The 144,179-nt window shown below is 39.0% G+C and overlaps 6 protein-coding genes, 1 long non-coding RNA gene and 2 other non-coding genes across 17 annotated transcripts in view; 6 read left to right on the forward strand and 3 right to left on the reverse strand.

Moving 5' to 3' along the window:
• The first annotated feature begins 28,569 nt into the window (after nt 1-28,569).
• Nucleotides 28,570-32,084, forward strand: nppc (natriuretic peptide C). The gene is made up of 3 exons (XM_084954366.1): nt 28,570-29,070; nt 30,158-30,455; nt 31,525-32,084. Exons 1-2 carry the CDS (start codon nt 28,978-28,980, stop codon nt 30,428-30,430), a joined length of 366 nt encoding a protein of 121 aa, XP_084810492.1. The 5' UTR covers nt 28,570-28,977; the 3' UTR covers nt 30,431-30,455; nt 31,525-32,084.
• A 5,119-nt stretch (nt 32,085-37,203) lies between these two features.
• nucleolin (nucleolin multifunctional protein) lies at nt 37,204-44,736 on the forward strand. Its single transcript, XM_084953616.1, has 16 exons — nt 37,204-37,390; nt 38,434-38,535; nt 38,657-38,771; nt 39,192-39,320; nt 39,680-39,922; nt 40,132-40,284; nt 40,520-40,597; nt 40,754-40,877; nt 41,285-41,421; nt 41,506-41,632; nt 41,904-42,040; nt 42,248-42,377; nt 42,715-42,848; nt 43,053-43,179; nt 43,511-43,791; nt 43,995-44,736. The coding sequence occupies exons 1-16, from the start codon at nt 37,373-37,375 to the stop codon at nt 44,057-44,059; spliced, it is 2,100 nt and encodes a 699-aa protein (XP_084809742.1). The 5' UTR covers nt 37,204-37,372; the 3' UTR covers nt 44,060-44,736.
• LOC146372544 (small nucleolar RNA SNORA57) lies at nt 39,452-39,591 on the forward strand. Its single transcript, XR_014802835.1, has one exon. It is a non-coding gene; the product is annotated as a small nucleolar RNA SNORA57 (small nucleolar RNA).
• On the forward strand, nt 43,221-43,347 carry LOC146372545 (small nucleolar RNA SNORA75). The gene has a single exon (XR_014802834.1). It is a non-coding gene; the product is annotated as a small nucleolar RNA SNORA75 (small nucleolar RNA).
• Nucleotides 44,737-50,918: 6,182 nt separating the features above from the next.
• b3gnt7 (UDP-GlcNAc:betaGal beta-1,3-N-acetylglucosaminyltransferase 7) lies at nt 50,919-54,846 on the reverse strand. The gene is made up of 2 exons (XM_084954371.1): nt 54,599-54,846; nt 50,919-53,434 (listed from the first exon to the last, which is right to left on the reverse strand). Coding segments are annotated over exons 1-2 (1,224 nt in total). The 5' UTR covers nt 54,601-54,846; the 3' UTR covers nt 50,919-52,212.
• Nucleotides 54,847-60,987: 6,141 nt separating this feature from the next.
• On the reverse strand, nt 60,988-88,783 carry armc9 (armadillo repeat containing 9). Of its 5 annotated transcripts, none has more exons than XM_084952594.1 (26): nt 88,598-88,783; nt 88,191-88,354; nt 87,867-87,992; nt 87,518-87,688; nt 85,502-85,657; nt 85,294-85,386; nt 83,905-83,929; nt 83,201-83,358; nt 82,793-82,891; nt 82,051-82,086; nt 78,025-78,059; nt 77,812-77,923; nt 77,419-77,511; nt 76,288-76,378; nt 75,948-76,071; nt 75,675-75,814; nt 74,178-74,254; nt 73,610-73,684; nt 72,939-73,029; nt 72,651-72,703; nt 71,849-71,947; nt 71,137-71,252; nt 70,278-70,438; nt 69,412-69,517; nt 66,300-66,487; nt 60,988-62,193 (listed from the first exon to the last, which is right to left on the reverse strand). In XM_084952594.1, exons 2-26 carry the CDS (start codon nt 88,263-88,265, stop codon nt 62,171-62,173), a joined length of 2,523 nt encoding a protein of 840 aa, XP_084808720.1. In that variant the 5' UTR covers nt 88,266-88,354; nt 88,598-88,783; the 3' UTR covers nt 60,988-62,170. The 5 variants fall into 5 exon arrangements, with proteins under 5 accessions (XP_084808720.1, XP_084808721.1, XP_084808719.1 ...); XM_084952595.1 differs by having other exon boundaries at nt 66,300-66,484; nt 88,191-88,388; XM_084952593.1 differs by having other exon boundaries at nt 88,191-88,388.
• On the forward strand, nt 88,175-91,658 carry polr2h (RNA polymerase II, I and III subunit H). Of its 2 annotated transcripts, none has more exons than XM_084952604.1 (6): nt 88,175-88,265; nt 89,719-89,811; nt 90,226-90,309; nt 90,769-90,862; nt 91,028-91,111; nt 91,334-91,658. In XM_084952604.1, exons 2-6 carry the CDS (start codon nt 89,739-89,741, stop codon nt 91,449-91,451), a joined length of 453 nt encoding a protein of 150 aa, XP_084808730.1. In that variant the 5' UTR covers nt 88,175-88,265; nt 89,719-89,738; the 3' UTR covers nt 91,452-91,658. The 2 variants fall into 2 exon arrangements, with proteins under 2 accessions (XP_084808730.1, XP_084808729.1); XM_084952603.1 differs by lacking the exon at nt 88,175-88,265 and adding an exon at nt 89,096-89,289.
• A 1,433-nt stretch (nt 91,659-93,091) lies between these two features.
• mfsd8l1 (major facilitator superfamily domain containing 8-like 1) lies at nt 93,092-105,294 on the forward strand. 4 transcript variants are annotated; one of them, XM_084952601.1, is made up of 12 exons: nt 93,092-93,538; nt 97,446-97,596; nt 97,788-97,850; nt 99,101-99,220; nt 99,331-99,410; nt 99,522-99,852; nt 100,166-100,239; nt 100,397-100,610; nt 100,879-101,001; nt 101,172-101,302; nt 103,167-103,281; nt 103,423-105,294. In XM_084952601.1, exons 1-11 carry the CDS (start codon nt 93,536-93,538, stop codon nt 103,245-103,247), a joined length of 1,371 nt encoding a protein of 456 aa, XP_084808727.1. In that variant the 5' UTR covers nt 93,092-93,535; the 3' UTR covers nt 103,248-103,281; nt 103,423-105,294. The 4 variants fall into 4 exon arrangements, with proteins under 4 accessions (XP_084808727.1, XP_084808724.1, XP_084808725.1 ...); XM_084952598.1 differs by having other exon boundaries at nt 93,094-93,538; nt 97,411-97,596; XM_084952599.1 differs by having other exon boundaries at nt 93,094-93,538; nt 97,411-97,596; nt 103,428-105,294.
• A 33,236-nt stretch (nt 105,295-138,530) lies between these two features.
• Nucleotides 138,531-144,179, reverse strand: part of LOC146372550 (uncharacterized) — a 14,470-nt gene continuing 8,821 nt past the window's right edge. The window contains exons 2-3 of the long non-coding RNA XR_014802813.1: nt 139,800-139,926; nt 138,531-139,713 (exon numbers count right to left, since the gene is read on the reverse strand). This is a non-coding gene — a long non-coding RNA (uncharacterized LOC146372550). The remainder of the gene's footprint in view (nt 139,714-139,799; nt 139,927-144,179) is intronic.

The following is a 144,179-nucleotide window of genomic DNA, read 5'->3' on the forward strand; positions in this document are numbered from 1 at the left end:
TGGAGGGAAATGTCAGCATGAGCATTTTCCTGTACGGTAAACTCTCTTGCTAGATATTGTATCATAATCATTCCTTTCAAGGATATGATTGTTTTGTTTCAGAACGATACCTGTGTTTGACGACTCTTATCTGGTAAGGTCATATATTTTAAGTCATTTGATTTCCATTTAGCTTCAGAGATCAACTCTATTTTTTGACCTAGGAGCAGCACAGTTGCACAGTGCTGACCCTCATCTAGAATTCAGCTACCAATGAACCAAGGCCGTTTGATATTTTGGGTGCATGGAGGCTCTTTATCACGGCCTGACTAATGCCTGAGTAAGAACAAATCAGCTTCCTTTCTTAAAAGATAGAGGACAGGAAAAACTCCACCAAATCCTTACACATCAGGAACATTAACAATGTTGAGTAGGTGGAGACCAGGGGCCTCCCTGATAACCCCCACCCAAAGGAATAACCCCTTTTCTCACTCCTTCCCAGTTTGCTTCACTAAAGTTTTTGCATCTTTAGATAAGCTTCTCTGAGTAAAGCACTGGCGATATGAGTCATATTAATTCAGAGAGCAATAACCCTTCTTTGGCTCACCAATAGATGCAAAATTTCTTCGTATTTAACTGTTTTAGCATTTGACTTAAACACACAGAAATCAGGGTGTCTTATCAAGAGATCGAACAAGTCTTTGCATCTTACAGGGAAACGTTAAAAACATATAAGAGCGCTGAAGTAAACCCAAGTTCATAAGCTCGCAGTATGCAACAGTGACAACCTCTGCGTCACATTTTCCCTGGTGGTTTTGTTGGTCTGGGGTCTCCATTCAAGAGTTTTAACCCTATCAAAATAAACCTTGGACTGTGCTCTGAGTTCTGCAGCACCTGCAGGACTGTAGGTACGACTGGTCCTTCACTCCAGATGACTGTTTAACTGTCTCAAACCAAACCGCCACCCTTGTGCAGTATACATATTGTTTCATTTTGGGGCTTGGCCGCATGTTTACATGTCAAACCACATGAATAGTCATACAGACTGTCATGTACACGAACCACATTTGAGAAGAAGTAAATCCATATCAACACTTTCTCCATTACAGAATTTTCTATGAAGAAATAAAGCCTGGTGCTGTTGAACTGGCAAAACCGTGCTTGTAGGGTTGTGAGGGGGTTGTGATGTGATGTGGGGGGGTTGCATGTACAAATCTGTTGCATGAACATAACAGTTTTGCTGGCTCTGGACTTCAAACAAACCATAAAAATAAAACATTTGTCATTAAAAGCGATGTGCTGGATAGGCTATAAAAATATGAATAGTAATTTTATTGGACACTTGGGGTTGGAGTTTAAGATAGACACAGTTAGAGTTCGGAACATTGTGGTTCTGTAAAAAAAAATCTTTTTCTCTACTCCTGACCATCATTCCACATTTTTCAGGTGTACAGTTCTAAATGTGTTTTATTTTAACCCAAATTTAGACAAGTTACAAATAAAGTGGGTCTGTGAAAGACGAAAAGTAATCGAAAAGCTACTTTGAAATACCTATACTTAACAAACAAACCTATACTCTACCCATATACTAGTTAAGCAAACCATTACAAATGCAAAAAGTGGAAAACCACATGTGTAATACCTGCACCGAGTAGAAAGGAACCCCATTATCCCAGTGCTGTCACAGCAGATGCTTTGGGCTACGTCTACACTAAACCAGATAAATTTGAAAACGGTGTATACGTCTGAAAACACTCCACGTCCACACGATTGTTTTCATTCGTTTTCACAGAGTTGTTCATCCGCATTGAAATGGCTGAAAACGCTTACGTTCCAGTATTGCACATGCGATTCGACCTGCCTCATTTCTGTCTGCCATTTATTTACTTTCCGGCTCTTTGAAACGTCGTGGCAAAATGTCAAGGACAAAAAAATGAGTTTTTTAAATGGACTGACAATGAGGTGGAGTTGTTGCTGCGAGTAACACAAAGGTACAAAGCTGCAAAAGCGAGTGAGCGTTAAAGAATTTGAAGAAAAGCTATCTGGAGCATGTACAGGCTGATATTAATCTTTAATAGGACTGTCAAAATCGAGCGCAAACAAAACAACTGCTGTATAATGCCCTCCACTATCTTAGTTTAATTGGTCGCATGACTGCACCACATGACTAAAATGTGTCATCGTTTTCAAAAAGGCTCCAGGTTCGCTGTCCACACTGCGACACAAAAACGGCGTTTTCAAATGTATTCACTTTGGAGTAGTTTTCCTTGACCAAAAACGCTGTCGGACAGAAAAAGATTTTCAAAAGATAACGTATTAGTGTGGGCATGGCCTTGTCCGCTTTGTCTGACCTCTGTTTTCAACCTGCTCCACTCTCAGCATCCTTTTTCGTCACACCGCGAAGGACTGAGACAGGTACCTGAAAAGACAGGAAAAAGTAATGAAGAACAACATTTACGAAATCTGCACGCCACAGTGTAGATCATGACATATATGAGTGTGAAACCATTAGATTAGAGCTTAAAGCGCATGAATATTGCTATACAATTGCTATTTCATTACGTGGTTGTGGATACAGCCATCTTACAGACCTTCATCAGCATTTCTTTTAAATCAGTCAAACTTTGTAGCTCTGGAATCAACCTTTGACATGCCAGATGGTGCACAGGAAGTGACATTCATGTTTCTGAACATCAGCAGTGTTTTTTGTTTGAAAATGACAGAAGAAAATGGGAAGTTCTGCAGGACCAAAGCTCTGGAGTGCTATAGCCACCTATAGAATGGCATCAACAGAGAGTCCAAGGAAAATACATTACAGCACAGGCCACATTGTTTGATTGGCAGGTGAACTCTGGTAAGTGCTGAGCCGGACTGCTACAGCAATGAATAGTTCACACCAAAGGTGCTGCCAGAACGTCAGAAATAATGATCTTGGGGTTTATCGCTTGAACTTTAAACCAGCTGAGCATAAAGAGATTGCCAAAAGGAAGTGCATTTCTAACAGGATTTTGAATCATCACTGCTACCATAACCATGCGCTCATGAAAGCAGAGTTTAACTCCACAGTTTAGGTTTGCACACATGTGGTAGCATTTAAGCTCATACCAGTCGGGGTAGCCTCTTGTGGCTAGAACTTGTGGTAGTCACACCAGTTTCACTGAAGTCATAATGCCAAGTATGGTTAGTGTCACTGCGAATGATTTGAACCTAACGGAGCCATCTCTTTGCAGAACGAGCGCTGAAGCCATCTGGTAAGCTGTATGGTTATGTGCTGGATGATGGTGAAGTCGGATTAGTCTAATATAATTGTCTGAGTAACAGTTTCCAAAGATGTTGAGCGCAGTTTGATGAGCTTTTTCCTGCTGTCGATATTCCTGTCTAGAGGCTGTGGTTCACCGAGGAGGGTGGGCCCAGAGAGTTCGATTTCTTTGCGACAGGCACTGAGTCAAGTGAAGTGATGCAGACTGGTGTATTCATCCAAGAGTGCGGTGGCTAACTACGTGATGATTTGCAGAGGCACACTAACATTTCCTTTCCTAATAGTCCCTTCTCAAATAAGACATTTATAGACTTTCTTTTTCAATAAGTTTTAAATCTGGGTTTTGCTCCATTTTCAAAATAAAAATACCCATCTGCAGTGTTTCTAAAGACCCATAAAGTGGTAGAAAAGACCATGCACTCCCACCTTTCATATGGAGTAGAAAAGTGATGGCCATACACTGTGATGTGAAAGATTTCACCAGTGTAAGAATCTGTGTAAATACAAGTTGAAAAGGCATCTAAAGCAGAGAAACATCCATAGCTTTTGTGGTTCTCACAGAAATAAAACTTTTTTTATTTGCTCCAATCAACGTCAAAAGATAAAAGTTTGTTGAACCGCTATATACACAAATCAAGTTAACCTGCACAGAGCCATTTCTAGTAAACACAGCTTTGCTTTTGTGGGTCACATGCACATATAAAGTTTGGGAATCACAACCATAAACTGCAGAAAAACAATGATATCACACATATGTGATATCACACAAACATGAGGGGCTTTTGTGAAGACCTGACGGTGTTTTACAAACTTTTCACCATGATGGTGAAAAGTTTCACCCCAAAAAATCCAAAGTTGTGCAAGAAGTGTGGATGAGCCTTGATGACCGCAATTAAAACCGTCTGGGATGGCAAATTTTTTACAAGCTGGTTCCACACTTTTCAGTGGTGTTGCTGAAATGCGGCCTGATATCAGTGAGTACGTTTGAAAGTCTTTTATTTAAATGTCACCGGTCTGTTAATGAAACCATGCTGCCTCTAGTACATGCAGTGGCAATTGCTTATTGTTTCAGGGGGTGGTTTGACTAATTGGATGACTACCATTTCTATGTACTATAACCAACGGTGACACAAACTCAAAATTGCCTAAAATTAACAAACTACCAGAATGTAGAATGTATCTTATAAACAGATGGTGTGACTCTCATTAAAGACAACCAGATTTACAGTAATCCTTTTTAAAACAGCAGGGGCCCAGAGTCAGGGTGCTTAACTAAAGGCCACATTAACACCAACGGTAAAGACTTCCTGGCAGTGTTGTTAGTTTCAATAAGACACACCTCGCAAATTCTTAAAGAAAAAAGGAATGGAAAGAGCAAAACAGAATTAAAGGTAATTAAACTCAACGGACAACAACACAAATGGCCGCAAGGGAAGTGGCTTGGTTTGAACGTGGAGTTTTGTTTGTACTTGGTTATTATTTTGTTATATACATATATATTTTTTCTCTCTGTGAACCTCCTTTCCTCTCTCTCTCTGACAGAGGCACACAGTCTAGCTATAGCTGTTGTTTTTCGCTTTGACTGTTTTTAATCTTTCTACCAAGCTCTTGCTCATAAGGACTCACTAGATTTCTCCCAGTAATTATTGTCACGAGGCACCATAGGATGAGTGTTGTTGTAAATAAATGTGAATGAAATCGAGAGTTGTCATGTTTATTGAATCCGAGGCCCTTGCCTCAAACCTCCAAATGCTCTCAGCTGCTAAACACAAAGTTTGTTTTGATGCTGTGTTGTGTTAATAGTTGACTCATGTGCCGACGTCTCAGCTGCAAAAAATGCTGCAGGGCCCTCGAACTGCCCGCACCGTAGCCCATTTGTTTAATTTTGTTTTTGTGGAAAGTCTTGGTGTCTCAAATTTCCACTTTCACATTCAAAGAACAAATGAGAAAATTTGTTCCAATATTAGATGGGCCCCATCTGAAATCTTTTATCGTCTTCTGCTTTTCATTCACACTTACGCTTGACTAAAAATGAAAAAGTCAGATAATGTGCTTGAGCATTGTTTAAGGATACAGTGCTACTTTCAAGGTCTCTTTTTATTTTTTATTGTAAAGATATACAAGAATATGGATATAGTTACAAAAGTTACAAATGTTTCTCCACCCAAGAGAAGCACCTTATTTAGAAGATGGAGAAGACGGTAAAATTCCATTAACTGTTTTGGTTAAGATGGGTGAGATTAATAGAATGACTCTTCTTTGGCAAAAACATATTGGAAACAAAATAGTGCCATCAATGCACATGGACTTGCTGGGTTCTGGGCCATTTTTGACGCCTGAAGAAGCCCTGTGACCCTGATTTTGGTTCCCACCGAGGTGGCCGTCACCTCTGGTCCTCCAGGACTCCCACCCCTTAGCCGTAGGTGCCCCATATAGAGCCTTCCTACTTCTCCTCCTGGGATGGGTGTGCAGATATTGGCCTTAGGTCTCCTGGATCCATCGCTGTCTGCCTCTGGCTCCTGGGGGGCATTATTTTGGCTTCCCACCCTCATTTTCAAATACATTTTCTGACAAAAACACATACACACACACCCTTTTTCTCTCTCACACTCATACTCACACACACTACACATGAAGATTGCTGATTTATGTACCTGTGCATTTTAAAATTTTTGTGTTTCAGGTGTTGTATGTTTGTTTTTCTTATAAGTGCAGCGGCTGGCGATACATTAGGCATTAATACATTCCGCATTACGTCATCACCTTTGCACTGTATGCCACATATAATGTAATAACTTTAAATAACAAGAATACAAATGAAGAAATAAACAGGCCTTTGAAAATCTTGGATCAGATCATAATTCTGACTGCAAAAAAATATATATATTTTTTTTTACCCAGCGATACTGTGGGTGAAAAAGTAAACTTTTCCTAATACATTGTATGAATCTTCAGTTGCATGCAGGTCTCTGAATAAGGCTTTGTATAATTCTCCCCCCAAAGGAAGGGAACGAGCATGTAATCAGTTTGTTTGTCTCTGTTTGTTACAGTCTAGAGGCCACACTTTTCTACACATCATTTTCTACTTTTGTGCGATGGTAGATTCCAACAACAGCTTGAGCTGATTCGATTTTGGTCGCACCAAATGCAAAAATCAGTAAAACCGTTATATTACCCAGAACTTTCTATGGATTGTCTTCAAACTTCACAACAATACACAAGGCCTTGGTGGGCATGAACACCTGAGTCAGCTGAGTGTTTTTTATTCACCACCACTATTTGCGCCCAAGGTCAAAGTTGAGCTTGAAAAAAAGATTTAAGAAACTGTATTGAGTAATCTATGAAAGGTCATGGGCATTTTTCCAGGACGACGCCCTATGTCACAATAAAGTTTTGCATAATCACACACTACATGAATATATCTTAAAATGTCAAGTTTTTACAGCTTATAGAAGCCAAAGTTTTAGTATGGGAGGTCCTAGGTCAAAGGTCAAGGACACACGAATTAGGTAAAAGCCTTTTTTATGTTGACATCAGCATAAAACGTCAAAGCTTTAATGCTCTTGTTTGTAATTTTATAGTTAATATTTCTCTTTGTTTTCAGATGACAAAGTTTAAATAAACTTTAGCCTTATTAAAGTCTAATTTCTTTGTCATTCATTTGTTTTATTTTCAAAGCGACCATATGTCCATCATCTCGTGCTTTCATAAATTCAAGTGTACCATCTTTTTCATTTGTTTGTTGCCAATAAATGAATAATTCGGTCATTTTATTTTCCACAGCATGTTTTTTTTCTCTTTTTTCTTTTTTCTCTTTACTAATGCCCTTCAAAATGGGTGTTGATGAAGAATAGTCCAGAAACACATTATCACTCTTAATTTGACAAAGCCTTTTATTCATTCCTACACTGCAGAAGCCTTTTGGGTGTTTCTCCCAACTTGAGGCACCACTATTCGGTTTCAAGCCCTTTATTTAGTTCAAATCAACATCCACACCCAGAACAAATGGTCTACCTCAGATGACTTTGAAAACAGATTACACAGGATGAGCCTCGGACTCCAACCGTGTCTCCTATAATCTTTGATAACGCTCCAAGTAGCCTCTTCATATCGTACGTAACAGCAGATCAAAAGTTTTCTTTTCATTTGGCTTTTCTTTTTTTCTTCTTTTTTTGCTGTAGGTCTCCTGTCCAGTCATCTTAGCAAATGAAATGAAAATAGAAATATAAAATGTATTAATGTGGTACTATAGGGGGGCTTACAATCGAGATTTTAAGTGAATACAAGACATATGACCTCTAATTTTTAGAAGAGCTAGTAATATCAAATGCATGAGTTAGCTAGTTAATTAGAGGCTCAGGTTTTTTGTTAAGCATTTCTCTCTAGATGCCAGTGCACTTCTTTGGCTTGCACACTTTGTGTAGACTTAACTTTATATTAAAAGGCTTGTATTGTGTACGTACAACTTGTAACAATGGTGATTGTGCAAAAGTGTGCCGCTCCAAGGGGCTGTCAGTCAGACACAGAGAGAGAAGAGGAGGAACGTGGAGGAGGAGAAGAATCACCCTCAGGGAGGATACAGCGCGGCAGGAGACAACATGGTAAAGGCAGCAGGAACACTCCAAAAACGTGGCTGACTGCCAGGAGAAGTTTAGCGGCTCTCGGCTGACACAGCACTTTACTGTTATGGCCACACAAGCACACAAGCTCTCTCTGGTTGCGGCTTACACGGCTTTGCACTGAAATAGGCTCTTCCAGCCTTGTGCCTGTGCACTGCGCACACACATCAAGATCAGATGCAGTCAGACTTGACACTATCCTTAAAAAAACCAATATGTGCGCACTTGAACTGTCTAAATAGAGCTTGTCAGGTACTATGCAAACAGCCAGTGTTAGACAGACAACACAAAAACCCTTATATGAATGTGTTGCATTCATATAAACATCCTCTTCCTTCTTAAGAGTGCATATATTGGATTGCAATTACCTGCCACACAAGTTCAAGCATATATGGCTCAACTCACTATGATTCTTTTGGTTTGTTTCAAAGTGTCATACCTTATACTTTTTATGTCATTTCTTCTGAGAGACATAAAAGGTATAAGCAAAAACAACAGCTTAGATAGCCTAAGTCGACATTCAACAGGCCAACCCCGTGAAATGGTTTATGAGTTGCCAGGGTATGGTTGGATGGAAATTGCATGTATAGTATGAATTGTTTGTAGACTGTGATTGATTGATGATCTGGCAACTTTGGTAACAAAACTTTGATTAAGAAAGCAAAGAAAACTTAGGAATGTGGATAAAGATTACTGAAGAGTTCAAGGAGAAGTAGCAAAAGAAGAAGGGACCAGAAGATAACCTTAAATTACATCATTTCCTTAGGGATTATTAAAGTATTTTGATTCTGATTTTGATTAAAATTGATCAAAAACTGTAGAGTTGGCACATATGCAGGACTATCACAATGATTTATTTTTGTTTTTTCATATATAATGCAGTGAGTGACATCTGGAACACGTGGAGTTAGGAGCTGTCTGCTGATTTTGTGATTAGCATGTTGACCCCAGCAACTCCTGTAGTTAGCATTGTCCTGTCACAGCAAGAGCGCTTTGGCCTTTTTCCTGCACTGGATTTCCTCCCACAGTCCAAAAACATGCATGCTAGCTTACCTGGTGATTCAGCAGGTGTGGAGGCAAGTGTGCAGTTTCTTTGTTAGTCTTTTGAAGGACTGTTGACGTGTCCATGGTGTACCCTGCTTTTTGCCCAATGGCAGCTGGGATCACTTCCAGCACCCTTGCCACCCAAAGATAGTTAAGTGATTATGAAAATGAATGGATGGAGTGATTACAGACACTTAACGCACTCAAATTTTGTAGAGTTGTTTTAAGACAACTCTAAAGTAAATACTAGCTTTCCAAGTAATTTATCACCAATCTGACAATGCTGACAAGAGTTTTAAATGAGCCGTCAAAAATACATTCAACGTTTCCTAATACATTTTCCCTGGCTGCCAGAAGATCATATTTTCATTACCTTTTTTCAAATCATAATTGCAACATTAATAGCTTAAGGGTGAAAGCTACTGCTTCTTAGCAAGAGCTTTCAGAGGATTTGGATGACTACACAGAAATTGTCAGTTTTTAAGCTCTGACTACAAAAGTTCAAAAGAATCACTTTTACCAAAGACCAGCATCGACAACATCAAAACATACAGCACTGTGCAAAAGTCTTAAACCACCTTTGATTTCTTTATGTTAGAAATTAGTTGTAGTGATTTATTGAAATGTGCAAACGTACATGGAAAGACACTATGTAAGGCAAAAACAGTTTGTGCAATTAGCTTGAGATTCACTATTTGGTTTGACTACCTTTATCCTTCTATACAACTTGAACTCTGTCAGGCAAGCTTTAATGCAAGCTCCTGTCAATTCTTTAAGCGGTCCTCAGAAATAGTTCCACAGGCTTCTTCTCTCCATGACATTCAAAGCTCTTCATTGGATGTTGGCTGCTTTTTCTTCCCTTCTCTCTCTCTCGAGATTTTGCCACACTGCTTTAATAATACTGAGGTCCGGGCACTGGGGAGGCCAATCCATGACGGTGTTTAATTGTATGTTTTTCTATCCAGGTGTGATTTTACTGCACTGGCAGTGGGTTTATGATCACTATGATTCTGAAAAATGAAGTTGCTAATCAAATACTTTCCAGGTGATATTGCATGGTGGCTCAAAATCTGATGGCATGTTCTGTGTTCATAAGTCTATTAATTTTGACAAACAATGACACTGCACTGTGTTTTAGACATTCACTGTTGTATCTCTCACGACCTTTGACATGGCTATTGATGATGATTTGCTTTTTCAATTCAGTCCTTGTGTAATTTGGCATACCTAAGCCTGTTTCCCTTAATTAAGAATGGCTTCTTGACATCTTTCTACTGAGAGCATTTTTAATGAGGTTCCAGTGAACAATGCATGAATTGACAGAAAGGGCCCAAAGAATCTCTCAGGTTCTGTATCAAGTCTTTGCAGAATTTGTTAATTTGTTACAATTTCTTACAGACATGACTTTCACATACTGTTCATCTACTGTGCATAGTTTTTTTACACCTGCCACTTTTTTCTTTTTTCCTCCACTTGTCGAGTTTCCTCCATTTGTTTTAAGATCACTGTACATTACACACAGTGCTGACATGCGCTGAGTTTTTCCCTAGTAGATCTTTGGGAATCACCTCGTTGGTGCCAAAAAAACAATTTAATACCTGCCAAAATCTGTTATCTGTTCATGTATTTAACTGAAGAAAAGCAAACAAATTATGTGTTTTGGAAGCGGGTGCTAATAACAAAATGCCTAAAAATGTAATTTAAAATTTGTTCTTTGCTAAGTTGTCTAATATGTGTAGATACAACACTGGTTTAACCCTCGAGTTAGAAAATTAGGTGAATGTTAAGTAGCTTAAAAGACCATTTTTTAAAAAGCCTTTTCTCAGGTAAATAGTTGAGGACTGGACTGAAAATGAGTGGGAAAAGCAGCGAATGTCCAAAAAAAGAGCAAGAGAGTCTGGTTCCTTGGAAACAGAATATAAAGAAATGAGGGGTGGCTCAAGACTTTTTCACAGTACTTCATTAGTTACTTCATATTTATTTTTGATGGAAATTGTCCACAGTGGCAAGTTAGTGTATAGAGGATGAATAGAGGACGTGTCCTACTAGCCTATAACTAGAGTTCACGTAACCAAAGTTGCTACAGACTAACCTCATTCTAAAGTGAACTCAGTCAAAGGTGATATGGTTTTCTTGCCAGTGAGGTAACGTAAGCTAATATTAGCTTGGAGAGACAAAGGAGCAATACTGTCACATAACTGGCTGATTACATGCCAAAGAAACCTGACTTCCACAGTGCTTAGAACTACCATCCGGTGATGTACTGTTTTAGGAAAATCTGCTTCCAGTGCTCCCTGCCAGCTGCTGGTCCACGGACAATAATTTTAGGGAAAGTGTCTCACAAATGTGAGGGCAGCTTCAGGTCATATAAAAAAAAAGAGGTCTTGCTTTTACAATCACACATTCAGCATCGACTAAAATGTTTCCCTTCCGCTCCACTAGTATAATACTTATTTGCAGAACCTAATAATGATGATTCAGGGCGACAGGGTGATCTTGTGGTTACAGTGACCCGCACATCATGTAAAGGACAAGGGTTCAATTGCACTAACAGCTGTACATCCTGGCCGAAAGCCCTCTGGTAAGATGGTGAAACTGCTCACTCAGTCACTGAAAGTCACTCTTAATATGACTGCTTGACACATGCTAGCGTGTTCTGAATTAAGTGTGGGCTTTTTAGCATTCTTACAGAAAATCTAAAATGTTGGTCCCTAAAGAAACATTGGGAATCACAGAGCTAAAAGAAATGCTGATAGAATTTATCACAATGCATTTGTTCACTAGTTGTAAATAGCACATCTCATTAGTGAGAAGGGTACATTTTATACAGTTGCTTAGTTGTGAAGTAGGTGAAGGGTGATGTGAAAGAAACTGGGATGGAGGGTGATGATGTCTCTGTGATAGGCCACACAGCTGAAGGTCGCAGTGGAGCATAATGAAAACAGACATGGTCTTGCCTGACATTTAATGTAAATGCTTTCACCTTTGTTTCTGAATAAGATGATGAATCCAATTAAAATCAGTATAATCAAACAATCACTTCTGGCTAGAATTGCAGTGTAGTTTACAATGTACCAAATAATGAAAAGAAACTCCTGGAGCTACTTTGCAGATGTTAGGATTCATGCTCGAGCCATAAAGTTTTATTTTTACGACGATAAGTAGGATGTCCAAGTGGTCTGGCTGTTCTAATCTCCTGCAAGGCGCATGGTATGTAACTGCGGATGGGTATGTGTCTTGTCTAGTTATTAGTTCTGATAAAATGCTATGTGATAAATAACCTATCTTTAATATTATATCCTGTGTATCTATAGGCTCCAGCTCCCTGCAACCCTGAACTGAAGAGAATGAATGGGTGAATTGTTATGTGATGTTTCCAGGTCAAAGCGTCTTCTGCTTTAGATGAGGCTCTTTCTAAGATGTCACAGTGATTCACCCTTCTGTGTTCATTTTAGGTTCTTCTTCATAAGCAAGTTAACAGATATTTTATATACAGCCTGTCATTTTAACAAAATATTCTGTGCCCTCTGGCCAAGAGTTTGTGATCTTTACCTTTTCACCATTAATCCAAATACAGGAGCAACATATGTTGCGAGGGATCGTGTCAGAAATTCTTGTTTTCTTGTATTTTCTTTGTCTCTGTTGCTCAGGAACAATCAGTGTTACAGCAAATATTTAAGCCTCATTTTACCGGTGCTAATTAGGGATAGCTTTGTAGCTAACTACAAGGTAACAGATAGTTATCTGGACACTAGGCCAGCTTCATTAACCTTACAAACATCACGGGTATTTAGTTTTCTGTCTCTGTTTATCAAAAGCTAAAGAAGTGCTGCATGTTTTTTTGTTACTTTTTTTTTTTTCTTAAAAATAAATACAGTCAGTACAGTCAGTATTTGTCCCCTTTCAGATTTGTTAATTTTCACATATTTGTCACACAAAAATGTTTCAGATGTTTCAGCTCATCAAACAAATGTATTTAATTTCGTTTTCAAATAATGAATGAAGAACTAATGTGAAAAAATAATTACCCCCGTGTTTTTTGGAAAGCTGAGTTCCCTTTCACTGACCACACTGGGGGCAATTTGGATAGGTTTGTTTCCTTAATGAATTAAATCATAATTTAAAAACTGCAATTTGTAATGACCCAAGTTATCTCTGTCTAATATTAAAATTTGTTTGATGAGCTGAAACACAAGGAGGCAAATACTTTTTTTTATTATTGTTTATTTTTTATAACTTAACATCACTTAAAAAAGTTTTTTTTTTTTTTAAACTGTCATCATTATAAAGATGTCTGGAAACTCAAGGTATCCTAACAAAATAACTGATTTGCTTGTACCTTTGCTGAGCAATGTCTGGAGAATTTGTTTTTTATTTACATTTTTACATTTTCTATGTTTTATTTCCATGTGCCAATTCATGCAAAACAAAACACAAAGAAAAGCAAAAGCCAGGAAGAACTTGATCAGCTTAAACTGTTCTCAAATCACAGTAATTTCTTTAAAGCAACAATGTAACAAATCAGGCCGATGTGTAACATTCTGAAAGAATTAACCATAAGACACCGTTTTGAGCCTTTAAATTATTTTAAAGCTTTAAAATTGTGTCTTTTTTAAAAACTTTAAAAGAATTTTACCATTAAAATGTTTATGAATTGCTTAATGAGAGTGATATAAGAGCAGCATCCCAGGAGATTTTGAAAGACTGTTTGATTGAAGTAATACCTTAAGAAAGGCATGTACGAGCAGATATACTGATTCAGCTATAGCAAAATAAACAGAGATCATATCTGTTTTTACTTCCAAGCGATTTCTGCAAGTCAGAATATGCAGGAACCTAGATTGGCAGATGTTGCGCAACAAGGTAATCATTACTGTACTGATCTTACACATCAAAAGCCAAGCAAAGAGTGGGGAATAGATTTTTTTTAAGATGCAAGATTGATATCTACCTGTTATCATCGCGCCAGCAAAATGCCACATTTTGATTTCAAGGCCTAGGGGTCCTGCAAAGGAGAAAAAAAATTATATATAAAAAGTAATGATAACAAGAGTGGAGTCTGGAAGCAGTTCAAAGGATGCTGGCACTTTTTTAGTGTGTTATTTAAAGCAAACAATAAGTTAGTGTTCACATGCCCATGGAAGAGTTTACGTGAGGCTAAAAGTAACCAACAATAGCCACAGTCAAAAGCTGGTAATTAGTTATAGCATGTTAGCTATGTAGCTGTACATATTTAAACTGTTTGGATAGCAAGTGCCTGTGTTATTATTTTGGTACAGTGACAAAAGCTTTGAAGTGGGTAAATGCTGTAGTATTCCAGTATCTGCTGAAACACACACACACACACACACACATATGACTAAGTACCATTGCACCTTGAACACACAATCATGTACTGTTTTTATAAGCAACACCAAAAAATGGGAACTGCTCATGAAAGAAGAAGCATGATGTATAAGTTGGCCGATAACAAATGCTAACTTTTGGAACTCCACCCACTGCTATTGATTTGTGCCTTTTGATTATCTGTTTGGTGTTTTATTAACAAATCCTTCAGATTAGCTGGTAATGAAACAAAGATGAATCACGAAAGGAATGAAAAGGAAATGTGGACGGGAAATGTGAGGTGGGCCAACGCCCTTCAGTATTATGCGTGGACTTTATGGTCATTACTAGTCCCTAATTTGATTCTGCCTTACGGAACAATCAGGACCAGGCTTGACTCTAAGGATGGCGGCTAAGGCCATAGCAACAGGGAGACCGTGCAAAAACAAGCTCACCCAGACCCCTCACAGACCAGCTGACACATCGAGAGGAAAGAAATGTAAAAATTATTCTCCAGTTTCTTGAACATATCAGACAATAAAGGGGTCTATATAAAAAATACAGTATGTTAATCTTCTAGCGTTAACAGCTCTAACTTGTTAGAACATGATGGAAACCGAACTAAGCAAAATCATGAGACACGGTGTCTTTGAGAGAGATGGCCAAGAACTGATGCTCACTGTGGCGAAGCCCGAGAGATGTTGCAGATTTCTGCCACAGTAGAGATGGGAGAAATGACACATCAGTGCAACTTCATGACATTTAAAAGAGCTATGAAATATGTTATGTTGACAATGTTTCTCATCAGTACCCTGGCCAGTTTAACAGCTTTTCCATGAAAATGGTTTTGCAGTATACCCTAGCTGCTGGAAGGCAGCCATGAGGTGCAGGGTTTGAGTGTGGGCAAAGCACCATAAACTGCTAAACTGGTGATCCCAGTATGGTGATAAACCTTGGTGTGCTTCACTCCTTCCTACCGTAAAAGCCTGGTTAGGGTGTCACACCCAGCCAGGCAAAGACGGTGCTCTGCCCCTTCTCAAGCAATTATAGTACCTCCATTCAGACAAACCTTTTTTTTTTATCGTTTATTATACTACTGGTGTTTTTGACAGTGCTTGAAAAAGTATTTTTAACCAAAGATAGCTTGTATATGGCAGAGTTCAGATTCCTTTTACTTTTTCATAAATACCTCATACAGACATAAAGTTTGATCATCTTTAAGATATTTTCAGACCCGATATGATTGCACTTGAGGGCAATTCAGCTGATTTGATTTCACAGAAAATTGTGGTCAGAAGTTTGTCTACACTCAACATGGGCATGAGTGTATCACCATAATTTGGAGCTTTTAATGGTTTCTTTTGAACTGTTCTTTTTCCAGGGTGAAGTGATTGTACGGCCATCTGTAATGACTTTAAAAAGCAAGAACTGTGTGCACAGGTTTGACACAAAGTCAAAAGTATATATACAGACTCACATTTATACACATACTCCCACTAATATTTGATTAAATCCCCCTTAGCAAGTTGCACCTCAACCTTGTAATAGCAATCAACAAGCTTCTGGCATAATTCTATTGTCGTTCATCTGTAGCGAGTGTAAGCTGTTCCACCGCTGTGTCCCTCAGCTGTTGTCCATGTTCTGGAGGCGGCCGTGAAATTTGTAAAGCAACTGATATGAATCAATGAGAATGTAAAGCCCACTTCTGACTAATGGAAGCAATGCTGGGGTGAGTTGTTGAGGATATCCTGAACTTTGTTGTCAGTAAGGGCTGCTGTTTCTGTCACTGTTAGCTGCTGTTAGCCTCTGTTAGCTGCTGATTTTGCTGTTGTTAGCTGGCTTTAGTGCAACTTTCTTTGAAGAGAAAAATAACTTGAACTCCAATTTTGAAAACACAACTTTCTTTTTTTTTTGTTATAAAGCTCTGACTTGTATTATGAGTCTGTGGTCTGGGAGAGAGTCCTGTAACTCTCTGTCTGCAAAATACAGTATGACCAATGTTGGACATTTAATTATATAGTTACTTCTTCAAAAAAGTAACTGAGTTATGCAAACAACAAAGTTTTTTGCAGCTGTTTACCTAAAAATGCAGCCAAGGTGTTTTTTTTTAAATAAACATTTAAAACTATTTACAGAACAATCAGGTGTTCTGCATCAAATTTGATGCCACACACATTATTTGTGCCACTCCAAAAAATAATTTCTGTCCACTATGAGATAAAGGAGAACAACAGCCTGGTACCTGCAGGCCTGACAACAGGAGATGTATCACTGCTGTAACACCTGTAACATTCAACGGTCGCCTCATTGTTCTGACACACACAACAAAATAATTGACTACACTACACACTAACTACACAAGATTTGCGCTAAACGTCGCAAATCTCTCACATCTCAAAACACCGCCGTCACTCCTAAAACTTCTTCCTCCCTAAACAACTAAATGCCATGTTGCCATATCATTTTTTTTGATTGGTCTACATGGTACATTTTTCGACCAATAGGAAAGGGTGGGGGGTTTTTTTGGTTTTGGTTTTGCTCACAGGCGGAGAGTGGAGAGTGCTTTCGAGCGTTTTCCTTATAAAACGCCGTTTTTACCGTTTCTTCAGGAAGAAAACCAAACATTGCAGATATTTTTATCATAACTCTGGTTTTACGTGGCCTATCAACAAAATTGAAAAACTGGTATAAAGTCCACACTTTTTCCGTCAATTGTTCCGTCTGTCCTGCTCCAATGGTTGTATAAGGACGCTGTCATAGCCTGTCAGTGTCGTTGATTAGCTGTGTAGATTTTCTGTGCGCAGAGACCGTGCCAGCAGTGCGCAATTGCGCAGCTTAGAGGGAACATTGCTCAAGCCTAACATTAGCTGGCATAACGTTAGCTTATAACCAACTGTTATTGTTGTTTAGCTCATTCATTGTCAGCTGTCTGAAAACAAGAAGGCCACATGTCTAATCTGCTGAGAATAAGCAAGTGGGACAATATTTGGAATATATATATATATATGCATTTCTATCCACATTTTCATATAACAGAGCCCTGACCTCTGTTCAGGAGATACTTTGCCTGTAAAAAAAATTGTTTAACTACTGTTGAATTGAGAAAGAAACTTTATAAATTAACAATATGAATTCAGTGACCTTCAAATGCCTTTGCTTCTGGATCAGCTATTAATTTACCTCAAGGCAGAATTAAATACCAAAACCTCAGTTTAGTAAAGTCGACCATGTTGTATTTCGGTCACTGAAATAAGTCATTTTTTTTCTGGTGCTATGCAACATTAAATATGTTGTAACTTTACTTGCAAGTGCTTTGATTCTACTTACCGTTAAATGATTTTGGGGGTTTAATTATAATTCTTGGGATTTTTAACATATATAGTGCTTATGGCTAATCTGGATATGGAAAAACTGATGATTCAGTTCCAGTCAGACATAATGTTCAAAACTGTGTTTGACTTTTAATACAGAGGAAAAGGGTATCCAAAGGTCACGGCGCAACTCACTCATGGCCAGTCTAGTACGTGACCAGGGGTTGAGAGAAGATTGTTTAACACTGTTTGACGGCAGTCTGAGTATGCCTTTAATGTGGCAGGTCAGACACCCTTTCCCAGCTCTTGGGTTACTGTCTTCCTATCCGCTCTCATTTTAGGCTCAGCTATAGAGTACTGGATGAAAAAGATCTTTATTGAATTAGCTCCTGACTGTAAAGTTAACTGCCGTCAGACTAGGAACTTTTTCTCAGGTCTTTGGCCAACAGCTTTCTCTTGATGGATAAGGATCGCAGACCTCACTGCCTTCTCTTTTCAGCAGTATACAGTCATTCAAGGGTCGGTCATGTAATTAAATAAAATATACAAGATCAAACAAGATTATATCTAGCAGGTCATACATATGCACTTTAAATGAACAGTGAGGCAAAGCAAGTTTATAAGCCAGATCCAGACTCCTAAACACACTGAATGTGTTGCGTTCACCAAGGCATTCACACTTACTCTTCCAAAGAACACAGAAGTCACTCTAGATGCAAATCAGACACATACTGTAAATATAAAGAGCCTGTATTTTGATCTACATTATATTTCTCATTATAGACTTGTGTGGCCTCTGCGCAGGTCTATCTAACTTGACGTCAGAGATCACCAACTGAATAGACAAAATGAAAGGTAGGAGCGAAGGTTATTTTGAAAACCTCACTGCCAGACTGGCTTTGGTTTGTCTGATTTGGGCTGGACCTCACATGGTCACCACGTCACTTGTCAAATGTTTCATCTGGTTTGAAATTGGTCTGGTGTGCAAGTGGCTATAACAGCTCCAAGCTGCAGTTAGACTTGTAAATGCAGGTTTCAGTGAAAAGCAAAGCCATAATGGCACCTCATTTCCAGTCAGCCAGAACGTTCTCTCACTTTTGCAGCTGAGTTTTTCACTGGAATCTGGCAATCTAGGTTAACATGGAAAGAAGTTCAGTGGTATGATCGATGAAAAGCAAAAACAAGCTCTTTGGCTTTTGACATATTTGTACAGAGAACATATATCTGAGAACTGAGTACTTACAAGAAATATGTAATTTTTTACAGCACATAACAAGGAAAATCCATACTGATAAATCTCTGCGAAACCCATGAAATCCAGCTGTATCGGGGGCTACCGCAAGGTAATCTATGCTAATGCCCATTTTATCTGTAGGTCTTAAGTAAATGCTTTTCACTCAGTTTGTGGATACTGATCAGCACACCCAAGTTATACATCAGCAATCCACATACTTGATCCCTTCAGCTTTTTTAAGACTCCATCATACACAAGTGTTGTTCTCTGCAGTAGCAGCCACAAAGCTTAGGTTATTGTTTAAGGATATGTATGCCAAAATGGCCACCGATAGGTAATTAAACCAGCTGCCAGATTCTGGACCATTAAAGCAAAAACCGGCTGAAATCAGTGAAAACACTGTCTGAGCTTCTTACGTCAAACTAGGATTGACGTAAGACTTTCAGTATTTAATTTTTTAATAAATACCGTAAAAGAGCAAATTACTAGTTTTCGAAGTTCATTTTGCAAATTGAAATAATTACAGCGTCGTTTTGGGCCAAGTTTACGCAGAAGCCTTTAACATCTCAGCAAATGCATTATTAATAATAGGACTGGCACAATAATCAAATATAAATACTAATCTTTTCTGTAGATTTCCCTTTAGACACTAATGAGGTTATTCTACTGTTGCCCTAGCATTTTTAAAACAGAGGACAGAATGGTTTGTGAAAGCTTTTATGGAGTCTGATAGGCTTTTATACTCATTTTCTCATTTTATTCAACCTTTATTTACATAGGCTTTATTTATCCCATTGACACCTGTTCATTGACCTGTGGCTTTGAAAATGGCCATTAAGTAATTTCTGCACATTCCTATACATCTGGACATTATGGAGGAGAATTAGGGCCGCTGAAAAAAAAGTACTTTGGAGGTATGACATTTCTGTTCAGGATTCTGGGAGCAAAAGTCTGAACTCTGACTTTAATAAAGTAAGACTTCAAACTTTTAGGTCAACTTTTGTTTATTCTTACATTAGTTTATGAGCATACCTGTCATTCTATTATCCTGTGAAATCACTGGCAAATTGTGCAGTTTGAGAGTCTTTGACAAATCATTTAAAGTGGTAAAAAACATCCTCTAGATGTCGTAAAATGTTTTTCCAAGCCTTTGAATTTCCTTTGTGGTTATCCCGAAACACATTCCTTGTTGTTTTTCAAGTAGAGTAAAGTAGTGATCTCACGTGAAACTTCTGCAGATGTGGATTCTTAATTTAGCTGATGTTCGGTGACATCACCCCAGGGATGTGTTATGGCCTTTTAGAATAATTGATATATTTATTTTGTTGTTTGTTTTTTAGTTGTACGTGAGTTCAACACTTTTTTTGGTCCTTTTTTGTCATCAAGTGAGCAGTGTTGAACAATCAGTCCAAAGTTTATATTACTGATAGATATTTTAAAGATTCCCTTTCTTTAATTCCACTAAAATCATCAAGGTAGGTAGCACACAGATGGACCCAACACATTACTGCACAAAAACAAATAATGGCTTGTAAATTGGATTTTTGTTAACAAAGCACTGGATTTTGTGGTTGATGTTTCACCTGGACATTTCATTTTGAAAGTTTAGACAATCAGTATTCTAGGATGTTTCCAGAAGTGTGTAGCACTTACTAATGGTGTAAGCAGCAGTTATTTTGCTTATGCAACATAATGATGCTAATGTGTGTACGCTGCTTGCACCCTTTCGTTTGTATTAAGCTGCAGCCCTTCAATAAGGTGGCCTCTCTTTGTCCTGTGACAGCTTCGATAGGTTCCAGCCCCACCTGTGACCCTGATAAGCAGTTCTGAAAATGAATGGATGGTGTGGTGCAGCTGAGCACTGCAGCAACATGTTCTGTTGGGTTAAGAAAAAAAAACGGCTGTTAATGCTTTAAAAACCACATTCCTCATGACTCACTATAAGTTTTAAAAGCAATCACTAATAAATGAGATATTAGGGAAATATTGGTCTCAAATAAAAAAAATTAATTAGGGAAACAGTGTTTTTGTGCTGTGGCATTTGTCTGGCAATAGGCAAGTCCATTTACAGTCAAGCAAAAAAATTGTAACGTCGAGCCAAGATTATATATCTGTTTTAAAATGCCCTGTTTCCATGTGGTTTTGTCGCAGCTTGTGCAACCCAAACCCCAAACACGTATTTTTCCACATGGTTTGAAAAAGTGACACACCAGAGCTTTGAAATAACATGTCCGCCACCAAGTATGTGTGGTAATGCTGTGAACACTGGAATAAATGCTTCTCCAACAGCCTGTATATTATTCACTTTTATGGTTTTAATGGTAATAGTAACCTTGGCGATGGCATTAATAATAATAAGGGGATTATAAAACGTGAATAATTAATGAATTATGATTGTAGCCACTTATAACACGATGCCATGAGCATTTACATCTTTCCACGCTGAAATCATTGGCTCAGTATCTGGCCATGTTAGCAATTTGTGCATGTCCATTTACAGACTTTTCAACGGCTAAACACAAACCCAGTAAATTAAAACCCAGACAGCATCTTTTGTGGTCCAGAAAACAAAAATCTGGGTAAGAATAGCTTTTGACCTAAGAGCATTTTCATATGTTCTGTCTTCTTGCCTCCAGATTGGAATGTTTTTCTGACTGAGGCAATATGCCATGAGAGCAAAAAATTACACACAGTATTTTTGGCACACAACTTAAATATACGAATAGTAGGCCAAATGGCTGGCAGCGTCATTCTGTTACAAGAACTGCACTATTTCTGCATTTAAACCTTCACAAGGAACTTGACCTGTGTCTCTTAGGAATGCTTGGAATTGAGCGAAAATCTAAATTATAATGCCACGGTGGCTCCCCTGTGATATCACGAGATGCTAAATCTGAATCTGAAGTGACTGAAATTTTTTCCCCTATTAGTCACCTCAATGTCTGCTCAAAACACATCAGTATATTTTGGTTATGGAATTGCAATAAAGTAAAAGCACAAGTGCATGCTTTGGAATAGGCAATAAAACTCTATTGTTCATATGACTGTATTCCACTTGTGGTTTCTTTATGCCTTGTGTTTGGCTTCATGCATGAACAGCATTACACAATATGATGGAGGGCTTCCACCATTCTCAGGAAAACTCATCTCACATGCTGTGACACCTGCATTAGCTTACAAAAAGTTTGTCTTTGGTTGGGACATATAATGTGCATGTTGATGTGACTGCTAAGGGTGCATTTTTACATTTTTATTTAGGTTATAAGTTTTCCACAAAAATATCAGGACTAAAAAAATATTCCATGCAGCAAATTCACCTGATCCAGCCGCAAATATAAGTTTTATCAAACAAAAGAGTTTCAAGTTTAAGTACAGAGTGGCTCTGTCTGCTGAACCCAAACTGGGAGTTGGTTCCAAAGCACAGAGGTCTAACAGCTGATGTCACCACCTTCCACTCCACTTTTCAAAAGTAAAGCCCTTTTACTCAGATTCTCTACTGGGATAGTGTCGTTACCTTCTATAAGGTCTTCAGGCTATGATGATTTGGGTGCCATGTCGTCTGCCGGTGAAGGTGGCGGTTGGTCTGACCATTCATCAGCTGTCATCTAGGAGTACTTCATGGTGACAAGCTTTAATGGAGATGCTGACTTCCTTTCCCAGCAGAATTCATCACCTGCCCACAGTGCCAATACTACCAAATGCTTGGCTGATCATGCTACTACTATGACTGACCAGCCAGCCAATCCATGCGACCCAAACCCCACAGACTGTCAAGAAGAAGACAATAAACACCTGACCCAAAAATACAGACGAACTGAAGGCTAAGAAAGCAACCTGATCACCTGCATGCCACGCCGCACTGATGGAGTATTTTGCATATTAGTATATAAATTATAAATTGAGTATATAAATTAACACACTTTTGATCATTACAGATGGACATTTTTACTCTAATGATTTGAGAAACTGGATTTCTGATTTGATGAGCTATAGGCTATAGTCACTTTACACTTTACTTGTACTAAAGTACAAAAATTTACTTTTTTCACAGTATTCAGATATTTATGATGATGCACTAGTGAGTGTGCTCCACAGTAAAACAAGTGTTAACATTTCTGAAATTAGTACATACCCCTATAATATCAAAAACATCAAGCCAGGAGACAGGAGACCCTACCTCCTCTAAAACTAGTTCATTCCAAAACATGTGTGTTTACACAGTCATCATACGCATTTTGTGTACATTAGTCAAGTAGCCCTGTGTTGCCAATAAAGGCAAGCGTGTTTGTTGGCACATGCAAAAGGCTTCAGAGCACTTGTGTAAAAAGAATTAAAATTCCACACGCAATAAAACCGTTATTTATAGGACCATAACAGCCTTGTAGTTTGTCTTACATAAACCCAGAGGAGGAATCAAGACACTCAACCCTCCCATAGATACTCAGTGCAACGGCTACTGCAACACATGGTCTCTCCATACGTTTGCATAGCTTCCTGGTGCAAGTAAGTTAGGCTGCTTCATTTTCATTCAGCCACATCAAAGCTTAAAAAATTACTGAAAATTGAGCGGATAAGAGTTTGTGGGAAAGGCAGGGAGAAAAAGGGGGAAGTACAAAAGGACATAGCAAAATAGGTGCTCTCAGTAACCCATGTGATGTCATTGGGAAAAGTGTGTAACATTGTTAAACTGTACAAAAAAAGGCAAACTTGTGACACAACACTTGCGACATGAAGAAAGAATGTGTCATACACTTGTTAAAATTCAAAATAAAGGGATTAGCAATCAGTGAAAAATGTTTTGCGAAACCCAAAGATGTCATCATGGACACAAGGTCAGCAGAGTTCAGCTGCTCCATATTGCTGTTGTAAAAGCGGATTAGTAAAATAGTTTTCCATGCAATTGAACATCTTTACTGCAGTTACCTTGGAGTGTGAGTGGCCTTTTTAGCAGCAGTAGCTGCTAAAAACATATTTTACATCACATATGCAATGTGATGTGATGCACCTGTGTTGATTATTTTCAGCTTAAATTATTTTTTGCACTAAAGAGTAACATGTTTCAATGTAAATGCCATCAACACTGTGAAAAAAACTAAAACAAAAAAAACTAGCAATAAAAGTTCAGATGTAACAGTATGACTCATGTCAGAAAAGTACATCCTGTTGATGATTTAAAAAGCCTTCTTTATTTCAACATTTTTTTTATAAGAAAGGAACAACCTTCAACTCTTTTAGTTAGTTTTTGGACTACATGAGTACAAATGTTGTGATGACAAATTTCATTTACATTTTTTTCTGTTACTCTTACTAACTTATTTTATTCAACATGGACCAGCAGTAAAACAAGTTGTGGGCAGGGTGCAAGGGGTGACCTGTGATGACACAGGTTTTCCTGATACAGCAGGATCTGGCAGTGGCCTCCAGGGGTGGTGTTAATAACCCTCTACACAGCCTTCCTGTTCTCAGGTGTGGCCCCTGCCTACCAAACACCCAGGCAGTAGGTGGGTGCCCAGAAACCTGAAGGTGGAGACAGATTCCAACCGTTCTCCGTTTATAATAAGAGGGGAGTGGACCTATGTGTGCCTCCTGAAGTCCATTATGGGCTCTTTTGTTTTAAGGATGTTCAGCTTCAGGTTATTTTTTGAGTCACAGGTGTGCAGGGCATTCAGTGGTGGGCTGAGAACACAGCCCTGTGGGGATCCAGTGCTGGAGAGAGGTAGGGCCAAGTTGGGCTGATTGAGGCAGAATTAAGAGCTATTTATCATCACCACAGCTTACCTTACTCCGGCAGATTTTATTACTGTCATTTCAGAAAGTAAATATAATGTCAGCACAGGAGCTTTTGGTTAAAATTGAAGATCACTTTAAAGAAAACCTTACCAGAGAATCAGTGAAAATATCACAGTCAGATCACCCTCGAGCGCAGTATTAGATTAAACTCATGAGTCATTTATCCATATATTTGTATTGGATCATTTGTGTTATGATTTTTTTCTGTGAAAAATAAAGTTATCCCAAAACTAAGAACACCCTGTAATTTTAATGACTTGTAGAACCACGTTCAGCAACAATAACTTAAGGAACCGAAGTTTTCTGTATGTCTTTATCAGCCTTTTACATTTTTGCGGAAGTGTTTTTGTCTCACTCTTCTTTACAACATTACATTAGTTCATTTAGGTTTTTTGGGATTCATTTATGCACAGGTCTCTTAAGGTCTCGCCGCAGCATCTCAATCAGGTTGAGGTCTGGATTTTGACCATGGCAAAATCCAAACCTCAACCTGATTCCTTTCTTTTTGAGCCATTCTGTTGTAGATTTGCTGCTGTGCTTGGGATCATTGTCCTGTTCCAAACCCCAATTTGGCCCAAGCCTTAGCTGTCAAACAGATGGCATCACTTTTGATTAGAACACTTTGGTATACAGAGGAGCTCGACTCTAATGACTCCAAGGCGCCCAACTCCCACAGTTGGGCACCCCTTCACCACCATGCTTGACAGTTGGTATAAGGTTTTTGTGTTGATATGCTGTGAGCTGCCAAGTGTGATGCTGTGCATTATGGTCAGACATCTGCACTTTGGTCTCATCTGTCCAAAAGACGTTGTTCCTGAAGTCTTGTGGTTTGTTCAGATGCAACTTTGCAAACCTAAGCTGTGCTGGCATGTGCCTTTTAGAGAGAAGAAGTGTTCTCCCATCAGCTCTTCCAAACTTGTCTCTACTCTTTTTCTAATTGTACTATTGTGAACTTGAAGTCTACAGAGTCCGATATTTAGCTCTTGTTTTTTAATTTTTATTTATTTTAATTTTTTGCACTGCTCCGACTTCAGAGTCCTATAAAAACTTTCATTATATTTTTCTTTTTATAGCTTTATATAGCCAAAACAAGTCCATTACTTTCATTTCAAGCAATTAAGAGAACTTCTGCATGTAGTGACAGTGATGAGTGTAGTAAGTTTGTTAAAGTGAAGGAAAATGTGACATTGTAATGTTTGTGTCCTGTCTTTGAAGAGAAGCAGTCTGGATGCATGTTGCTCTGTTATTACATCATATATCACTGGCCAGTCATCTTGTTCATCTGTTCAGTTTATCAACATCTCTGTTTTATGAGTTTGTAGGGCAAAACCATATACTTTATATGCTTTATATGCTTTATATGCTTTATCAGAGTAATGTTGTCTACACACAGTATTTTATTTAGCCTTCAAAGTCATAATCTTTAACACACACCATAAGTGATTATTATTATTAACGATCATTTTTTATGGTGTGCAACCAAAAAGAAAGCAGAGTATTCAGCAAAGGTTGAAACATGGACACCTAATGATGACACTGCTGCTGGCTCCCATCCAAACATCGTTTTTGCTGCATGATTCAATGCAAATCCAACACACGTCCTGATTGACATTTTTTGGCAGGTATGCCAGCACTGCTACAATAAATATGACATATGTTCTGCAAAAAAATGCAGGTATACACTTTCCATATGCCAAATCTGCTCTAAAAAGCCTTTATAGGACTTTCAAATGCTGACGATCTGCTGATTAATGACTTAGTTTTACAGTATAGTATTGATCCAGTAACATGTGACTTTGAGGGGTATTCGCTTTTCGGCATAGCAAATACTGCCACTCTGTGTTCCAAAACAGATGGTGCTGCCTGAGATTTCTGCTCCACTATGTGGGGCCTCGACTGCTCCAGAAACACTCCACACTGCAAAAAGTATCTTTTTTTTCACAAGGGTTTTTGTATTGTCTCAAAATGTGCGCATATTCTTTAAATAGGTAAATTATTCTCAGTGAGGTGACTTTTTAGCTTAAACTTCCCTTGACAATATGCCGTTTAAGTTGTTTAGTGATTGATTGCAACTTTTTTTAAAACATTTTTAGATCATCATTGTTCTAACTGCATATCACCAATTAATAGTGACAGTTCTATGTATATCTTAAAGCAGGTCACACGGCATATGTAACCAACCGTGGGTGAGCTTACGAGTGTTAGGCAACTATACATCAATGTTTGCAGGTTGTTTGCAGTATCAAAAAACGCTTCTTTAAAGTTGAACTTTCTTGGTTTACACTGTTTGAAACATGTATGGTCAAACTTTAAGATTTAACAAGAAACTACTCTCTCAACCCTGGAAGTGAAGCAACTCATGCATGTGTCACACTTCTACAGAAGGGTCACTCTCTCACAGAGTTCCTTTTTTAAAAATCCTGAGCATCAGAAACTTTTCTTGGACACTTCCAAGGTGTTTCCACCATATTCCCAGCCCCTATAGCCATCTCCTTTATTCAGTTCTGGCAAACCAGTCATTACTGGTTGACATAAAACAGGTGCAGCAGTGCTGGACACTAAATTAAAAACTCTGGTTTTCTGCCAAAAGTAGACAAACCTGGTGCAAATTGTTTAAATACAACTACATTCATTTATATGTTAAAAAAAATAATCCCCAGCTGCAGATTAAAGCTAATTTTTTTACACACTTTAGTGCTACAGTAGTTTTTTCCAGTAAGATTTACTTGTAACACTTTAAAAATGAAAAAGCATTCATTTATAGATATGATGTATAGAAGCATATAGCTTGAGAGTGCTCTTTGTTGATTGGCATTCTCTAAACCAGTAAGAGGGGTTGAAAGGCTGAGAGCCATAAAGGCTTTTTCTTACACTAGATTTTATACCGACACCCATTCAACTGTTCTTCTCTGGACTTGTGGTAAAGTAACATAGTCTGTATGAAAACCCATCGTCACTCATTGGTTGGAGTCAGCAGCTAATGCCAATTCTTAAGCCTAAAGTAAGTATAGACATATTGACTTCTGTACAGTTTCACTCATTTGTGCAGAGTCACCCTCCTCCTGGTTTATAGAAGTATCGCTGGTTTAATATCCTGCATATTGACGGCACTCTGCAGACTCACAGGCTAAAATTTAAGAAAGCAGCAGCTTTTCTTAGTGACATGCCAACTTTGATTCAAGAACAGTATAACAGCATAAATTATTGCTGGACACTGGTGTGGTAATCATTGCTTAGGGTTCATGTCTGTGCCTCCTTTCTGAGTTGGGGGTGACTGTCTGAACAGTCCCACACATCCAGTGTGTGTTGGAGTAGCCACAGTAGTTCTGAGATTCTTCTCTGTAAGTGGACTACCTGATCTAAAGACAGAAAACTAACTGTAAGATACCGCCATGAAACACAAAACCATCTGATTAAAAGGTTTATGGGGAATTGCCATCTACATCCAGACACATGACATGACTTATAATGAGTGTCTCTGTTTTTTTTTATGAATCAGCATGAACCGTCTGAAGTTTTTTCGGTGTGAATCCCCCTTAGCTGATGTCATGCTCTGATGTAAATAACGTCGAGCAAATGACTTAAACTGGGTTGTTTAATAATTCCATCTCTGTATGTTTGCATTCCTCTGTATAATAATAATAATAATAATAATAATAATAATAATAATAATAATAAAGTTTTACCCTTTAAAAAAATAAATGAAAAACGCGGGGCTTGAGTGGCGCAGTAACACATCAAATTATTTCTGGTAAAATTCCGCTTTGTGCCTTCCAAAAAAGTGATTAGATGAAGAAAATCACATTTGAATTTCTGGAAGGTATCTAAAAAATGACCTAATTCCTTTAATTCCAGCAGCAGACTCTGAATTTTCGCTTAAAGAAAACAGGATATGTCATCCACGCGCAGCATATTGTATGTCTTTTTAAGATGTTCCGCAGCACAGACGGTTGGCATCCTAGAATTCATTTCACTGCCAAAGTCGCTCTTCAGCTCTTGACGCGCAGCCTTTGAAACCACCTTTGGTTTCAGCTGTTGCATCTCAGCCAGAGGTCTAAAAGCTTAAAGTCTGTGCCTTTTGATAGCTTATAGCCTATATCATTTTTTCTAACACAGCGATGACCGGAGCTTGTGTCATTTGCATTTAATTAATCCCTGGCATGACGTGCTTAGAGGCAGGTACAAAAAACAGTGAATAGGCGAGGAAGGAGAACCATTACGCAGGTTTTCATGACATCACCATGGGCTGGCTATAAAGCGGCGAGGATTAATACACAGAGTTAGAGAAGCACTTGAGGAGCTTTGGAGTAAAAAACGGACTCTCCTTGTGTTTAGAAGCTGATTGGCTGAAGCTAACGTCCTTCGATCTGAACTGCAGCGCAGAGGAATCCCCGAACAACTGCTAGACTTGTCAAAATGAACTTGTCATACTTTGTAGCGTGTGGACTTATGGTCACCTTACTTTCAGTGAGGATGGGGGCAAAACCTTTAACTCAAGCGCAGCAGAAGGTAAGAAAAAGTCACTTGTATTGTTATTACTGACCAGGAGAACCTTTTGATTGGTTTGGACTGAAGCTGCTGGAAGCTGAATACTGAATAAGCAGCAGCAGCTGTTCTGTGGCACAGGTCCTCCAGGACAGTAGCTTTGCGCATCATATTTCACAATTTGGTTCTTGTTAAGCTGTTGGGGAAAATCTCTCTTTTTCCACACTCAGAGTGTAACACCCCTGTCCACTTGCACTTTATTTACAAACAGACGGCATGTTCAGTGACATGCAACCGAAACAGCCGGTGAAAGTTTGTTTCCGAGCATCCCTTTGATATTTTTAGACTTTAAATCGCCCATATGCGATTTTTTAAATGAAAACACATATGAGGAAAACATTAAAATTCTTAGTTTACAATAACTCTGAAAAGCTATTATACTGACTATCAACATCATTTTTGGAATTTTATGTATTTATTAATTGTTCTCAAAATAAGATTTACCAAACCAAAACAAAATTGTGCGTAAAATCGCAATTACGCATAGAATTGGCCGGAATGAATAAAGCTGACCCTTTAAAAAAATACTCGTTTGAAATAATGTTGTAATTATTTGATAAGCTCAGTAAAATTTGGAATGTTGGAGGTCTTCGTTACAGTCTACTTTACGAACAGATAAGTAAGCTACAGGCACCTGTTTTAAGTTTGTTTATTTATTTTTTCTTCACTTTGAGAGCGAGGTGTCAGAGTCGGTAATTTAATAAAACAGAAGTACTGCACCCTTCTTCAGGGGTTTCCTTCGAGGTTTGAACCTCATGACTGGAGCCTCTCGTGGATCTTTTCCAAAGTTGTTTTTGGTTAGATGATACAAGTTAATGGATTCTTGAGTGCCGTGCTGTGAGAAAAATGCCAACGCGTCCCCCCGGCCATTACGTTTGTGAAAGCATTAGGATATATGCCAAGCTGAGGTTTACCTCAAACATTTAGCATATAATGACTGCTCTGTTGAAACGGGCACAAACCGTAGATTTCACTTTCATCAAAAGCATTTGTCTTTGCACAATTTATTTGCCTGAGGGAGAGATTGTTTATTTATTTTCTTATCTTTCAGTCTCTTAGAAGTTTGCTGGGCGAGGAGCTGACGGAGTTTCTGGAGTCGGAGGAGAGAGAGAGACGGCTCGACGCTGTGCGCACTCGGATACGGTTACTGCGCGATTTACGGGTGGACACCCGGGCCAGAGGCATGTGGGCTCGTCTGCTCAACGATCAACCCCCAAACAGGAAACACAAATCGGGAAGCAAGAAGGCTGGCTCCTCGTCACGGAGTGGCTGCTTCGGACACAAGATGGACAGGATAGGCACCATCAGCGGCATGGGATGCTAGGGTTGGAGCAGCGCTGCAATGAATGGTGAGTGGTCGCTCATATCAGTCCCACTTTAACATTATGCAACATTAACTGTAGCAGCAAACAGTGACATGTAAACAGAGCCCAAAAGCAACAGGGTGAAATGAAAGAATGAATGCTGAAAGATAAGACGGAGACAAATTACAATCAGGGATTTTAAAAAAGAATGGCCTAGTTAATTAAATGGGCATAATAATCTATTTTTTAATATTGTATTTATTATAATTTCCTGTTGGTATTCCTCACAGTTAAATTATGATTTTACAGGATTATCTGTCATATACATAAGACACATGTATTTATGCAGCATTGCATGGTTCAGCTACATGGAAAATATTGTGGTTCACTAACTGCCTTTGACTTAGAAATATTCAATCTAGGGAAATAATCAAGCCTAAACCTTGTAGCATTACCTCCTAGAACAGGATAGTCTTAGTCATCAGTTTAAGTGGATAGCCCACTTAAGCTGATGTATGGGAAAGAAACCAGTGAGCATTTAGGAAGTCCACTCTTGTATCTGTGCACATCATTATGAATGATCCCATCTGCTTCTATAACACAAGAACAATATATCACATTTAAGAAAAAGGGCAGGGAGATATCGAGGACGGAAGTGGGGTTGCAGAGACACATTCACACTCATATTTGGTTGTCAAGATCTTTCTTGGAAACGCATTTGTTTCACTAAGTGTTTTTAACATAAACTGAAAAGGGGGCTGTGTGGGTTAATTAAGTACTGGGGAATCTAAGTGACACACGATTAGTCCTGAGGCTTCACACCTTTTTTCGATTTTATGGTAAACTCTGACATCCCTATGGGGGAGTGTTAGTGACTAACAATGGGTGAGTGTGTTTTTCATTGGTTAACACCATACGGGTGAGTTAATCTAAAGTAAAGTGGTTAGATGAGAAGTGAGTTAATGAGTAAAGAACCAACGAGTAAATTTGGAGATTCCCTGACTGATACATGTATTACGTTAACAAAAGATCGAATAAATGAACATGTGTTTATGAGGCTGACCTTGAAAGACTCTGTCTAACCTTTTGCTTTTGTTTTCCTCTCTTTTTCTAGATCTCTGGACGACGTGTTTGTTTGGATGACAAAAGTTGAGTTTGTTCTTACCAGAAGGGGAAAATAAAGAAAAACTCATCATGATTGTTCTATGGTACGAAAGTCACCATGACCAGCATAAACAAAGACTTGGATGACAATACTACAAAATCCTAATATAGATATATATATATATACAATAAATATGCAGGTATATATACATATATACAGTACATATATGTATAACATACAACATGGTCAACAGATACAAACACAGATGGGTAGTACAACATGGCGGACAATGGTGTAAAAAAAACTACATACCGCAAAGCTGTATATTGTTGCTGCTGCTGCTGTACATTCATGTACTTCATCGTTCCCTGCATAAATGTATTTATGTTTAAAATCTATTTATATGTTTATAAAAAAAAAGAGATATTTATAAATATGGATTTTATTTATGTAACATTTTGGAAATGGATGCAAACTGTAGGTCAGTTCTGTTTGTTGCCTTTTTTCCCCATTTGTCTCAAATAGTTGTAAATGTTTTCGAAAACGATAAAACGGACATTCCATGTGCACTTACACCTTTGATCTGTGTGTCTTTGTGTGTTCCGTGAAACTAGTCAATTCTAGTTTGTGAGCATTTTCTGCCTGGCTTCTGGAGGTTTTGTCAGAAGAGAAACAAAGACTGCCCTGCTGTTAGATGGAGCGCCATTCATTTTTATTCAGTTCAATTCAGTTTCATTTCTATGGCACCAATTCACATAAAACAGTGACCTCGAAGCGGTTTATGTTGTAAAGACCCTACAATATTAGAAAGAAAAGAAAAACCAAGCAATCATTCGACCCCCTTTGAGCAAGCTCTTGTTGATGGTGGGAAGAAAAAACTCCCCTTTAATAGGAAGAAACCTCCAGAACCAGGCTCAAGGAGGGGCAGCCATCTGCTGTAGCCGGTTGGGTTGGTGTTACAAAAGGCACACTTTGGTACAGAGAGCCAGAGTTTAACATTTACTAAAGATTTTATCCTGCTTGGATTTTGAAAAAAATGTTTCAAACATTAGCAAATATCTGAAACTCTGTGTTATCAGATAACATGTTTATATGAAACAATAAGGATTTGTTGGGTGCTGCATCTATACTCCTGCATTCAACCTGGCATGATTGTACCCACACCGTCGAAAGCTCTTACACAAATTTGCTGCACAAATAGAAGAAAACACTGAAAACTTAAATTCTGACTTAGAGCGATCTTTAGAATTCAGGCAATAACGCTGTAATCCCCAAATAACCCATCATGTTGACCACTAATTAAAAAGATGATAGGAAGCCACTTCCTCCTAATGTTCCTCTAATTCTTCCACACATTACATCCAGTTACCAGTTGGTGAATTTAAATATTATTTAAAATAAGCAGTAAAATCACCTTATAATTATCCATCCATCCATTCTCTTATGCTTCTCCAATTCATCATAGGGAGGAGGGAACAGGATACATCCTGCACAGACAGCCAAACTGTTGCAGGAATAACATACTTTAACATTATATAAAGATGATATATAAGCAAAATGGCTTTTTTTTATCTCGTAGTTTCCAAACTAAAAGGCTTAAAACAAGACAACAAGCATATAGAGAAAAGCCCATATATGTGCGATATTAAAAAGGAAAACAAACACACCCAGATTATAATAAAGAAGCATAAAAAAGAAAACAAATTGTGCTCAGTTGTGAAACCGTAAAAAGGTCCATTGCTCAAAGGTTTCATGGTGTAATTACACTAAAGGGGGTGAGAGCCAGAAAAATACAGAGAGAACACTTTACAAGCTAATTAATACAGTGAAGTCAATGTAAAAGTCTTTTCAAGGATTTCCTTTCCAATACCATGAAACATGATATTTATGGTGTGAGTGTTGTGAATGTGTGCATCTGACTTTGAGGTTGCTACCGATTTGCAAACTGGAGAGATGTACAGCTGACAGAAGCAAACTGAGAGTACTCGTGTACTGTGAAAACACATTTACAATCACGGCAGCACGGTGGTTAGCACTGTTGCCGCACAGCAAGAAGGTCTTGAGTTCAATTCCACCATCAGGCCGGGGTCTTTCTGTGTGGAGTTTGCATGTTCTCCCCGTGTCTGCGTGGGTTCTCTCCGGGTACTCCGGCTTCCTCCCACCGTCCAAAGACATGCAGCTTGTGGGGATAGGTTAATTGGATGATCCGAATTGCCACTAGGTGTGAATGTGCGAGTGAATGTGAGTGTGAATGGTTGTCTGTCCCTGTGTGTTGGCCCTGCGACTGTCCAGGGCGTACCCTGCCTCTCGCCCTATGACAGCTGGGATAGGCTCCAGCGCCCCCCGTGACCCTGAAAAGGATAAGCGAATGGATGGATGGAAATTAGATGTGCTTGTCTCTTTTTTGTGAACCTATATTATTGACTGTAGGAAGGTCATACTCATAGTAATACAAAACAGGCCTTGAGGTGGCCGGTGCTATAGAACTAAAGCTGAATTAAAGTCAATAATTAATTCACTGAAAAGAAAAGAACGTAATATCCAGTACTTGTTCAGAACAGCCTGCCTACCTAGCTGTTACACTACACACTAAGTGTAAACGCTACTCTGGAAAACACAAAGGCAACATGCCCACCTCATGTACCTGGTGTTCAAGAAACATGAGTCACATAAGTCTAAAAAAAAATAAAGGATAAAATAATAAAATGAAAGTAGTGTTTGGGGATCGTTATAACACCTTTTGCACCCACCAACAACAAAATAGAACATACACTGAACAACAGAAAGAAATATATCAACACTGCTGTGTTAAATTCAGTGTGTTCTGTGGCAGAGCTTCCAGTTAATAAAAGCTTTCATCAAAGGCCAGCATATAGCCGTACACGCTCACATTGCCATGTGAATTTGTTTACTAGTTTCAATGTTGTTATATTTGATCTTTAACCATTCTAAAATACAGCCACTGAATTAGACACACGTGTTCAGCTGCACGATTAAGCAATTAATTTAATGGTTCAATGACATCAACTCGGTGCATTCAAGCATGTAGATATGTTAAAGATGTTCTGCTGAAATTCAAAGTGAGCATCAGAATGAGAAAGAAAGGTGGTTTAAGTGACTTTGAATGAGACATGGCTGCCGGTGCCAGGCAGGTCTGAGTATTTCAGACACTGTTGATCTGCTGGGGTTATCCCACAACACCATTTCTAGGGTTTAAAGAGAAGTTTCTAAAAACAAACAAACAAACAAACAAAAACATCCAGTGAGCAGCAGTTCTCTAGATGAAAATGTCTTCTTGATGACAAGGGTCAAAGCAGAATTGGAGACTGTTTTGAGCTGACAGGAAGGCAACAGTACCTCCAATAAACATTTGTTACAACTAGGGTATGCAGAAGAGTATGCACAACATGTTGAACCTTGAAGAAGATGTGCTGAAGCAGCAGAAGACCGCAAAAGCTGCCACTCTTGTCAGCTAAAACAGGAAACTGAGGCTATAGTTCACACAGGCTCAACAAAAATGGACGACAGCAGACTGAAAAAATGTAAACTGGTCTGATCGGTCATCATTTGGATGTGAGGATCAAAATCTGGCATGCAAGCATGCATCCATCCTGCTTTGTATCAGTGATTCAGCTTGCTGCAATGGTGAGAGGGATATTTTCTTGGAACACTTTGGGCCCCTTGTGTCCACCTGTGTATTGTTGCTGACCATGTGCATTCCTTTATGACCATCTTCTGAAGGTTGTTTCTAAGAGGATAACGAGTCACAAAGCTCAAATCACCCAAATCTGTTTTTCTCAACATGAGTTCATCGTATTGAGATAGTCTGTGCATTCACCAAATCTCAGCCCAGTAGAACACATTTGGGATGTGATGGATTGGAAAATTCACATCATGGATGTGATGCTGACAAGCTGCAACAACTGTGTGACGCTTTTAGTACCATATCACCCCATTAGGGCTCTTCGCTCTCAGACTGCTGGTTTACTTGTTGTTCCTAGAGTATTTAAAAGTAGAATGGGAGGCAGAGCCTTCAGCTTTCAGGCCCTTCTTCAGCTTCCAATTTGGATTTGGAAGACAGACACTATCTTCCTGATAAAAGGGAGTTTTTCCTTCCCACTGTTGCCAAAGCACTTGCTCATAAGGGGTCATATGATTGTTGCTGAAAGACAGCAGTGAATAATTGAACAAGAGTCAGAGTGACAGGAGGGTTTTTGCAAAGAGGCATACCTATTCATTCTGCAAATTCAGCATAGACACTGCTGTGTAGTTGTATGTACCTTTGTTATTTCAATATGGCAATTTCAGTAGCTCTTTTTCTTTTGTAGTTGTTGTTGTTGTTTTTTGTGGGGGGGGGGTTACACAAAACAGTTTTTTCAGTTATACTGATATGCTTTAAAACCACCAACAGTGGGACGACTGTAATAATTAAACACAGTCAACTACAGTTGTGATCGCAAGTCCAGAATGTCACAGCAAGACTAAGAAAAGGGGCAAAAGTTGGACAGAATGCAACATTTTGTACAGGTAGACAGGTAGAACAATGGCTACTCTGTGAGCTTTCTGACTACAAAAGATATTGAAGTTCAAGAGAATGGTTAGATTATCATTATTATCATTATTATTACAAAGAAGAAGGGACCAATAAAGTTACATTATCTTTCTCAAATCAAAGGTAGTTGTAATTCACTGAGACTAGTCTGTAAGACCGAGTGATGTTAAATGCAATGCTGCCTCTGTGTGGTGTTGAGGGTTAATTACTCAAATGTGCTCTTCATGTTGCCCTGGGAATCAGCCGGTTGGCTCCAGGATTCAATTGTGCAACAGAAAAACAATGTATGAATATTTATACTTAAAATTATCTACAATGTAAAAGTAACTTAGTGGCAATTAAAAAGAGGTTCCTTCACTGAGGGAAAAAAAGCCTAAATATTATTATTATCATTTTAAATGCACACATCTACCAAAAAGGCAACAGATATCTATTGCTTACATCCTTCCTGTGTGTAGTCATCCTTGCAAAGGCAAACTCTGAGCATGGAAAACCCCTGTGTAGAGGGTTTTTTTTATTTTTAAGTTTTATTTAAATGTATACAGTTACATGAAAAACATGTACTAAAACTGGACTGAACTACTATGTATACCCCACTTTGAAGTATTTAGATTATACTATACTATACTAGTTGGGAACTATCGCTGTTTAATAGTGTAGCGTGTACCTCGTGGTGGACTACACGTGGTTGATAGTTTGGCAACCGTGCCGAACCACGTGGCCATGTAAACAGCTGCATGGGATATGTGACAATAAGCTGTATATGGTTTCTGTAGCGTTAAGTCCGGGAAATTGCCGAAAATAGTTTTCTTTAAGATTTTAACTGTAAACATCTATAACTATACGTATATTAAAAACAAAACCATGATAATAATAATAATGATATAATAGCAATGTAAATAATACATGTTCATATTAAATACAGACTGTCATAACATTGACTTTAAAGGTTAAACACGGTAGATTTGACAGTGCTGCCTCGTATTTTTGTCATGTATTTAGTGATATAGTGAGACGAGAATAGTTATACAGTATTTCCTTAGAGTAGTAAAATTCAATGTTTCCTGTATGTGGGGTGAGGCGCGGGCACGACGCAAATACATTAGCTTGTGATTGGTAGAGATAGTCATGTGGGCGGGTCAGCGAGAGCGCGCGAAGAAGGGGAGTACTGAGCGCGTCTTCGTCGTCTCTGTCTTTCCTGTCCAATGTCCCATCGAGTAGGCAGGTCCACGTGCATACATTAGCTATTCTTTTTTAAATTCATCTTCAGACGTCCAGCTTCTTGTGTTTTATTGAAACAGCACAATGGTGAAGTTAGCAAAGGTAAGATTACGTCATTCTATTTTAAAATAGTGCGTGCGTTTGTGATAGAAAGAAGGCTTGTGTTTACGCACGAGGCCTTTAAGCAGAAGTTGGTGCGTTTGTTAAAAAAGGGGGTGAATTCGCTGAAAAAGAAAATGTCCGTCCAGGTAAAGCAGCGATTGTCGCCTTTTTTTTTTTTTTTTTAATGAATCAACATGGTGGTGGTGTTGCCGCATTTACTACGCCTTTTTCGTTTGCGATCAGCCATGTTTGTGCCTCGCTTTTGGCTCTCTGGCCTGCTAAGCTAAACCGCTGCTTAGTGTGGATTTCGTGCGCGCTCTCGATTTAAGTATGGCGTATAGAAAGACTAAAACAAAATCAATTTATGGCCAGCCTGCCAACCTGTACCAACATTTGTTAGAAAACTGTTGTAAAAACCGAAAATTTGAGCACGCGGCTAGCTTAACCACTAGCATTAGCGCATTCATACCCGGACTTGATTCTAATTTACTTTATTTTGTGGAAATATTGGTAGTTCTCGGTGTGAAGTTTAAATTGCCCCACTTAAACACTTTATGTCACGTAACGGACTTTCTAGATAACTGTTCGGCATATGTTTATATATATATAAATATAATTATTTCTTTAATGCTTGTCAGCAAATGGCAAAATTACCCAGCATGCTAGCTGACCGACCTCTAGAGCTCCACGTGGGTTCTGCGCCTGCTCTGAGTGACACACGAGGCAAGCAACCAAAACCGAGAAACCCCATCGGCGCGCACAGTTATCATTTGAGTGGCTTATTTTAAACCCACGTAACAGTTTGCCGTTGATGATTTAATTATTGAACCAGCAGCACGGCTCAACTGTTTTATATTTTAACCGTGGAATTCCACGTGGTCTAAAGCCCCCTCATGTTTGCGGACATGCTGCAGCGGGTGCCATGATTGTTAGACCCTCTTCTTTACCGGAATCTATGCTTGGCTACTTGTAGGGCTCCATTATTGTTGGGTTTTAAAAACATTGGTAATAACAATTTTTGCATTCCGGGATTTCTTTTGAAGGCAGCAAATAAGCAAGCAGCTCAGAAGAAAAAAGCCCCTCCACCCCCTAAAGAAGTCGAGGAGGAATCCAGCGAAGAGGACAGCAGTGATGAGGAAGAAGAGGTACAAAGGCGTTGTCTCAAGTATTTTATGGCTAGAAAATAAAATGTAAAATGTGGTATTAAGTGTTTTTTTTATTATTATTATTATTATTATTATAATTTTTTTTTTTTTAACACTGCAGGCTCCTCCACCTAAAGCGGTGAAGAAAGCCACACCAGCCAAAGGCACCAAAGTTGTTGGAAATGGCACTCCTGCCAAAAAAGCAGAAAGTGAAGATGATGAAGATGATGATTCTGGTAAGTAATAAAGGTCCAAAATGAAACTAATTGAATGATACTCATATCTCACGTATCTCACATAACCAGTATGTAGGTGTAATTTAGTCTGGACTTTAATATATAGAGATTGACCTACTTTGTTTGTTTTGATGTTTAAGGAGCATCCAGATGTTAGAAAGTGAGTCCCTCTAACATTATTAAATGCATCAGGCATCGCTCAGTTAAGAAAAACGTTGTTTTTGACATTTAGTTACAACAGTGAAACAGATGGTCTTTAGAAAGAAAACCTTCAGAGTTATGAAAACTGCTGTTTCCACTCAACTGGTGAATGTGTCGTGTTGTCTAAATTCATAATATACATTCTTGATCTAAACAAGATTAAAATCTTAAAATGAGCATAATATTGTCTAAGACGATTTTGCTATTTATTATATATAGACGAATCATCAGAGGAGGAGGCCCCCCCACCAAAGAAGACACCTGCAAAAGCAACTCCGGCTAAAAAAGCACCAGCCAAGGCAGCTGCTGCAAAAGCTGAGGAGTCAGATGATGATGAGGAGGAGGATGGTAAGGCCTTTGGTATTGTGTGACTGATAGTAATTACCGTTGTACTGTGTTTTTAACTGTCAATGGCTTCATTTTAATCTGATCCAAGTATTTGTGCTAACAGTCTGGTGATGTAATGCGTCACAAAACATCCTCCATTTCTTGGCATGCATGTGGTTGTTTAGTACTCATGTGTGTAATGTACGGAGGAAAAACAAAGACAGCGCTATGTCTTCGGTACCGGTGTGTATTTTGCGGTCTGCCGGTCCTATCCTCAATCGCTGTTACAACCTAATGCCCTTTTTTGAACTCTAATGAGGTTTTGTTGAAAATTTCTGCAATTAAAACGAAACGAACGAACTCGTGTTTTTCTTGTCTAGATGAATCTGAAGAAGAGGCCCCATCACCCAAGAAGGCAGCCAAGCAAGCTGCTAAGCCTGCAGCAAAGCCCCCAGTAAAGGCTCAGCCTGCAAAGGAGTCCTCTGATGATGATGATGACGACGATGACGAGTCAGAAGAGGAAGCCCCTCCCCCTAAGAAGGCTACTGCAGCCAAGGCTGCAAAAGCTCAGCCTGCTAAAGAAGAGTCATCTGAAGAAGACGATGATGAAGACGATGATGATGGTAAGACTGATCCTCACATTTTTTTGTTTTTAACAGGAGCCTTTGAAATAGTTAACATTGTATGATGATCAACAAGGGACTTAATACTGATCACGTATGATGTCACCTTTTGAACTATCTGACACACAGTAATACTCGTTTTCAATGCACTTGAATTCGGCCACAGTTACTGTGAGATTTACGTCTTTGGCATTGATTCTGCTTTTTAGACTCTGAAGAGGAAATGGACACTACTCCTGCTCCAGCAGCCACCAAGGCAAAGAAAGCAGGCATGGTTAAAGCCAAGGAAGAGTCTGAAGACGATGAGGAGGATGACGAAGATGATGACGATGAGGAGGACGACGAGGAGGAGGAAGAAGAAAGTAAGTTTGGGAGTTTAAAAAAATAAATAAATAAATAAAAATTAAGTGAAAGTGTTATTCTCCCAGTTTTTATAAAGTCACTTAAAAGTGACCACCACCCTATAATAAAGATGTGTGTGTATGTGCTGTAAGATGGCTTATGTACTGTACTTTAGTCTTTGTTGATGATGTGGACAATGAAGACTCACTGCCCCACTCACTTACTGTTTTTGTCGTCATTCTCCTTTCTGACCAGAATCCACAGCTGCGAAGAGGAAGGCTGAGAGCAAAAAGGACACTCCACCTGCCAAGAAAGCAAAGTCAGAAGGACAGGGTAAGAATAAATATATTCTGCCGGTTTTAATAAGCTTTCTTTATGTTTATCAACAAGAGGCTTAATGCTAATCCTAAAATTCTCCTTTATGTCAACATAAATATCAATAATGCATTTTTACACCAAAAGTAATTGAAGTGTTTTCCTGTTTGCCAGCGTTTTCTCTGTTTGTTGGAAACTTGAACTCAAGCAAAGATTTTGATGAGATCAAAGCTTCACTGAGGAAATTCTTCTCCAAGAACGGCCTTGAGATCACAGACGTCCGGTTAGGAGGAAACAAGTAAGAATTACATTTAAAACAAATCATAATAGTTAATCCCTTCTGGTTGGCTTAGTCTTGCCTATCAAAATGCACTCGTTGGGTATAAGTGATTGATTTTGAGTGTATTGGAAATATCAGATGTGTTTGACTGGTTCTGTTTGTATCACCATGTAGTTGAGATTAACATCTGAAGACAGTTTGGCCATAGCCGGTTGATAGAAACAAGTTAATGGTTTACTTAGTTTGTTAATATATAACAGTTAACAAGTTAAATTTATGGTAAGATATTAAAGTATCCTGTCATTGTAAATAGCATGACAGCGCCCTTGTTTTATTGGTAAAGTTAAAAAAAAGAAGCTGGTCTGTGACACTTAAATTCATTGAAGGTGGCATGTCTGATGTTGCTTGCATTTTTAACTCTACAGGAAATTTGGCTATGTGGACTTTGCATCTGAGGAGGACCTGCAGAAGGGCCTGGAGCTCAATGGCAAAAAGGTCATGGGTCAGGAAGTGAAACTGGAAAAGGCCCGCAGCAAAGAAGGCTCGCAAGACAGCAAAAAAGGTAATGGATGTCATGAATTGAAACATTTCTTTGTGGGTGGAAAATAATTTTGTTCCTGTACTCACACTGACATATGGCCCACAGAGAAGGACGCACGGACACTGTTTGTGAAGAACCTTCCCTTCTCCGCAACGGCAGATGACCTGAAAGAGATCTTTAAAGACGCAGTAGAAATCCGGGTGCCTCCTGGCCAGAATACTTCAAACAAAGGGTAAGAACAAGCTAGGTTGTAAATGTTTCGTACATTAGACAGTGGTTGGGAAAACTATATAAGAAGCACAGCAATTAATAATTATTGATTATCTAAATTATTACTATTAACTCAGACTCTACAAGTTTGGACTGATAATCCTAGATGGCATAGTAAACAGTTGAAGTTATGGGCAGTAGTTGTAGAACATGAACTGCTGATTAATTTTCATCATTATCACTCAGTTCCTTTTTTAAGAGTATGTTCCATGTTTTTGTTTTGTTTTTTACAGTATTGCTTACGTGGAGTTCAAAACTGAGGCTGATGCAGAGAGGACGATGGAGGAGACCCAGGGGTCTGAAGTACAGGGGAGATCCATCATCATTGACTATACTGGAGAGAAGAGCCACATGGGAGCCAGAGCATCAGGTAGGCTTGAGATATTTTGTAGAACTGTGAGACAAACTACTTGTAACAAGCAGTTCTAATAATTTCAATTATTATAATGCATAAGTATCTATACTCTTAATGAAAGTGTCTGTGTTTGTATGGCCAATGCCAGTTCTGCAAATGTACTGATCTATAGTGAACATAACATGAGACAGCTGAAGAATGTTTCATCTTTTCTTTTTGCAGCATCTGAAGCGGCCAGCAAGACCCTGGTCGTGAACAATCTCTCCTTCAACGCGACAGAGGAAGTGCTGCAGTCCACATTTGAGAAAGCTGTTTCTATTAGGATTCCACAGAGAGATGGCAGACCCAAAGGGTGAGTGTCTGTGTGGCCACGGGTAACCCCAACGAGGGCTTTCAATCTTTCAAATGTAGTCATGGTGTGTAAAACACCTGCGCCTTCTCTTGAGCTCCTGTAAATCTTCCTCGTGATAGTACTTGGATTCGCACGAGAAGTAGAGCCAGTGCACAGTTAGAACAGGCCTGCCCACCTACATGAGTGTTGCCTATGTCTGCTGTGCAACAATTACAGTAAACTTTGTAAAATGACAAAATTAAAACATTTAACCCTAATAGCCCTCAGCAAGACATTCAGATGAAGTATTTCAAAACAGATGTTGACTCTTTTTCTATCGTTGTTCTTCTCTCCTTAGTTTTGCTTTTCTGGAGTTTGAGAGCACAGATGATGCTAAAGATGCTCTAGAAAATTTCAACAACACAGAAATTGAAGGCCGATCAATCCGACTGGAGTACAGCCAGAGCAGAGATTGGAACAGGGGAAACTCAGGTAGGTCATGAAACCAATCAGTTGTCTTTTTAGTTAAGACTCTGCCAGCTGTGATGAAATCTTTATCTCCTGAAACTCTGTGAAGATTCAAAGATAGTCAAGTCCTGAGCTGATCTTTCCATGAATTTTAATTTGTTGAATTGTTTAGATTTGCCCAGATGGGTATTATTTTGCTTATTTACATGATGCCATCTTCTCTACCAGGTCCAACTAAAACCCTGTTTGTCAAGGGTCTCTCTGAGGACACAACAGAAGAGACCCTCAAGGATGCCTTTGAGGGTGCTGTAGCAGCCAGGATAGTGACAGACAGAGATACAGGGTCATCAAAGGGGTAAGTTTGAACAGGTGCAAACACTCCTTCTCCTTCGTCAGCACTTCTCTTGAGCACCGCTCTGTCTAACAATGACAGTGTACGGTTTCGTATGAGAAGGAGAGCAAAGTCGCAGTTAAACAGGCAGCTGCCTTAGTGGCAGTTGCCCATGTCTGATGTGAAACACTCGATGTGGTTTGAGTTAGACTACTTTGCTCAGATGAGTTATTTAAAAACCAATACTTCACCCAACAAAGTAAAATAGTTTAATTCATGGCACTGCATTAGAATTACATTTCTTAATTAGAATCATTTTCCATTATCTCGTCCCCTAACCTGTCTGGCTCTATAGTTTCGGCTTTGTGGACTTCAGCAATGAGGATGACTGCAAAGCAGCTAAGGAGGCAATGGAGGATGGCGAGATTGATGGCAGCAAGGTGACTCTGGACTACGCCAAGCCCAAGGGTGAAGGTGGCTTCCGTGGGGGCCGAGGTGGTGGCGGCTTCGGCGGTCGAGGTGGCGGCAGAGGAGGCCGTGGCGGCTTTGGCGGTTTTGGTGGTCGTGGTGGCGGTGGAAGAGGACGAGGAGGACCTCGTGGAGGTGGACGTGGAGGCGGACGCGGTGGTTTCGGAGGTAAGGGATTAAACTCCTAAACCTGTGGCTATTATGGTCATCTTTTAACTGACTTGCAGCTGTAAGCCGGTAGATTTTTACATTTGTTGTTCCAAGAGTTAACTGAAACAGAGCGATGTCTAAATGTGCCTCTTTATCTTTGTTTTGTAAAATAGCTAAACATGCTGCCTGGTAGATTAAGTTGCCTGTCTTTCTTGTTTCAGGTGGAAGAGGTGGCGGTGGTTTTGGAGGCAAACCCCAGGGGAAGAAAATAAAGTTTGATGACTAAAGTCTTAGTCTATTTTACTTTTTGAAAGGACTCTGGTTGCATCAGTTTTCAGAGCTTTTGGACATTCCACAAAGCGTCATTGGTATATATTTAACTGTTAATGGGCATTTTAGCCCTTTATTTAGACCCCTCAGACCTTCCATCCCCCTTCTGTGCCAGAATGGTACTTCTGACCTTTTCAGCTTAATCAAGACGTGAATACTGAATGTCCTAAATGCAAACCTGCACCTCACGCCCCTGAAGCACACTTGCTTTTCTGGAGGAATAAAATGGAATAGATCAGGTTCGCTGTGAAAAATGTTTGGTTTTGTCAGATACATTGTGTAAATTTAAACCGTTTGTATGATTTCGTTTTACCTTTTGTAAAAAGAAATACACTTGTATCCATATGTTTTGTTCTTATTTTGTCACTTAGTTTACTTTAGAAGCTAATTTTTACTGTAATGTGCAAAGCATATTTTGATAAGAGTTGAGTCCTTCCTCATGAGTTGGATGTTGAGAATGACAAATGTTCACATTTTTGCTTGTTTTGTGGGATGCTGTCGATGTCTGAGTTGCAGATGAAAGACCTCTAATCTATGTAACATAAAATATTTGTAGTGCATTGACTAATTTTTTTTTTTTCCCCATCTGACGATTTTCAGACGATTAAAACCTTGTATGTGGTGATTTTTAAATGACTCTTGCAATAATTTGTCTTCAAAGTCATGTCCTTAAGACTGGGTCCACTTTCACTAGTGCTGATCAGTTTCTCTGTCAATGGGATATGTGCAGACTTTAAGTTGTCTCTAATTAAACCACTACTCAAAAAAAAAAAACCTGTCAGTTCCAGCTAAAGTTATCAAACTATAGACCAATCTTCCTCTAATTTCAAAAGTTCGTGAAAAACTAACATAGTTTGAGAAGGAAATCTCTTTGATGTTTCAGTCAGGGTTTACTGACAGAAACAGACCATAGCACAGAAACCGACCATAGCACAGAAACCGTACTGGTGAAGGTTATAAATATCTTCTGGCCTCTGAAAGTGCACTGTGTACTTGTTCTGTTTCACCTCAGTGCAGTGTTTGATAATATTAATCAAAATATTCTACTACAGAGATCCTGTTAGTATTAAAAGATGCACTCCTGTGGTTGTGTCACATATCTGATAGACAGTTGTGTATTTAAATTGGGAGTAATCTTATTTAACATAAGTTGGTCACAGTGTTCTGTGCTAGGATCAGTTCTATTTACGTTATACATGCTTTCCTTTTACAAGGTAATATTAGAAAACAATGCATATAGTTTGATTGCTGTGCGGATGATACTTTTATAGTTTTATGTATCCATGAAGTGAACTAAAGGCTTATCTTAAAGGCCTGAATCACCCATAAGTTCACAAGAAATTGAGGTTATTGTAATCAGCCCTAGAAATTGTAGAAACAGTTTCTAATTAGAATTACTGAATGCATGCATCATTATAAACAGGCTGTTCTGAAAGTGCTGAAATCCAAAGATGAGAAAGAGAGATCCTATTTCTTCAATGTTGGTTTCTTTTTATTGGCCCCTTGTTAAAGACCTCATAATATGGAAATATCATAAGCAATTCACGAAACAAACCTTTCTGCTTTAAAGATTAGTACATCAATGCAGATGGCTGTCCGCCCCCAAGCCTGCTTCTACTTCAGGTTTCCTCCTATTACAAGGGATTTTTCCTTCCCACCATTGCAAATTGCTCACTCATAGAGGCTTGCTCCATTATTGGGATTCTCTCCAAAACCTTAGTGCGAATTGACGCTATTCACAATTTGTTACATTATTTTGGATGTTTGTGATCTGTAGGCCAGCAGTTTTTTATTTGTTGTTTAACTATGAAATTTCATAAACCTAAAACCTCTGGAATGTATGTATGGTGTTCATATTGAATATACAGAATAAGAAAGATCTGAATAGAAAAACAGGGTTTGTTGTGAGAGGATCTGGAGGACTGCAGAGCTAAGAGCCCTGACATCTTGGCGTCAGGACAATAATCTGCCTCTTAACATCAGCAAGAACAAGGATCCAGGACCTCTACTGACAGCGCCGTAGGAGGAGGGCCCCACAGATCCTCTCTTATCCCACCCACCACAGCCATACACCTCTCACACTCCTTCCATCAGGTAGGAGGTACAGGAGCATCCAGACTCGCAGCAGCAGATTCAGGGACAGTTTCTACCCACAATCTATCAGTTCTACTGAACTACTGAAATATTAGACAGTTGGTGCAATCACTGCACACACTGTACATGTAAATACATTACCTCTGCACTACAGCCACCACAGTATTTTTAGTAATTTGTATTTATATATTTCTTTATGTTACGTATGTGTAATTAGTTTTTTTTGGGTTTTTTTTGGTTTTTTTAAGGGGCTTTGACCTAAGAATTTCATTGCTGGTAGTGACGTGCCATTGTTACCTGTATATAACTAATTAAACTTGGACTTGATTTGATTGAGCTTTATCCCAAGAAGCTATAGCCTATGCATGATGACACAGTGTCACTAGATTATCCTCTCGGCTCTTAAAAGTCATTCGGGCTCCAAAGCAAAGTTTTTGCTAATTGTCATGAAAGTTAAGCGTTAAAGATTTCATCTCATAAAAGCAGATTCGTTTAAACAGGATTTCTTTCTTTAATAATACAACACAACAAAGCATACAAACTGAACACACTGGGGCCAAGTTACTTAATAAATGTTTGTCTCCTAATGACCTGCGAGTATGAAGTCTGCTGCTTTAAGCACGGAGCAAGGGAATTAAAACGTGGATACCTGTCCCTCAGGATACAAAAACTCTTATTGTTATCTTTACACACTTGATACCTGTGAAAAATGTATCGAAAGACTTGAACTGTGACATTCTTTCAAATTAAATCAAATACACCTGTGGCTGTGGCAACCCCCCTTATGAATCAGGGAGCAGCCAAAGGTAGCTCTAAAAGTCAATAAAATGCTTGTTGGGAACACTTGCGGTTTATTTTACCACATACAAAGTGGACAACAAGCACGATGAGGACTATGGGAATACCAGGCTTTGATCCTAAAATAAAACACCATAAAAAGATTCCAAAGATTAGACAAGAAGGAGATTATTTTGTCTGAGGATCACGTCACAGGAGTGCTTTGAATACATGTTGAGATACTGCTGTACTAAATAAGTCAACCACATGGTGCCGCTAGAGGGCAAACCGACTGACGCTGAGGCGCAAATAAGCCTGAGAGATTTGCACTCAGTACGAATCAACTCGTCTTAACACGCTTTACCACAGATGTAATGGATGTCTGATAGAAAGCAGTTCTTTATGCAGATTGCCAAAATCATATAGTACAGCAGCCAGCTTCGAATCTGACCCAGGAGTTAGGCACAAAAAGTGATTGCTTGTATTCAAACAGTGAGACAGTTAGCCTATGTCAAACAAATCTCATGAATGATGTTAAGCCCCTTTGAGCAAACAACACAAACAACATTCCTGTCACAAGCTGGAAGCTGCAGTCAGATTTTAGCAAAGTGACTCCTGTGTATGCCTTATTGATCTAAAAGGCAAAAGGTGTGAGTGACATTAAAAATGTATTTTTGTTAAGGGCAGGAGAGGTTCTAACACATATAATATAATCGTTCTATTTTCTCTCTCCCCATCATCTTGTGTATCTTCAATGATCAACTATCAAATAAAGGCAAAAATGCTAAAAAAAAAAAAAGTCATCTTAAGAAGCAAAAAAAGTTATGTAATCCAGGCAGGTAGGTGACAAAAACTATCAGCAAACAGCACTTCTATAAAGAACGGGCTGTTACTGTAACTCTGATCTCTGATTGTTCACATGTAAGAGGACTCGGTGCGACCTGACTCTGAGTTCCTGTGGCAGGAGTGTCTTTTGTCAGTGACACCAGCAGACAGGAGACAGCGCCATGCTGCCATCAGATGGCTCTCCCAGCTGAACAGGGATCTTTGTTCCTGTAGGTGCCTGGGCAGGAGGCACTGATGATGGCACCACTGAATACCTCCATTGAGAGGTTTGTTGTACCACCCCCAACCCCTCCCTGCCTTCAACACTGACAGAGGTCACGCTAGCGTTTCTCTGTGGCCTTGTGACGGTCGTCTACAGTGACTGCCGTGCTTTCTTTTCTGTTTCAGCACTCTGTTGTAAGCTTATGTGGACAGACAAGAAGACACATAAATAAACACTGAGTGTTATCTCATCTGATAATCAGCTAATCTAAATAATCTCACTCCAGTTCTCTTCACTTATGTACAGCACAGATAATGATTGTAAAGATTGTGGGGTTTTTTGTATGCCACTTTATCCATCCAAAACACATATTTTTGAAAGAAAAGGTGCAAGCTTTATTAACTTTATTGTTTTTGTACAGTGTTTTTTGTCTTAATGTCTATAGCAGTTATCTCAAATATCAGGCCCGGGGACCAGAATCGGCCAGGCAAAGGCTTCAATCTGGCCCACCGGAAGGCTTTGGGAAATGTGAAGGAGTGAATAGAATTTGAACTTTAAATTGCATTTTCATAAGTTGGACAGCTTTTTCTATTGACAAACACCTCCCCAACTGCCATTCATACTACACCAAAAAGTTAAGAAATACAGGAGGATTACAACCCAAATCCTAGCCTACCCTAATCCTAACCCAGTATCAATATTGTTCCACAGTACTACCCTACAAACATCTATGACTTTTTCACTACAATAGTATCGTTTTTACATTTCCTGGATGCTTGTAATACTGAAAAAAAAATGTGCTTGGTTTTTCATTCGTGGGTATTACGATGACTCTGTAAAGTTTTACTGCTGCTTTTACACACTGGGATCACCTCCGGTGTCATGTCTTACAGGAAAAATGTAAAAAGTCTCTGTAACAGGGTTTACAGGGCACTACTGTGGAACAATAATAGTGACACTGACTGATCAGCACCGTGATATCCGTATCTGCTCTCGTGCTTGAGTGCAAACAGTTTCTGTGTGTGCCAAGGATACATCAGTTTACATATCTGATTCCCTGGTATGCTGGATAGCAGTTTCGATTAATAAACACTGGGATACTGTTACATAGCAGTGTGATTTTCTGCCTTGGGCCAGTGACAAACACCTATTAGATATGCAGTTTACTTCCAACTTCTCAGCCTGTAGACGGCTCTTAATCTAAGTCTATGCAAAGACATTCCCATCTTTTGTTATGTCAGTGCTGCTGCTGTAAAGGTCTTTGAAGAAACTAGAGGGTTGGTGTGAAGGTTTGCATCCCTGTCCACCTCACCCATTGGCCACGCTGACATCAAAAGCTTCTTCCAGTTAGTGTTAGCAAATATTCGGCTCCTGGTCTACAGGCTGGTTGGGAAACTGGCTGTGGACTGACCATACAGCACTAGTTTCCCACACAGTGATAACAGTCACCGTGGTGAGAAATTCACTTTAGATTAAAGTAAATGTCGGCCAGTGGTTGATAAGCCTGTGTTTTCTTTTCTTGTCACTTTGGTTGGGAAAATCTCGGAATGTGTGTTGGAAGTTCAGCAGAGCGTACTGGGTTTCCTGAATGTTTACTTCCTTTAGCGTTCCTCTCAGTGTAGAGGTTACAAAGGTAGTGAAGTAAGAATTGGTTGCTTTGCTGTGGCTGTTTTGCTTGCTTGGGTGCTTGGGTTTGGGACGGCTTAACAGCTGAAAAATAGGAACACAATTAAGGCAGAGGAGACACCTTTGGCTCTCACCATTTCCATTGTACATTGCAGTACAGTCACTATTTACTGACCTCCGTGTAAACTAGTTGTCACTCCCTGTTCGCTATATGCAGTGTGGAAAATTAAAACTCAGCTATTGCTGAGTGCTATTGTCAGCTCATATTCAATAAAACACACCGATACAGCAAATTCACAATGGGGAGATTTCGGTTCCGATCCTTTGTGGGTTTGACTTCCGATCACTCTGTTTAACAAAGGGGAAAGAGATAAAACTTAAGCTATGGTTTTTGTGCCGGTGAGTGTGTCCTGGTGAAATACAATATAGAGAAGGCAAATTCCATCTCTGCATGGCTTCTGTTGTCCTGAAAGAGATCGTGGAAAACAAGGGGGTATTTGTTTCCTTTTGCGATGCCCTCGTTATCTTTTTGTGCGATAGCTTCACTGCGGCGTAACAGTCTCAGCAAGCGGACTTGTTGAAAAGAGACGCAGTAATAAGAAGGGGACAAGGGGAAAAGTGGGAATTGCCACAAGTAGCCAGCGCATTTCTGAAGACAAATACAAAAGAGGAAAAAGGGGCACAAAGTTCAGTGAAAGCCTGAAGTGTTTGTAGTTTTTTGAGATCCTTTCCACCTTCTGTCAAAGATAGATCCTTTGGGGGTTGCATCAGGAAAAGCATCCTGCGTAGGAATCTGCCAAATCAGATAGGCAGGGTGTTACCTGCAGTGGCACACCCGTGTCATCAAGGGAGCAGCTAAAAGTCGTTTTTTAACAGGCTATAATCCAAACTGCTGGATTATACAGCACACATATTACGCTAGTGGAAATGGATTGGGATTGATGTAGGGTTTTATTAGTCTAACTTACTACTTCAAGAGCTTTGAGCTTTGGCACAGAATACTATATATTTTATGCCTTTTTTAAGCACTTTATCTTTCACACATTTATTATTTTTTATTGAACATGTCTTTGGATCAGCCCTTAATCCCAACTCCCCTCCCAAGCGAGAATTCTCTACTGTAGGCACATTGAACGTCTAATGTATCTGTTAAAGTATACCACAATTCCTTGGTTTTTACTTCCACGTAGTTTCTTTGGGAAGATCAATCCACTGTTGTTGGATTTATCTTATTTTCAGACATTTGATGTAGATAAAGTCAAACACAGTGTCAATTGTCATGATATTTATTTACAGATGGCATTCTCTGTACATGATGATTTTTACGTATACTTACATTATGTAGACACAACCACCACCAACCACAATCGGTCATTTACATTCCTTTATCATCTGTTGCCTTAAGTTAAAAGTAAAAGGCAGGCCCCCCCTTTTCTCGGGAGACGATTAAATTAACATGTCATAATGGTCGTACCAGCAAGAATTTAAGTTCACAGTGTCATTGTAAACCCCTCAACCAAATTCACGTCAAGTATATCAGCACATTCAAATCAACAGAAAGCATGTATGTAACAAGTAGTCCCCCCCCCCCCCAGATAGTTAGCATATATGTAAAAGAGCTCCAGATCAAGTCAGCGAGTGTAGGGAATTCTACAGTACAGACAGTATCAATCTTACTTTAGGAGCAGGTACTGCATAGGAAGGAATTGACATGATATAGTGACCAAACGTGATCAAAGACAAAAGAGTTTTTGTCCAAATCATTGAGGTAGAGAGAGTTGTTTGTTTCTCTGCATGACATCCTTGTCCACATGAATGCAATGTGCAGCACTTTGAAGACTGCTAGCATAACTGCAGGCTGTACCCTGGCTCCTAGGGCGTCCCACTAATACTAGCTGCCTCTATATTTTCAATATTCACCCAAGAAAACATGATTTCCCACGATTAATCCAAAATAAAGACATAATATATAAAATAAAAGGCATTTAGGATTTTGTTCACCACCACAATTAATTGTTTTCACATTAGTGGGTTCAGTGTGATTTGGTGATGTTGTGATTCATGACACAGGACCCAAGACTTGGGTTTTGTGTCGGGAAAATTCTAGATCATGTCAGAAGGCTAAAGAGGAATAAGTCTCTGTCATTATTTAAAAAAAAGACACAAGAGAATAAAATACCACCAACTTAATGACAACTTAACCAACTTAGTATGCCCATTGATTTAGCAGCACAGTTTGGTTTTCTCTGAATCTGTGTGCCGACGGGGGTTGGTCCTTAAAAATGCCAACGTAAGCACACAATTCTAATTCAACTTAAAAAAATAAAAAAAAATAAAATAAGCTCTGTATAATTTACTTTTGATAATCCTCTTCAAGAAATTGCACAAGTGCTCACAAACAGAAAATTCAAATATTGTCCTGGTTCCACTCCACATACAGCTTCTGATAAACTTTACCAGGAAGTTTGGCTCCTGCCTTACAGTGCGATGCACTTCTTCATAGCAGTCACCGAGGCAAGGCTGAGCTCGCTCGGTGCCGCTGTTCACCCGGTGTTCTCGCCAAGCTATAGGAGCTCGACCTTTTGTGAACAGACTAGGTCACTGTTGACCAGATTCCACATGTGCTGGAGGTCCGACGGGAGCAGCTTGTGCACCACAATCATGTTCTTAAAAAAACAAGGTTCTCGGTTCAACTTGCTGTTCTTATTTTTCACCAAGCCAAACGTCTTAAAGGCGTTGTGTTTGACAGGCGTGACCTGAAGTACCTCCAGGCACATGCCCAAGAAGACATCGTCGATGGGGTAAAGCTCCAGCGTGTCTGCGGCCCAGTGAAGCCTACTCACGAGACTTCCATCCATTAGAAAACCGCCTCCACCTGCGTATGGAGGGTAGTGTGTCTTGTTATACAAAGCCTGGGGGATGTGATATTTGTTGTCCTTTTTACGAATAGGCTTAGCTTTGAAAATCACATCCCCAACAAACAGGTTCTTTCTGTGTCTGCTGTTTTCCAGGTATTCAAAAATATTTTTCACGCTGACAAAGACGTCATCATCCCCCTTGAAGACATATTGCACATTGTAGCAGTAAGTATGGAACCACTTGAGGAAATGGGTCTCCTTGAGAGTCAGGTTGAAGAAGCTATCTAAGAAGTCCCACTGAAGAATATCGTTGTAAATCTGGTCTTCATACTCCACAAGTTTCTGATGATTTGCCCTTTCTGCCTCATTGGAGGACTTACCAAGAAGAAAGAGGGTCTTTATCCTTTTGCCGTCCACCACCTGCTCTCTGCCCCATGTTTTTCGGATGACCTCCCTGCGGTCATACTGAGTGGCCACTGATTTAATCACCATCAGCAGATACACCTCCCCTGTGCACTTCTCAGGGTGGTTGAGGGTCATGGGGAAATATCGGCAATGCCGATAAAGCAAAAACTGCTTGAAACTGTCCTCGAGGTTCTTGAACCACTCGTGTTTAGAAAAGTTGACATTGGCGCTACAGTTGGAACTCTTTACATCCCAAGTTGTGGGCCTGCCGTCCTCAGGGATTCTGGGCTTCTCTGTGGTGGTTGGAGCTTTTGGCTTTGACTGGTAGCTGCCAGACTTCCAGAAACTTTTTATCTGCAGGTATGAGTCAGCTCCAGATCCTGCTTCCTGAGCAGCATCCAAACGAGCGTGCCTCTCCAGCTCGAAGCTGATGCTCCCTCTCTGGACGGCCAACGCAACCACGGCTAGGAGAAACATGACACTCACCCTCTTGTACACTCTCCAACGATCTCTGCTATTCTTCCTGGGGGAAGATAAAAATCATGGGATTCCAGTTAGACACGGCAACATTATACCTTGTAATAGAGGGAAAGTTGAATATATAAACATTGTTAGTGAAAGGCATATGTGTGCAGTGTATACAAAGATTACTTCCAGGTCTTTATATCAAACAATGAGAGCTTATTTATTTATTTTTGCAGAGATTTGTGTATTGCAAAGTGACAGATGTTCATTTAGGATTATTTATTTAAAGACAATTTAAGAAAAAAACACATAAGGGCGAAAATCATCAAAACTATAACACGACACCCTCGGAGGGTACCTACATAACCCACATGTTGCTGTATAGACAGAGAAAAGACACACGGATTGTCAGCATACCCACACGTCTCCAGAGATTCATTTGTAGTTTTGTGTATGGCCTAAAATGTAGTTGGGAAAGTCCTATGACACCTGGACAATTTTCACTTGAAACGTCCTTTATAGATTACACAACCTATGGAGGCTTCACTATTACCATGTCTCTAGAGAAAAAACCCCCCACCATAGATATATAACTTTCTATAGAAGAATAGCCATGAAATACGACTTATTTAACCAGCATCAGTGCTGTCTGTGGATTTTAAAAACATGGATTGTACTTCAGATTTTCTTCTATGCCAGGCTATATGGCTCTTTATTGCATTCATGATCAATAAGACACTCCTCTATTCCTGCATGGGCCCCTCTGCTTCTGAAGATCACTATCTCCCCCCACCCCCATCCTCAAACAAAGTCCCTCCTGAAGCCACACAGTGGACATACAGCTACAAGTTACAGACAGGTGTATTTGTTCTTAACAACATCAGTAATAATAATAACAACAATAATAATGTGATTAAGTCCTTAAAACTCTATAAGAGATCGATTCATTTTGCTTTTCACTAAATATTGTGGTTTTTCTTTGTTTGGTTATTTCAAAAGCTAATTCTCAACGTTAAATTGTTGCTTTCTCCTTTTCTTTTCCTTTCTTTCTTTCTTTCTTTCTTTCTTTTTTACTTATCTGACAAGCCCACTTTCTAATAGACTTTAAAGATACAGAAAATCAGGTGAAATAAGTGAAAAAGAGGTTACAGTCAGATCAGACGAAAAAAAAAAAAGGATAAACTATCCGTAATTAAATCTTTTAATAAAATGCGCCACTTACATTTTTCCTTGTGCGTCAGATTCTTTGTGATGATGTGCCGGCGATGATCGATTAGTTTTGAGTGTTTTTGTTGTTGTTGTTGTTGTTTTTTTTTTTAAAGGTATAATGACTTTGCTTTATGTAATTTCCGCTTCTTGGAAAAATCTAAATATTCCTTTCCATCGAAACAGTCTTAAAGCATCAAGCGTTCCGTTTAAGAGAGAGTTTAAAGGTTTTCAGGGACTGTGGTGCGAATGTGCGCTGTATGGTCTGCGCCGCGGAGAGTGCGCTCAGGCGCAGAGATCCGCCTTTAAAAGCTCAGCCGCCGTTACGTAGCCTAGACTACACACACAACAGTTAATGAATGAACAGAGAGGGATGCATAGTGTCCACGACAGGCCAATTAATCATCAGTCGACTACCCTTAAACCTGCGACAAAGCAAATATTGAACTTCTTGTCATTTTATTTACTTACGTAGACGTATGTCGTCTGCATGAGGCGGATGAAGAGTGGAAAGGTGACTTGTCCTGATCACATATCTGTGAGGGTATGGAGAGAAGGCAGAGGAGTTTTTCACCAGTATTCAACAAAATTGTGGATTCCTGAGGAATGGAGAAGAAGCGTGTGGGCGACTTTCAAGAGCAAGGGTCATGTACAGAGCTGTAGTCGACTACAGGGGGATGAAACTTATGATCCATGCCATCACGTTATGGGAAAGGGTTGCTAAAGCTAGGATAAGAAGAGAGGTGATCATCAGTGAGGAGCAATATGGCTTTAAGCTGAGAAAGAGGTCCACAGATGCAATGTTGGCTTTGAGAATGTGGATGTAGAAGCATAAATAAGTCAAGAGGAGCTGCATGGTGTCTTTGTGGCGCTAAAGAAAGCATGCGACAGGAAATGTGGTATTTGGAGAAAGTCTGGAGAGGTAGATGTATGCACTGGAGAGAAGAGGAATGACATGGTGACAGAGAGATAGCAGCAAGACTAAAAGAGAGGGTAGCAATGCTATGATGAATGCTTTTGAGGAATCGTGTGAGGGTTTATATTGTCCCTTTCCTGATCACTCAGGGACAGATCAGGATAGACAACAGTAGAAACGAGTACATCAGAGGGACAGCTCAGGTTGAGAGGCTTGGAGACAAAATTAGGCTGGCGGTTGGACATGGATATGTTGAATATGGAGCTGTCAGGCAGGAAGAAAAGAGGAAGACCACAGAGACAGTTATGGAGGAGGAAGGAAGACCCATATCTTTTGTAACAAGAAAGATTTATCCAACTAAATTGTATATATAGTTTTGATTATTTATCTAAAGAAACATAAAGTGGTAGCTCGCGCTTTGCTCTCCTCTGCATTTTCATATTCCACTTGTTTGTACCTCTATAAATACCGTGACGTGCTATAGCAACATAAGCCCTTTATACAGAACAGTAACCATTAACTTTGTCAGATAAATGCAGTAGAGTGAAGTCAAGCACAATACATAAGTCCCATGAAATGTCACACAGCTGAAAGAAGAAAGAATTCCTTTGTTTTTTTAAGGCAGGTATTTGAATATAATTGTTGGAACCAGTGTTTTTGTTAACATCTGGCGTAAGTCCTGTAGAAATGTTTGCAAATAAGAATCAATCAGCGATATTACATTACAGGAAGTCTTCCTCATTTCTCCTCATTTTTACAGTCTTTTGAACAGCCAGAGAACTCAGTTGTTAAGGTCCAACCTCAAATTGCGTTAATCTAATGAAACTCCCAAGATATCAGTTATCAGACTATTATTAAGTAAATCTGACACTAAGCCCCGTTTAGCTTTAGGTTCAGTGTTTTTGTTTTTTACTGATATTCTTGTTCTTTTCTATGGCTGTAGCCACTACAGAAGAAAAAAGCAAGTGATACACTCTGTCCCCAGTATTTTTGCATTGTGATGTGGCCGAAAGCAGCTGGTTATCCCAAATTATTTATTCTAAACTGTGAATTAGTGTTAATAATTGATTAGATATCCCACACGTTTGAGCTTTTACCTTTTAAGTAAGTGTTTCTTTATTTGCCGTATGATTAAATCTGATTTACTCTCCAAAAAAAACAACCCTCTCATCTCTTAGTGTACATCTCTTTTCCGTGGGATAGTGTGGATGGGATTTTTTTGTATAAGCAGAAAAGGCTTTTTTTAAGCATTCCCACTTTAAAATCGATTATTTCAGGTGTATATAAATCTTTGGCCTGTCACATTATTCTCTAGGAAGGGCAAAATAAATAACAGAGCAACAATGATTTGCTAAAGTATTGTAATATTGCTTTATGGTTGTCCACTGACATCAGAGGAGGTGCTGGGGTCAATGAGGCAATGCAGAGCAAACTACACAGTTTTTTTTTAATCAGGTCTGTGGCCATTGACAGCCATTGCATGACAAAGAATTCCTTTTTCTTTTGACATCGCATACAAGTGATGCCTTTGATCCATTCTCAAGGAAGATTTGTTTTTTGGATAAAAGCATAACTTTAATGTGAGTCACAAAACTTACTTACTCTGAAACAAAGGGAAAAATCCCAAATGAATCATTACATGTTTAATCAATAGATTAAATTAAATAGTGGCTGAAACTCTTGCTTGCAGAGCTGCCTTAACCAAAGCTGCTCTTAACCCTCGCTGTGGCAAACCGTGTGTTTCCGCCTCCTCGTTTTCTGGAGAAAGAACAACAAAATGTCTGTCTGCGCTTCAAAACAGGAATTTTTTTTAATACGAACACAGCTGCGATCCAAAACCTCTCCTTCCTCTGCTTTTCTCCCCATTTCCTGAATCCAACCAGTCATCCTTCTCGGGGCCATGTGCATCCTGTTGCCTGCTGGCTGTGTTTTTTCCGTTTTGATTTTTTTTCAGCCCCCCCCCCCATCTTATGTGGATTTAGTCTGTAACAGTTCTGCAGACGAGTGAGTTGGATATGGAAATCACAGTACCTGATCTTTTCCCCTGGCCACTTTGCTGACAACATAAGGACTGTCAGCTGAAGAATGAAAATAGAGGAATCAAATCTGCAATGCATATATATATATATATATATATATATGAAAAGAAAAGACGCTACATGATCTAGATATAAAGAGCTTGCAGGGATGATTACTCCATCTGAAAGCAAATATAATGTTCTCAAAGAAAGATTAAGGCCAGAGTTGAAAGGGTTAATAATTGCTGGAGTAGATTGAATCTACTTCCTGGCACACCGGTGCTCATTTATCAGAACACCATTAAGTTTCATAAGCCACGAAAGCGTAACGTATCTTTGGTTCAAGGTTCTTTATTTGTCACATGCATAGTTATACAAGTATAACACACAGTGAAATGTAGCCTGACACGCTCCTCGACATGTGCAAAAATGGGGGGGGGTAGAGGAAGAACATTATATATATATATAAATAGTATATACATTGGGTGAATGTGCAGTAGTAGCAGCAAGCAGGTGAATTCTGTACATTAATATGAATAGACATCTGACTATTTTACAGAATAGACAATATAAACATATTTGAAATATGTTTCAAATATGAAATATGTTTCCCTCATCTGGTAAACTTACACAGTTTGACCCGCCCTTTTCATATCTGTCCTTCACGTCGACAACCACCAACAACGGTAATTGTCAAAAATCTTTGCTGGCTCCTTTATGACTTCAGTCTAATTCTGCTTATGGCGGAATTAGAAAGAGTTGAGCTGAAAGGCCTGAGAAGTTGAGTGGATGAGAAAAGGATATTCTTAATACAAAATAAAGAAAAAAAACTGCCAGTACTTTTTAGGGTTTGGGGAAGGAGAAGTTTAACACCTGAGGGACTTTGGTCTGTCGTTACTTTGTCAACTAACTAACACCAATGAACATGCTTAGGAAAATATGTCTTCTTCCTCTTAAATACAACTCCAAGCTCCTCGGTCACCATGAAAGAATTTACTGCTGGACAAGAAAAAGGTATCCTAAGGAGATTGTTTCTTTTCTTTCCTTCTTTTTTGCACTCAAGTCATCACTTGAGGACCTTTCTCTCTAAGAAAGGATAGAACAAAGGAGGTGTCACCAAGCCATGTTATAAATGCCACTTTCAGCCATGGCTACAAGTAAACACTGGGCTCCCCTTTATAGCCAACCAGACTTCATTAGGCTCAGTAAACACTAAAATAAAGTCAGATTCATTTCACTCTACGGTTTTTTCCATGCTTTGCTGATTTTGCTGACAAAAGTTTCCACTAATACCGTATTAGTGCTGATGCACCTCCTGTTTTGGTTAAAATACATGACTCATTTAGACCTACGGAAGCATACCAAAGAGAAAGCTGACTGAATGATATTAATTATATACTTGGTGTGATTTTTTTTTAAACTGCTGTTTTCAAGGTCAAAGATTGAGCTGAGCCTATAGCTTCACCCCACCTCGACTCTGCCTCGCTGTAATCTTAGCGTGATGGGTTTATTACTCTAGCCAAACTGTGAAAAAACACTCAGTGGTACTTTTCAGCTGGTATGAGTCACTAATCCCGTGCCTACCTCCTTCTTGATAAAGACACTCTGTAAACTCAAGACCCTCTCAATGGTAGGCCAGCACCTCGAGCGGCCTCTTATCTGCCATTGGTGTTTGTAAATGGGTAAATGAGTAAACCATTGAAAAAGATTTGTTGAAAGGTTAAGAAGGTGAGATTTTTTTGTGTGTCAAATACAGTTTGCAATCTTAAAAAATAGACCCTCATGCACTAATCCAGAAATGCTAAAGTCACCAACAGACAGGTCTTTCTGGGTGACTGCAGATATCAGAGAGTGAGATTTAAAGAATCCTTGAAAACCTGCAGCAGGGATTTGATCCTGTGTATACACAATAACAAAAGTTTAACTGGTTTCACAGGAATTTCCCAAAGGTTAAACATGTAACAAAAAAGGGGAATTCATTTTTTAGTCTGTTTGATTCACACTTTGTCCTTTGGATATTACAATGTTTGGTATGAATGTTTCTGTTAATATCTCATCTCTTCTAATCCTGTGTCAAATAAATCGAATACAACAAAAACAGAGAGCTTCGTGTCTTTAACAGAGCAGCTGCGGGGCTTGACTTCACGCATGTGTTCAAAGGAATGGGACAGGAGGAAGCAGGAGGTGGGGGAGACACTGGGATGCAGTCTCTTGTTGGCTGGCGTCACTCCTTTATCAGCAGTGCACATGGCTCCCTGCTGATAAACACAACTAAAGAGGGTGCCGGTGATCCTGATGACATATAGGGCTGTTTAGTAGCAGAAGTGGGACTTTTTTGAGCACAAATTAAAAAAAAAAACTTTGTCTATATATATATATATATATATATATATATGTTTTTTTAAAGTACACTATTCATTATTATGACTGAACCTGTTGTGAACAACTATATTGAAAATGTCTAACGTTCTTGGACCTTGGACATGTCACCACAGTTGGTAGCTTTCCTTAGCTGTTAGCCCCCCTCCCTTTTTTTTATCCATGCTTTTGTTATGATAAAGAGCAGCAGCTTCCACTCTGTTGCAACTGCAGCTGGTCGGTTCCAGCAGGAGTGAAGCTTTCGGGGTTACACCTGGCAGCGACAGTGCGTCAGTCTGTCATGTGCGGTCCATTTCCTTGCATTGTGCTCCTCCTCGCTGGCAGCATTCGCAGCTCAATCGGTCAACTCTCAGGAGACAGCATGGAAGGGGTATAAGGAATTCCCATCCAAATCTATCTTTCAACAGCCTTTATATTCCAGAGGTGGACTGACCATCTGTGTTATTAAATAAAGTCCTGCCAATATCTTGACACAAGTGGACTTCATTCTGTGTTATTTGTCATGTACTCTAGTAAGTTGTGTAGCTCAGGGGCAGGAATGACATGTTCCCTAGAGGGCAAGGACCCATCCTATTGTACCGTTTTCCCATACTTCTTCCCTGTGCTGTCGTGACAACAGCGTATGACAACAATAACGCCATCAGTCAATACTTCACTTAAGTACGGGCATGGATACAAGGCTTAAAAATAGGGTTTGGAGAGGACAGCAGCTCAGGAGGCAACAGATCACTGTCTGGCAGGAATGAGTCACAAAAGCTCTTAGTCACATGTTTGATATAAATGACTGCCAATAACAGCAGCCTGATGGTAAGCAATTTCCCCGTACGCCTCCCCTTAACCATCAACCAGTCATGGTAGATCTCTGGAGGTTTCTTCCTGTTAAAAGGGGTTTTTTCCTTCCCACTGTCACCAAGTGCTTGCTCATAGGGGGTCTGTCTCATTGTTGGGGTTTCTCTCTATTACTGTAGCATCTTTACCTTACACTATAAAGCACCTTGAGGTGACTGCTGCTGTGAGCTGATGCTATTTAAATAAACTGAACTCAATTTAAAGCAACGGAGAAAAAAATGGCAAGTAAAAGAAGCACTGGAGTGATTTTGCAAACTGCTGACTCGTCACACATTTATTTAAAACTGCTTGAAAGGATATTATCAGTGAAAATGCACTGCAACAGAAATGTCTCACCATAAATACACATAACCACACAGACAAACGGTGCAAATAGACACGCAACTAAAGCTGAATTTACGACATTAACACAAATTCAAGTTGTTTTTTTTCCCCCTCAATTATAGTGTACATGCTACCTGTGTGTTGAAAGTAAAAAGTTCTGGATATCATTTAAAAACATGCACAGTCATACTAGGACTGTAGGTCTCTAGGTCTTTCTTCTACAATCTTTTGTAGCATCTGCGAAACAGGAGCTGCCACAAAGAGCTATGCATTTGTGGTAATGTTTTACATTTGAAACACAGCTTGTATAATAATTTATTCATGTGGACAGACATCTTCCACCATAGTTAAAAATCAATACAGCACATTGTGAAATTCACGACGATTATTGATTTACAAATTCGAGATGAGAACTTTCAGTACCGGCTCTTGTACTGCTCTTTGCAATGGCGTTTAAGAGATAAAAATGTCTCTGCTGTAATTTTTAAGCTCCAATCCTCCTCCTTCTCACAGCCCTGGCTGTGTTTGATCTAAAATCTTGAGCTCATGTCCAAAATGATGAAATTTATCCACAAAAAGAGGCACCTTGGGGAATCCCCACTCAAGTAATGAACATGCCAAGTAAGCAAGTAGGATTGAGTGAGAGCAAGAGAGAGGAGCGTTATCATATTCTGCCCCAACTCAGAGCGATACTAGACTTCGGAGTTAAAACACCTGAATCTTGTTACAAATAAATTCTGCCGTAGTCGGAGCGTGTCGCACACATTTTGTATCACCTTGAGGAGAAACTGCAGAAACTCAGGGCCAACAGAGACTGTTAGGTGCCCAGAGTCGCATGACTGTGGGTTGTGTTTATTGTCCAACGTCATATCAGGTTACAGAAGTAGTCTGCGCTGAAGCCGAAGGGCGAAAAGAGAGAAAAAAAAAACCCCTAAATGCAGAACCACAATCCTAGACATTGTTCCACCCAGTCCTGCTCCTCCTCTTGCCACTAAGCCTCGACCGTCTCTGTTTGACCCTGATCGTAACCTGGTTGGATGATGTTACAGGAAGCCTGATGCTCCTGGGAAGATAGTGCTACCTCGTGGTGACAGCTCCCTCCTCACCTCCTCTTTGATTGCCTGCCTGAAGACAGAGGGAGAGGGGAAGGAAGAAATGTTGATAGGTTGATGAAAGGGGGTAAGAGGGAGAGAAAGCGGAGGACAATCAGACTTAATTCAACAATAAAATGAGAACAAAATTAAGCTGCTTTGTAACCAATGTATACAAAACGTAGTTGTTAAGCTCCTGTCACTGTGTAAGAAATAGCATATTTAAATGAAAGATTTAATCCAGACCTATTTAAAAAATAAAAAGGACAGTGCTTCTTCTTCAGCTTCTCTGGCTAGGACATTTTCCAAACACGTAACCGAGGTTATTACGGTTAACTAAAAATAAACACTTTATTTGAGTTAACCAAAATAAAAGGGAAACAGTGGACATTTTGGTTGTTAGTTTAATATCATTTTGTTACAACTTGCCTGATGAGGCTTTGATGGACGCACTTACTGAGACTCCAAGACTGTGAGTCAACTGCTTTCAAAAAGTTCAAGGTTTGTATTGTATTATCTACTCTGATTGCTCTAAATATTTCCTCTGACACCTGCCAGTCATACAACAGTAATTAAAAAGACTAAAACCAATAAAAACTGAACTGAAATGGGCAAACCGGCTCTGGAAACCAACTGAAACTAAAGTGAATTAAAAATAAAAATCCAAAACTAAGCAAAAATAAAAACTTATTAGAAATCATAAAATTGTAAGAACTCTGCTCTTAACATTATGGCTCAGCAGAAACTCCTATCCTTGTCTCTACTTGCTAAGTGGGTGGCCCGTTAAGCCACACAAACATCTTTTCTTTACCCAAGGGAGCCTTTCTCTCAGTCACAGCAGATATGTATGCTAGAAAAAACAAAACAAACAAAAAAGCCATTAGCCTGAGGGGAATCTTGCTCAAATGTGTGGTTGTTATTACACAGATCACTGAACCACCCCCCCGACAATAGCTTGAAACATGCCAAAAAGCTTACTATACAATACAGGTTATTTTATATAGCATGTCTGTTTGCTTATTGCCCTTCAAGATGAGATGTGATTAAGTGACAAACATCTGATATTCGCCAGACCTCAGAAGTACAACACACTCACAGAAGGATGCGGTGGCTTTGAGTAGCTAATAGGTGCCATTACAAACTTCGTGGTAAGGGCACCCATCATAAGAGCCGGAGGTAATCGCTCATGAAATGCAATTAGGATGCATGAGAGCATGGAGAGATGTTATCGGCCAACTAAGAGCACCAGATCATCTCTGCGCTGACTCCGGTTCTGTGTGTAAGACATGAAGTTGACAGCAAATAAAAATGGACCCAATATCAGGCCTGACGGTGCAGTGCCTCCAATAAAAGCTAACTCAATTTGATTTTCCCAATTTTCATTTTCCCAATAAGTGCTTATTGTGTTTTTTGTTTATAGCCATTGTTACGTTCTGCATCATAAGCCGACTTATGACTCAGACTACTTTGTGTCACTGGCCATAACGGGGAAAACATTAATGCAGATTTATAAGGAAAGTCTTAAAAAAGGGGCATATTTTATTATATAGACACTTCTGGCAGAGACTGGTAAGAAATGAAAGAGTGGCAAGTGAAATTCCTTAGTGGAACTGAAGCAAAAGTTGCTGGAAACCAGTGCAACATTTTTACAGTTAATTTCCTTTAGCCATTGTGTTGCTGTTGTCTTGGTAAGTAAGTACGGCATAAAAAACTGGATTTTCAGGCCTGGGAACACCCACACACCCAGGGGCTTCCTGACATGCATGGTTGTGTTGATATGTGAAATGTAAAACTGATGTTACACAAAGATTTGGTGATTGTGTGGCAGAGATTTAATCAAGCAGTAAATAATTCACAATGCTCTACATGTTTAGTTGTGTGGGGTGCTACAACTCCATCCAGTCACCGGTTAATGCTTTCATCATTTATATAAGATATTCCTATTTTCCTTTGGTATGGTTACCAATTTAACAGCCAGATATATGTATTAATATCAGTACTGCTAGGGGTGGAGCCGAACCAGAATACGGTATTCAGAAAGGCACAAATAACGTGTTTTTTACGAATAATTATTTCGAACAAATACTTAAAAAAATATTTGTATTCGGGAACAAGGAAAAACTTTATATCAACAAGCTGAGTTTCCTTATGAGACCGCAGAACATGACCGGATGAGCGAGTGACGTGTCAAGGAGGTGAGTGACACAGGCTGCTCCACACAGCAACAGAGACGGCTCGGCTGAGCCAAAAAACAGTGAACTGCATCACGATTTTTGTTGAATCGATTTTTTTGCACCTCCAAATCTGAGGCCATGTTTCTCAGCCGGAAAAGGGTGGAGTGCCCACTCCGGGTCGGGGATGAGTTCCTGCCCCAAGTGGAGGAGTTCAAGTATCTCGGGGTCTTGTTCGCGAGTGATGGGAGAAGGGAGCCGGAGATTGACAGACAGATTGGTGCTGCAGCCGCAGTGATGCGGACGCTACACGGAGCTGGAGATCGACAGACGGATTGGTGCTGCGCTGCACCGGTCCGTCGTGGTGAAGAGGGAGCTGAGTGTAAAAGCGAAGCTCTCAATTTACCAGTCCATCTACGTCCCTACCCTCACCTATGGCCACGAGCTGTGGGTAGTGACCGAAAGAACGAGATCGCGGATACAAGCGGTGGAAATGAGCTTCCTCCGAAGGGTGGCTGGCCTCTCCCTTAGAGATAGGGTGAGAAGTTCAACCATCCGGGAGGGACTCAGAGTAGAGTCGCTGCTCCTCCACATCGAAAGGAGCCAGCCGAGGTGGTTCGGGCATCTGACAAGGATGCCTCCTGGGTGAGGTGTTCCGGGCATGTCCCAGGGCAGACCCAGGACACGCTGGAGAGATTATATCTCTCGGCTGCTCTGGGAACACCTTGGTGTTCCTCCGGATAAGCTGGAGGAGGTGGCTGGGGAGAGGGAGGTCTGGGCTTCTCTGCTTAGGCTGCTGCCCCCGCGACCCAGCCCCGGATAAAGCAGAAGAAGATGGATAGATAGATGGATGGATGGATTTTTTTTGTACCTTAACTGAGTTCCAGAGGCAGTATATAACTTTCGTGAAGATCGTTAAAAGGTTAAAACAATGCTTGTGTAGTTTTCACCTATTAACGTAGCTGAAACTCCCCACATGGATTTGCGGAACCGAATAAAAGAGTGTTGCTGCTGCTGAGCCATCTGGCAATAACATAAATAACATAACAGCCAATGGCTGTTATGTTATTTTCTTTTCAATGACGTTCCTTGTGACATGTTTATTGCTGGATTTATGGAAAAACATCAACTAATATTGCATATCCATAATTATTATAATGTATAAAATTACAGAATACTTACACTATAACGTTTGTTAGAAGCGTAACGCAAAAAAAATGGATTTTTACGCTTATTTTGAATTTTACTCGAATAAAAATACAAATACTTTTCCCTCCTCAACAAATACAAATATAGATACAAATTCCGGCTGCTTTGCACATCTCTAAGTACTGTTTTCTATCATAAACTGAAAATGCATGCTCAATAAGACTCAAATAAGTAGTGTTGTGCTGATATACTGGTCGATATCAGCCATCTGCCAGTATACTGGTATTGATGTTTATAACAGCCGATAAGTAAACATTTTAATAATAAAGAGAAGACAGGAACACCATTCAACCATGCTGTAAGTATTGATGTTGGGAATTTGTTTCAAATTGCACTCTGGTACTTCGCTGTTGGCAGGGTTAGGACTGCAGATTGGCTAACAAAAGATGAGTTGATCTGCGCGGTGGGACAGAGCGTAACTGACCGATTTGTTTTGTCAGCTTATCTTACTAAGGGTGGAAAATAAGTACAGATAACAAATGTCAGGGAAATATGTTTATGATTCCTGTGTTTGCAAGAAAAGAAAAAAAATCTGGGCTGATATGTCAGATTTTTTAATCGCCACGTATCTGTATCGGTTTTAAAAATGCAATATACTATTGCGTAAAGTGCATCTACAGCAACTCTTTTCTGAGAGTCACTGAACATTCAAATCAGTGCTGGCCACCATCTAGATTGGTTGGCAGAGTAGATGAAGTAACCAGATGGGGCCAAAATCTGCCAGACTGGTGTTGATTTCCCGCTCTTAGCATACGCTTACTTCCATTCCCGCCTCCTCCTGTGGAGCTGGCAGAGCCAGGCCGGCTGCTCTGCTGCGGCTCAGACTGTGAGAACTGGGGAGCCAGGGCCAGGCCTCTACCCCGGTGAGCACTGTTCTGGTTGGTTGCTGTGTCAGGTGTACGGGGAATCTTGGGCTTACTTGCAATTGCAGGGATATAATCATTTCTGCTGACAGGGACAAAAACAAAAAAGAATATAATCTGTTTTTGGTAAAAAAAAAAAAAAAAAAGAAAGAAAGAAAGAAAGAAAGAAAGAAAGAAAGAAAGAAAGAAAGAAAGAAAGAAAGAAAGAAAGAAAGAAAGAAAACATTAACAACAATCTGCCAGTTAAATGAGTCACTATAAATACCATGATAATTATACAAAGAAGGATAAAACAGAAAAAAACCCTGAAACTGGTAGGATGGGAATATTTAACAGTTAAGTTATGAACGTGATCTGTAAGACTGTGCAAAAGTCTTGCAACCCCTCATTTCTGTATATTTTGCAAGGAAAATGGGAGATAGGCACAGCAATAAAGTGACACATGGCATGACAGAGTTTTTCTCTGTCATACTTTATATGTATGAATATTACAACAGGGCACAAGTTCTGACTGGACATGCATCAGTAAATCCCCATTAGTGTTAGCTTTCCTGTTTTCCCTTTCTCTAAAGCCTAAACACACGTAGGGTCACGGTGGTTTCCATAAAAACAAGAAAAGTTTTTAATAATTGAGGAGCAATTATTCATTTTTAGGTCTATTTGGACAACAGACAAGACAATCATTTAATCATTTTTAGACAATCAGTGTTAAACACTAATATAACATTAGAACATATTTAAAATGCCTTCCTTCCATTCAAATTAGACATTTTCTTTTTTTGCACCTAATTTGCTTTGTGCACCTTCTTTATGGTGTAATAAAAACCAAGAAAAGATGCCGCGGTGTCTGAGAAACAGGGTCACGAGTGAATAAATGTCTTCAGCGTCCAGTCACAACCTCCTCTAATGTTCTTATCAGGAAAGAGCTAAGCGACCTACATCCTGTTGAGCAAGCTCACACTTATCAAATGGATCGATTTCATTCTGGTTTCTGTTCAGGGTAGTCACATTGGCTCCAATATCTCTGATAAAATCTGGTATAACTAAGCGTTACTGTCACGGTCCTGGGTCGGTGACCCAGTGTTTTGAGTTTCTTGTGCCTAATCATGACAGTTACAGTGTATTGTATTCCCGTAAAAATGGGTGGAGGTGCTATCCTTGCATGTTGAGCTCTGTTCAGAAGCAAAATGAAATGGGTACACATTTTACATAACTTTTCATCAGTCCCTAAAATTCTTTTTAACAAGTCTCGAGTCTGAGTCCCGATTTCTGACAAAGTGTGAGTGGAAGACAGCCTGACTCTCCAGCAGGTGTTACTCTGTATTAGGGAATCAGTTCATTAGCCTAAAAACAATTGCAAACACACACATCTGCTCTTTTGGCATTTGCCAAACTACCGTGTTGCGAAGATTCTCTTCAGCTCAATATGAATGCCCATTTCATCTCACTATAAAAGTCTTGCTTTCCAAACTGGGGTGAAACGAGGCTACCGAAGTCAGACTCAACCAGGCTGTATTGTAGAGGTGTTTTACGTTCCTGGGGGGTGAGTTGTGGGGGAGGCGAGGGACTACTGAAGCAGTTTCCTGGGACTCATTATTGTGGGTGGGTTTCAGGAGTCAAGTTCCTCTGGGATTTAAAGGAGAAGAGAAGCAGGGGAGGTTCGATTGAATGGGTCTCTTTGTGGGCACTGCTCGTTTAAACGCATGTCACAGTCTCACAGACCAGCTTGGCAGTGCTGAGTCACCTATCGGTGTTCAGCAACATTCTTGCCAAATCTTTCCACAGACACACAGACACACTCTTACAGGAATCTCTGCAGTTATGTGGTTGTTGTTTTTTGTGCTCATTCCTTAACAGCATCAGATCAGGTCTGGTTGTAGTTCTCAGGAAAAATTAAGCCAAGAATATTTTTAACATGTTATTGTTGGCTCAATAACTTTTTTTTTTAATGTAAATTTAGTTTGTATATATTTAGTATATACATAGTATATATTTCTCTATAAATACAGAGCGTGTGAAGTGCCCAAATGTTTGCTTTTTGAGTGATTTTTTTTTGTTATGTTGAAACTGCAAAAGTTTAAATGTTTTTTTTTTTTTTTTAAATCATCTTGTTATCTGTTATTTTATTGGCTGCTCTTTCTGTCATTTTCAATCGATCAATCAAAGAGAAAAAAAAGTAAAATATTAAAAATAGGATTTTAGCAGCACAAACATCATCTGCAGAGAGCTAACAGCTTTTTGGGAAAAATCAGTGTAAACAAATCTGATAGAGTGAAAATCCAAAGTGAAACTGTTCATATTTCCATCGATATGTGCAGAGGAGGTCAGAAGAAAGGAACAACAGTGAACATCTTCTGCTTGGCTGCGCCATGGTTTGGGGCTCATCCAGCTGTGTCGGATGATCTTATTAAAACAGATGGAATTATGAACTCAGAGAAGCACAGTCAGATTTTGCCATCTGGAAAACATCCGATTAGCAACAGCTTCATTTTTTAGCATGACAATAATAATAAAAACACTGCCAAAGTGTTAAAAGCACATCTGGATAGAAAAAACACATAACAGAAATGAATATTAAGTCATGGATTGGCCTCCTCAGAGATCGAAACTCAACATTAATGAAGCAGTCTGGGATTATCCAGAGAAGAGCTTTGAAATGTCCTTTCGGATGCTTGGACAACTATTCCTGAAGTCTGCTTAGAGCAATTACAAAAAGGAGAGTTCACTCTCAGTTGAAGAAGAAAGATGGTCTGTTTTTGCCTTTCATACTGTATTTCCATGTATGATTGCACTAGAAAAAAAAAATTAGAGTCTAAACAGTTTTTATAGTCTCTCTGTGACTGTTTACATTCAAACTCTGATCAAAAACCTCAACCTGATTAACTTTGACTGTCGTTAAACTGTTGCCTTTTTATTCAAAGAACTGCAGTAAAATTCAACACAAACAGCCATGTTATACATAAAATATGAACGTGAGCGCGCTCAGTTTACATTTGTGTGTCAGTATACCTGGCAGAGTGTCCGTTGTGGTCCTCCTGGGAACATCCTTTTCTGGCTCTACCTTCATACTGCCTGTCCAATTCTGACTCCTGGGACAACCGCCCACACTCTGAGTCTGAGTGGGAATGAAACAAGAGTGTCAAAAGACCAATTTTAGAATCAACCAAAATGTCAGGCCTTCAAATGGAAACAAAGGTCATAACTTTAAAAAACGAAAAAAAAAGTAGATGGACAGCTGAACACTATCAAACACACAAGCACACTTGATACCATCAAACTAAGGTCATTAGCCTGCTGGTGCCAACCCACCGATCTGAGCCATGGTCTGAGTAACTCTCATCACTCCGGCCACTCACACACATACTCAGACTGAGCACTTTGCAATCTGTCCTCTAATGTGTGCCTCCCTCCTGTTTTGTATATACTCCTCTTGTCTACTATTCATTCTTGCTGTTCTACTATTTTTATTTGTATTTCAAGCACCCACAGTTTCACTGTACATGTACAGTGACAATAAAAGGCTATTCTATTCTATTCTATTCTATTCTATTCTGCTAAGTCTTTATCCCTTATGGTTTGTGAGGAAGTTGCAGGAACTTCCTTCTCTGGAACTACCTTTTGTTGCTTGTGGACACTGGGCACCACATCAAATACATCTAACACACAACCAAATAAAAAGCAGCAGGTGGAAGGGAAATTAAAGATTTTTCCACAAAAATGCACAGAGCTTCTACTAAGTGTGAGTAATCTGAGCGCAAACATCTGATTTACAGCCACGGCTGTTAGACACGGTCAAAGAGTTATTATTTTACTCTTTTGAAATTCTACCGCTACTCCTAAATTACATCTGAAACTCTGAAAGTTGAGTCACCCACCGATGCTTTGGCGTAGGGAGTCTGCGGTGCTCGGCCGACTGCCGGAGCGTGTAGGAGGTCGTGAGTTGTATCGAGAGTGTGGCAAGCTTCCTTCCTCGCTTTTCTGTCTGTATTCTGTGTCTCTGCTGGTCTCGCCTCCCCGACTGGCGGGTCGATAATCACTACACATAACACAAACACAATCTCATATTAAGAACTTCCATGAGGATGTTGGTGTACGTAAGATGGCTTTTAACTTAAAAACAATTTGTCTTGATGATTCCACGGACTTTCATCAGTGCTAGTTCTCCATATTTGTACAGCTCTCTAACAGTTAATATTTAAACTGTTAAATGCAAGGTTAGGCCTGTTTCTCTAGGTTGGTGCTCAGAGCAAGGAAATGACCTTGTCAAGACCAAACAAGATGCTTTATAGCAATGGTATGCACTCACTCCAGTTCTAGTCTACTGTGGCTGACTCATCTCTTCAAAGTTTACACTTTGCAAAGAAAAACATCAAAATACATTTGAAACATTTTTGTATTTGCAGAGTTTTAGCGGCAAGAGGAACGTTGTTATCTATGTATCCTAAACAAATGGTTGCACAATTATCTACACAAGCTACAGATTAGTCAGCTCATAAGATCTATGGACTACTGTGAAGTGATCGGCCTTTAAAGAAATGAGGCCTGAAGACCGGTATCTGAGATCTAAGGACCAATGTTTATGGTGGTTTGTAAATCACTTAAAGAGAGGCTGCCGCTGCACAGTTTCTCATGTCTTACACATTTTATGGTCTCACAGACACCACAAAGAAGTGTTTAAGCTTAAGAGTGAACTTCAGTCTGGATCTTATGACACCGTTTGGTAATTTAACTTACCCCACGCCGACATTACGATGAGAACTAGGGGTGACTGGCCGCTGTAGCGGTTCATCAGCAGCTGGCTGTGGTAGAGGGGTTGGCTTCCTTTTCACTTTTGTCATGTTGGTCATGATCTACACAGCCACACACACAATAAAACAGTAACATACCAAACACATTTCCATCATGGAAAAAAGTGTTAATAGGGAAAAGAGAGATTAATGTGATGGAGTGCTGTAACTGTCCAACACGTAACTTTTTCTCACTGTAAACCTGACTGTGTTCTGTCCGGCGTATTGGCCGGTCATGAACTCATAGCCACATAAAACAGATCCCTAAAAAAACTAACAGGCCAGCACCTGAGATATCAAAAGCCATCACCACAAAGAGGCAGCGATGTGTGCGGTACCTTATCTAATCATGAGGTAAAATATATTTCATGCTAGCATTTATGAACCAAATAGCCAAATGATTACAATTCTGTGAATGCACAGACCTATGCACTGTCTAAAGTTCAGTGCACGCTGTGATAATGTCATATCCTGTTATTGGTGCAATAAACAAAATTTACAAGCTACTTTGCAACTTGCCCGTAATACATGTATATATATGTACACTAATACCCATACTGTTAGTAATTCGTATTCTTGATTAGTGTCAAAATTTGAACTTTGCGTCTTCTTAGCTACAAACAATATGTTTATGGTGAAAATGTGTGTTTTGCTCTTACTCCCAGGTACTCAGTGGTGAGCAGGCTTTCCCCAGACAGTTCCCTGTGCTGTGGCTGAAGAACTTCCTCTTTATCAATGTCAATCTCCATTAAATCTTCCTGTCACAATGCAAAGACAATAAATCACTTGAGAAAGAATTTGTGTGCAGTGTCAAAAATGCATATTGTCCGCACATGCACTTAATTTATGTTTAAACATTAAGCAGAATTATATAAAACACCCACAGGGTTGCTGCAGGTCGATTTTTACCGGGTTACATTGGCAAAGCGTAACTTCCTCAGACTGACTAAAAATTAACTCTCACCCATTAAGTTTTTATTTAAAAATTAATACAATGCTTGGTACCATTCCACAAGGCTCTGACAAGGGACCAGTGTATTCTGTAGCTTTGAGACTGCCACTCAGAAACAGGTATTGTACAGTACGTATCAGTTCACCATTGTGGGCAGGGAAACGGATAGCAGCTATAAAAAAACAAAAAACATAAACAAAAAAACACCTAACTCGAGATTACAGGGCAAGGGCACTCACACTCAAGGAACTCTCATGGGAACAGGAAGAGAATGGAATATGTGCTTATACACACACACATACACACACACCCCAGGAAACTCCTGTAATTCATTTACATTTTAACTTTTTAAGTCCATCATTCCCCCTCATACTTTATTTTCTTTGTTTAGTTCTTTTGATATGTGCCAGTTAATATGGTTCAGTGGTTTTGTTGAATTAATTTGTAAATGGGCATTTAATATGATGATGGAAAACACCAGCACATTGATGTTTATCAGGTGGCCTTACGTCATTGTCATCCTCTTCCTCCTCATCATCAGACTCTGGTCCTTCCTCTTCGGCTGGGTGGAAAAACCACAAGGATTAAAAAGCCAGCAGATTTTCCAAAATTCTACTTCATAAAAAAAACTATAGTTTCAAATGATAACTAATGTTATGAAAACTGGGGATCTGAAACAGGAAATGTAAGATATCAAGTTTCATATTTACATATTTTGTTTTTCCTGCATTGCTTGAGTCGCTTACTTTTGGACTACCAGTTTATCATCTACTTGTTTAACAGTAAATTTCACTAACCTGAGTTTAGCTGTTTAATGATGAATTCAATCTGTCTGTTAAGGTTTGGGTTCTCCTCTTTGATGTAGCAGCGGAGAATCTCTTCAACGCTCTTCACACATGAGGGAAAGACACACAAAACATTCAAAAAATATGTATGCAAGTATAAAATTACAGTATATACATATATACATATATATAAAACAATATTTGGCTAAAGCGTGTGAAAGATGAACATACCTAGGTGACACTGTGATGTCACTTGTTGCTTTCTGAAAACTAATTTAAAAACACTGAGATTGCATCCGTGTCCATTTTGGCCTTTTATAATTGATTCTGATGAAAAAATGGCTAACTAATTAGCTAATTACTAATTAAAATTTGTTAGTCAATACACTAGATAATCCTCATTTTTGAAATGATAAAACGATTAAGGTTGATTAAGGTGTGCTGACCCAGGGTTCCCCACTTTAAAAGAAAGTATGTTTTAAAGGTCTCGCTGATCACATTGACTTCAGTTTGCAGACCTGGAAGCTGCATCCATCTTTTATACTTTTTGTGATTGCAACTCCACATTTTAACTACACTTCCATTTACAACTTTCTCTGCCTATTAAATGAACACCTGTTGTTTACCGAGGAAAGTGAAGAGGAAGAGACATGCAAACTGCAAAATGCAAACTGCTATCTCACCATCTCTCTGGCTTCCTGTCGCACAGAGGGAATGCACAGGATGCTGTAAAGAGCTCCATTCACATATGGCCAAATCTGAAAGCGACACAGACACACACAACCTCTATCTCTATGGTCTCAAATACAGCAATTAGAGATGTGTGCCCACAAAGAGGAACTAATGTTTGTGCTGTGGATAAGCTTTTTTTTTTAACAACCTGACCGCTAACATAAGTAAAATCAATGAACTCTGTGCTTTCTATGTTTTACTGATGTTCCTGTAGTCATGGCTCACTTATGCCAAGAGTACAAGACATTTAAAGGGACATAATTACACAGTGTAACACAACAGTAGAGAGACTGTTAATTTATGAATGTTGGCGGTTTTAGTTTATGATATGCTAGCAACTCGTGTCATTTTCTATCCTTTAATGGCATTAATTCTGCACTTTCCACCTATTGCATGCAGTACACACTGTTTGTTGTGTAGCCTGTATCAGTTTCAACCACGAGAAATCTGTTCTGCTTGCACACTGCAACCACTGTGCATGCAACATCTGTGCTGTGTGTTGGCAGATGTGTATATCACCTCGTGGTTCTCATGTCCAAGGAGGTCAGTCAAAACTTTTAGCACATGCTTGGCGTTTTCTGCACACTTCCTTTTTCCTGTAAAAAGAAAACCATCCAGCACACAAATTTAGCAACGCTTTTTCTGTGTGCAATATGATGGGACTCTTATTTGATTTAATACATATAAATCAGGTTAATGACTTCCCAGTACTTATCCGTGTAAGACAATACAATTACTGATAAATCAAATGTGGGACAGTATTTCATTGTGGCATTCTACATTGAACAGAAGTACAGCATATAATAAAAACATGTTTTGGGAAAAAAGAAAAGAAAAGAGGGAGCGTCTGAAAGCGATACATCCTAGATATGACGTAAATGGAAGACAAATAATTGTAAAAACAAGAGTGCAGTGAAAACATGTATTCAGAAGGACCGAAAAGCTAAACGTCTGCTTTCAATGCAAACTTAGACAATAATTAACCTTAGTGTATCAGCAAAAAAAAGAAAAAAGAAAGAAAGAACAGGAACAAACCTAGACCTTGACTCGTTGTGGCGTGAAACAAGGTCGTTCTGATTTTCATGATAGCATGGACTATTAATAAGCTCTATGAATGAACGTTAAAGTGTTTGAGAAGACTTATTTGACTTGGAAATTATTCACGGACAGTGAAAAAAAACAAAGACACAAAAAAGCACACAGAAAATCAACACCAGTCTTAAAGTAAATATAGCACAGTAGCATAGCGTAGTAAATAAAAGCCAATCATTGTTTAACATGGATGAAAGACAATAAGGAAATTGTAAGCCTGGGTCAAAAGTCAACTGATCAGAAAAAAGTTTCCTACAGTAAGGCTTAAAAAGAAATGTGTTTATTCTTTAATGCCCTGTAAAAGCCTTGAGCCAGCTCTCCCTTTCACCTTCCTTTATTTGTTTATCACATTTTGCTTCCACAGAGTGAGATTGTTATTTTATTTACTTTATAGTAAGGTATAAAAACCAGTCTTTATACCTTGTGATTTTCAGAGGAATGATTTTTTGATTTGTTGGTGAAGCCACTTAAACACTGACCTATGAACCATTCACGCATAAAGACAACTTGGCAACTGTAAATTCTACTTTGAGGGATTTAGTTATTAGCATAATTTGTTCCTATTTCTTCAGTTCAGTCTTTAGTTGGTTACTGATGTGATTCACAAACAGTACCCATTTCCCATTTTCTTGGCAAAATAAAAATATATTTGCCAATGGCCAGAGCTGCCACTCAGCCTCCCAGCAGACACACCTATCAATTTCAAAATCCTACATCTCCATGTTCTCAAGTTATCACATTCACAAGATTTTTACAGAACGTCGATACATCGGATTTTTAGTAAGTGCATCTGTGGTATCAGTTTGAGGCTCCTACGTCACCTCATTCTCGTGTTATCGCATTCACAAACTTAGGTGTCCATGCCGCCCGTCTGGTGTTCGCATTATTGAGCTACTTTTGTGTTCTGCATGTTTTTATGTTTACCCTTTGTTCGCAAACACAGGTTCATAAGCAAAGCTGCAGAATACTCCAGGTTGTAGTCACTGAGGCAGTCTGAGTCCTGGAGCTCATCCACTAGCCAGCCAATCAGATCATCTGCAATCATGGCTGTCTGCTGACTCCTCCTAACAGGCGAGACATGATGTAAGGTCAGATATTCATGCTTGTCAAAAGGACAAAAATTGTGACATATTCATTTAAAAAACATTAATCGAGATAAGAAAGGATTTAGAAAACCCTAGTAATTTTAAAAACTACCTGAGGCTGAGTTTCTGCAGAGCCACGAGGACATTTTCCCGAGTAAGAGATTCTTTTTCTTCCTTTCTGAGTGTTTCTGTCAGATGTTTCAGAAGAATGGGGATTTGGGAGAGGTAAACACGACCTGTAATAAATATCAAAGGAACATCTTGAAAGCATTCACAGCTATTCTAAAGTCTCCTTTTTACAAAATGCTGTCTACAGTTACTGTTTAGCTTTTATGGAGCATCATTAATAGTTTTTCTTCGAAACGGAAAGCCAGTAAGGTCAAGCCATCAGGAATCAACTTACAAAGTAAATGATGATGCCTAATGAGCTCTAATGGCAGCTTTAAACTTACCCTCTGCAAGGGAAGCAAATGCATTGATGAGACGAGCCATGTATTGACGGACAATCCCGTTTGTTGATCTCATTAAATGAAGCACAGTTTTCTAAGGAAACAAACAAATGTAGGGCAAGTTGTGGACTGTGAGTTTTTCCACTCACCATTTTTTGAAGAGTAAAATTTCTTAGAGACAAGGACTATGAATTTAAACATAAAACACAATGTAACTTATTTGACAAGTAGCATCTTTTTAAATTTGTCCTTCCTTAATGTTCATTTTTGCAACACTTTAAAATTAAAGGCATCATATTTATGTACGCTGACCAACACCTCAGTTAAATGCAGAGTCTTCCAGCGTTGCTATAGAATTTAATTCAATTTTATTTATATAGCACCAAATCTCAACAACAGTCACCTTAAATGATTGCAGAGTCACTTAGATATACCTAGAAAACCTTGAAACATACACAGGAGTACAAAGATTGAAAGCATTTATGAAAGGGTTATTCAGTCTAAAGAGATTGTATTCAGCATAGCACCTGAAGCTAAAGGCTGGTGAAAAGAAAATGACGAGAGAAAAGAAAAAAAAGAAAAAAGAACAAAGTGTGTCAAAAGTCTTTCATGAGGGTAAAGTTTGGGACACAATCTGAGCTTCTCAGAGGAAAGTGCTTATTCTGAGACTGGGAACCATTTCTAAATGACTCACCATTGGGTTCAAATGATCTCTTAATATAAAATAATTACTAAACATTTGATAATGTTAAGATCATAAACAACGATTTCCTTCCTCTAAATTTAAATATATGACTTACAGAGCTAAACAAATTGACAGATTAGACCGTCTGTCATAAAAAAACAAGAAGACTGTAATATTTTAGAAATCTGTCAAAAAAAATTGTTTACAAGTTTGATTGCCTTTTCCATAACCTCAGCTTTGTCATGAAAGTCACCTTGTAAGGATAACATAACCTTTTTGCGAGCGAGTTATGTTCTAAGTGTTGGTTTAAAATTGTCTGGAAGCACCACATTTCTACGATTCTTTTATTTACGGCGTGTTTTAAATTTGCACGTTCACAAGTTAATTAACAGGCCCTCTGAATGAACTTTGTAGTGTTAACATGCATGATAGTGAAGCTATAACCCCACCTCTTTAGTACTGTAGCACTCCAGAAGATCATTGCTGATGTAAGCCTGAAGCACAGTATCTCTCTGCTCACCAGGGAGTGAGCGGGTGAGTCTCTAAAAAGACATTAGAAACAGATCCAACAGTCAGCACTCAAAAGTCTAATCCAAGTAAATATAAGTGCCACTCTTCTTTTGTCCAGGTTCACAAACTGCCCAAGTTTCTGGACGCCCCAAATTAAAACTGTACTTAACGCATTCTACTCTCTGAGGATGAAGACGGATAAATACACTGATCTTAAGTTATAAGCGAGTGTTGGAGCCAAACAAAGTCACAAGGAAGGCTGATGATCAGATAAATACAAGACATCTTATCACTAAGGAGAATGCTGGAGATAATAAATAGAATACTCTCACCCAGCGCAGTGCCTGAAGTAGCAGAGACTGAAGTCTCTCTGAGCCTTCGATGAGGTCTTTCTTAAGCTTCTCATAGTCTAACGAGGGCAACATTGGCACATCCTTTGGTCTCCTGGTGATTTAAAGAGAAACGAGATAGCAGCCTTGTTTTATTTGGGTTTAATGAAACTGTATGATTGGTACAAAAATGATTTCTTCCAAACGAAGACTTACTGTGGTGCAATGGACGCTCGTAGCATAGAGGAAGCCTACAAGAGAAGGCAGAGGGAAAAAAACAGAGATAATGAGAAGAAAAAAAAGGAGGATCTTTAATGCAGGGTATTTTTTTACAATCTGACTTTATTTATCACTTTAAAGTGTGCAAAACATACCACATGCAACATTAACCATATGTTACTCTTACCATCTGGTCCATCCAATCTAAGATAATCAAGTTAGCTAATGTATAAATATATCATTAGTAGTTTTTAAGACATGCATACATCATCATGCGTGTGGTACATGCTGAGTACTGGGACATACAGTATTACAGTGTTTGGCAATATTATCTATGCAGTAAGAGGCCAAGAAACAGTACCAGAAAGGGTAGGCTAATACTTCTGCATTTGTCACACATTAGTCCATCTGTGGTTTTTTTAGATGGCTCCAGAGTGTAGCGACTGACATCTAACAAGTGAAAGACCCCCACTTTGACCCAGGAGAAGAAACAAAAACTTGATCACCGACGTGGTGTTGTTGTGTGTAAAGTAAGGTGAAACTGACTATTAAAGTTTTTACTCTGAGGGTATTTTGAAAACCCCTGAAATTAAATCTAAGGAGGAGGAGGAGGAGGAGGCTGGACCTATGGTGGGAGAACCATAAGGTCAGAACACTGATCCGTGTAAACTGAGGTATCGCTTTGTCTGGCACACTAAAACAAACAAAAAAAAAAAAGAACAGAACAGTGATACCTGGCTTCTTTCCCAAGTTCCTTTCCCCCTAAACATTTGGTGCCCATGTACGCATGATAATATGTTGTTCTGGGACATTTGACACTGGCGCACCAAGCAACCAGAAGGTCATATTTAAAGCGACAATCAAATATGCTGCTTAGTAAGAAGAGAACCATAAAGCTAAACAAAGGTACTTCTGACAACAGCAGACGGCTGACAGAACAGAAATCCAGGTTTCTGCAAAGACGAAGATGGAGGTGTTCAGTCAATGCCTCCAAAGAGCCAATTATATGTTGAACCTGAAATCTAGTGTTTGCATTGAAGCGCATACAAGCTAAATTTTAAAACGACTAATTTCGACTGTGTGGTGGCAAGAAAGTCAACTACAGGGTGGGCCATTTATATGGATACACCGTAATAACATGGGAATGGTTGGTGATGTTAAAGTCCTGTTTGTGGCACATTAGTATATGTGAGGGGGTGGAGGGGGGTAACTCCTCCAGATGGGTGGTGACCATGGTGGCCGTTTAGAAGTCGGCCATCTTGGATACAACTTTTGTTTTTCCAATAGGAAGAGGGCCAATGACACATCAAACTTATTGGTAATGTCACAAGAAAAACAATGGTGTGCTTGGTTTCAACGTAACTTTATTCTTTCATGAGTTATTTACACGTTTCTCTTTGTTCACAGCCATTGACATGTCGAAGAGGTTAACACGTGAGGAGCGGATCGAAATCGTGTTGATATCTGGTGAACGCAGTAACTGGGTCATTGCAGCAGATTTCAATGCAAGACACCCTACGAGACCACCCATCTCCCATGCTACAGTCAGCAAACTGCTTGCTAAGTTTCGTGAAACTGGTTCAGTGTTGGATTTGCCAAAATGTGGACGCAAGAAAACTGTCACAAATGAAGAAACATCAGTGGCTGTCCTAGCTTCATTCAGCAAGAGCCCACAGCGTAGCACTCACCGCATGTCACTGGAGAGTGGCATTAGTCGAACATCCCTTCGGAGGATATTAGCTACTCACAAATGGCACCCTTACAAACTCCAGCTACTGCAGCATCTCAACGAGGATGACCCAGATCGGCGCACAGAATTTGCAGAATGGGCAAAACAAAAAATGGAACAGGACCCTCAGTTCACGCAGAAGATTTTGTTCAGTGATGAGGCAAACGTTTATGTGAATGGTGAAGTTAACAAACAAAACCACCGCTATTGGTCTGACACTAACCCACATTGGATGGATCCCGCCAAGACTGTTGGAACAACAAAAGTGATTGTTTGGTGTGGTATATGGGGTACAACGATAGTGGGTCCATTCTTCATCAATGGAAACCTCAAGGCCACTGGATATTTGAAATTGCTACATGATGATGTGTTTCCCTCTTTATGCGCTGAAGCTGGCACGTTCCCTGAGTTTTTCCAGCAAGATGGTGCACCACCACATTATGGGTGCCAGGTCCGAGCATTCCTAGATGAACAGTTTCCTGGAAAGTGGATTGCTCGTTGTGGGCCAGTTGAATGGCCCCCAAGGTCTCCCGATCTGACCCCCTTAGACTTTTATCTTTGGGGTCATCTGAAGGCAATTGTCTATGGTGTGAAGATACGAGATGTGCAGCACCTGAAACTACAGATACTGGATGCCTGTGCTGGCATTTCTCCTGCGGTGTTGCTATCAGTGTGTGAAGAGTGGGAGAAGAGGGTTGCATTGACAATCCAACACAATGGGCAGCACATTGAACACATTTTATAAGTGGTCAGAAACTTGTAAATAACTCATGAAAGAATAAAGTTACATTGAAACCAAGCAATTGTTTTTCTTGTGACATTACCAATAAGTTTGATGTGTCACATGACCCTCTTCCTATTGGAAAAACAAAAGTTGTATCCAAGATGGCCGACTTCTAAATGGCCACCATGGTCACCACCCATCTTGAGGAGTTTGCCCCCTCACATATACTGATGTGCCACAAACAGGACTTTAATATCACCAACCATTCCCATGTTATTATGGTGTATCCATATAAATGGCCCACCCTGTATATTTAAACCGATAACGTAAGCTGCGACCCTAAACTGAATTAGCACAGTTTTTAGATGTTCTTTTTTGATCCTTGAAAATTAAAATGACTCTCTCCCTCTTCATTTAGACAAGTCATTCAACCTGCCCAAATAACTGGCTGGAGTCTTTACCAAGTTAGCTGCAGAATGGGGAGACTTGCTTGCAGCAAGACTTTATGTCCAAGTTTTATCTAAATTTTGAGTCCTGATTTGTTTTTAAATTCTTTGAATAAAAGTGAAATGCTTTTTATGTTTTTTCATCTTTTCAGTGTGTCTTCAGGATATTTAGATCTGTTTTTACACTGTGGTTACAACCAAAATCATGGACTGTTGATGCTATTGTCTAACTACAAGACTTTATGTCTTGGTCCCAACAGCAATAAAAGAAAGATTGATAATGTACAAAGACAAAGACTCTGATACTGAGGATAAATTATGGCCTTGCACTCACTTACATTAAACTAGCAAGCCTAAATGAGAAAAAATACTATCCTCAAAAATACTTTATGAAGCTAAGCAGGTATGTTGACCTGCTTAGCTTTAAACTGCTATGTAACAGTGGTTTAAAGTAAAGTTTACTAGCTATGGCTGCTCATTTTTAAATGTTTAACTATACCTAAAAACAGCAAATTTGATATGTTGACCCTGAGTGCCTGTTTTTAAGGTTGTTAAGAATCCTACATGAAGTGTTCTTGTTGCTGCCTTTCAAATAGCTGTAATATAACCTGTCCTGTTTGAGAACCTGAGCATGCGAGTAATCCTTTTAAATCAAAGCACCCCGTGATGGCCATTCTTGTTCTGTCATTTTATATGGCTATAATCTAAAAAACAAACAAAACAAAAAATAACAATAAGCATAAGAGAAGAAAAATGAAACTGAGAGATAAGTTGAGAGCTACAAGCTAAAATGAGAGTTGAGGAACAATGACTGTCATCTTCTGGGAGCGAGTGAATGCCATGATGACGTATGCCCTGAGCGGTGTTTGTGTTTGCCATAACAAGTGGTCTGACAAAAGGTGTCGTCCTTACTGCAAATAAAGCCAAACATACGTTTAAACTGGGACAATCTAGTGGGAATGCACATATAGTCAGGAGGGTGTGATGAAGAAATATGTTAGGAGGTCATGAAGGACATAAAGACAACAACAGGAGGGAAAAGGGAGACACCGAGGCAGAAGCTAGATGAGAACTGGGGACCTGAGCAATAAGAAAATGTAAAGATGAAAATATATGAAACTTACATAGCCATCATCATAGGGACTCATAGAGTAATATCCCTTTGGGGACAAAAGCGTCACACAAGCAAAAAAAAAAAAAAACACACACACACACAAAACACACAAAAAAATGTTGTTCAGTTCAAATAGAAAGAAACAAGATTTCACAAGCCAGAGGTCAAAACCACAATGAAGGCCGCTGACAGCAAGCATGATTGTCAAGCTGTGGACAGTTTTTTAGGTCGGTTGGGAGCTTTTCTACAGCCTTTTGATTATCGGTGGCACAAAAGAGGCAGAAAAAGAGGCTTAATAACAGCAGCAAGGATTTAAGATTTAATGTAACTCTGACCCGTCTTGACACCTTTAAATGTCGTCTTTATGGGAGAAACACAGTTACATTTCCAAGGCAGATGATTACGTAAATGTCTGTGACTGCCTATTGGAAATTTGTGTTGTGTACATTTGACTTTCCAACAATGAATGTATTTATTCAACTCCAGGATCCAGGAAGCACTCATTCTAGGATGCACACAACAGAATGACTACACAGCTTACATAAAAAGAACAAAGATGTCTTTTTGTACATAATGTAAACACTCCTTAAGTGCACTTTTCCCCGATTGTAGCTCTTATCTCCTCACCGTCTGCTATGCATACTATATGCTTCAATAAAATCACATTAAGTTGGGGCCAGGTGTTGTTGTTACTATTCTGAGGCGTGAAGAAGAGGGAAGGAATAGAGCTAAGACTGTGTGCTGCAACTCACAGTGCCTGGCCTGGTGAAGTCTGTGCTCTGCATCACGCTCTGTCTCATCTGGCTGCTGAACAGGCGAACACACACATTCTGCAGGTACTCGGGGGAGATCTGCAAAAACAAGGCACGCTCCCCTGAGCTTTAAAATACTGTTTGTGCGAGAAGAGCAGGGTACTAATAGTGTATTCCAAATTTTCCAAATATTAAAATCTTTTCATATATATTTTCAATACATTTTGCGTATCAAAAGATTTTCTTGTTGGCGCTCGCATGTACACCACTGGACTTTGAATAAGCAAATTTTGGGCTTTTTTTCCTGTGTGCACGCATTCTTTTCTAACTTGTGCCACACTTATGGACTCCCTATCTGTTGCTCTGACAGAATGTGTGCTTGTTTGTCCCACAATTAGCCTGCCCTACCATCTTTCCGCTGACTGTGGCCTCCAATGAGTCGACCAACTCAGCAGTGATTCCAATCAGGTTATGGTAGTCAGCTTGCATCTTGCTGAACTTCCGTACGTAGCTGGTGATGCGGCGATCTGATTCAGCCAGCTGGAGCTGTAACTGCTGCGTGGCCTCTGTGCATTCACCCAAACAAACAGAAAAAGACGGAGACTGCAGAAACCAACACTGGCTTACATGCATTAGGTGAAAATGCCTGTTATCCTTTCAGATGTCAAGAAAATCATTTAAAAATTAAACAATATTCTGAAATGCCATTTTTAATCAACCTCTCCAACACCAATCTCATCATTGACTTTTCTACTAACCTTTATCAATATTTAACATAATGTTTTTATCCATTAGTGAGAGTTCTGTAAGTGTTATTACGTAAATAATACTTTCCACATTATACAAATGAATCAAGCAAAAAACCCTTGGCAAACAGATGTATAATGGGTGACGCTGACATGACTTCTTTATCTGTAGTATTAGTTGACCACTACTGATTAGTGAGCAGGTGTGGCCTTGAGCCTTTGTTCCCTTTGAGATTATGAAAAGTTGAAAGAAAGAAAGAAAGTTGAAAGAAAAAACTGAAAAACTGGCAATAAGAAACAGCTGTTGGGGTGAAGAACTGCAAACTGCAATGCATGAAAAGGTAGACTCTGTGATGGGGTAATTACCTTTAGTACTCCTTCCACTCTCCTTCTGCATGAAGCTGGTTAAAGATCACATACTTAGAGACAAATCAAACATTTCTCCTGTATTTATTCCCTTGTTAATGGTTTCATCAGGAATTACATACAAATGAAATAATTAGTAAAAGGACTGCAGATGGAACTAATTAATATCTGAAGCCTCAGTTATGCTTTCTCTGTCGGTTTGAGTCCAAGTGACGCAAATTTCATCATGAGATGCTGAGCGTGGTCCACGCGGACATCTGTTTTCCTGAAAGCAGCACAGACTTTACATTACAACATACCAGATGTGCATGCACCCCAGGTAGCAGACAACAAACAACTGGTTGTGTTCCTACTTTCACTTAAGTACCCTATAAATGTCATGTAAGCACATGTAAATGTTATTAATTGGCTGAGCCAAAAAACACTGATGCTCAAATGTTCCCACTTTTGGTAACCGTGTTAATTTTGTATACACTAGAAACATTTTTTTTCAGCCCATAGCTTTTTATTTTACAAAGCTTTGAAAGTTGGCTAGTTTAGTTTCACAAATATGTACTGAGCAAAGTCTATGTGGTGGGTTTCCAGTATCCCAATAATTCCATTACCTTTGCCCACCTTTCTACTCTGAGGAGGTTAGGATAACTTTGTTTCTTTCTGTGCATTAGCTAACTTGATAAAATCTAAAACCCCAGTTGGGGACAATGGTTGTCATGACGGTTGTTATCAACTTTCTCTTTTAGGCTGGGTTTTGTGTTTCCGACTGTGCTCTCAAGAAAAGTTCACAGGTTGAATTACTGTAACTTTACAGTAAGTAGTAAGTAAGTAAAATTTTGGCAATTCCAGAATATTTTTTAATCGAAACTGACTTTTAATTCAACATAACTCACTAACCCGTCAATCTCTCTTCGTGGTACGTCTCTCAGGTTGTCACATGATCAAACATGTTACAAGAGACTGGTTGTTAAAGAATTCCTTATTCACCTACAGAACATATTTTTATTCTACATTTAAATGTGCAGTCCAGCTAAAGAAGGCAAGTTTTTTTGCTCCTCAGTGGGTTTATTTTCTACACATCATACCTTACCTTCAACGAAATTGCTAGATTTTTACTGTTTGCTAAGTTTTATAAGTTTCACTGAAGGCTGTTAAACTACCTAACCTAGTAATCTGTTAATGTAACAAGCTGGAATTGAGAATTTAATTGACAAAAGTTACGTTTTACTTGACAACCGTTTACCTGTCACGTGGGTTTGTGCAATGAATGAAAATATGAATTTTGTTAATGCCATCTCACTGAAATCAAAACAAGACAGACAAATCCATTTGTACATCTGTACTCTGATGGTTTTCCCAGCAATGGCTCGTTAGTGAGGCACAGTAGAAGGATACATATAAAGTCATCAGCCTTGGGCTGTTAGATGGCTTAAGTATCACTGACAGGAACTGCTCCAGCTTATCTCTCAATTTTGGCATCCAGGAATCCTAAAAACATGAAACAGAAGTTAAATATGAAGTATGGTGATGTTCATTCTCACAGTGTGACTTAGTAACTGTATTAGATGGTTAAAAGCAAGGTAATATTCTATAAGTGTAATACCTGGAACAGTTGTTTGAAAGAAGGGTGGACAGTGGGGTTGGGAACAAAAGGCAAAGCATAGTAAGGCAGAAACTCTGTGGTCTGGCTCAGAGCTCCTCCTCGAGTTTCCAGGTACTGCCTGAAGAAGGAAACCCTCTCTTCAAACTCAGCACGGTCCTTGAGGTAGATTTGAGATGTCCATCAAAAACAATTCATGAACAAAATTTTAAAAAAATAAATAACTAAATCAGGTAAGCTTAAGGCTGGGGTGTCCAAACTCGGTCCATTTTTAATTGGCCCGCAAGTAATTTTATAAATAGAATAGAATATGGCCCGCACTTCTTGAGTGTATTGCACTTCTTAGTTTTAACACCAGGGGGAGCTGCTGTTGATCAAGGCAGTTGCTCCACCAAAAAGGCAAATCACAGAAAACATTTATCCCCAAGTTACTAAACATGGCAGAACCAAAGAAGCGAAAGGTAGAAAGTGAGTGCAGAAAATTTCAGACACGGTGGGAGAGTGAATATTTCTTCAAAAAATTCAAGGGGAAGTGTGTCTGTTTGATCTGCACTGAAACTGTGGCAATTATGAAAGAGTATAATGTACCACATCATTATGAAACCAAACATCAGGCCTATGCATCCTACACTGGTGCTGAGCGAGAGCAAAATTTAAAGCAAATGGTAGCTATGCTGCAGGGTCAGCAACAGTATTTTTTTCGTGCTCAAATTGTCCAGGAAAAGGCTCCAATAGTCAGCTATGAGGTCGCCCAACTCATCGCAAGACATGGCAAGCCTTTTTCAGATGGAGACCTCATAAAACACGGCCTCGTTAAAGTCACCGAAATAATGTGCCCGGAAAAAGTGCAGGACTTCAACAACGTCAGCATGTCCAGAAATACAAAGACTCGTCAGCCAACATTAAACTGTCTGATAAAGCTGTGCTTTTGATTTTTACACCGATGCCACAGACACCGCACAGCTGCTACTTTTTTTGCGGGGAGTGGACGAGAGCACGAGCGCTTTAGGTGAGTAAAAAATATATTCCACAGTACCCGTGTGTTAATAAGCATGCATGTGCAGGTACACATGCTTCAAATATCAATAATGCGCATCAATTATGTCACTACCCTGCTTTTGCGCACCACTTTCTTTATATGCACAGCGCACGCACACGTAGTCAGCTGATCTCATCTGATGCAGATTTGCTCCTTGATCAAGTGACATTTGTCTGGATTTTTGCCAGGAGTGGCGTACGATCAGCACAGCAGCTGGATGGCCCGATTTACATACCCAGCGCAGCTGATACTCACCAGAATAATTTACTAAAATTATATGGACTCCTGTTATTAAGTCCAGTTCAGTCTGTTAATGTTGATAATCGTTTCAAACGGACGTTAATAGATGTTTTGCTAACTTAAATAACAAACTTGAAATGTACCCGTCCCATTTTCCCCTTTATTGTTTTTTCTCTGTACTGTAAATCTTCTGTCTAAGAAGAAATCTGAGGCTGCTGTTCTGAGAATGAGCTACCAAAGCTTTTTCTGAATAAATCAATAAAGATCCATTTAAGGAAAGCTGTGATGAAGGCAGTTTTGTCTTTAATTATATTCAACAATATAACACATTTGACCACTTTTAAGTGATTTTTCTAACTTTAATACAGTAAAGTTAGGGTTATATACCTAATTTCTAGTAAGTGGCCCAGCCCCTTCTATATTTTTATGTATGTGGCCCTCAGTGAAAAAAAGTTTGGACACCCCTGGCTTAAGGGGTCACTTAAGAAGACGCAATACATCTTCAATTATGATTGCATGTTTTGCTAAAAGAAGCATAAGGTTTTTTACAAATCTGTATAAATAAATGAACTCAAACTCCAATTGACTTCATGATGAAAGGTATTTCATATTGTAAGAGATCCACAAAATTGTTGCCACAGAAGGGCGAAAATAAGACTCTGGCGCAGCTTAGTGGACATATGAAAAACAGCACATAATGACATCAGTATTAACAGACACATACACATGTAAATACATACATGTCCTACAGGGTGCCTCCTCAGTGGGTAGATTGTAAAGTGGATGTAAAGGTAGAACTCCAGTCCCTGGGCCTCAGCATCAGGGTCTTTAACTCTGTGGGGAATATTCTCTGTCCACAGTTCAAAGAACACCCTGTGGTCTCCATCATCAAATGAGCTGAGAAGGTCTTTCTACAAAAGTCACATTTTTTGTGGTTTATCACACAGTAATAATTGAGTCTCAATGTACATGACTATTACAGATCTTTACAATTAATACAGACAAATACATCAATTTGAACTTTGCTTTGAGGTTAATTAGCTTTTTCCACTTTTTACCATCACACCTCCATGAAAAATCAAAATGTACCTGAATGACACGTGTCTTTGAGTCTTTGAGAGTATTCCCTTGAGGCTTTGAGAGGAGTTTGCCTTTGCTTTTGCACTCCTTCTCAAAACTGTGAAGAGTTTCTTCAAATTCTTCAAATTTGAGGTACTACAAAGAAAAGAAAAAAACAAATAAACACACGTGACATACCACCTCAATCAGAGCAGAATGTAAGTATGCTTTCAATCATCTATGCATAATGTATTGTAGAAACGATATATATGAAAGTTGTGCATTGCGATTACTTCATTTCTATTAATGCTCACTGCGATTTGCATATGGCAGTTTACAGAAGAAACGTGCTACCTCCTTAATCATCCCAAGAAGATCGGTTTCATTTGCCGAGATGTCCCCCATATTGGCTGCCTCCTTGGAACTCATGTGAGTACCGAAAAGCTTTAAAATATCCGGCAGCAAAGAGTCCCACTTTCATTCAATAACGTTTTCGCTCCGAGTTAGTATTTTGCGGTCTGTTTGAATAGGACAGCACAATGGTTTGAGCAACTAACAGAGAGAGAGAAAAACATCAACAAAGATACAACTGATGGCGATTTCACTTTACAATCTAAAATTCAAGCACATTTGCCTTAAAAGTGAATTATTTTCATCATAGTAAGACATCAGAGACAGCGTCAAGATGTCACAAGCTAGCTAATAAGCTAGCTCATCAATTAACGTTATGCGACATAAAGAGAGCGCATTAACGTCATTACCTCGTTCGTATATCAGGTACTTGGTGAGCGCCTTCTTCCGAGGCGCTCACGCGTAGAACCATCCATTTTTGTGAGGATTTGTGGTCTTCAGTTGCAACTTATATTAGTTAGATAGCCATTAGCTAGCAACAGTACACAGACAGGACGCTAAAAAACACCTAGCAACCGAATAGACTGGAAAGTAGAGGCAAATGTCGTAAACATTGACGAAAGGATGCTATTTGGTTCTTACGTATTCTTTGCAGATTATTGTGATTTTCTTTTGCTCTTTTTAACTTTATAACAATAATAAGGTATCTCATGAGACCATTTATTTTTTAAACTAGCTGGAAAACCTATATATTTGTTTCGAATATTAACGTAGAGAAAGAGCAGATAGGCAGGTTTTTTTTATTATTATTATACGTTTTTTTTTTTTGCCTGTGGCTGAAAAAATTCGTCTATCTGTCTTTATCTAATTTTGTTATATATTTACTTTTATATTCTTTCTTTCCGTATTTCAAACCGGAAGCACTTTCTATGTCAAAGGTTGAGCACATTGTTCCTGCGCGGTACAGTCTGTTTGGGATAATAATGAATGAAACTTTGACTAAATAAGACATCTAGCGCAAAATTAAATACTCCCCGTCGCAGAGTGAAAACCCAAGTGAGCGCGACGCCATTGAACTTACAGTATAATATCAAAACTTGAGGTAAGTTTTTGGAATCGTTTGGCCAATATGCTAAGGCTAGCAATTCGCATGAATGAGAGATGCTAAAGTTGAAAAAGCTTTGCCAAGACCTTAATACTTTCGCTAACTGATTCGGCAACAACAGGTGTTAGATTACTGTTAAATGGTCAAAAACAAATGCACGAATTATTAAGTTTTGAAGGTTTTTTTTAAGTTGTGATACACAGTTGTTTCATTAATGTATGATTAGTGGTTAAGATTTTTCAGCTGTAGTTGTGCACAGAATAGACGGGGGGAAACAATAAGACAAGCAAACCCAAGTTTCTGTGAATTTCAGTGAAGTGTGTTTCTTGTACTGGCAGGGTGGGTTTTAAGTTTCAGTAATGGTTTCAGTCTAATAAAAGTGGCTTCATTTTGTGTTTTTGTCTTTATTTTCCCCTATTTTCACAGACTGACAGACTCGGAGAGAGATGGCTGGAATTCTTTTTGAGGATATTTTTGATGTAAAAGATATCGATCCAGATGGCAAGAAGTTTGACAGAGGTGTGTGAAATATTATCATTAAAAAAAAGTGAAATTATAACACCAACCAACAGATAATTGCTTGTTTTAAAAATCTCAAGTCTGTACTGCCCTACTAGTAGTTTCAGACACAACAGACAGATTATTAGCCGTTGATCCACACTCGTTTAACGTAATTTGATCTCGATATAGATAAAGTTTAATTTATAACCCAATTGCAGTTCTTCTTAGTGAAAGGGATCTGATATTAAGTATTAAACCTTTCAAGTATCCAAACACACAACTTCTGGCCAATCATGAACCAGTCTAACTTTGATTATCAACAAGAGTCATTATTTTAGTTATTGTTGATCTTCGTTAACGCCATTTAATTAAAAAAATAAATAAATAAACAATAAATTATCTAATAGAAACTCTTCAACTGTTAATCTGCAGTATCTCGTCTGCATTGTGAAAGTGAATCGTTCAAGATGGACCTCATCTTGGATGTGAACATTCAGATCTATCCTGTTGATCTTGGTAAGAAAAAAACCTTCTTTTTTTGTCCCTGTGTGTCTTTGTGTTTTTGTTTTGTTTTGTTTTAAATTGGAAGTAATTTGTTAGTTAATATGTATCAGATACAATGGTGTAAACCGGTCCTATATACAGTATAATTATAGCAAATGACTATGTCAGCTATTTAGAATATTTTATCAGAATAAACTGGCACTCTTCAAAAGTAAAGATTATACTGTAATACATAAAAAAAAAATATGATTGCTCGTTAATGTATCTCCGGACTCCCTCAATATTTGACTTGTTCACGTGCAGGTGAGTCGTGTAATAGCTGTATAATAACATTTACTCAACCCAAAGGAACCCAGCTCTATGAGTAAAAAGCCTTGAAGAACCATGTGTCAGAATTGTATCTGTAACCCAAAGTGTCCAAATGCACAATATGATAAAGCTAGTTTGTTGTAATATACCTCTTTCATTAAGGTGACAAGTTTAGACTGGTGATTGCCAGCACGTTATATGAAGATGGAACACCAGACGATGGAGAGTACAATCCTCAGGATGACAGACCGTCTAGGTAAGACAGCTGCTTCCAATTTAAAGTTGTAATTTGTGGAACTTTAGCACAAAAAAAATGCTGTTTTATTGGCATATTTAACAATAATAACATTGTTAATACTTTCTTATGCTTTTAATTTACAAAATGACTTTCACATTCATTCCACTTTGTTTAAATTTCCAGAGCAGACCAGTTTGATTATGTGATGTATGGGAAAGTTTACAAGATTGAGGGCGATGAAACTTCAACAGAAGCTGCCACACGTCTGTAAGTGAAGTGCTTAGTTTTCTCAAAATGACTATATGTCATATATTTGCTGAAATTAATAATCCGCTGGAACAAAACTGTGTTTCTAACAGAGAAGATGACCTTTCTGTGAAACTATTTATGGAAATGAGATCACATTTGAATTTGCCTGTGTGATAACTTTTCCAGACTCTGCCGTTGGTTTGTGCTATTCCAATTTCTTGTGTGTTTTTCTTGTTTCAGCTCTGCTTATGTGTCTTATGGAGGCCTCCTCATGAGGCTACAGGGAGATGCCAACAATCTTCACGGCTTTGAAGTGGACTCCAGGGTCTACCTGCTCATGAAGAAACTGGCCTTCTAAAACAAACCTGTGGTCACCCACCCATGGTTCACCAGTCAACCTTAAAATTATATGGAGCATCTACAAGGAGGCTGTCGGAAACTTTTTTATTTTGTTGATTCTCATTCCTCCATCAGGATGGACTAAAGACTAAACACTGTGGCACATAAGAACTGCTACCGACTCCACCTGCAGACAAACTGTAAATAAAGACTTCTTTTATACACATTGGCATGTTTATTCTTCCTTATATCTTAGCAACTGCTCTCAAACAAACATTTAATTATCCTTGTACTCTGCAAGAAGGGTGAGTCTAACATTATTACACAGGCATCATGTGTGCTGCTATAATTAGGATGGAAGATGGTTCTATAAAGAAACAGTGCTAATTGAATAAAGTAGTTCAGAACGGTGAACTTTCAGGTTTGTAATTACAGTTCCAATAAATCTGTTTGCAGTTTTTGGCTCCATTGATTCCTCCTGCAGACCCCAAATGGGCCATTTATCCTCAGCCTACTCACAACAGCAACAATGCATGTTGGCTGATGTCATTCTGACTCTGCACAGGAGGCAACAGGGGATCCACAACCACAGAGCAAAACCTTAAGCATGTGTGAAAGCAGCAACGCACATAATTAATGCCCAAAGATTAAATCTCTCCCTAAAAGGAAGATTTAGCAACACGCATGAGGTAATCCTACCTCATGTGTGGGACTTCACAGTGTGACGGGCAAATGTTCTACATACCAACAAACTAAAATGTGAACACGCGAGAGACAGAAAATTTAATCAAGTGTACACAGGCAGCTTTTTGTATGGAAAGCGGGTTTTTCTTCTAATGGAAGTCACAAGATGGGGAACATTTTTGTCTGACTCAGACTAGAGTTTAGTGACGCAATAAAGGAACGATGTAACTTCTCTGAGGTCTTCCGCTTTTCCTCCTGCTTGGTATCTCCATTTTCAACATCCTTTGTCCAACAAATCCACTATTCCTCATCATCATCCCTTGTCTCTCCAACTTTATCTCCGAAACACTTGACGTGAGCTCTCCCTCTGATACACTCATTTTCTAGCTTGTCCATCCCAGTCACTTTCTATGAAAATTTTAGCGTTTCCAGCTCCAGGTTTAGGGTTTTTAGTTTAGTCTTACTGTCCAAATTATACATTATAGCAGGTCTCACTCTCGTCTTATAAACCTTCTTTTTCACCCTTGCTGCTAGCCTCCTGTCACAAATCACCCCTGACACTCGTCTCCACCCACTTCACCCTGCCTATGCTCTCTCCTACTCCTAAACTGCGGTAATCAGCATGATTGAATCCACACTCATTAGCGAATATCCAGATTCAGTCCAAGGGGTTCAAAAGGTTTTATTTTTTGCAATAGTGACGCTTGTCTAATAAAGCACGTATAAGCAAGAAGTGCAGTTCTTTGTATCAGATCGATACCAAAATTTGCAGTATCGCACACACGCATACACACTACCATCGTGTATCTTGTTAAATGGTCTTGCAACAGAAAGAAGAAGAAAAAAACCTTATACTCTAATGTGTGCGTATATTATTCAATCTATGAAAGCAGTTGAAGTTTCAGCGGTTGCGACTGTCAATGTGCGGGCAACCGGAAGTTGTGTAGGATGGCTTTAAACTGCGCGCTGCGGTGATTGGTTGTTTCCCCTCTGCCTCGCTTTTGGCAGTTTGAGGGCGAGTGTTTAGTAAGCTACGGCTAGCATCAATCATTGCGGAGCATTTACCCGGCTGGTTTAATTACAGACATTTTATATATGCATGGACTTTAATCACGACGAAAACACGAGTTTTCCATACGATATGAGATAACGCGTAGTGATAAGCGATATTAGCCTTGCAAACGCTGTTCAGGTAGTAGGAACAGTGTGCTCTTGAAGCATTCTGCAGCTGTTCTCTGTAATTGGAAACACTGCTCTCGGAATTATGTCGGCTGTGTTTGGTAGGGAGACGAGAAGGGACATGTATGTTTAAAGTGTTAGAGAGAAGAATTCAGCAGTGAGGCGTAATGGATAGCAGACGGGAAAAGAAGCTGACATATATCACCATCGGACTTATTTTTCTTCTTAGCGGCGTGGAATATGGTAAGACTTGTTATTGGGGTAAACATGGGTAGATGACAATGACAAAGAAATTGTAACAAGTACAACAAAACTGTTCTATAAAGATATTTTAAGTGGACAAAATGGACTGTTTTAATTATAACGCTGTGGCACAACACCGGTGCAATGACGCATGAGTATTTTTAAAAATAGGTCATTTCTTTATTTTATATATATCCATATCCCCTTCATGTTTACTACAGTCTATTTAACAATATGCAAATATAATGAACTTTAAAAAGAAAAAACATCGGAAATAATTCATTTCACATAATCATTTTCAATGAAGGTCATCTCTACAGTGCATTTAAAGCGCATTTGTGATAACATAAATGTTTATAAGTATCCCAATATATAAGATGTATATGTATTGCATAGAATATATAAAAATCAAATTATTATAAGAGGTGGAGATAATAATATGTTACATTGTGTTTATTTACCGCATTTGCATTGGCATTTAACAAACAAAAAAATCTGTTCTGTGTTACACACTGCATTATAAGTACCATAAGCTTAACCGGTTATAAAGACACACACAGACAACTGTAAAAGAATAGATTATAAATCCAGGCTTCAAGCAATACAATTGTGAGCTTTAAATGAAGTGAAATTAAGTACAAATTTAAGGTTTGTTTCAATTTTATGATTCTGTAACAGCAAATTGTTTTCACTATTTGCTGGTGACAAGTTTAAAGCAGAAAATAGGAAATTCAGCATCCACAGAAGCAAGATTGAGGTAGAATTGGGCAAACTCAAAGGTAAGGCGATAATACCAGTGTAAATCTTTATGTGGTATAAAAATATTGCGATATCATTGCATCACCGTACATTTATGTTCCCTTGTGTGCGCAGTAATGAGAGAACCCCAGGCTGATCTGTGAGTAAGATCCACGTGTGTCAGCCTCCATTGATGAGTTAGTTCCTAAAAATCGAACTACTTGAACAATCTCCAACAAAGCACAGGACTTAGCAAAATGTGTAAGAAAACTGTTCCTATGGAAATAATAACTGTGTTTCACCTGATAAGACCATAGCACAGAACCATTGAGTACAACCAGGCTAAGCGTGAGGACCTGTGACCCAAATGTATATAAGTGACTCAGTCCAGCATGATTGGAGCGCTTGATAGCACCCCACGTGACAGTGAGAACAAACAAGGAAATTAGTGATTAAAGGAAAATCTCAGGTAGAAAAGATTTTTGTTTTACTTTGCAACAATATTGGGCAACTCCCAAAGAGTTACAAGGTTAAGTTAACCTAAAATCTTAAGCAGTTATTTTACACTTGGACTTCAAATTTTCAAGGGAAACACTAGCTAGGTTTGCTTGATCACAGGAAACTGAACAGTACTTAAAACACAAACAGTTGGTTAAGTCTTTTAACACGAGTGGTTTTACTTGTAGTTGAATTAATGTTTTAAATCCAAGAGTGCAGATTTCCAGTACAACCCACCTGTGTTTATTTAAGAGTGAGTAATGTAAAATAGGGTCATCTACACTACAGTTTGACACTGTATATTCAACTGCATGTCTTCTTCCCCTCACCCCCAACCGGTCTCGGCACCTTGCCACCCCTCCCTAAGGCTGGTGCTTCTGGAGAAATCTTTTTCCTTCCCATTGTCACCAAGTGCTTGCTCATACAGGGTCACCTGATTTTAAGGGTTTTCCATTATGTATTATTACTGCAATATAAAGTGTATTGAGTTGACTGTTTTGTTTTGTTTTTTTAAATTTCGTGCTATATAAAGAAAAATCAAACTGAATTTAACTGGTTGGACATCACTGTCTTTATGCAAACATTGCTTAAGCCATTATCACAACTCTGTCACAGTCACTTTAAAAATACAGTCAAAAGAACAACTGACAACAGACATGAATACAGGTGTGCTTTGTGAAACCATTGCATAATCCAAATGTGTTTAAAAATGTCCGCCTTTAAGACGTGTATACATAAGAACAGGTTAGGAGCAATGTGGCAACCACAAATCAATCAAAGTCAATGAACTTAACTAAACTCTTGCAAAAAGGGTGAATTAACGCATAGCTGATGTGAAATAACTGCCATGTAGAGTAAATAATTCTCAAATTTGGGACAGATAATTAAAGCAACTACACCAATGTGAGCAAAGAATGCAGCTAACTAACCGGATGAGTAGTTGTGAACAGCCTGGAAAACCGACCAGCCAACCAGGTATCAGCTATAAAGCATTGTGCATCAAGCAAATCGCTTTACACAGTTAGGTCAATACGTTTTTGGACTCTGCTCCACTGTAGTGGATTTTAAATCAAACATTCATGATGTGACTGAAGTGCATACTTTAATTCAAGGGTTTTACCAAAATAATTCATTAACCTTTTAAGAATTGCAGCCATGTTTAGTCATCTGTTTTTAAAGGCTAATGATTAATTGAGAAGAGAAACATTATTTTTAACATCACGTAATCATACATATATTTGAATGAAAATGCTTCCTGGAGTGTAGAAACCATAGACATCACAAAACGCTGTGTTTCCTTCCTCAAGATGCTCTGACAGGCCTCGTTGTGGATCTTTCTACCTCCAGTTTTGTAAAACCATGCTCTGCTGGGGTGAGATCAGATGACTGACTTGTCCACTGAGGAATATGGTATTTCTTTCCCTTCAGAAGCTCTTGGTTTGGTATTGCAGTATGCTTTGTTTCACTATCCATTTGCACTGTCAGCCGCTGTCCAATCAGTTTTGCGACATTTTGCTGAATGTGCTACTGCTACTTCTATCAACAGTCACATCATCAGTAAGCACGACTGACCTAGTTCCACATGCTTTAATATTGCCTCCACCATGATTTACAGATAATGTCATATGCTTTGGACCTTGAGCTCTTTCTCTCCTTCTCCATCTTTTTTCTTCCCATGATTCTTAGAAGTTAGAAGACATTTTTTTTCAGAAATGTGTAGGCCCCTTTAAATGTTTCTGGTAAAGTCTAATTTGACCTTCTTGTTTTTGAACATAACCACTGGTTTGTTGTACCTTTGTATTTGTATTAACAATCAGAAAGTGTCTCTTGATTGTAGACTTTAACAAACAAAGACCTACCTCCCCTTCTGTGGTCTTTCAGGCCTTTTGGTGTTTTTTGAGCTAATCAATTCATTCATTCTTTTAAAGAATGAACCAGATTTTTATTTTATCAGCTTAGTTTGTCCTGATGTAACGAGGGTACAGGCCTCACCTGGTTGTGAAACTGCTTATCAGTCAATCAGTTTCTATTTACCTTTTTGCATCTAAAAATGGTACATTAGGTACATAAATTGGCTGTAATTGTTAAAAAGTTAAATCAGTGGGGGGTTTTAACACCTTGAACTAAATTAAGTCTGTACTTCAATCAAATCTTGTTTATTTGACTCCACTGTGTGCTCTATAGAGGTTGTTTATAGACAAGGTCAATGAAAAAGAGAGATATTGAATTATCTACAGATACAGAGGTTTTGCTCTTTCCTAACAAGCAATATATAAATATACAAATAAATGATAAATTCCTAAAGTTTATGAAAAAGAAACATTCAGTTTTGTCACTTCCACACACAGTTGTGTCTGTCAGGGCCATATCCCTGAACGACAAGAATTTGAGTAGTAATTTTCTCTGGAATTCTCAGAGAGCGTGCTTTATTGTGTGCCATCTGACCCAGTAATTGAATTTTGGATTACATTTGGTCAGCATTATCCTTTGCCTGTGTGATAAATAAAGCTCTAAGCAATAACAGCGTGATGTATCCATCTTTTGTCTTTTAGTTTTCAGACTGTGATGAATCGAATATGTATGATTTCGTAATGGTAAAATAAAAAACACATTTCCCCTCTCTTCTCTATCCACAGCTGTAATTTTGCCCACAATATGGCGTTTCTTGCAGACTCTGGATGCAGCACCGTACTTTCTGGGATTGGTCCTGTCAGCATTCAGTCTGAGTGGCCTACTGTCTGGACCACTGTTTGGCCACTGGTCCGACAGAACCCGATCAACAAAGAAGATCATATTGTTTGCCAACATCTTTGAGATAGTTGGTGAGTCCACAGGTCTTGCATATTTTCTAACACTCAGCAATCCTTCAAATAGGATTCACGTTTGAACCCCAGTTATACTGGGTACTTCTTTTGTACAAGAAACCAAACATAGTTTTTTTTATTCAAATCTTATGACAATTGTTTAAGTCGATTCCATATTTACTTTTTATCTTTTTTTTTTTTTTTTACAGGTAATTTTATGTACTTGATGGGATACTCAAAGTGGCTTCTGCTGTCAAGCAGACTGGTAGCAGGTGAGTCTATAATAAGTAAACGTAGAACTGAGAATCATTTTGTGGATTTAATGACTACAAATATGTTAGTCATACTGAAAAGCATGTTAGTTTAGAACAGTTTAAAAAACTTGATTATAAAAGTTTCAGACTGAAAGTACTTCAGTGATTAGAAAATACTGGGATACATTATTTACTGCAAAATATAGTCCCTGCCTTTGTGATAGTTTCCATTGACACTCATAAATCCTTAACTTGTAGGTCACTAAAAGTGTTTCAAAGTTCAACCTGCGATCTGTTTACAAGCTACTTTAAATTGAGTCTTAAGGTATGTTTGGTGAAATATACTGCTGAGTTTGCAGAAACTGAGTGTGTTATGTTAGTTAGTGTCGTTGTAAAGCGCTTTGGGTGCCTTGAAAAGCGCTATATAAATCCAATCCATTATTATTATTATGAACTGGATATGAGACATTGTTAAGACTTTGTCGAGGTTGGACATAATAGTTGCATAACTGCTGTCACTTTGTTGGGGTAATCTGGAGAAATTTCAAGAATGCCAACTGTTTCCTTCTTGTCTAAATAGTTCATGTTCACAGTTCTTATTTGGAGCTGTGTTTTGGGTCATTGTTCCATTGTAGGGGGAAATTGGCTCCATGTGGCTCCAATAAATGAACATTCAATGGTACGGCTTGTACTGCAAAAAGTGATAGCATTCCTTTATCCCGTACAAATCCCTCACTTAACATCACCAAGACATTCGTGGGAGTCACTTAATAGAGCTGTTAAGATAAGATGAAGACGTGTAAGGTGTCTGTTTGTCAGAGTAGAAACTTGTTTTCTGGTTTATCGTTTTTTGCTGTTTTATCTTCATTTCTTGCAGTTCCTCAAAGCCTTCAAAAAATTATTTTCTTGGCCAGTTTGAGGCTGAAACACCCAAAGTTCTGGTTACTCAATAAGCCAAATACATTTCACCTGTCCCAACATAAGTGAAAAAAACAAAACATTTTTTTTCCAATTAATTATGCTTTTAACATTTAAAACTTGCAACTGTTTACACAATATGCCATCTGTGACCATTTAGGATAACTAAGTGCCATGTTAAATAAAAAACACGTGTTTTTCTTTGTTGTTTCTAAATCACTCCTGTCACTTGACTGTTAGTGAAACATGATTTCTTATCTTTTTTCCCACTTTACAAAAAACAGTTTTACCTGGAAAAGAGAAGCCAAAGTTGATGTTTTTGGTTTTTAGTTGGTTTGTTTGTTTCCCAGGCATCGGTGCAGGCGTTAGCTCGTCCATCTTTGGCTTCTTAACCAGAAGCACGGCCCCAGAGGACCGTGCCACTGTATTTGCTGCTTTCATGGCGTGTCGGCAGGCTGGACTTGTGATTGGTCAGTGCTTGTTTGCTTTCTTGTGACAAACATTAAAGATTGTTTAGTTATTATAAATCTTAATGGTTTTAGGTGGATAATATTCATGTAGTATCCTTTGTTTAACACAGGTCCAGCATTTAACATCTTTCTGAGGTTGTGTGATTTCCACCTGGGTCCTTTTGTAATCAATAAATACACTGCACCCGGGGTAAGATTTAAAACATGTCAGTATGTATTATAATAAGGTGTTTTACATTTTTCACGCATTTTTTGCCTCCATCTGTGGAGAGCAGTGACCTTGTTCATCCATCCCTTGCAGCTGTTTATGTGTGTGCTGTGGATTCTCCTTCAATTCGTGGTTGTTTTCCTGACTGTGGACCTACCACCCGTTGAGAAGAGGAAACGCAGGGATAGTATGACGCGAAAGAACCAAGAGGAAGAGAATGAGAAAAGCCTTGTGGAAGACGTAGAAGAGAGCGATGAAGAGGGAAAGCCCCTAATAGTGTCTCAGGAGCTGATGGGGTCCTACGGCTCTGTCGTGGCTTCCAGTCCACCCAGGAACACTACGCTGAATCCGAATCCTTCACCTCATTCTCCTGTTTCACCAGCAGAGTCTTCAGGTGTCTTTAAGAATTTCAGCATATCTCGAGGTCAGTGATTCACATGATTATTGCTTGGAGCCTTGCCTGTTTGTTCATCTCTTCTTCTATCCTCTTCTTAAACAGATTGGATTGCCTTCTTGCTACAAAGCGTCTTAGTTTTATCAGCCTTGGAATGTGCAAATTATATCTCTTACAAGTGAAGTAGCACAGTTTGTTTGTTGTTGTTGTTGTTGTTGTTGTTTCTGAACTTCCTGGTTATGAAATAGATTTTTGTCCCCTTTCTCTCTGACTTTGCTGTTGACCAATGTCTCTTTCCAGTGTTTTCATGTTTTGTCTACATGTTTCGGTTTCTTTGTATCAGAGTTCCTGAGAGAAGAGGTGATTGTGCTGCTGGCTGCCCAGTTTGTCACCTTTTTCAATCAGACAGCGCTGGAGGTGCAGATTGAAACTCACATACAAATTAAATGATCTCTTTTCAGTATATCATTTCTTGATTTTTAATCATTTTAAACCCTGTGAGAGCATACAAACTAAGTTTTATCTTGCCAACAAACATAATGAGACTAAAGGATTTAACGGGCTGTGTCCTCAGACCATGGTGACCCCTCTGACGCAGAAATATTTCAGCTTTGGGGAGCTGGAGAACAGCGTGATGTACTTTCTTGGTGGTGTAGTGGTGATTGCCGGCTTCCTGTTTGTGCGCTGGCTGAGCCGTCATGTGACAGAACGGGTGATCCTCGCCATTGGTCTGTGCATGTGCAACATCTCCTGTGTCTGGTGCCTCATCTTCTTGGCTAAGCCGCTAGGTTAGACTCAACTTGAAATTATAATTTTTTTGATTGTTTTTTTTGCTTTAGCATCTAACTCTCATGAATGCTGTTCATCTGGACGGAGCATTTTCACATATAGAACTAGGTCCTTGATCTCTCACTGAGACACAGTCAAAGTAATGCTTTCTTTTTACACATATGTAATATTTAATCCTTAAAAAAGCTTTCCTGAAATCCATCTTCGAAATGTGTCATATATATTATTCACCTTTTTCCTTCCTTTGGCGTTTTGTGTTTTCTCTAGGTGGCTTTGCATGGCAGCTGACAGAGTTCATCATTGGGGTATTTCTGCAGATTTTGGGTTTGCCGTTTGTGTCTGTTGCGCAGGTTTCTCTGTTTTCCAAAATTACAGCTGAGAAAACACAAGGTAAGAAACTGCACCATCTACTGGACAAGCAAAGGCATGACAGGGTTCTGGGGTCATTTCGAGGGAAAAAATTAGTATATCAGTGAAACTGACTGCACATTTTAAGGCCTTATAATAACCATATAAGTAAGCCCTTTGATGTGTTTTGTGCTGTGTGGGGCATTTTGCAGGTTTCAGTCAGGGAATACGTCGTTCAGTGGGGGGTCTAGCCACCATTCTGGGCCCACTATGGGCTGGAGGCCTTACCGAGAACATGTATGTCATGATGGGGATGATGACAATACTGCTGGTCCTGCTAACGGTAAGCAACAATTACAATGTCAAAACCATAAGGCATCCTGTCAGAGGTTAAGTGTAAATGGACTTTTGTTGGCTGAGAGGAATCATATTTATATCGAGGGCATAACCTGGAAAAATAAAATGATGAAAACATGAAAACTCATTTGCAATATTTTTGCTTTTGAAATTTTCTTTATACAGTGTAAATAGTACATTTGGGTAGATTTAGGTTATGTACTTCTCTTCTTTTCCTACATAAAATATTACAAATAAAAATAATAAAAATAATACATAATACACATTTGTGCTTTTGTATTGCTTTACTTTGCCTAAATACTTCTCTCTACGTTTCATTTATTAGGAATGAATAATGCTACCTGCTTGAGAACAATGATTAATCACCACATTCCCTTTTTACGCAAACCTTTGTTCTTGCACTAATGTGTATAAAATGAACCAGTTTCTAAAATTGGGACTCACAAAGTGTGCAAATGTGCATTTCTGTTTTATGTCAAAAAGTGATGTTTCTCATCAGTGAGTATCTGTTTAGAACAAATAAAAACCTAAAAATAGGTTTTAAGTTAAGAAAAGGAGATGCATGTTGACATGTCTAGCCAGCAGCAACTGGATTAGGTAACAAGCAAGCACAACAATATCCTTTTAATGAAGTACAGGCTCACTCGTTATGAAACCCAAATGTTTAGAAGCAAACAAGGCAAAAACAACCACATTTACTCCATCAGTTCTTCACAGACCTTTCTTTCATTATTTTCTCTGTAAAAAAAAAAACAACAACAAAAAACGTGGAGCTCTGCCTCCCTGTCACATCCGATGTAGTTTCTCAGTTATCACAGCATCAAATGTTCAGTTCTTAAAAATATTTAAACTTTTACAGATACTACCAAATGAACCCAAATGAAACATTCCCGCTTCAAATCACGTCTGTAAAACTCCAGACGTGTCTGTGTCCAATTCAGGACACGAACACTATCTCTACTTTTAAGATTAGGCTTCAAACTTTCCTTTTTGATAAAGAATATATTTAGGGCTGGATCAGGTGACCCTGAACCCTCCCTTAGTTATGCTGCAATATGCTGCTAGGGGATTCCCATGATACATTGAGTATTTCTTCTTCTGTCACCTTTCTCACTCACTATGTGTTAATCAACCTCTGTGCATTAAATCATACTTGTGATTAATCTCTAGCTCTCCTCCACAGCATGTCTTCTATCCTGTCTTCCTTCTCTCACCCCAACCGGTCTCAGCATATGGCGGATCCCTGAGCCTGGCTCTGGTGGAGGTTTCTTCCTGTTAAAAGGGAGTTTTTCCTTCCCACTGTCGCCAAAGTGCTTGCTCATAGGGGGTCATATGATTGTTGGGTTTTTCTCTGTATGTATTATTGTAGGGTCTTTAACTTACAATATAAAGAGCCTTGAGGCGACTGTTGTTGTGATTTGGCGCTGTATAAATAAAATTGAATTGAACTGAATATTGAACTCAGCTTAGCAACTGCTAAATGATAATGACACGTGTAGCGTTGGACCCGTTAAGCATAGACAGGACACGGACGTAATGACAGCACTACTTTATTTTCGAATGTGATTACACTGTGGTTTTTGTTTTCACTGGGACACAGACACTCCCCCTCTGCCTGTCACTGACAACATATAAAGAGACATAATCACACTCACATCCCAACACACCTGTTCACCCCACCCCTGCGCCGCCCCGGGAGCTCACTGTGTCACCCCTCCTCTGCACCCGGCCAGAGACCACACCCACGCCACAACACCAACTAACAGACAATCTTTCTCTTTCTCTCAGTCACCTTCCACTTCAACATGAGAATAAACGTTTCTTTAACAAACGTTTTTTGTCCATTGCAGATGATGCTGGTCTACTCGTACAGCCGACTGGTGGAACCTGCTGCACAGGAGCAAATGGACAATTCGGCAAACTTTAATTAGCAAGTGGCTGTTAGAGGAAAAGTGGTTGAAGGAGGTACAGTTTTATTTACAACCATAATGTATGTCTTGATGCGATTCATTTCAATTCACTTTGGTAGTATAGTAATCAGATGTTAGAAAGTAAATAAAAGTTTTACATACTGTCTTCTTCTGTCTCTCTCTCTCTTTTTTTAAGAACAGTGTGAGCTTCGCGATCTGTACTTTCTGTCCCTCATCAGTCTCACTTTCTGCATCAAGACCATCATGTAGAGTAGTATCACGCACCAGAAGCACAAAGCTCATTCTGTAAGGGTTGGATTTGTCTGTGCAGAGGCTGATCTGATGCTGTTTAGTTCACTATATTTCCTATGGAAATAAACAGAGTTCTGCTGTTCATGCAAGAGTTGGATAAAGAGGTTTGTACCAACATCCTACCTGTGCTTCAGAACGTAAAACATCATGCTAACTGTTAATTTGATGAATATTCCAAATGTTTTACATTTGCATCAGAGGACCATATATGAATAAATATTAAGCACTGACATGATTTGCATTATTCAAGGTGTTTAAAGTTTTGTGACCATTGTGGGATTCATTTGCTGACTCCCTGATTTTTTTTGAGGGTGTTTTTAGGGTTTAGGAATTACAGCTTCTTAAGCTTTTGCCCCCTTTTTTGTTTTTTCCAGGGGACTAAAGGTAATTTGCTCAATGGACCTTTTTCATGGACAGGTGTAAACTATTCTTTCATTATTTTTTGCATTAGTTAAACAGTTAAAAGCTCGTAAGTTGATTTCAAATGCAGCATTTGGATTTTGAACTATGCGTGTGAACTTGGAATCAACAGAGATAAATGTTGGATAGGCTGCAAAAACAACTCTATTGTAGCGATAACATCAACATTAGGATTTGCGAAATCAACAGTATGATGGATATATGAAAATAAAGATACTGGTGAGCCACAGAAGACATTGGCGGTAGATCAGCGCACGAGGGTCACTGTCATTGACTGGCTAGTCTGTAACTGGAAGACTTCACAAGGGTAGACTTTATCGGCTTCAAGAATAGAAAGGCCAAAATCTAAAATGATGATTTTTATTTTAATTATGATTACAACAATTTTTACAATTACGTGGTGCCTCTGAAGACAGGGGACTGTAAATGAACATCGCTGTAATTACTCAAAGACATAAAAGCTTTACAGACTTCAATTTCATCTCAAATCTGTTGTAAAAAATTATAACTGAAAAAATATCACTGTCTAAATATTTCCTACTGAAACATAATGATACCTTGACCTATTGACCTTCTGTTGTGATAAAGAATATTAATATGTTATTAATGCCAAAACTGTACAGTACAGAGATTTTAAAGGCAGGCCCTTTTGTCTGAAATAACAGAAGGATTTAGAACTTAATTTTTTTTTCTTGTTTTTAAGTTTTTACAGTAATTTAATTACAGTTGATCAAATGAAATATTCAGCTTTCCATTGATGACACTGTTTTACATTCTTCTCATATTGTATTTATTAATTTAACAAGCGCTTAAACACATTGCCAATATGTTTTTTTTAAATGTCACAGTAAGTGAGACAATAATTAAACACTAAAGTAATCAGAAATAATTACAACAACTAATACAAAGAATCTTTTTTTTCATTGGAAAGCACTACAAAGTACACATTGCTAATATCATGATGCTGATTTCATATATATTTTCAACACTGGTGGGCGCTCTTAGTCTTTGAAATATTTCATTCTTATTACTGCATGACTGGTATGTGATCACAAGGAGTTGAGTCCACTGTTAGAAGCTGTTTTGTTTTTTTTGTTTTTTTTGTTTTTTTAATGAACATCAGCACTGTTAGAGTTGCTTTAGGTACAAGGCAGTGCTAAAACAGGCACTACACTTTTTGCAGGCATTTATGTTGTTTGTTTCATAATAATTTCTTCACATTTTACACTAAACTCACCAAAGTCATGTTATAAACAGAGTATTCTTTATTTCATATTTATTTTTCATTATTTATTTATTTTGTTTTGTTGTCTTTAAATAAAAAAGATGAACTTCACTATGTGAGCTTGTGTTTATAATTCTCCTAATAAGTGATGAGTTTGGGTTTAGTCACACAGTCATTTTGAGAGTAGAGCAAAAGAATTGGTTTTATAACACATTACTTATATGTTTGCAATATAATACATGACAAGAAAATAATGTTTATATACATATTTATTTAGTTTTCTATTATTTAAAATGTATATTAATTGCAATAACAGTATTTTGACAAGGTCATTTGTTTTCTATCGTTTAAAAGTCAAAGAAAGATTTTTTTAAAATTAGTATCTTGTAGTTTAATCTCTATATTTTAATTAAACAGTTTCACTGAATTTTAGTAGGTTACATCATCATCATTTGGAGGGAATGAACCCAACAGTGTTGGTATCCCAAATTAATGGTTTAGTGGAAAATGCTTGAGTTGATTTCTAATTGGAAGCACTGTTAAAAAAAATCTGTGAGGTTGTTAAAATTACATTATTCTGTAAAAAACCTATTGAATATTACTGTTTTGACTGCTTTATAAATTGACTTTCCGATTAAATAATACTGCGTAAAATATAATTTTATATGCATTTTTATTTCAGCTTGTCAGGTTTCAGAACAAATAAGTCTACTAATAAAAAAAAATATTTGAGGTTCATATGAAATTAATCTTTTTTTAAATGTAAACATTTGTATCAATTTTATTTATTTATTTACCCTTGAAATTAAAATGCTTTTTTATAGTTGTCCTGGTCAAGAAGGCACACCATTACAAAGACAAAAACATATACAAATCAAAAATAATATTAAATACACATATGCCAAAAATAAGTTGTAATGAAACAAAAATAAATGAAAAGACATGAGATTAGAAGGTCATGTAATATAAAATAAATAGTACATTAAAATTCTACTTTCTTCATACCATTTATTTTCTTGTGCATTTAATATACTATAAAATTATTTTACTAGTACATTTAATTTGTAATTGTTAAATAAAAAAATATTCATATAGTTTTGTAACATAGTTTTAAAAAATAATGTAAAATATATATGACAGGTACCCTATTTCCTTGTCATTCCTAAATCTGTGCCTATAATGAAGGCACATATTTAGAAATGTACATTAACTGATAATAAAATGGTGGTATTATTCATCTTCCTGTCCATATTTTTGGTATTATAATTTGAGTGTGTGTGTTTTAGTGAGAAAACTGTAATACATATTTCACAACTCTTTTGTTGCCTTCATATTTCCGTAGAATTTTGCAGTTTATGAAATATTTGTATTTATTTATTAATTTACTTTTTAATAATCATTTAAAATTACTGCAAACAAATTCATTTTGTTGTAAACTAATAGCAGGCCTTCTTTGTTGGTCCATTCAAGACAAAACTTGCTCTAAATCAGGACATTTTACAAGCTACTGTTGATATGATGCGAATGTCACCCCACTGGGGGCCGCTGTGACCTTGGCACAAGAAGAACCAAGAAACAAGCGTGTAGGTGAGGCCTTGCTCATGACGACATGCCTTCTGCTTGATGACGCGATGGCGAGGAGGTGTGGCCATATGTTGTGAACTCTAGTTGAACCCATTTTGATGTTGGGCGGGGCTGGCTCGAAAATGTTACGACACAGTGCCAGTAACAGAGATATTTTAGGGTTATCCTTTTTTTTCCCCCAACTCCACTCACCACACACACAATCCCCAAACACAGTTAGCCTGCAGCGGCACACTGACCGAGCAACGACCCTGCATATCAGGGTCAGAAGTGTAGAGCACGTCATGTGTCATATCAACAATTGCCGGGGTAAATTTGGCTTGCCCGCTCCTCCTCTTTCACTACCAGTCGCAGACATATAACCAAATTCACAGATGATAATGGACACATGAACTTTTGGTGAACTGTATTTTCTTGACTGGGGCAACGAGGGCATGTAAAGTTTAGTAGGACTTTGTTTGTGTTGTTCTTTTTTTTGTTGTTCTTACTACAATTCCCCAGGCCCGATCACTAATCGACATCCACAAACTGAGTGAAGATGGTGTAGGGATGATGCTCTGTGACTCTGGGGGCCTTGCGAGACCCTGGCATACATATTTTACATGTGTGAGAGCGGACAAAGCATTACCACCGTATCACCATCCACTTTCCCGCCACATCTTCTTTTTCTTGTCGTTTCACTTGCACTTTACACGACTTTCAAGAATAATACCTTCGACGAGATTTTAAGACTTTCATGAAGCGAGGTGACATGGGTAATAAATGAAGAGAAGTGCTTTAAAGCTTAAACTTAGCCTTTGAGTTGCCAAGCGCATGAAATATTGACTTTGTGCACTGGTGTCACAGATTCCTAATGTTTGTGAAAAAAAAAAAAGTTGGAGCCACAGTTAAATCAAAATGATGGCACTGACAGAAACCTGTGAAAGTCTCTGAATGTCCCTGCAGGGATAGCACTTGAATCCTGTTTTAATAATACATGTGTCCTTCCGAAGAGGTGCGACGTTGCAAACGCAAGACAGTTTATGGAAAAAAGTGAGTGGCTTGAAAGGGCTTGAGTTGTGGGTAAAAAGGATGGGCTGTGACAAGAGTCTTCCATAACAAAGGGTAAAATGCGCATAAAATCTCATGCCGGAGCTGGGCTTTAGAGTCGCTTCTTTAGTTCAAAAGGTTATGCGAGGAGTAGAGTTGTGTTTAGTTGCTGTCTGAAATTGAACTCCTGGAGAAGATTTAACTCCAGATCCGTCACCCGGGGCCGTCTGACAGGCAGACTTTTTTTCCCCCACTGGTTTTATCAGGGATGCAGGGTTGTGTAATGCTCCTTCTAAGCGAATGAATAATTAAGTCTGCGTAGCCTATAGTGGGGGCACCCAGGGATGTGTTGTGCAAGGGAGCCAGCTGCTATTGCACAGAGAGTTCTGTTTTGCCAAATAGGTCACGCTTCAGTCATCCTCAATTCTGAGATTTTTATTCTCCCCCCTCTCTTTGATCTTAAAGCATCATACACTTACTTTGGATTTGGTCTTTTTTGACCTCTGACATCCCACTAGTCTTGACCTATGTGGCTGATGAGAATAAAGTAGCACACGTGGGATTAAGAATACTTGTGTTACATTTTGCACCGTTTGAGAGGGGTGAGTTTTCACAATCTATGAAAAGAATGTTAATGTTGCCTTGCCATTGAAGCGCTGTGCTCCTCACTTTTATTTCCAGGATGCATGTCATTGAATTTCAAGTTCTCGCATGCAAATTTTAGTTTTAAATTAATTTTGTTGACAGCTCTATTCTGGAGGAATATAAATTAGCTTATTTGTTGAAGGGAGACATTGGTAAATGGACCTTTAAAGTTGTTTTTCTGGCAACAGAAGTGCACAGAGATGAAATACCTTGGGGACAAAAGGAGCTGCCTAACAGAGAGAGAACAAAATGTCTTTGCCTATTATTATGTTCAGAAATATTTTGTTTTATTTCAAATTTAGAAAGCTAGCTTACATTACTATAGAGATTGTTATCTGTTCAGTAACTCCATTACTCAGATTTTACATACCTGCTTTTAGGAGATATTTTCATATCTTAAAGTCACAAAATTTTTATCTCCAATTTTATCTAACACGTGTTACTGTCTTAATTTTGTTCTGACCGCAGCTAGCCCACATCCGCACTCAGCCATCCAGCTGCCTCCGCCCTCATGTGTCCCCTCTGCCTTGAGAGGAGAGAGATTACTAGCCCATCTGTATCTCCAGAGCCAGGCCACGCTAAGCCGATGGGAGCCCTGCTCAGCAAGGCACCGCCACAATTGTTAACCCTGATTAACTTGATGTGGTGTTCAGTAGAGAGAACAGTGTGAAAATCCAGCGAGTACCATGACCTAGTGCCCTGCCGTTGAACCTAGAGGGAATTGAGCAAACTTTGGGAAGGGTGGATGAGAACTGGAGCCAGGAAAAAGGATGAAGAGCGAAAAAACAGACTAAAATAAAAAACAGCGATTGTAGAGATGGAACTGTGCCTATGAATATCTTTCTGTTTCAGTGCACTTGAGTATCAGTTACAATACAGACTCCAGCAATAAAGCATGTATTGGTGTGACGTTCTGTGCCCCTGCGATGGTCTACTGTAAAGGCACTGTTTACTGTAGAACACCCAGTCAGATCATGATTTCACAGAGAAGGCAGTGTAGATTTATGAGCATGAAATGGTGCATAATTTAAAGATGGGGACATACATATAGAATATAAATACACAGAAATACATACCTTGTTTGCTTTTCTACATAAATTAGTTTGCTCAAGTCTCCAAGGCAAAACAGACTTATGCTTGGACCTTTAACATACTTGAAATTCAGATGAACCCTGTTCTCAAGCAACATTATCATCATCCCTCATTTCATTTAACATATTTGTATATAGCATGTCAAATAATTATTTCATTCAGAGCCCGGTCAGATTTGAACTTTAGCATGAACTTTTCTTATTTGTTCATTTCTGGCTCATGGATAATGGCCTATTATATGCTTTTCAGCTGAATAGCCTTTGAAGAATTTCTCATAAATGAGCCTGAAATTATTACTTTGCATATCCAGATGCATTTGCACATCATTTTTTCTGTATACAGAAATGCACCAGTGCCAGTGGCAGTTTAAACAGTCAAGGCACATTAAACAATATACGTTCAAAGGAGGTTACATTGTGGTATTCTCTGTGTTGTGATGGGGATGCTTTAAGAAAATAATAACATGTTGAAACCCATACCAGCCTCTGCAGAAGCCTGCGTTGCTTAGCTCGTGGCCCTTTCCCCTTTGACCCAATGATTAAGCTGCTTTTGGCAATTTAAGTTGAGAAGCAGCTTTGCAGCTGCAGTGACAAATCTGTCCTAAATGAACCTCTGCTTTCACGGAGGCTGCTATTGTCTTATCTGCAACGCATGGACGCTTCCTAGTTCCCCAGTGTCTTTTACTACACTACTTAAATCAGAGGTGTCAAATATAGAGCCCCAGGGCCAAAATGGGCCCAGCAAAGACACCAGTCTGGTCTCCTGGATGGCAAATATGAAGGGGGCAAAAATTTAGGACATACTGTTGGGGATGTGTAGTTAAACCTCTTTACAGTAAGTTTCACTGTTCAACATATTGTAAATATTCTTTCAGGAAAACTATGTTTTCAGAGAGGATTTTGTGGATTTGTGTCAGTTTAAGTTTTCAGTTGACGTCATAGAGGCAAATAAACGGAGGGATTGCAAACTCATATAACAAATGTTTAAGGTGTCCGTTTATTACCCATGAAACCAAAAGAAACAAAGTCTGGATTATTGCTCATATTAAGCAAGTTTTAAAAAGCGCTCACAAAATAGTACAGAGCTGATCAAAGATAACTGTGGCTACATCTACACTAGCCCGGATAAATTTGAAAACGGCGTTTTCGTCTGAAAACACTCCGTGTCCACACTATCATTTTCAGTCGTTCTCACAGAGTTGTGCGTCCACACTGAAACGGGCGAAAACGCGTGAAACAAAATGTCGAGGAAAAGTTTATTTAAATGGATTAACAATGAGGTGGAGTTGTTGCTGCGAGTAACACAAAGGTACAAAGTTGCAAAAGTGAGTGAGAGTTAAAGAATTTGAAGAAAAGCTATCTGAAGCATGTATAAACTGATATTAATCTTTAATATGGCTGTCAAAATTGAGCGCAGACAAAACAACTGCTGTATAATGTCCTCTGCTATCTTAGTTTAATTGGTCACATGACTGCATCACATGACTAAAACGTGTCATCGTTTTCGAAAAGGCTCCGGGTTCGCTGTCCACACTGCAACGCGAAAATGGCGTTTTCAAATGTATCCGCTTTGGTGAGCGTTTTCAAAATGCTGTGTTTTACTTGGCCAAAACGGAGAGAAAAAGATGCGTTTTCAAACGAAAACGTATTCGTGTGGACATGGCCAAAGCCCTAAACTGCAGTTGCAAGGCCAGAGATTAGATTCTTTTTGACCTGCAGGTGTGATCGCACCCTGAGCTCAAGAGCAAACTGTCAAGCACATCACTTTCAAAATGCAACCAAGTCTTGTGAGATCTTTGTTGGAGCTGTTTTTTAACAAGGGAGGTTTCTCAGCCTTTTCCGTGTTAGACCGGGTGGGTGTTAAGAGAAAGAGACAGGACGGGGAGAGAGAGAGAATGTGTGAGGCAGGAGGCAGCAGAAAGGAGGGTCTTGGAAACAAGCTTGACAAAGGAGTGACCCAGGATTAAGCACGGTAGACAGTAGCAGTTTGATTTGATTGGGCAGTGCTGCGCTGTTAAATCGCTCATTAAATCCAATTAGTGGAGGGTAGTTGGAGACAGATTTGGGGGTTTGTAGGGGACGGTGGAGCTTTAGACTTTTCCTGAGCAGGATTGCATGCCAGGGAAAGCAGGTGACAAACTCCAGCTCTGAACTCCTGACCTAGCCATGGGACTCCCTCCTTTTTTCTCTCCTTTTCACCCCCCTCCCTTGTTTTTTTCTCGGCTGTCCACTCACAGCTTTCGTCCGCCTTCATACCACTACGCTGAGGTGTGATGGTGATGGGCATATCTGTGACACGGCTGATGTCAAAGAGCAGTCAGTCCTGCTAGATTTACATGTCGCTGTAAAGCCAATTAATGTCCGATCAAATCAAAAACAATTAAAGCCAGAGTGTTGCTCTCATGTGGTGCCAAGAGTCACATCAGAGCAGTGCCAAGACAAATGCCACACAATCGCACGGTATAACACCACCCGGCTGTGGCCTCTCAATAACCTCTCTTCAACATCAGACATGGATAAATGCCTCTACCCCTCCTGAATTTAATAATTCCTGAAACTTGATTCCCAACTTAATCTTTTTCTCCAATTTTCATGGTGCATAATGATTTTGCCCCAGAAATTGAGTGCAGTGGTTTGAGACACAAACAAACAAGTAGGGATTTAGAGAGACTTTGACATAAAGTCTCATTTAGTTGGCTGATCTGTGAAGTCATTGATGCTTTCCACCCAAACTGTCACAACACTGCTTTTGTGATTCACATTGTTTTTCCAACTTTCACTCCACTGTTTGGCCCTTGATGTGTGATTCATGTGCTGCATCTCTGCGTTGTCTGTCCTTTGCAATCCAAATCTTCTTCCACCATGTCAAAGTTTTTTAACATCTTTGGAAGGTTCCTGCTTTCTTGATTTGTTTGTGTAACTGAATTAACAATGGGTAAAAAATAAAATAAAATAATAATAATAATAACTATATATATATATATATATATATATATATATATATATATATATATATAATATGTGTGTGACATGTGTGACATGGTGCTATAGCTTTATTCCAGCTTTATTCCACTTTGTAAGTCACGTCTTGTGTAATTTTAATTTTCAGATTTTTTACACTCTTCAGTGAAATCCAAACAACACTAACATTTTGAGTGTGACACCTGTTATGTAAAGATTATCCTGTGGTTGTTTTTTATTATAATTATTGATTATATAGAGTCATTCAAGGTGCTTTACAAGATCAAATTAAAACCCAAAATAAAAGAAGGAATAAAAAGGACAAATAAACCAGTGGTAATAAAAACCCTAATAACAGCAACAACAATAAAAAAACAAAACAAATTACAACAATGGCAACATAACAACAAATTAATGATGGTACAGCTACCATAAAAGCAATCGTGAATAAGGGTGTTTTTATCTTTTTAAAAATAGCTCGGGCTGATGACGATCTAACCTCAGTGTGTATTTACGTTCTAGCTATGGTATTTACATCTGTGCACTACTAGGTGATCAGACTGTGCAGACATACTGGATCCTTTACACATCTCTGATTTTTATATTTAGGGTCCAATTTATTTAATGGTTGAGAAACAAACAGAAATAATTCTGTTTTTTACTGTTTTTGCTAACATTGTAGTAGTAGCATTTTTAATTAACTTTAATTGTCTAATAGTGTTTTAGGAAGGCCAATAAAAGGAGCATTGGAATAGTCAGCTCTGCAAGAAAGAAAGACATAAATGAGCTTCTGCAGATCTTGCCGGGGTGCATAATCTCTCGGTTTAGCTATATTTCTGAGATACCCAAAAGGCTGATATAATCGCAGCTTTAATGTATATATAGTTAGTGAAACTAAGGTCCTCATCCATCATTACACACATATATATCACACACACAAGTTGCACATGAGCGTCTTTGTTTCTAAACAGCAAAATCTCAGTTTTGTGTCTTTTTAACTGAAGGATTTACTTATTTATTTGTACAGGCAGGTTAATGTAGGTGGAGTTTCTGGAAATCTTGTAGATGTCTAAACAGATATATTTCCATATTTAAATAATTGATCTTTTATCCATTTAGAAGGAGTTATGTGTCCCAGCAGTCTCCAAACTGACTCTGCTCTAACAGTGGGAAGATGGATGGGCTATTCATTGATATATTTAGTAATTAATGTTAGGTTAAAAAATGTGGCTTATATGTCGTCACATAAAGACGGTGAATAAATACAAGAATGGTTAAAACTAAGGATTATTCCTAAAATAAAGTTGGAGAGTTGATACGTGAGGCCTGTTTGAGTGCTAAAATAAGTTAGCGGCTACAGTACATCACGGCTAACAGACTAGCTAGCTATGAACCATGAGGGTTTTCAGTTAAGTCAGACTGTGTCAATTACTATTGTCAAAAGACTCTCTAAATAAGATTTTACTGCTATCAGCTGCACAGTCTCTTCCCAGCTGTCTTATTGGCCTTGGGCTTAAGGAAGGGTGAGGTTGCGTTGCACCATTTGAGAATTAAAAGTTATTAAAAAACATCTGTGCTTTAAACTCCCCCTCTTTTTGTCAGTCTACCAAAGTGTTACATGGAATTTTTACAAAAACATATTGTGTAGCGTTTGGTATCTGTGTTATTGATACTACAGTTTAACTACAAGCAGTGTCAGAAGTGCAATTAAAAGTACACTGATAATAAATCCACAATGTTGGGGAAAATACATTTCTTCTGTAGAGCAACATGCAATTCTTACTTCTTGGAAATATTTAGATTCAGTTGTGTCTTCATCAGCTAAATGGAGATGAATGGAGACGAGGTGTCCTCCAGTAAAGCAGCATATCTCTGAAACTGACGATATCATTTAACTGACAGGATAAATTGTTTATATGTTAAATTAATGCAATTTAATTACATTTTGATGCAAAAAAAATACAGTTTAATTTGATATATCTACAACTCTACTGTATGTTAAGACTGTAAAACAGAAAAAAAAATTACATATTAAAATGATCAAAATTAAAAATATTAAAACTGAAATGATTTGTGTTGGCTTCAGGAGCTGCTTTGGTTATCTGCTCCTGAGAGCAGAATAAAATACTGCACAAAGAAACACAGTAAAGTTTGGTCTAGGTTATTACTTACTCTCGAGAAGCTATAGCAAAGTTACAAGTTTTTGGTTTATTTTGATGCGTTTTGAATATTTTAAAAAACCCATTTACAAATATAAGAAACAATGGGCATGTGTACTTTTGAACATTATATCTTCTATCCTTTCTGTATAATTAAATCCACTAACTAAATTGCAAATATTTAAATTACTGATCTAGTATCCAGTTATTTACATATAAAAAATAATAGCAGTAGTCTTTAAATAAAATAGCACATTAGACATTAGAATTATCAAGGTTTCTGAGCATACACTTCTTTTTTTTTAATGGTTTTGATAGTAAGTAGGCAGTGAGTGGACACTGGATCAAGTGATTTTTTGTTTAATATCACACAAAGTTTAATAGTTTTAAAATTAAAAGTACAAAGAATGAATTTGAGTTAATATCAAGGTTTAAAAGAAAAAACAATACAGTATAAGTAGTTATGGTCTAATATTCCTAAAGGAAGTGAACATATTGTAACTTGGATTTAATGTGCGTTGAAACTAAAATTTCTTCTTGTACATCATATCAATATTTTAATATTTTAACATCAAACTGTTCAAGCTTGTTCAAGATTTGCTGTGCATTTTTCATGACACCTGACCATTTATACACATAAAGAAATTCATAACAGCCACAGCAAATTATTAAATAACAGTAATTTCTCTGATTGACCTGATGCTGTGTAGCCTTTCTAGTTAAATGTAAAACACATAGTGCTAAAACCTTACATGCCAAAATGAATAAAAATGGATGCCAGCATTTAGGTCTGGGATCAGTGGGCAGCAGGGCCAAGGTGAAAGTGGCAACTCAGGACACACACACACACTCACACACAAACCCCCACAAAAATGGGCTCACTGTGCCTCTAATGCATGACTGTGTGCCCCAGTTACATCTGGATGTCCACTGAGGAACACCTCCGGGCCTTCAGACTCACAGTAAAAGTCAGCAGAGCCTGTGCAACCTTTTCCTGACCTCTGCCATTCTGCTCGCTGGGCTCTTGAGCTTCTGCCCGGCTGTCTCTTACTTTTTTCAGCACATAACACAGATCAACACAAGATCTGACAAACTCCTGCTTATGTGCAGCATCACAAACGACCAAGTGAGTTGGCTTGGTTTCGCAGCACATTCACCGCGCTGTTGCGCCTTGATGTATATTCTGTTTCTCGGTACGTACAAAGATGGCTAAGGGGGGCAGTTATGCCAAATCTATTTGTCAGTCCCTCAAGACAAGCAGAGACAGCTTCCCTAACAGGCTCTTAGAGCCCAGAATAGATGACAACTTTGACACTGTTGTATGATGTTTCAGTAGCACAGACGTGGAAGGCGGACTGCCTAGACTTGATGTACTGGAGGGTATAAGCCAACAGATGTATAAGAGGGACGGGGGTGGGGGTGGGGATCTATTTAAAAACAATCGTAGCTGTGTATCCACTGTGGGCTAAACAAAGGATTTGGTCTCATTAACTTACAAGTGTGTACAAAAGCAGGCTAGTTCTTAAGTGAACATGCTGTCAAGGAGGCCGCTGAGAGGCAATGGCCCATTTTTTTTTTTTTTTCCCAGTGCGTGCCCCTCCACTGCATTATATGCATGTACTGAGCATGCTCATCAGCATCTTCCCTCCATTCCCCTTCATCAAGTCCATCTTGCTGGCGGTCATGTGGATATGTCAAGAGAAAGAAAACAATAATCCACATTGACAAACAGCCCGGGCTGATGTTCCACAGAGCAGAAGTGATACCAGGAGGCTGGACACAGCAAATTATATTCCAAAAATACATTTTCCTGCAAATTCAATGATAGTAAAAATGAAAATTTTGTGTTCTGGCTCAGCTCAAGCGTCACAACAATAATAAAAAAAAGAATAACATTGCAGCGTGCTGATTTAAAACATCAACAGACTTCTGTTTTCTTGTGACTTTTCTTTATTTTATTTGTACCAAAGTGTTTTTTTTTTTTTTTTTTTTTTTTTATATTCTTTTTGTTTATGCTCAATATATTTGTTTATTTATTTTAAGGGCAGCAGGGAACACAGTTGTAATTTCTGTTAAATTACTCCCTTTTAAAATAAAATGATAAAAAATGAATAACAAATGCTCTTTCAAAATAAAGCCTTCCCATGGTTTAAAAAAGCACTTTCTAATAAATAAAAAAGGCAAAAAAAAAAAAAGAAGAAAAAAAGCATAGACAACACATAAAATCTCCAAATGTAATAACTCTAAAAACACTTATTTGAATAAGACCGCTTTGCTTGTTTCACTGCTGGCATGAAAAATACAAATTAAAAAGTTATGCTGACTAAGACCCACAAATCAAACTGATCTCTAGACTTGTTAATTAAAGTTTCAAGGAAGATTTAAAAGGAGAAATTTCTCTGTAAAAAGTGACAAAATAATTCATGACCTTCAGTAGAAAGTCGTGTATTCCCTAAAGTAAAGTTCTTCAGACTGCTCTTTCTGTTACATTTTACAAGCTGACAGCTGCACTTTGACACGGTCAGCCTTTAGGAAGTAAAAAAAAAAAAAAATAGAAGCAAATTTACCACCAGATATTTTCAAGTTGGGATTATTTTTCTTTTCTGCACTTTCGAAGACCTGTTCAGAGTCTCTGTTGTATATTTTATACAGTTTACTTCTTAAACCTCAGCGCTGGTAAAATCCGTGACCGGAGGCTTTAGACTATATTTATTTGTCCGTTTCATTTCCATGAATGTGGTGTCTCAGGGACACTTTGAGGGAATTTCTTCAAATTAGATTATGATGGTCAAAAATAAAGGTCGCTGGAATCTCTCAAAACACACTTTTGCTCATAGCTCAAGAATCCATGTGCTCGTTATCTTTCCAAACTTTCCAGCAAACATTAAATATAATCATGATGTGATATTTTAACATTATATTCCATTTACATTTTGCATCCATAGGTCAATATTCAACTTCATATTGTAATAAAATAATGTAAAATGTACTTCCAGCTTTGTATTCAACAATATTTTTGAAGCAAACAGTTTTCCCTAATAATAATAATCCATAAATTAAATATAGGTAAATAGATTTTCTTAATTTCATGGACTATGTTTACATTAATAAAAAATAATGCTGTTAAGAATTAAGCAGTAATTACAGTCCCTAAACAAAGGCTTGTGCATGGGTCTACTCTCCCTGTCCCCACTTGACACAAATATACGAACATTCATTTATTTTGTTTACTATAATCTATCATGAATTTACTGGTAGCGGTTCACATGTAGACAGTATGTAGACATTTATCTTGACTGGACAAAAGCAGTCATATTTTTTTCTAATATAACTTTTTATTTTTATGTTAAAGGAGTAAAGAAACAGTAAACGTCTCTTTACGATTATGAAAAAAAAAAACATTTCAGCTGTACTGTTGGTGGAAATGAGAGAGGACACCCAGAATGACTACTGAGGTTAGAAAGTAGATAAGGAAACAATTACTCCCTTACATTTTCCTCACATAGATAAAATAGCTTTTATTTTTCTCTGAGCTTCAACCCTTCAGCTAAGAAAACACCGTCCACTGATGTCACCACCAACTGCGTAGGATGCTTCAGGCTAACAAACAGAAGCTCTCGTCTCATTTAGAGTGCCGGGCATGTGTTTAAGCTTTGTTATCAGGGAATAAAAAAATGTTAGCTGTTAACGCAGACACTATGAACTCTGAGTGACATTGAGTTCACAGAGAGGTTATTGGTTCAAATTAGCTGAAAGATTTGTAGGGCAAACTGATGCTATTTTTTTTTTTTTAATATGACAGACAACTTCCACTAGGGGGCAGTATATTACCTCAGTTTAGCAGAAGCTGCTGTTAAGAGCAGAGTAATGAATGAATAGAGCAGAGAGTGAGAGAGATATGACCCTCTGATGAACTGCAAATCTGCTGGGAGCTCAGCGGGGCATTGCTGACTGGTTAAATGCCAACGCTCCACCTGCAAGAAGAGAACAATGACAATGATGCATCTGTATGCGTGTGAGCGGCCGCGAGCCTCTGTCTCTGAGTGTGTGTTTGCATGAGTCGGCCGGCGCTTACACAAGCGTTTGGTGAGATTTTGGGTGTGGCTAATCATGCTAACATGCCGCCAGCAGTGCAGCAAACACAAAGTCCCCCACATCCCCCACATTTCAGATGTATCCACCGTGATATCCCTACTCATTCCTAGATGTGAAGGCCAGGGAACATTTCCCTCACAGATTAAATTAAGACTATTGAAGCCTTTTTGCTGCCAGATCACTTCTGTAAACAATTCCTTGGCCCCTCTTTTCTCTGTTCACTTTATGGAGGGGATTCTGTCTTTTGCATCTCAGTTTTGGCTCTCTCCTGTACTTTTCTTCCATCGTTTTATTTCGTATCCTAACAAAAGCCAGGACTGCGAGGCACATGATTAGACCCCCACTAATTGGTATCAGATTCACAGGTTTGGATCGGCGCTGTGCTGGCTGGAGTCGATGTATTGCTTACATCTGCACAGAGAGCGGGTCGCTGAGAACCTGAGTGTGTCAAGCTGTTTGGCCAACCATCAGTTTCCCCTCAGAGTCATAGGCCTGCCATCACGCACAGCGCTAGGGGCCAGCGCGAGTTACAAGCACACACGTATGGGAGCTTTCATGTGCAAGCCAAACTCTGATCAGAGGACCTCCATATTGACACCTTTCATGGTTTGTTAGCACCTTGACAGTGAAGAAACAGGACAGCTGAGATAGCTGCAGTGTGACAGGAAGAAACCAACCGGTGTGGAGGGAAAGCTGTGGTTAACGGAGGCGGGGTGGACATGGGGATTAGGGAGCAGGGGGTCTGCCATATTTCCTGCATTCATAGCCCCCAGACATAGAAACCCGCATACACAGACTCTCACACAAAATATAAACATAAAATTCAGGCACACACACTCGTACTTGTTGGCACTAATGCGCTCTGTAAGTGCGCCTCATGTTTTCGGTGTGTTTTTGTGAAATGAAGGACGACTTCATGCCACCGAATCTGCTTTGGCAAGGCACTGCAGTTTGCAGACTTTATCGCCTCGGCATGAGCTGGCAGACAGTGGAGGGCAGTGGCTGGGGGCTGGGGTGGACTGCAATGTTGCGCAGAAGGGATGGCGGTAGCAAGGAAACGAGAATGAAGAGGGGAAAAAGAACAGAACATGGGGACATGTGTATGCTCACGTAACGCATCTGTCTTCCCCAAGAGATGTCCTTGACCCACAAAACACTTACCTAGCGTGTTGTCAGTGGCTAAAGGATGATTTGTGACCATTAAGCTAGTGGAGTGATAGCATGCTCACGACAGCACACGGTAAACTCCTGGGACCCTGCCATTGGATATGAGCAAGCCACAAGGGGTTCCCTGCCAATAGTCTGACAGCTTCTGCCCACCCCTCTTTGGTTAACCCCTTATTTAACCTGACAAGTTCACCAGGAATCCATGTTTGTTTATCATAAGGGGCCTGTGAAGGTGAGTGCAGGGCTGAGGACTGGACACACAGCTGTGCTATTATACCAATTCTAGTCAAGTAGCATGAAAGTAGCAGCAGATCCAGGGCAAGCCCAAAGTCTATTTGCACTAGTTCTGATTTCCAGTGCTTGGTCCATGACTGGTTGGTTGGGGAGAGTGCTACGCTGATATCTAAGGGATAATAGTGAAAGGTTTTCAGTGAAGTTTTAGTAAATTTGTGATATAATACTGTATGGAGAGGCTCGTAACATAATCAACATGCGCTTGCCTTTGTATTGTTTTAATGTAAGCATATCCCATTGGTGCCATAAATAATAAAAGTCATTATAGTTAACTAAAACTAAAAACTAAAACTGGATGTGACAAAAACATTTTAATTAATCTAAATAAAAATAAAAACTACCGTCTTGTAAGACATTAAAACCAACTGAAATGAACTTGGGAAACCTAAAATAAAATTAAAATATAGTAGAAATTTTATTACTTTATGTGGAAGGTTTTGTTAGGTTAATACAGTTTTATCACATCTTGCCTGCAAATGCTTTGATTAATGTGTTTGTTGAGACTCCAGATGTCTACAAGACTGAGAATCAACTGCTTTCAAAAAATTATGTTTATTTTATTGTAATACTTGTTTTCCAACATTAGCTCTCACATATTCCCTCCATACACTAAAAAGACTAAAAACTAAAAAAGACTAAAAAAAAGAATAAATAAACTGAAATGGGGAAGGCTGCTCTGGAAACGAACTGAAACCGAACTGAATTAAATACAAAATGTCAAAATAAAATTAGAAAACTAATTTTCTATTATAAAAAACAATTTAAAACTAAAAAAATACTGAGGCAAAAAGAGAGTCTAAGTTATATCAAAATACTTTGCAGGTCATGAAAAGTTCTAGCAGTGTTGCAGTCCATGCTGGCTGATAGCAGTCATAAATAACTTAGCATTCATTCGTGAGAGCAGAGCGCAATACTTATTCATTCTGCAGAGCTCTCGAGTTAGTTGGATGAGTAGACCTGACAACTTTCTTGTTAACTATCTCATCTCAGATTTCGCTCATTATACCCCCTGCTAGTATTCTCCAGGCATCTTCCTACCAATGTGGAGACCTCTTACTGATTTCCTGCAGCTTTGCTGCCGTTTCCCACTGGTGCTTCTCCTAACTCAGTTTTCAGTCAGTTTCCTGTTGCTCCGCCTCCGTTTACTTATCGTTCCACTGTCAGTAGGTGATGGCAGCCACCACCCTGGGGAACAGAATGTGAAGCTCCAAGTAATGGGAGAGGACTTGAAAGTGATTTACAGTTGAACTGGGAAGGGCTGAGATGGGCTGACGTATGCTTCAAGACAGATGTAAAAATCTAAGGAGCAGAAGACTTTTTGGACAAACAGGATGGGGAACCCACGCATCCAAAAACTAAAGACAGAAAACAGACAAAAGATTTCTTCTTGTTCAAAGTCAGATAGAGATCTTTTGTTCCATTAAATTTATTCCAAACTGTAGCGTTTGGATGTTTTGTCAGATTTTTTGTTGTAATGTCTTATGATTTTTTTCCAACCATTTCAAAAGAGTTGAAGAGAGAGAGAAAACCAACTCTGTTGGTGATTCAATATCGACTGAGATGGTGACTGCTGCCCAGTGCAACACTATATCTGCCTCGTCACTGCACGCAGAAACACCCTTGCTGAAGAAAAGCAACTGGGATTTGTTTTAATGTTACATTTTGCTCCTAATATCTGCAGTCTAACAGTTTTAAAGAGCTATGAGCTATATGGTTATTTGCAACAGTGACTGGCCCCAACTGATTTGGCCAGCTTTTAATTCTAGCCCACTATCAGATAACCGAAAAGTACGAGTCTTTAACTTTAATTTGATTGGACATTTTCCCCACTCCATGGCAGACAAGTAGGAAAAAGGGGACTTGTGGAAATGTATCGTTTTCATTTGTTTTGACCGACGTTCATTTCACTTGCTCTTTAATTAAACCATAGTCTTGTAAGAGTAATTGCAGTGCCACTTTTTAAAAGCTTTCGCGTGAAATACAATCCTATTGCCATTTTGGTTAGCCGGAGTCGTCTTTCCTTTTTGTCACGTACCCCATGGCAGTCCTCTTGCACTCTGAGTCTCTTCCAAGTACAACAACCAGGGACTGGTTGAGGGACCATGAAGGTAATAATGGTATAACCTGATCTTTCTGTTTTTCTTGTCACTTCTTCTCCCCCCCCACCCCCCCACCCCCCAGTGTAAGTCTCTCCCTCTTCCCTGCTAGCACATCCAATCAAATTATAACTGCATGGAGGTGAGGAGAACTGCTGTTATGAGGCCCTGCGTCTCTAAATTCAACGAAAGAGAAAGAGCGGAGTCGGGAGTTTATAGCCATCCCTTCACCCCCATTACTTCCAGTAATCCCCAGTAGAAACCGAAGAGAAGAAGAAAGGGCAGCGCCTGGTGCCCAAAGATGTTATAATAACAGAGAAAAAGAAGGGCTTTGAAAGTGACTGGTGTGCATTTGCATTTGTGTATGTGGACAGCTCACCAGTTACACTCATGGGTAACAGATGGTGCCTTATCATTGGCCAGGATCGGTTGTGCACCACACATTCCTAGACATGCCGGTAATGCCTTTTGTGATGTTCAGTTAATGCTAACTTCACGTAGAATTACACACCAAATTGCACTTGGAGGGTGCTTATTACTCCATACATTATCAATGTTGAGCTTGTCAAATAAAACACACAGGGGTGGGGGGTGGTGTTGAGATAATTGCTGTCTAATTATTGAACAAACTCTAGTACCTTCTTGTGTGCCACAATCCAAGCCAGCGCACGATGCTACGAGGATGACCCATGTGCACCGTCGAATGAGTGCCCATCGTGCAAACACGCTTGCTCACCTGGCCGCCCTACAAACTGGCCTTTTAGCAGCTCCCTCCCCCTTCACCCTTTTAATAATGCCCTTTTATTCTTGAACATGTTATTAAACACTGTCACTCAGGTTAAATACCAGAAATAGTTGGATAAGAGCCTACACAAGGATGAGGGGATGCTGTACGGTGGGGGCATTAAGAGCGGGGGGTGCGGGTACATAAAGTACCCTGAGTGATGGACCTGGGAGTCCATAAATGCTGGTGTTGTGAATAGAGAGCGAAAGGTAAAAGCTGGGAGGGCGAAGGGAGGCTGGAGGGAGGCCAAGTGCATTATGGTTAGGGTGAGGAGTTCAGGCTGGAGTGCAGCAGGGGGGCCAGTATTCATTCTGACTGCACACAGTGATGGCTGGTCAGCAAGGATGGTGATTGACACCTGGTAGAGTTGACTGGATGACTGACAAATGCAGTGGGCATGTTAAAGTCTGTGAGTGGAAAGATATTGTTGGTGTCCTGGGCATTTCTACGAGAGCAAAATGAACAGATGTGTGTGTGAGCTTGCTGGAGTATGAACATATGTTCTAGCGCATGTATTTCACCCAATACATTCATGAATCACAGCTTTTCCAATCCACATCTGGACTTGTTTTTGAAAGGGAGAAACCTCAGGTAATGCTGCACGTTCTGCTTGATGCAACAGTGATACTGAGTGTTAGTCAGTTTTAATTTGATTTATTAGTGCTGCAGCATATTGGAAAATATGCTTATTTGTTTTCTTTTTGAAATTCTGAAGAAAAAATACCGCCTGTGAGTGTGAAAACAAAATAGGAAACAAACTCAAAACTGAAAATGTATTGGGTTTCGACAGTCGGTCAAATAAGCCCTGTAATGTGACTGTCAGTAGACTGCAGTCAGCTGAATTTTGTTTAATATCCCCTCCCAATTCAAGTGCATAATACTAGCTATGGTGGCTGCTGTAGGACAAATGACTCTGGCTGTCATTCATCTGTAATTATCGTACAGAGTGGAAGTAGAGAATTTGTCTCACTGGTGCTCAGAAAATAACCTGAAGCTGAACGTCCTTAAAACAAAAGAGCCCATAATGGACCTCAGGAGGCACACACAGTTTCACTCCCCTCTCCTTATAAATGGAGAACGGGTGGAATCTGTCTCCACCTTCAGGTTTCTGGGCACCCATGTCTCCGCCTATCTCGCCTGAACCCACAACACCAACACCCAGAAGCTGCTGCTGGCCTTCTGCCACTCCTCAGTGTTCTCCTACTGCCTGGATGTTTGGTACACAGGGGCCACTACTGAGAACAAGAAGGCTGTGCAGAGGGTAATTAACACCACCCAAAAAATCATTGGCTGCCCTCTGCCACCCCTGGAGACCATCGTCTGATCCTCCTGTCTCAGGAAAACCAGTGCCATCATAGGTAACCTCTTGCAGCCTGCCCACCACCTGTTTGACCTGCTGCACTCTGTAAGACACCTCAGGTCAATCAGGTCCCTCAGCTCCAGACTGACAAATGGCTTCTTCCCCTGGGCCATTCGGGGAGCTGTCCAGAGATGGGCAAATCACATATCCAATCTGCTGACAATAACTCTTCTGTTGATTTAGTTTATGCTGGTTTTCATATGTTAGAGCTCTGACTTTAGGTCATCAGATGAGGCTTGAGGTGAGGAGGAAGAGGATGAGGTGGAAGTAAGGGTGGAGAGAGCAGTGGTGGAGGATGCAGATGAAGAGAAGGAGGAGAAATACATAATGATAAAGAGATGATGAAACTGTGCATGTAGAAATGTTAATCATATATAGTTTAAAAGAGCTATTTTTGTGATCTTTAAAGTAAAAGTAACTTATAATGCATATTATATGTGGTCTTATATGGTGCTTTCCTACTCATTCACAGACACACATTCATACATGTGCTTTTATCTGTGCCTACGCTAACATTTACATGCACACTCAGATAGATGCATCGGGGCAACTCAGGTTTCAATATCTTGTCCAAGGATACTTTGACACGTAGACTGGAGGAGCTGGGGATCAATCCATGGATCATCCAACTGGCAGACAACAAGCCACACCGGTGGTGGAGTCAGAATGTACTCATTTAGGATGTACTCTGAAGTGATTTTTAGTGACGATCAGTAACAATATGCTGTTTATTTGACACAGTGGTATGTTTAAAAAAGGCTTAATGCATGTCTTCCATTAGACGTGACCACTATTAATTTGTGATAAATCTAACTTTAAGGTCAGCTGGGCCAAAACTGCAAGGACAAAGACATTTCATCAATGGAAAAATCACACTTTGTCTAAAAAGTGCCTAATTACCCAAACAAAGTTATAGTTAGCAAGACATTTACAAAGTCTACATAGCAATACCGCCCTTGTAATACACTAAAAGCTGACAGATTGACTGATGGTAGTACCAAAGTAGCCTTGTTTTGATATTTAATAGCCCTAATGATCCTCTGTGAAAGACAAAGGGTATGATAACGATCAACCAGGGCTTTGCCTGCTGGTTACTGGGAAGAGTGACAGACTGATGGGAAAATGAGTTTCCAAAGCATTAAGTAAGTAGCCACAGTTTGCTGTTGTCACCAGAGTGCCACTGGGAATGTACGGATGCACTCGCACTAAGACACACAGGGATCACCTGCCTGGAGACAGGCTGGATTACGGAGGAATTAGGGGGCACTGTGTGTCTTGGCACCAAACTGTGGTCCTGTTGTCGTCGGCACAGTATCTAATCTTATGCCAAAATACACACACTTACACAGTCTCACAATGGAAAGCACACAGATGACCGAGGACACACTGGTATGCACACAGGCATAAGGTAGAAAGAGACACGCACAAGCGTACACATATACAGCAGCTCCCAGCAGTATAAGTGTGTCCCCTATCCAACAGTAGCAACTGTAACAATGACAAGGCTTAGCGCTGCAACAGTAGTCCCCCTGAAGATTGACATATGAGACTACTGTTCATACAGTGCAACCATTCACAGCCTCAAAGCTTGATAACGCTCTTGTAGCCAACAGTAACCTGCAGCTGTACACTGTTATAATTAACAGCATGGCCTTTATATGAAAAGCAAATCTTTATTCAGCCTTCAAGTGACAAGCGTATCCAGCAGGTTTTCATTTGAAATATATAAACATTTGATTACAACGTGTGGCAGCCATGCTTGCAGATCAATCTCAATCAGATTTTGAAGAAATTGCAAATACATTCTCCTGAAGTGGTACATTAGGTAAATAAATCAGCAAATTAAGTTACAGAAACTTACAGTAAAATAATATCCCAGGCAAATTAAAGCAGCGTTCACAGAAATAATCTTAAATCACAGTTCACATGCTGGCTTTTTCCAGAGCTGTCAAAAAGCATTTCACGGTCTAACTGCAGATGGGCTATCTGTTATGGAGATTGCTCAGTTGTCATCACACAGGCTACAGTAAGGATGGAATGGTGGTCACATGATCACACTGTTATGTACTGGGGGTAACTGGTTTATTAACTTCCATTATTACTGTTTTTTGTTTTTTTATTTCTACTGTTTTATTAATGACGTGTTGCCAATTTCTCAAAACTGTCTCTAACCTCCCTCAAATTGAAAATGAACATTTCACTCTGTGTGAGAAACTGTAATTCTATATGAGCTCATTTGCCTGGCATCTCAATGCGAGCTGTAAAGCATACAAGGCATTCAACAAGGGCGACTTGCACTCTAGATTAATACGGTTATGCGGGCCCACTGCAGCTGGGTGTTAATCACTCATCATGCAAGTACACGTTTAAATCATGTTCATGTATGGCTGAATGCTCATTCATACTCTGCAAATGCACATATCGATGCAACAGACACAGTAAATCAAATAGCATTCAGAGCTATGCCGAATCACCACACACACACACACACTTGCAGACTTACAGTACACCGAGTCATGCATATCTCTCACACCCTCTGCCAGTTGTCAGTCACTGCCTTTGAGCGCAAGGCCTGAGGGACTAGATTAAATCCTTCTGGAGACAGGATGACGGGTACGTGGCCTGCCCCCCCCCCCCCCCCACACACACACACATTCACACAGACTGAATGACTGCATGTCCTCTGCTAACTATCTCTAATTTTTCAAACTCAGTGTTGCTCTGACATTATAATTGTGTTTCTCTGTAAACAGCTACAAAATCCTCAATCTTTAATACCAATCAAACCAACTATTATTCAGCTGTTGGTGAAAAAAGGCTGGAGATGAAAAGGCCTTCAGTAAATATTTTTGTTGTGCTTGCCTGCAAATAAATAAAAGGCAAACTAATGTGCACTCGTAAAAAATTCATCTCCTCGACTTCCAGGGGGTAATATAATCAAACGGCCGATTCAGTCTTTATCTGTATAATGCAACAAATCACAGATTATAGGCTTGATGCTGCTATGCTTGACAGAGCCGTATATTCTCCATTAGATGCTCATAATACCAAAAGCAATATATATATATATATTTTTTCCATCCTCTTAAATTGTATTTAGAGCGTCTGGAAATCAGTGTGAAAGACAATGTGGGAGCATTATTGTCAGGTGACTCGAGTGACTAAATGTACGAAATTGCCCGGTTGCCGTGTTTGGATTTGCGCTGTGTTCCTTCACTGGCTGTCAACAAAGTCTTGGCAGCTGCGAAAAACGCAAGAGCACATTTTGTTTTTGGTTGTGACATCGCAAAACCGTCGCAGCTAGGCAACTGCATGTTAAAAAGCCTTAAGTTTCCATGCTGGACAATCCGAGTTATGCAAGGGCAAAACAGATGGTGATGAGCTGGTGAAGTTGTTTGGCACCACACTTTGCAATTTTTTTAATGCACTCTTTCGTTGTTCTTGAACGCCAACATCAACTGTCCTCCTGGCTCTGCTGCGAGTGGCCGTAGCAGCTGAAATAATACGGCACTGACAGAATTATGAAGGGTTTATGGCCTAGTTCCTGCAGTGAACCCAGGGTGGGTTACTGTGGCCTAATGCAAGGCAAACCCGACTACACGATTGCAATGAGGATCTACAAATGAGCTTTTCTTTTTCTCACCAGACAGCAAACGCTGCTGTGTGTGCCTGTGCTATTGGTTGTTATCCTTCGTCTCCGTTAAACATAGCTGAAGTGACGTGTTCGCCACCACATACTTTTTGAATTATGGGAAAGACGATACACATTTCAATCTGCTGAAAACCGGATGGCGCTGCATGGTTGCTCTGGGAGCAAGAAAGTATTTTATTGACAGATGACATAACGTTATGGCTCCCCCCACCATCTCTTCTCTCAGATGAAAACTATGCTGTGGATTGATGGCAGCAACATCTGAAAAGTCCTCCTTTTTCTCGCCCAACAGGCATTAACTGAAGTGCTCCCAGAAGAGGGAACTTGCTGTCAAAAATACTTATGTGCCAATATATTTATGGCACTTACGGCAGTATGTTTCTCCCGGGGAGGAAAAACGGTGTGAACATTTAAAGTTGCATTTTTCTTCCGCGTTTAATGTGTAATTACCATCCAATTTCAGAACAGACCTCCAGACGCTCCTGTGTCCTTGGGTTTGGAACTCGTATGTGTGACTCTGCAACATCCACCTACTGTATTATTATGTTTTTGATGAACCGGCCATGTGGGCGCAGTCCAAACTCAAGGGCACAGCCCATCTATCCACCATCTGTCAGCAACTTGTCATCTGGCTTTAGTAATTACACCAGCATAAATATGGCCAGGAGACAGCAGTTTGACAGCTGTATGAGATCTATGAGATCTCTGTGGAGTATATCCCCGAGTTAAAAACTTAACAAACTGTGGAAAAAAACCCAAAACAAACCCAAAAGATCCCACGTCAGGTCTTGAAGCTTTCCTCTCAGGAAATTGCTTTAGCTCTTCACTTAGAAAGTGCTCAAGCTTCTCACCTTCAACATGATTTTTTGTCCAGACCAAACAGATGCTACACTCTTGTAATTGTTGTATACATGCATTTGAATTTAATTAATTAATAACTGTGATTTAAAACTTTCTGATTTTTGTTCTCTATTGGTTTGAAAAGAAAAGAAAATGTATTTTATATTCTCTCTTTGGTTTTTCTGCTGGAGCAGAAGGGTGAACCCATCAAAAGAACACAACACAATAGGACATTTTTTGAACAGGTTAAACAATTCTTTTCTTTACAAAGTGATGAAAATGTTTCCATTTTTTAAATAATACAGGTAGAAAGAAAAGAAAAGCCACTGTGTATAGGTCCCGAGTGTCTCGCTGAATGATGGTGCAGTGTTATTTGTCAGGTCAAAGAGGAATGTTTTTACTTCACATTCCAATCTCAGATTTTCGTGACTTTTTTGTGTGGGTGAAAAGCTTGTGTCTTTGAACCTTCAATTGCCACTGCATCAGTTGGAACCGTTTTCGTTGAAAGAAAACACGACTTCTTTGAAGAGGCATTTAAAGCCTCCACAAAGCAACCAAATAGTGAGACAGCCAATGAATAAAGATGACGAGGGGACAGTTTTATGCATGAACATCTCTGACCGGCTAACCTATTGGAAACAATTTGTGGAAGCAATAAAAAAAGGGGTATATAAAGCACTTTAGGGAGATCAAGGAAACAGACATTTAACTCTGAACCTCAGCAGGGAGGATAAAACACCTTAAATCTTCTGTCCTGAACACTCCATTTTAGAGTCCAGATTGATTCTATCTTTATGTCTCGGTAGTAGTAAAAGATTAAAGTTGTCTGCATGCTGTGTGGGTCAGGCTCTAGGTGGTCTGGCTTTCTAGACCTCACAGACATTAAAGAACACAGATTCTTCTTCCTTGTGGTAAGAAGCCCTCACAGTAGGAGCTTTGTTCATTCTATTGATTATTCTCTACCAGTGCAGGTCTTTGACAGCACAAAATACATCGACACAGGGGCTTTGGTGGTTCATCTGTGGAGGAGCTACTAGATGTTTACAGTCAAAATGTCAGCGATTCAGGTGATACACACACGTACAGTTGTGTGCTGTGCAAAAATCTTGAGCCACCCCTCATTTCTTTATACCTTGCTTCTAAAAAGCCAGAATTTCTTGCAATTTTTACTCATTTTCAGTTTTTATACCCGACTATTTTCACAGGAATTTGGCTTGTGAGCACTGAATTATGACTCCTTCAAGCATTAAAACAAAGCAAACACCCAACTCAAGGGATGAACCGGTGTTCTTGCTACACAAAACATGCAACTTTGCTAATAACCAATTTTAAATTGTATGTTTAGGTACTTTGTTACTAGCAGCCCGTCACAAAAACATTACTTGGTGGCATCAGGAACAGATGCCACCAAGCATGTCCTTAAAAAAATCTTTAGTACACTAGTAGATGACAAAGAAGAAGTATCAGGCCTAAAAAATGATTTAAAGCAGATTAAATATATACATGCACACACACACACACACACACACACACACACACACACACATATATCAAAAGAATGGATCCCTGTGATAATTGACATAAAAATGTCCTCTTTCCTCTTTAAGGCATCTGTAGCTGCTGTATGTTTCAGTATTTCAAGGGGAGGGATAAAATTACGTTGCATGCAGTGAGGTGGCACGCGCATTTCAGCGCTGAGTGACGGAGCAGGTCAGCGAGGTTCCTCTGGGAAAATTGAAGACACGAGCCTCTGCAGGCTACTTTTGACACTGACTGACAGGTGAACACCGCACCTTCTTACCCTAGAGGCTCCGTTCTTTATGGTGCTGATAAAGGGGCCAACAGATGGCAGGCCAGTGGAAATAGGATGTTTTCACCCAGTAGAAATGTACAACCAAGAAAAAGTCACAACCTCCAATCTTTCAATTCACGTTTCTGGGCATGACTTTACTCTTATATTTGTGTCCCGGAGCAACATTTTTCTTCTGTCCTGTAAGTACTAAGTACTTATAAGTACTAATTTGTATGTTAAATTGGTATTTTTTCACTTTTAAAGTGTGAAAAGGTGATTTATTTCTGAACTTGAAACAAAGAACGAAGTCAGACTCATAAAGGGTTGCTGCTATCGTTGCTTCTTCTGAAGGTCCATTTTCTTGATTACCATGACAACAAATCCCCTACATAATAGCTTTCTAACTATAGCTAAGTATAAGATAACCTTTAGAATGTAGTAACAGAAAATGTGTTGACTAGAAAGATAACACAAGAGATATATGGAATGCATTAAACAGTATAATCAAAAATGAATCAAGGAATAATGATTACCCTGGGTACTTTATAGAAGGGACAAGAAGTATTAATAACATGGAAGAGATAGTAAATGGCTTTAATGAATTCTTCGTAAACATAGGGCCAAAACTGGCAGAAGAAATAAAGGTTGATGGAATAGAAAGGGACACTGGTGAAAATATTGAAAGGAACAGTAGCTCAATGTTTTTAAGAGCAGTGGAAGAGAAAGAGATTTATGACATAGTTAGAGGACTTAAGAACAAAACCAGTACAGACTGGAATGATATTGATATGGTAACAGTAAAGACAGTTATTGATGGTATTGTAAAACCATTAAAATATATATTCAACTTGTCGTTTCAAAAAGGAGTTTTTCCACAAAAAATGAAAGTTGCTAAAGTTATTCCCATTTACAAAACTGGTGAAAGGCATCGTTTTACAAACTATAGACCAGTGTCAATACTCTCCCAGTTCTCTAAGATACTGGAAAAACTCTTCATAAAAAGATTTGACAGTTTTGTGGAAAAATATGAATTAATGACAGATAGTCAGTATGGGTTCAGAAGCAACAGATCAACAGCTTTGGCACTGATAGATTTAATGGAAAAGATAACGGAATGTATGGATAATAAGAGGTATGCGCTCGGCGTTTTCTTAGATCTAAAGAAGGCGTTTGATACTGTTAATCATGAAATTCTATTAAAAAACTGGAAAAGTACGGGTTTAGGGGAGTGGTTTTGGAATGGTTAAAAAGCTATGTAGGGAATGGGCAACAATATGTACAAATAAATGAATATAAATCTAATTTGATGGATATAGCTTGTAGAGTACCTCAAGGTTCAGTACTGGGTCCAAAAATGTTTATTATGTACTTAAATGATATCTGCAGAGTATCGGAGATTTTAAAGTTTGTAATATTTGCAGATGACACAAATATACTGTGTTGAGGTGTGGAATTGCCACAGGTTTTGGAGATGATCACGCAGGAATTAACGATATTAAAGAAGTGGTTTGATATAAATAAATTGTCATTGAATCTAGATAAAACCAAATTTATGTTGTTTGGAAACCAAAAGAAAAACATCAAAGTAGAAATATGTGTTGACAATGTATGTTTAGAAAGAGTAAATGAAATAAAATTTCTTGGGGTGATCATTGACCACAAGCTCTGTTGGAAGCCACACATTACTTATGTTCGGGGGAAATTGGCACGGGGCATTGCCGTCCTGGGGAAAGCAAAGCATATGTTGGATCAGAAAGCACTGCACATTTTATACTGTGCTTGACTACTGCCATATATGAGCTACTGTGTAGAGGTCTGGGGAAACACATACAAAAGTAACACACAAACAATAACTATAATACAGAAAAGGGCCATTAGATTAATAAATAATGTGGGGTACAGGGACCATACAAATGCACTCTTTGTCAAAATGCAAGCTATTAAATTCCAAGACTTGGTGAAGCTTAAAACAGCGCAAATAATGTATAAAGTAAGAAATAAATTGCTTCCAAAAGAAATCTGTAAATTGTTCGTAGAAAGAGAAGGTGGGTATAACTTAAGAGGGAAATGGAATTTAAAAATACAAAGTGCTAGAACAACTTTAAGAACTATGTCTATCTCAATTGCAGGAGTTAAATTATGGAACAGTCTAACAGAAGAAATAAAAGACAGTAAAAACATAAAACAGTTTAAAGTAAAATATAAAAACCTAATTTTAAATAAGTATAAGAATGAAGAAAACGGGGTTAACCCAGGACAGTAATGTTGCTGGTAATGGCGTTGTGGTTCTTTTGTTTCATATGTTGTTTGTTTAATTTAAGACTAAAAAAAAAAAAAATTAAATGAATGAGAGGTAAAACTTGAGGGGGTAGGGACAAATAAGTAAATACTTCTGCCTACTCCTTTTCAAACAAATAATGGAATGATATTTTGTAATGATTGTGTTTGAAATGTTTGAAATAAAAATGAACTGAACTGAACTGATTATTTGAGCTTTTCCCTTAATTTTGTTAATAACTGCTCTGAAGTGCAGCCTTGTGGATATGCCCAATAATGGATCACATTTCTTTCTCTAAGACTTTTTTTTTAAACATGAATGTATCTATTCAAATGAAAGCAATACATTTTTTTTGCCTTTCAGCTTATGCACAAACTGCCTTGACATGTCACACCAACTTTTAGTGTGCACAAAACTTCAGGGAGCAGAAGATATCAGCCACCACTATCGTGCATGTAGGAGGATATCACTTATAGGTGATGCTGAGCCTATTTCTGCATTTAGAATTGAGTAAAACGTGTTCCCCCCAAGTTTGCCCAAGGCTAGGCAAACATAATGTACAGACAAAAAAGCAGGAATCAGAGGATCTTTTGGATATACTCTCTCGAAAAGGTTACGTAGTCTTGAAGAAAAACAAAAAATGATCAAGCCTGTCTGTAATTGTAATACTGTGATATTTTTTCCCTATATGCTGCCTTTGCTGTTTTTTTCTAGCTGCGCTGTGAGTCATTTTTTTTCTGTCTGCAGCATCAACTCTAAACATCCAACCAATGCAAAGCTTAACGTTCAGGATTTTGCCATACAGGCTAACTTTCATTTGCAATCTATGGCATGTTGATGGTTTGCACAAGTACCACGGACATAAACCGAAACTTAAAGAGTCATGGATGTTTTTCCAATATTTTTCTTCATCTTAACGCACCTGTGAACCTACCCATTACGCACCTATTTTGCTCACAGCGCATTTCCCCCTTTATTTAAAATTTCCCTCCTGCAGTCATTCAGCCTGAGTGCAAGTAAACAAACCGACATGCATCCCCCTGAAATGCCACAGACTCACACTTTAATATTCTTCAAAGATCTCAATCTCTGATAAACAGATGCCGATTCATTCTGCCTCCCTCCTCTCCTAATTGTATTTACCCTCCATCTTCTCTCCCACTGTTTCTCACCTCTGTTGCCCTTTTCTGACTCTTGAATTCTCACAATTTACCGTCTTTCACTTCTTTCCCCATCAGCACTCTGTGTCTTTTCCCCCTCCTACTCCTGAATTTGTTTACCCATGAATGCTGACTGCTGACCTGGCAGCCCTCTGCTGTCTCCCCACCACCTGCATTCTGAGCCGTAAGAGGCTAAGGACAGCAGGCAGGGGGGAAACTCTTAAGTCTTAACCTTAGTCTGATCGAGGTTTTCCTTGAACGGCTTTTGACTGATTTTGTGTATTTGTTGCATCCCTTATCTGGGCACTTGTCCCTTGCCACGGCAGGCAGGTTAAACTCATAAGCCGCGCTTGAGCTGCTGATAGCAACCTGCCCACAACTAGAGTGCAATTTGGTGTTTTGGGAACTTTTAACCTCTGTGATAAATAGGTCATTGATGATTATGCAGTGTGGAAACCCTCTGATGTTTGCCCCTCTTATTCAAGTCCGTTATGATGAGACGGGAAGTAAAAGCTAAAATAAAAGTTGAAAAAAAGTAAATAAGTAATGGATGTTTAGCTTTGCTGGATGATAGGGTCTGTCAGTTTGTCATCTGGTTTGCTGCTTTTGTCCAAACAGAAAAACCTCAATAACCATCAGATAGATTGTAATGACATTTTTGTACACATATGGTTTCCACTTTCTTTCGTTTTCACTTAACTGGCACAACATTTCAGCAGATGTTTATGGTTACTGAATCACCAGATCTATAGGACGACTTGCGCTAAGCTAAGAAAGTGAATACTGATAAATATTGATTTACATTGTGAGCACCAATATCAATACTAGTGAGCTGTAGTTATATTTACTTGATAGGTATATGGCTCAAATTCAGAAAAAATAGATATTAAGCATATTTATTGTGTGTTTGTGTGATTAGCGCGCACCATAGGAATAAATGTTAGCATGCGCTTACTCACGCGGCACATTTCCTGGACTGACTGATTTCTCTGCAGTCTGCAAACACGCAGACTGCTTTCTCTGATGACCACAGACTCATCACGAGTAAACAAAAGGCCTACAGTGGTTTCCTCTGAACAAGCGTGGACTGTTAGAATAAAAAAAAAGATGGGTGTAGCTTAGCGCCCCAGAAGCGACTCATAGCAGCAAACAAAAGAGTAACAATAACAAGAGCCGCAGCCCCTGAGAGCCAGTTTTCTACGTGAATTATTCATGAGACCAATATGGTGAAAATAAATATTTATAAAGGTTGCAGTGAATGACATAAAAATAATCAAATATGGCACACCTTTCGCTTGCAGTGATTGCCACTTTTCCCTATATAGGAGCATGTATTGTATTTGTGTTTCAGCTTTTCTCTCCGTCTCTCTTGCAAAATCGTAAACATCAAAAAACGTTTTTTTCTTCCAATAAACACTTTAAGGATGTAGCTGGAGTTTTCTGCAGAGTGGATTGTATGTCTTCTTTCCCATCTCACGCCACTGCCATCTCTGGCCTGCGCTCATCTGAGTCAACGCCGCAAATCAAGGCTGCCAGCTACGTGCTGGAGAAAATTAATCTTTCTAATTGAATGAGCATGTTGACTTGACTAGCCATAAAAAAACTCACGAACACTATATCTTTGTTTGGGTTTTTATAGACTTTTACAGACTTCAACATCCTGCTGCTGTGTGTGCGGGGAAAAAAAGAAAAAAGATTTTGGATGGACAGCCAAGCTGCGACCAGCAGCTTGGGGGTAATGAATCTGTTAAATCATTCCCTCTCTCTTATTAAGACCACATTAAAAGAGGCCAAAATCTGGAGCAAAGCACATAGAAAGGAGGAAAAACAAACCACTCAACACATAATGGATCAGTCCCCCCCTTTTTTTTATTTTGGGGTGGGGGACTAAAAACAGGCTGCTCTTTTTATTGCCTGTCAGCTCCCAGCCCTACTGCAGCAGGCAAACAGAGATGAAAAGAGGAGAAAAGAGGGGGACATTTCTGTATTGAGAAGTTAGAGAGGCTCATCCGGACGTCCCGGGTGAAGCATGAGAAAGAGAGCGAGAGACAGGAAAACAGAGAAAACTGAGAAGAGGGACAGACAGACGCAGAGAGAGACAGGTGGGGTTTTAAGTGTGGGTGGTTTCTGATGCCTTTAAGCAGGATGTTTTTGTGCGCATGTATGCAAAGGTTCTTTAAGTATGAATGTGTGAGTGTGTGTTTACAGATGAATCTTGGGAGTTGGAAGCTGGAACACTAAGCAGACCTACTATTGTCAGTTTTCACCCAAAGGCTGCCAGGAAAGTTTAAGCTTTATCCTGTTTATGTAGAACATTTCCCATATTAGGTATGAAAGATGAAATATGAAAGACAAAAATGCAAACTGTTAGTTGTGATTATAGCCTCTGTCTGACATGTACCCGTCCTATCACAAAGAGATGTTATAAATTAAAGTTTGTGATATCTTTTTCTTGTTTAAACAGAAAACGGACAAAAGCTTGGTAGTAATGAGAGCTCAGTAACGTGACAACACGAGACATCCTGGATTCAGACCCCTAATTTTTAAGTAATTAAAAAAATACAAATTATTGCACAGCTGCATAGCATATCTGTAAATTGTTTCCTGCATTTAAATTTGGTGATATTAGATCAGCTTAACTGTGCAGTGGTGTAGTTTTACTCGAATCGGTATCTTGTCATGTTGCAAAAATCTACAAATACTGTCACCTTAAATGACGAATACAAATTATTTGTAAATTCCATCTGTGTTGGACCTCTTTTAATACACATGAGGAGGTGCAAGAGTGTGAGTTTGTTCCTCTATATGCATTTTATATGCATTTTTTAAAAAGATGAGACATCCTCCAAGATGGCACGCTGAGGGCAAGTGAGGACGCATAAGGTAGATTAAATGAGAAAAGTGAGAAAAGCCCATTGTTTAATTAGCAAATTTAAGGAAGTAATAAACACCTAGCTGACATTTTTCACAAGGGTTTTTAGTGTGTAATTTTTATATTGATGAGTAATATTGCTGTTGTCATATGTTGTGTTACAGTGATTGAGAAGCTAACAAATATACAACAGTGAAGCAAATGTGGTGCAGTGTGGCCATGAGTTTGATATGCTAGTTGAAGGAACATCAGCTTTATTGTGAGAGGGATTTTTGGTAACATTTTACTTTCGCGAACTTCTGTGTGCTTTTAGTGTGCGAGAAAATTTGTGTGATTTTATGTTACTGTCTGTATTTGTGGAGCCATAACCAGTGAGCAGTCAGTTTTAGAGTCCACCATTTAGCTAAGGCTGCTCTACAAATTGATCAGTTGTTCTGCAAAAGTCTCGACAGAAATCATTCTAGATCTGATTTAGTAACATTTACATTCACTTTCAAGCCAGCACAAGTCTGAACTACAGTATATGATAGTCTTAATAATTAATAGGCACATGCACGATTACCGTATGATTCCTTTTGTCTCTGCATTTCTCTGCTGCATATTTGTGAGTTGCTTATCTCATTAAAAAAATAGGATTAATTTGGAAACAGCTGTCGAGAAAAAATAAACCAACTGGGTTGCCAACTGTGAGACGCTTGGCCTGTCATGCTCCCCGTGCCAGGTTAACAGGACACAGAGCAAAGTCGGAACATCAGGTTTTTTCCACCATTTCTCTCCAGCTTTGCTCCATAAACATCACTGAAAACAAAAAAGAAACGATTTGCATGCCATTAGAGGCCAAAGGTGCACACTGATACCAAAACTGCACGACGCTTTGCAGGTACGGTGCTTAACAAATGTAAGAAACCAGCACCCAGTGTAAGATTTATGCCACCGCTGCCCAAAACTAACAGTGTCGGTAATTACTAAAATCTTTTTTGTTGTTTTTGTGATGGTTAATCCATCAGTATGCACAGACTGTTGTTTTTTTGTTTGTTTTTTATTGCCAAATTACAGTTATTGCATTCCTGAACAGGGAAAAAAAACTTTTAATGGTTGAATGTTCTTGATTAATTTCTAACTTCTCAGTGAAGTCGAGTATTTCTACATTCAGGTCAGTGAATTTAATATATTTTTTTAGCTTTAAATACTAATAAATTATTTGTGTTTTCCTGATTTTGTTGTATTTATGATTTTACCGAACACGGTAAATTCTTAACTACAGTGATGTGTTCGCACGTCAGATTAACAATAATTACCAGTAATAAATGTGATTATAGTTGGATTGAGTTGGGTTGAGTTTTACAACATTGGACCCAAAACATCTCCAACACATCTGTGTACTGCAGTCTGCTATGTGGCACAACAGTGATGACTTCATTTCAATAAATGACGCCCCACCTGGAGATGCAATCATAATAACTATAAACCTTTATTTGTATAGCAGTCTTCAAAACATAGTTACAATGTGCTTTAGAGAACACAATGAAAAGATCACATTTAAAAAATCATGAAAATACCCAATGGTAAAATAACATGATGTAAAACCTGGATAAACATTGTGAATACACTTACAGTGAACTACATAAGTGCAAAAATAAAGAAATAACATTGAGGGAATGAGAAGTATTTTACTATATAAACAAAAGCAGAATGATTTAAACCATAGATACTGAGTTTTCCTACATTAATTTTCCTTGTAAGGAGTTTTGCAGCTGTGGAAAACTGATTTCCTTTTGGCGTGAGGCGGGCTATAGAAACAGGTAGGACCTGAGGTTTGACCTGAGGACTGCAAACAGTGGCTCTTTTCATAACATGTGACTAAGTCTATAATGTAGGTAGAACCCAGCCAGTTTAAGGGTTTAAAAGTAATTAATAAACCTTTAAAGTGGGTAGCTGCAGAGATGTGATTTTGTCTCTTTGAATGGGTTAGAAGTCTGGCTGCTGAGTTTCTAACATAAATGCTGAAAATGGGACAGGGCATAATTGTGTGAGTGAATTATACAGCGGTCCCCAACCCCTGGGCCACGGACTGGTACCGGTCGTGGAGTCGTTAGATACCGGGCCGCGACAGTTGAGGCTTGGGTATGAAATTTATGGTTTTCAGGATTTTTATCGTTAACTCGGTTTCCCTGGGTTGTTTCCTGTACCAGTACTGGTTTTATTTTGTTGTATTTTTCCGTAACACCTTAAAGGCCGGTTTTTGATAATATTGTTGGACATAAATCGGTCTGTGGCACAAAAAAGGTTGGGGACCGCTGGGTTATAATATACTCAAATGCCAAAATGAGTGCATGCTGTCACTTTAACAGTTTAATGAAGCCAGCAAGGTTACAGGTGTGTGTCTAACAAGAGCTTCTGGTGAATGGGTAGGTTGTGTGAACCTGCATGAACTGAAATTTAGCGTCTCGCATACTTTTTGTCAGGAATGCTGAGGCTGAACTCACAAGCAGGACTCCAATAGTGCAGTCAAACAGGGGTTTATTTACACACCAGTGAAATAATGTACATATATACAATGATGGGAAAGGTTGGGGCACTCAAATTCTTCTTCGCCTTTATCTGCTCACTCCAACACCGTGACCACACTTACTCACACTCATTCAAGTCGGGTCCAGGGAACACGGGAAGTCTAAATGAAGAGACAGAGAAACAGGTGTCAATACAGCAAAGGGGGAAGCACAGGAAATTCACAGGTAAAGAGCCAGACACACTAACACAGGTGGGTTAACGCTCCAGCGAGGAACAGTACTCCAACCGTGCCTTAAATCCCATAGGGCCTCATCAACAGCTGATGAGATGCAGGTGGGCAGAGGACAGGAATCACAGGAACACAGTCGCCGCCCTGGTGATAGTGGAAAGAATAGCATGACCCCTGACACTTTTTCGTTCCAATTCAGATTTTCCAGACGATAAGCTAAAAAGCTGGTCAGGGCTAAAAATATTTAGTGAACACCTGAAGATATTTCAGTGCTTGACAAGAAATCTGGTTTAAAACCAATTCCCAAACTGAATGCAATTCTTTGTTTCTCTTTCAAACTGTTCCTGTGTATAATTAACTCGCGCTTCCCTCTCCCTCTCCACTTCTCCACTTTGTTTTCTTAACAACGGCTGTGCATCCCTGAGTCAGTCATCAGCCCACACATGACACTTCCCCATATGCTGGCACTGCTTGTGCAGATGCTTTAATTTCTGTAGACTGGCTTTGTTGATTTTACCAGCCGCACACAAATTCAACACTTCTACAGTACATCCTCAAAGCTGATTTGTTAGCCTTGCAAACAGTTGGTACTCAGTTAGCACTGAGACATAACATTTTGTTACTAGAACAAAATGTGTCCTTAGTACAGAAAATTCTAAAACAAAAACTGCTGTTTAGTAGCAACCCATCTATTTTAGTTTTGGATTACTTCGATGGATCTGTTCCGACTTCTTCAGGTAATTGACAGATAAAATCCTGTGTGTGATGTGTAAAGAATCTAATCTTTAAATGCAGTGCTACCATTTGTCCTCTAACATATTGGTTGGCTAAAATATACAGTTTTAACTAAATCTATCCATCTATCTACTTTTTGTTTTTGCTTAGTTTTTCAGGCAAAGGTCATTAAATTGCAAACCATGTTGTTTTGTTCTTGAACATGCAAATTTGGGCATTTGGTAGAATTTAACAGGTGGCCTGCTACCAGAATTTCTAGTCTTTGGTGACCAATCATTCAGTGTTTTGTATTGTGTATTTTTTTTACTCATTTGTAAGGCATACAAAGAGTAAACACACTTCCTCCTGACAGCCAAATACTAAAATCTGCGCCAGATGGCAGAACACAGTACACAGTCTTTAGCTTATCTTCAGGTGTGGTCCAACATTTAATAGCTTTTGCTTTCAACTGTCACATCTTCACAGGTATTGTTTATGTTGTGTATTGTTTCGTATCCATCTGTTACTGTCGGCATGTGCGGAGAATGTTTTACACTTGCTTCACGCTTTTCTTGGATGACGAGCAGGTTGACATTTTTCCCCTCATATTCATGAAAATGTGCACAAATTAGTGTTGTTTGAGATGCAGACTTGTTAAACATTTCCTAATACGGACATTTTTTCCTCTCTGTCACAACTTTCCCTCGCAGGGTGTCCTCCCATCTCTCCCTCCTGGGAAACCTTGCTACTGAGTTATTGACTTTCTTCACGCAAAGCAACGCTACTGTTCATCCCCAAGGCAGCGGTCCCCAACCTTTTTTGCACCACGGACCGGTTTATGTCCGACAATATTTTCACAGACCGGCCTTTAAGGTGTCGCGGATAAATACAACAAAATAAAACCAGTATAAAACAAAAAAAGAAGATTTATTCATAACACACGGGAAAAAACCCAGGGAAACCGAGTTAACGATAAGAACGATTAAAAAAAATAACGCTACAAACCCTGAAAACCATGAATTTCACACCCGAGCCTCAACTCTCGCGGCCTGGTACCAAACGACTCACAGACCGGTATCGGTCCGTGGCCCGGGGGATGGGGACATATGCACGTATAGCTCTAGAGTTGATGTAGGAAGCATATTGCTTTCTGCTGCCAAAAGCTGAGCTTGGACCAAGAAAACAGCTATGCCAAGTTCAATAACAACAACAATTGTCTCTGTTCTGCTGTATCGACATTTACCCTTGTCTGGTCTTAGTGTGTCCTATTAAAAAACTGATATTTTCCATCTCAAATATCTCCCTGGCTTTCATAGCCTCTCCTTCATTCTTATTCCTCTCTCTCCCTCACACAACACAACAGGTCTCCTCAGTCTAGATTCTGTTTGATGTTGGATTGCAAGCAGCCGCCTCTTCCTTTTTGCTGCTTTCTTTATTCCCTCACTTTCTTTATTTATTTAATTCTAGCGGAGGTTCACTCATCGCCTGGCTGTCTAAGCTTGTCCCCTCTCTGGCCTTTGTTCTTGATAACAGGAGCCTGCTCTGGTCCATCAGCACTTCCCACTCAGTCATGGCTGGGGCCTGTGTTACTGACAGAGGCTGCTCTAGCTTTCCAAAGCTCTCCCCACTTCTGTGGTCTCGCCCGATTCTTCTGTGCTGCTTCCCTTTCCACCTCTCCTCCCACGTCGGCCGTCTTTGCCAGCCTACTGACCATTAACTGTTCGGCACAATCTACAGGAAGTAATTGAGATTAATTTGAGTTTTAGTTAAGTATCCTAGTTTCTTACATTTTCCCAGTCTTTGACTTTGTAGTTGAAGATATGAACAGGCAAAAAAAGCAGAAAAAACTCTTTGGCCTCTCTTTGAAGACATGTGATCAAATATTTCTACATTTGTGTTTTCTTATCGGCTCAGCATGATAACAGCTCCTTTCTGTTCGGATACAGATCTTTCAGATGTGTTGTACTCAAGGAAACAGTCTTCAACCGAACAAAGGAGGCTTAATCTAACGTGGATATTTAAAAGAAGCTTAGCTGTATGAAGAAGAGTAAAAGCCTCTCAAGCCAGACACGTTAGCTATAGTAAAGTTTCAGAGATTGGTGCAACAACACTTATTTCATTGTCATGGAAAGAAATGGGCTTGTTGATATTCTACACTTTTTAAATAATTATTGTTTAGGAAAAAAGGGAAAAAATAAGATGCGTAGAATCTTTTGCAGGCTATAGCTTTTAGTAACCTTTAGTGGATTTGTAAATTTTTCTTACATAATATAATCGTGTAAAATTACACACACACATTCATATATATATAAATTGGTTGTACATTTTCTAGATGGCTGTTTTCATCTGTGGTTTTGTGCATCTGTGGCTTGTGAAATTTATAACTAACACAGGGGAATGTGCTATTAAGACCTCATTAAAGTGCTGTTATGAAATGTACCTCACACAGGATTAATCCTAAGACCTGGGGGAAAGATTTTTGCATTAATACATATCAACATATATATATGATCTTTTTTTCTCACCATTGGAAACAAACAAAAAAAACAAACAAACTGAATTTAACACATTTTTCTAGCCGTGAAATGAATGAATTCACAATTTTAAACTGGATGTTCCTCTTGACTTCTTTTCCTATTATGAAAGGAACTTTTGAACTCAAATTTCTTTATTAATCTGGGAGACTCTTATTACAAAAAGTACAGAAGGTCTTATTTTTATCATCAGTGAAATTGCTTATCAGAGTAAAAGTGTTTTACTTTCAACTTCAGATTCTGTCTGTAAAGTTTTAAAAGACAAAAGAACTTTATTCCATCTGTTTTTGGGGATAGCGATTTGATTTATGATTCATATTTAATTATTTTCTTTTTGTACAATTTAATTTCTAAGAGTTTTATTATTATTATTATTTATTTATCCCAGTGATTGCTTTGATTGATCTTTGATTTCATTACTTTGTTGTTAATAGTTTTTTTTTTTTTTTTCAAAAAGGATCACACACTGATGCTTTGGAGAAGGCTGGAGCTGAGAGGAGTAGTCAGGCTTTGGCCACACAAACAACACTTATGAGTAGATTGAGGCGATTGTTAGAAATAAAAATGCAAAAATATTTCTTTAAAAGATTTTTAACTATAAAAAAACACACATTATTAGCTGATTTTAGGCTGTTTCGTGTCAAGTATTGCACTACTGATGTTCAGTAAACGTTCAGTGTCTTTAAAAAAAAAGTCTCCTACCAAAAAGAAAAAGGGAACATATACTTGAACATTTCCTTTTTCTTTCCTTGTGTTTACTTTCCTACTGTTTTATTGCTGCTCAGCTGCAAGGTACCCCCACACTTAAAGTTTCCCGTCCTTCCCAGCCCTTGGTCTGATCCCTTGGCTGTTTGGCTGCACTGTGAGTGATGTGTTTACGGTGAGGGCTTTGGCCCAAAGCACTACAGAACACAGATATTAATTCCAGTGACGGCTTTATCTGCTTTGGGACTCCATATGTGTGCACATGTGTGAGTCTCCCATGTGTCTCGGCCTGTGAGTGTGCGTGCATGTGTACAAGCACTTTACCATGGCCCGTGTTGCCATCTATCTTTCACCGTGCAGCCTACAATACACACCACTTGTCTCCATCAAATATCTATCTCAAGCCGATTGTCCACCTGCGCTGCGCTTATATAACGTGCATTT

The sequence above is a fragment of the Perissodus microlepis genome, chromosome 15 (genome assembly GCF_051167445.1).
Source record: "Perissodus microlepis isolate ML-2025 ecotype Zambia chromosome 15, ASM5116744v1, whole genome shotgun sequence".
In the NCBI taxonomy this organism is placed as follows: domain Eukaryota; kingdom Metazoa; phylum Chordata; class Actinopteri; order Cichliformes; family Cichlidae; genus Perissodus; species Perissodus microlepis.

What these genes read in the sequence shown, in the direction of transcription:
- nppc (XM_084954366.1), top strand. Translation starts at nt 28,978, where the DNA reads ATGAACTTGTCATACTTTGTAGCGTGTGGACTTATGGTCACCTTACTT. An exon ending in TAACTCAAGCGCAGCAGAAG is followed by an intron (nt 29,071 to 30,157) that starts GTAAGAAAAAGT and finishes CTTATCTTTCAG; the next exon opens with TCTCTTAGAAGTTTGCTGGG.
- nucleolin (XM_084953616.1), top strand. An exon ending in TGATGAAGATGATGATTCTG is followed by an intron (nt 38,772 to 39,191) that starts GTAAGTAATAAA and finishes TATTATATATAG; the next exon opens with ACGAATCATCAGAGGAGGAG. An exon ending in TGATGAAGACGATGATGATG is followed by an intron (nt 39,923 to 40,131) that starts GTAAGACTGATC and finishes TCTGCTTTTTAG; the next exon opens with ACTCTGAAGAGGAAATGGAC.
- armc9 (XM_084952594.1), bottom strand. Translation starts at nt 88,265, where the DNA reads ATGAGTTCCAAGGAGGCAGCCAATATGGGGGACATCTCGGCAAATGAA. An exon ending in CAAGGCTGATGACTTTATAT is followed by an intron (nt 83,930 to 85,293) that starts GTATCCTTCTAC and finishes AGCTTCATGCAG; the next exon opens with AAGGAGAGTGGAAGGAGTAC. An exon ending in CCACAGTCAGCGGAAAGATG is followed by an intron (nt 82,892 to 83,200) that starts GTAGGGCAGGCT and finishes TTGTTTTTGCAG; the next exon opens with ATCTCCCCCGAGTACCTGCA.
- polr2h (XM_084952604.1), top strand. Translation starts at nt 89,739, where the DNA reads ATGGCTGGAATTCTTTTTGAGGATATTTTTGATGTAAAAGATATCGAT. An exon ending in GATCTATCCTGTTGATCTTG is followed by an intron (nt 90,310 to 90,768) that starts GTAAGAAAAAAA and finishes TCTTTCATTAAG; the next exon opens with GTGACAAGTTTAGACTGGTG. An exon ending in ACAGAAGCTGCCACACGTCT is followed by an intron (nt 91,112 to 91,333) that starts GTAAGTGAAGTG and finishes TTCTTGTTTCAG; the next exon opens with CTCTGCTTATGTGTCTTATG.
- mfsd8l1 (XM_084952598.1), top strand. Translation starts at nt 93,463, where the DNA reads ATGGATAGCAGACGGGAAAAGAAGCTGACATATATCACCATCGGACTT. An exon ending in GCAGGCTGGACTTGTGATTG is followed by an intron (nt 99,221 to 99,330) that starts GTCAGTGCTTGT and finishes TGTTTAACACAG; the next exon opens with GTCCAGCATTTAACATCTTT. An exon ending in GAATTTCAGCATATCTCGAG is followed by an intron (nt 99,853 to 100,165) that starts GTCAGTGATTCA and finishes TCTTTGTATCAG; the next exon opens with AGTTCCTGAGAGAAGAGGTG.